General features: G+C 38.6%; 1 protein-coding gene across 8 annotated transcripts; it reads right to left on the bottom strand.

Moving 5' to 3' along the window:
* Window positions 1–26,294: 26,294 nt before the first annotated feature.
* Window positions 26,295–132,621, bottom strand: Nin (ninein). Of its 8 annotated transcripts, XM_078050144.1 has the most exons (32): window positions 132,403–132,613; window positions 131,835–131,888; window positions 122,877–123,080; window positions 110,215–110,296; window positions 98,231–98,400; window positions 84,482–84,521; window positions 83,090–83,280; window positions 77,602–77,748; window positions 76,973–77,140; window positions 76,356–76,492; window positions 75,891–76,031; window positions 75,436–75,610; window positions 72,788–72,898; window positions 72,321–72,410; window positions 69,455–69,593; window positions 67,492–67,613; window positions 65,867–66,372; window positions 62,801–64,945; window positions 61,414–61,539; window positions 61,232–61,301; window positions 59,408–59,623; window positions 56,792–56,905; window positions 54,925–55,047; window positions 54,002–54,115; window positions 53,104–53,250; window positions 44,417–44,596; window positions 42,740–42,889; window positions 40,785–40,886; window positions 36,427–36,624; window positions 32,738–32,851; window positions 32,581–32,641; window positions 30,233–30,332 (listed from the first exon to the last, which is right to left on the bottom strand). In XM_078050144.1, exons 3-31 carry the CDS (start codon window positions 123,057–123,059, stop codon window positions 32,621–32,623), a joined length of 6,222 nt encoding a protein of 2,073 aa, XP_077906270.1. In that variant the 5' UTR covers window positions 123,060–123,080; window positions 131,835–131,888; window positions 132,403–132,613; the 3' UTR covers window positions 30,233–30,332; window positions 32,581–32,620. The 8 variants fall into 8 exon arrangements, with proteins under 8 accessions (XP_005322922.2, XP_077906269.1, XP_021580537.2 ...); XM_005322865.5 differs by lacking the exon at window positions 32,581–32,641 and having other exon boundaries at window positions 26,295–30,332; window positions 132,403–132,612; XM_078050143.1 differs by lacking the exons at window positions 32,581–32,641; window positions 72,321–72,410 and having other exon boundaries at window positions 26,295–30,332.
* Window positions 132,622–144,179: the final 11,558 nt, after the last annotated feature.

Below are 144,179 nucleotides of genomic sequence, written 5' to 3'. Positions count from 1 at the left end.
TGGAATAACATGAAAAGATCAAATTTAAGAATTACTGAGATAGAGGAAGGCACAGAGTTCCAAACCAAAGGAATGTACAATCTATTCACTGAAATAATATCAGAAAATTTCCCAAACCTGAAGAATAAAATAGATAATCAAATACAAGAGGTTATAGGATGCCAAATATACAAAATTACAACGGATCCAAGTCACATTATCATGAAAATGCCTATCATACAGAATAAGGATGGAATTTTAAAGGCTGCAAGAGAAAAGTATCAGATTACATAAAGGAGGAAAGCAATTCAGATATCAGCAGATTTCTCAACACAGACCCTCAAACCTAGGAGGTCCTGGAACAAAATATACCAAGCTCTGAACAAAAATGAGTGCCAACCAAGAATCTTATCACCAGCAAAATTAAGCTTCAGATTTGATGATAAAATAAAATCTGTCTGTGATAAACAAAAGTAAAAGAATTTACAACTAGAAAGCCTATACTATATATAGAACATACTTGCAAACTATTCCATGAGGAGAAAATGATAAAAACAATGAAAATCAGCAAATGGAGGAATTACACTAAAGGAAAAGCAAATCAAAGGAGAAACCAAGTCAAGTTAAAACCCAAAAATAAACCAAAATGATCGGGAATACAAATCATATCTCAATAATAACCCTGAATGTTAATGGCCTAAATTCATTAATCAAAAGACATACACTGGAAGATTGGATTAAAAACCCAACATCTCATAGAAAAAGATACAGACTGAAGGTGGAAGGTTGGGAAAAAAATGTATCACTCATATGGACTGTGCAAACAAGCAGGGTTTCAATTCTCATAACAGATAAAGTAAACTTCAAGCAAAATTTTATCAGAAAAGATAAAGAAGGACATTTCATAATGCTTAAGAGAACCATCAATCCACAAGACAAAGTAATTGTAAATATATATGCCCAAACAAAGGAGCATCTATGTACATGAAACAAACTCTTCTCAATTTCAAGAATCAAATAGACCACAACACACAACACATCCAAGGTGTGTTGGATGACTTCAACACACCTCTCTTACCACTGTAAAGATCTTCCAAACAAAGAAAAACTAAATCTGAATAACACAATTAATAAGTTATACTTAACAGACATATATAAAATATTTCATCCATCAACAAGGGAATACACTTTCTTCTCAGCAGTACATAGATCCTTCTCTAAAATAGATCATATGTTACGCCACAAAACAACGCTTAGTAAAAAACAAACAAACAAACAAACAAAAAACCCAAACCAACCAACCAAACAAAAAACCAACAGAGATAATATTTTGCATTTTATCAAATTATAGTGGAATAAAATATAAATCCATGAAAAAATAGAAGCTAGTCTAATATATGGAGACTAAAAAATACACTATTGAATGATCAAGAAATCAAGGATGAAATTAAAAAAATACTTAGAGGTAAATTACAATAATAATAAAACATATCAATATATCTAGGACACTATAAAGGCATTTCTAAGAGGAAAGTTCATAGCATTGAGCTCATTCATTAACAGAACAGAATAACCTAACATTACATCACAGAATAACCTAACATTACATCACAAAGCCATAGAAAAAGTTAATGCCAAAAGAAGTTCAAGAGAGGAAGTAATTAAAATTAGAGCTAAAATTAATAAAATTGAAACAAAAGAAATAATTGAAAAAATTGACAAAACAAAATATTGGTTCATTGAAGCAATAAATAAAATTAATAAACCCTTAGCCATGCTAACAAAGAGAAGGAGAGGGAAAACTCAAATTACTAAAATTTGTGATGAAAAAGGAAATATTACAATGGACACCACTTAAATACAGGAGATAATTAGAAAGTATTTTGAAAATTTATACTCCAATAAATTAGAAAATCATGTAGACATCAACAAATTGCTAGAGACATATGATCTACCCAAACTGAATCAGGAGGACATACACAATTTAAACACATACATTTCAAGCAAATATATAGAAGACACCATCAAAAGTCTACCAACCAAGAAAAGCCCAGGACCAGATAGATTCTCAGCCTAGTTCTACAAGACCTTCAAAGAAGTATACCAATACTCTTCAAATTATTCCATGAAATAGAAAAGGAAGGAACACTTCCAAACTAATTCTATGAAGCTAGTATCATCCTTATACAAAAACCAGACAAAAACACATAAAGGAAAGGAAACTTCAGACCAATATCCCTGATGAACATAGATGTAAAAATTTTCAATAAAATTTTGGCGAGTTGTATACAAAAATATATTAAAAACCTAGTGCACAATGATCAAGAGGGGTTCATCCCCAGGATGCAAGATTTGTTCAACATACAGAAATTCATAAACATAATTTATCACATCAATAGATTTAAAGATAAGAACCATATGATCATCTCGATAGATACAGAAAAAGCATTTGACAAAATATAGCATCCCTTCATTATTCAAAACACTAGAAAAACTAGGGATAGTAGGAACATACCTGAATATTGTAAAAGCTATCTATATTAAGCCCAAGGCCAGCATCATTCTAAATGGAGAAAATTGAAAACATTCTCTCTAAAAATGGGAGCAAGATAGGGATGTGCTCTTTCATCATTTCTATTTAACATAGTCCTCAAAACTCTAGCCAGAGCAATTAGAGAGCTGAAAGAAATTAAAATGATATGAATAGGAAAAGGAGAACTCAAACTATCACCATTTGCTGATGACATGATTCTAACTTAGAGTATCCAAAAAATTCTACCAGTAAAACTTCTAGAACTAATAAGTAAATTCAGCAAAGTAGCAGAATATAAAATTAATACCCATAAATCAAATGCATTTCTGTTCATCAATGATGAATCTCTGAAAAAGAAATCAGGAAAACTACTCCATTCACAATAGCTTAAAAAAATACTTGGGAATCAACCTAACAAAAGAGGTGAAAGACTTCTACACTGAAAAATACAGAACACTAAAGAAAGAAAATAAAGAAGACCTTAGAAGATGGAAAGATCTCCCTTGTTCTTGGATAGTCAGAATTAATATTGTCAAAATGGCCATATTACCAAAAGCATTATACAGATTTAATGCAATTCCAATTAAAATCCCAATGACATTGCTCATAGAAATAGAGAAAGAAATCATGAAATTCACTTGGAAAAACAAGAGACCCAGAATAGCCAACAAAATCCTTATCAATAAGAGTGAAGAAGGAGGTTTTCACAATACCAGATCTTAAACTATACTACAGAGCTATAGTAACAAAACAGCATATTAGTACCAAGATACACATGTAGACCAATAGAATAGAGAACATAGAGAAAAACCCACATAAATACAGTTATCTCATGCTAGACAAAGGCACCAAAAACATACATTGGAGAAAAGATAGCCTCTTCAACAAACTGTGCTAGGAAAACTAGAAATCCATATGCAGTAAAATGAAACTAAACCCCTATCTCTCATCATGCATAAAGCTCAACTCAAAGTGGATCAAGAACCTAGGAATTAGACCAGGAGAAGAAAGCACCTAATAGAAGAAAAAGTAGGCTCAAGTCTTCATCATGTCTGCTTAAGACTTGACTTTATTAACAAGACTCCAAAAGTACAAGAAATAAAGAATCAATAAATGGGATGGATTCAAACTAAAAAGCTTCTTCTCGACAAAGGAAACAATCAATAAAATGAAGAGAGAGCCTACAGAATGGGAGAAAGTCTTTGTCACCTTCACCTCAGACAGAACACTAGAGGATATATAAAGAACTGAAATTTAACAGAAAAAACAAACAAACAAACAAAACCCCAAATAACCCAATAAATAATGGGCTAATGAATTGAGCAGACACTTCCCAGAAGAAGATATACAATCTATCAACAAATATATGAAAAATTGTTCGACATCTCTAACAATGCAAATCAAATCAAATGCAAATCAAAACTACTCTTAAAATTTCATCTCACTTTAGTCAGAATGGCAATTATCAAGAATACAAGCAACAATAAGTGTTGGCAAGAATGTGGAGAAAAAAGTACACTCATTCATTGCTGGTAGGACTGCAAATTGGTGCAACCACTCTGGAAAGCACTATGAAGATTCATTAGAAAACTTGGAATGGAACCACCATTTGACACAGCTATTACACTTCTCGGATTATGCCCAAAGGACTTAAAATTAGAATACTACAGTGATACAGATACATCAATGTTTATAGCAGCTCAATTCACAATAGCTAAGCTAAAAAGCTTCTTCTCAGCAAAGGAAACAATCAATAACATGAAAAGAAGCCTACAGAATGAGAGATGACTCTCAACCTAGATGCCCCTCAATAGAATAATGGATAAAGAAACACAATAGGATATTACTCAGCCTTAAAGAAGAATGAAATTATGGAATTTGCAGGTAAATGGATGGAGTTGAAGAACATCATGCTAAACAAGGTAAGCCAACCCCCCAAAGGCCAAATATTTTCTCTGATAAGTAGATGATGTTCTATTATGGGGGAGGAGTGGCAAGGGAAGAATGGAGGAACTTTGAATTGGGCAGAGGGGAATGAGGGAAGGGAAGGTGGGGGGGTGGGAAGGATGGTGGAATGATATGGATATTATTACCCTATGTATGTGTTTGACACCGCATTATATACAACCAGAGAAATGAAAAGTTGTGTTCCATTTGTGTAAAATAACATAATAACAAATAAAAAAGAAAAATAATGTTATTTCTTACATGAAAGTTGTAAATAAACCATGTGTGTCCTATCATATGTATACATACATGTGTGTCCTGTCATTTATTAAACTGGATAAGCATTAATGTGTGTGTATGTATATCTGTAAACATAGGTTATGTCTGGAGGATAAATCACTAAAATTTTAGCATAGGTTCCATGAAAAAAAAATACACTAGAATTTTGTCATTTTATTTAGAAAAAGTTTATCCTGTTACATTGCCTTTACAAATAATTTGTCTGGGCTATAAATTTGTTCTGCTAATTTTCAAGAGTTGTTAGATTTTGATTTTTTAAAAATTTTTATTTGTTCTTTTTAGTTCTACATGACAGTAGATGTATTTTGGCATATCGTACATACATGCTGTATAACTTCCCATTCTTATAGTTGTACATGGAGTTACACTGGTTGTGTATTCATATATGAAAATAGGAAAGTTATATCTTATTCATTCTACTGTCTTTCCCATTCCTATCCCTCCTCCCTTCCTCTATTCCCCCCTGACTAATCTGGTGAACCTCTTCTCCTTGATCCCCCCACCTACAGTGACTCAACATCTGCATATCAGAAAGAACATTTGGCCTTTGGTTTTTTGGGATTGGCTTATTTTACTTACCATGATAGTTTCCTGTTCCATCTATTTCCCAGTAAATGCCATAATTTCATTCTTCTTTTTGACTGAGTAATATTTATATATATATATAATATATATAATTATATATATTATATATATATATAAATATTTTCTTTATTCATTGATCTGTTGAAGGGCACCTAGGTTGGTTCCATAGCTTAGCTATTGTGAATTGAGCTGCTATAAACTTTGATGTGGCTGTGTCACTGCAATGTGCTGTTTTTCAGTCCTTTAGTTATGTCAGGAGCAGTGAATAAATTATAAGTTTTTTTGAAATGTCCCAAGGTAGAATTGATATCCCTTTGAGAACTCTTGGTGGAAAAGTGCTGATCAAATTTGCTTAGTCACTGGTGACACCTGTTCAAAGGGGATTCTGTGCAGCTCCCATAATTTATTGGTTCATATCCTTGAGTTCAAATGCCAGTTACCTGAGGGTAGAAGAAATATGGACACAAGTTGAAAAGTCCCAATTATGCTGTTTTGCTCATAGCTTTGTTTTGTTTATCTTGAAGAAGCTTTCTCACAGTTAGTCCTTTTGATGTTGAAACCTATATAATAAACATGCAGAGCCTCTCTTGGCTAGTCTTCTCCCAGCAGGATTCTCCCATCAGGAGTTTGGCTGGTCCACTGAGTCCCGATTTCTCTATATTTGTGTCTGTTTGTCTTATTTCCAATCCCCTCATCAGCCTCGGTTTGGGAAAACTGAATACATGTTGTGCGAGCCACGACATGGGTATTTGCTGAGGAGTGGAATAACTGGGACAAAAGGTGGTTCCAAGTGTTCTAAGGAATTGCTGTATTGCTTTCCAGAGTGGTTGCACTAATTTTCATTGCCACTAGCAATGTATGAGTGTATATTTTCCCCCACATCCTCGCCAAAAATATAGTCACTTGTATTCTTAGTAATTTACATTCTGACTAGAGTAAGATAAAATCTCAGTGTAGTTTGATTTTGCATTTCTCTAAATGCTAGTGATGTTGAACATTTTTTCATATATGTGTTGACCATTCGTATTTCTTCTTCTGTGAAGTGTCTGTTTGGTTCCTTTGCCCATTTATTGATTCAGTTATTGTTATTATTATTTTTTGGTTTCAAGTTTTTTGAGTTCTTTATATATCCTGTAGATTAATGTTTTGTCTGAGGTGAAGGTGGCAAAGATTTTATCCCATTCTCTAGGCTCTCTATTCAAGTTCTTGATTGTTTCCTTTGCTGTAAAGAAGCTTTTGTTATAATCCCATCCATTGATTTTTGCTTCTTCTGCTTTGAAAATCTTGTTGAGGAATTTGGTTCCTAAGCCAATATGATGGAGGATTGGGCCCACTTTTTCTTCTACTAGATACAGGGTCTCTGGTCTAATGCTTAGGTCCTTGGTCCACTTTGAGTTGAGTTTTGTGCAGGATGAGAGATAGGGGTTCAATTTCATTTTGCTACATATTGATTTCTAGTTTTCCCAGCACCATTTGTTGAAGAGGCTAATCTTTTCTCCAGAGGATGTTTATGGAACCTTTGTCTAGTATAAGATAACTATTTATGTCAGTTTGTCTTCACATCTTCTATTCTGTTTCATTGGTCTTCATGTCTGTTTTTGTGCCAATACCATGCTCATTGTTGAGAGCCACAGCCGAGTCAGAATGACACCTGGCATATTGCCAGAGGGAATGGTTGAAAGGTAACGCCATCGAACCATTGAGATGATGTGTGAGTTAACCATTGAGATGATGTATGAGTTAAGTTAACCATTGAGTTAAGCTGTATATAACTGCTGTGATGCTGGATTGATTGAGTTGTATATGGACCTGCTCCTGGGGAATAGAGCGGCTCCGGGAATCTGCTTTGGGCGCCTGCTACTTTGGAGTTCCCGTGCAGTTCTCTCGGGGGTTTGGAGAGATTGGGCACGCGGAGCCTGGTGGAAGGAGTGTGTTCCCGAGTAGTGTGTGTGCAGTGCCGGTGAGAGTTGGGGAATAAAGAGTTGCTGTTTGAACCTACAAGGCTTGTGGCCGCTCAGTTATTTGTGCCCAGCCAGACTGTGGCATTTGGTGGCCCGTGCGGGGAATGCCTGAAGCTTGGAGGTAAGTGAAATTGCTCGCCCCTGAGGAAGAGCGAGAGAATGGGTGATCACTTCAAAAAAAATTGTGTTCTTGTTTTGATTTATTTTGTTTTTATTTCAAGTTGCCTGTCCCTAGAACTTTCTCAGGCAAACTGGGAAAAATGGTTGACTCAAGATTTGAAGTTGTTCGCCCCTGAGATAGAAATAGAAATGGACCAGAAATATACATTTCAAGAAAATAGGAAATTTGATACAATGCATTACTGTTCCGTTTTGGTTTCATTCTGTTTTGGTTTTGTTTTGTGTTATCTTTATAGTAGAAATATGGAATCAGAAATTAGTAAAAAACAAACCGAAAGAGTGTTAAGTAAATTGTTAGAGATTCAGACTATGATAGAAAACATGTTAGATCAAGCAAAAGAGAAGGTCTCTCGAGCTAGTCAGACAGAGGAAGAAAATTTAAAGGAAGAAAGCTTAGAGGAGAAACAGCTATCAGGAGGGAAGCTACAAAGGAGGCTGCTACTAACACCGTTCTATCACCAGAGGGCGTAATTCAACCAACAGCTCCATCTATGGAGACTGCTGAGTGGCCCTCAATCCCTGCAGTTGATAGATGGGATCCTGAGACAGGACCTCAAAGATTAGCATGCTCTGTACTTGAGCAGGCAGGAGGGCAGTGAATTCACTGTGCTCTAGATTTCAAAACAATGAAGCAGTTAAAGGAGGCTATAACAACCTGTGGTCCCCAAGCACCCTTCACTGTAAGCATGGTCAAATCCATTACCAACTTGGAAATGATGCCAGCAGATTGGGCTAGTATGTGTAAAGCTGTGCTAAGTGGAGGGCAATATTTGTTATGGAAGGTTGCCAATGAGGAATTTTGCATGGAGACGGCTAGGCGAAATGCAGCAGCCAGTTATCCTCAGAGAAATCTAGATATGTTGTTAGGAAAAGGACCTTATGAGGGTCAGCTGCAACAAATTACATATAATCCTGCCATATTTTCACAAATTGCTGCAAGTGCAGTTAGAGCATGGAAGACTTTACAAGGACATGGAGATTTACAAGGTCAATTATCTAAGGTAATACAAGGAGCTAATGAACCTTACGCTGAACTTGTAGATAGGCTTATTCAAACAGCTACCAGAGTTTTTTGGGAATACAGAACAGGCAATGCCATTAATGAAACAACTGGCTTATGAGCAAGCAAATCGTTTCTGCAAGCAGGCCATTAGACCATGGAAACATGAAGATTTAAACGCATATATTAAATTATGTAGAGACATTAATGAACAAGGGCAAGTCTTGGCAGCTGCAGTACAACAGGCTTTAGATGCCAGGCCAAAAACATGCTACAATTGTGAAAAAACAGGACATTTTAAAAGGAATTGCCCCATAGGAGGAGGGTTTAACAAAGCTAGGTATCAAAGGAGTAGAATACGGGGTATTTGCCCACAATGCTGTAGAGGGAGACATTGGGCTAATGAATGCCATTCTCAAGTCACCATAGAGGGTACTCTGTTATCAAAAAATGGACAAGGACCAGGTGTTTACCCATGATATCATGGAGAAAAGCATCAGGCTTCATTGCCAAAAAACGGACTGGGGGTCCCAAAGCTCTGGGGCCTACGACCACAAATATACAGGGCACTGGAGGAACCCAGCAACACCAGGGAGGAACCCAGCAACACCATCAGGGTAGTGCCCAGGACACATTATCCATCAGATCTCTCATCAGACAAACCAGAGGGAGCGCAGGGTTGGACATCTGCGCCTCTGCCAGACCAGTACTAACTCCAGGGAGTTCAAATCATTCCCACAGGAGTAAAAGGACCTCTTCCCCAAGGAACAGTAGGCTTATTGTTAGGACACAGTTCTTCTACTCTAAAAAGACTTATGATAAGTCCTGGGGTAATTGGTCCCAATTATGAAGGTGAAATAAAATTATAGCTAGTTCTCCAAGAGGTATATCAGTAATTTCACCAGGAGATAGAATAGCACAGTTACTAATAATACCCAGCCTGCATGATAAATTTTCCAGTAGTACTATAGAAAGAGGTTCCAGGGGATTAGGCTCCACAGGTGTAGATTGGGCTGTGCTGTCTTTAAATTTAGATTCTCAGCCAATGCTAAAACTAAATATTCAAGGATATGAATTTAATGGATTACTGGATACAGGTGCAGACCTTAGCATCATCTCTCGTCAAAAATGGCCGAAATATTGGCCATTACAACAGGCCACTCAAACGCTTTGAGGCCTAGGAGTGGCAACTAATCCCCATAGAAGTGTAAGTATTAGATTGGAAGGATCCTGAAGGATGTGAAGGAACCATACAGCCATATGTATTGTATCATCTTCCTATAAATTTTATGGGGATGAGATGTACTAGATCAATTAGGTTTGACATTAACAAATAACATCAATCCAAATGTGCCCACTATTAGGGCTAGACAAGGTTTTAGGAAAGAAAAAATATTAGGAGAACAAGAACAAGGTATAGCAGCACCAATTCAAATAGATCAAGGAATAAATAGACATGGATTGGGTTTTCAGAAGGGACAATAAAAATTACTTGGAAATCAGAAAGACCAGTATGGGTTCCTCAGTGGCCCCTGACTAAAAAAAAGATACAAGCAGCCCATGACCTGGTCAAACAACAATTAGTGGAGGGACATATACAACCTTCCATATCTCCCCATAATACTCCTATTTTTGTCATTAAAAAGAAATCTGGTAAATGGAGATTATTGCAAGATTTAAGAGCCATTAATAATGAGATGGTTATTATGGGACCTGCTCAATCAGGGATTCCTCAATTGTCTGCTTTGCCAAAAACCTGGTATGTTTTAGCTATAGATATTAAAGATTGGGCTGGGGATGTGGCTCAAGCGGTAGCGCGCTCACCTGGCATGCGTGCAGCCCGGGTTCGATTCTCAGCACCACATACAAACAAAGATGTTGTGTCCACTGAAAAATAAATATTAAAAAATTTTAAAAAGATATTAAAGATTGTTTTTTTTTTCAATTCCAATTCATCCTGAGGATAGTCCACGTTTTGCATTTACTATCCCTGCACTGAATCATGAAGGTCCTGATCAGAGATATGAATGGAAAGTACTCCCTCAAGGGATGGCTAATAGCCCAACTATGTGTCAAATTTATGTTAACAAAGCAATCCAGCCACTTAGAAATCAAAATTCTGAACTACAAATATTTCATTATATGGATGATGTATTATTAGCACACAACGATAAAAACACATTGCTAGAATGTTATGCCACACTTACAAATTTATTAAAAAATTATAATCTAGAGATAGCAATAGATAAAGTACAATTAAAATTTCCAATTAATTATTTAGGAGTTCTATTATCCTCAACCATGGTCTGTCCAAATACGAGTAGATCAACTCAAATCACTTAATGACTTTCAAAAGTTATTAGGAGACATAAATTGGATAAGGCCCTATCTAGGCATACCAACAGGAGAGTTGGAACCTTTATTTGATATCCTAAAAGGTCCATCAGATCCAAATTCACCCCAAATGTTAATGTCTGAAGCAAGAAAGGCATTAAAAATTATTGAAACATATATGGAAAATATGCATTTGGATAGAATTGATATAAGTTTGCCTTTATTATTTATTGCAATACCAACAAAAAATATTCCTACAGGAGTATTTTGGCAAGAAGGTCCATTATTGTGGATACATTTATCTTATTCTCCTAACACTATTCTTACTAGGTATCCTGAGGCTGTAGGACAATTAATACTCAAAGGAATAAAAGCAGCAAAGGGAGTGTTTGGAATTTCTCCCAATAAAATTATTACTCCATATACTATGGATCAAATTGATGAGTTAGCTAATAAATTAAATACTTGGGCAATAATCATGTGTAAATCTAATGTTTCATTTGATAATCACTTACCATCTAATCCTTTATTGTCTTTTGGTCTTCACATCCTGTAGTTTTTCCAAAAATGACAAGAAAAATACCTATCATGAATGCTCCAAATATATTCACTGATGGGTCAAATAATGGTACAGCAGCAGTAGTTACCCCTGATCAAACTTTTACATTTTTAGTATCCAAACAATCAGCTCAAAAGTTAGAGCTTAATGCAATATTACAAGCTTTTGTGATGTTTAAAAATTCTGTATTTAATTTATTTTCTGATAGTCAGTATATAGTTAATGCTATAGTATCCCTTGAGGATGCTGGTAGGATTTCCCCTTCCTCTACTGTTTTCTCTTTGTTTTCCACTATACAAAGTCTAATCTGGGACAGAAAAGATTCATTCTTTATAGGACATATCAGGGCACATACAGGATTGCCTGGAGCCCTTAGTTTGGGCAATGATTTAGCAGATAAAACTACACATGACATACATATTTTCTCTACACTAGAAGAAGCTACAAATTTTCATAAAAGGTACCATGTCAATGCTAATACTTTACAAAAGTGTTTTAAAATAACTAAGGAACAAGCTAGACAAATAATAAAACAATGTCAAAATTGTGTTGCCTTTTTACCACAAGTTAATCTTCGAGTCAATCCTAGAGGACTGATACCTAACCATATTTGGCAGATGGACGTCACACACTTGCCAGAATTTGGAAAATTAAAATATTTGCATGTTAACAGTTGATACTTCTTCCAGATTTTTGATGGGCTCCCTTCATGCCAGAGAAAAAACTAAATATATTTAGTTTATAGCTCATTGCTTACAAAATTTTCCCACTGTGGGCGTTCCAAAACAGTTAAAAACAGATAATGCCCCTGGCTATACCTCAACCTCTTTTAAACAATTTTGCTTATCATTTGGCATTACTCATATAACAGGAATCCCATACAATCCACAGGGACAAGGCATAGTTGAAAGAGCTCATCAAACTATTAAAATGTACTTATTAAAGCAAAAAGAGGAAATTGGAAAGGGGTATATATATCCCCCAAAGATAAACTTAAAATAACCCTTTTTACTCTAAACTTTTAAAATTTGGATTCATCAGGGCTTAGTGCTGCAGAAAGGCATATGTGTCCAAAAAATGTACATAAGCCCAAGGTACTTTGGAAGAATATTCTAACAGGACAATGGAAAGGTCCTGACCCAGTGATTGTCTGGAGTGGGGGGTCTGTGTGTTTCCACAGGGAGAACAGCAGCCGATTTGGATTCCAGAGAGACTAACCAAAGCGATTTCTACAGACCAAAAAGAAGATGATTTGACTCAAATCCATAACAGCTGATATCCAGAATTCCAGTTTGGCTATTCTTACATCTGCGACAGTGATTCTCCCACACCTGGAGGTTAATGAATAATGAACACCATTAAGGCCTATTTCAAATGTAAAAAACCTTGGGGCTTGCTTGTGGGAATACCTTCAGACCCATATGCAAGTTATAGGAAGAAGGATGGGATAACAAACAACAACAACAAAAAGTCAAACCCAGGTGGTAACCAGGATGCTTTTTTAAAAATATCTATTTTATTATTGCCTTTTCTCCACATCATAAAGCTTTATATTGTTTTTTGAGCTCATACAGACCTAGGTTAATGTTTTTCTGATCAGTTCTACTTTTTGACTGTAGAATTTTTAAACATTGCAATGGAGATTTCACCTGTGAAAAGCTACAAGGCCTTTACTATTATATTATGTGTTGTATGTTATGTGTGCATACTTGTGTTTTGTGTTTTATGTCTGTATATGCGTATTTCATATATCATATATGAGGAGCGCTCATGAAAAAACTTTTTTTATTCACGTGATTTAAATGGTTTAATTTAAATTGGGTAAACAGCTGTTGAGGATTGTTTTAATATGTGAACAAAAAGGGAGGTTAACAGATCTGTTTGTTTACTTTCACCTTTCCTTTTCATTATATTTAATAATTCTGTTCAGGATAATGTAACTTGTTCAGAAAAATGTTTTCTTAGTGCCTGTTGGAATGTTACATAATTTTTTTTTTTAGCCATCATTGCCAGAATTCCTATCTTCATCCCAGTGCCAGTGAAGACAAAGATAAGCTTCTACTATAGCTATTACAACAAACTGTATAAACTGATGCATCAATGAATAATAACTCAACAAGTGATGCTCAATCAAGGAGTCGATTTACTTTGGGAGGAAATGGACATATTGATGGATTCCTCTGCTTTGAACTGCTTGCAGAACTTGTCTGGACTATGTATCACTTGTATGCATTGTGAACTATCTGTTGGTGCAGCGAATTGTGGTAGTGCTGGGGCATCTTTGCTGATGGTGTCATCGGTGGTACAATCTTTCCAAAAGAAACCGTCATTTGGCTTGGTGTTGTGGCATTTCTGTATCTCCTCCCTTCTGCTTGTGATGGTCTAAAATTTGGGGGCCAACTGACTTGAGGCAAAGAACCTCACCCCCACTGGTGCAAGTATGGCTATATGCTGGACCAGTAGTCAATGACGGGTAAGATCCAATTGCAATGGTACCAACCTAAGACAAGAGGCTGATGCCTTGAGGTCAACTCATCTGATGACAGGTAAGGACCATATGTAGATTTGGACAACCTAAGACAGGCACAGTCCCTAAGCCACATGCTCTTGTTTAATTAAACAGAGGTGGGGAGATGTTGAGAGCCACAGCCGAGTCAGAATGATGCCTGGCATATTGCCAGAGGGAATGGTTGAAAGGTGATGCCAGCGAAACCATTGAGATGATGATTTGAGTTAAGCTGTATATAACTGCTGTGATACTGGATTGATTGAGTTGTATATGGACCCTGCTCCTGGGGAAAGGGCAGCTCCGGGACCTCGGGCGCCTGCTACTTTGGAGTTCCTGTGCAGTTCTCTCGGGGGTTCGGGGAGATTGGGCGTGCAGAGCCTGGTGGAAGGAGTGTGTTCCGGAGTAGTGTGTGTGCGGTGCCGGTGAGAGTTGGGGAATAAAGAGTTGCTGTTTGAACCTATAAGGCTTTGTGGCGGCTCAGTTATTTGTGCCCAGCCAGACTGTGACAGCTCATTTTATTACTATAGCTCTTTGTACAATTTAAGATCTGGTATTGTGAATATTCCTCTGTCATTTTTCTCACTGAGGATTTCTTTGGGTATTCTGGGCCTGTTATTTTTCCAAATGAATTTCATAATTTCTTTTTCTATTTCTATGAAGAATGTCATTGGAACATTAATAGGAATTGTATTATATCTCTATGGTGCTTTTGGTAGTATGACCATTTTGACAATGTGAATTCTGCCTCTTCAAAAACATGGGAGACCTTTCCATCTTCTAAGGTCTTCTTTAATTTCTTTCTTTAGTGATCTGTAGTTTTCATTTGTAGAGATCTTTCACCTCTTTTGTTAGATTGAATCCTACCTATTTTTGGCTATTTTGAATAGGATAGTTTTCTTAATTTCTCCTTCTGTTGATTTATCACTAATATATAGAAACATAATTGTTATATGGGTGTTGATTTTATATCCTACTACTTTGCTGAATTAATTTATGAGTTCTAGAAATTTTCTGGTGGAGTTTTGGGGTCGTTTAAGTATAGAATCATGTCATTGGCAAATAGGGATAGTTTGAGCTCTTCTGTGGGAAGCCATTCATGAACTGTATGTGAACTAAAGCGATGTTCAAGCCATTGCACAGGAAGCCTGGTATCAGGAACTCCCAGGAGAAACTCACTGGTTTGAGAATGCTTGGTTCATGTGGTGTCCTGCCTAACTCACCACTCAAGTTCTAGCATAGCACTGGAGGTGGGCGTGACCTGCTAAGAGCCATACAGTCTGCTTACCCCTGCCCACATCCTGTTCTTTGTGAAGAAGCAAGCATGGAGTCAAGATTCCTCCCACACTGAAACCTTATGCCTACCAATCCCCTTTGATCTGTTCTGTTATTAATAAAACAAGCTCAAGCTCCATCTTTATTAGATGCTGCACCCCTCTGGTTGGCTTAACCCATAACTGCACCTGCTCTACAAAATATATTTCTGGTCTTTTGTGTCTATTTTGTGGTTCTTCCAGAGCTTTTATTTTATAGCCAGCCCATCCCTCTAATCAGAACCCATTCCCTGGCCCACATGCAACTTGAGCAAGACTTTCTGTTTCTTATTCATATTTCTTTAATTTCTTTCATCTGTCTAATTGCTTTGACTAGAGTTTCAAAGACTATGTTGATTAGAAGTGTTGAAAGAGGGCATCTCTGTATTGTTCCAGTTTTTAAAGGGAATATTTTTAATTTTTCTCCAGTTAGAATGATATTGGCCTTGGGCTTAGCATATATAATTTTTACAATGTTGAGGTATGTTTCTATATCCCTAGTTTTAACAATGTTGAGATATGTTCCTAATATCCCTAATTTTTCTAGTGTTTTAAACACGAATAGATGCTGTATTTTGTAAAATGCTTTTTCTGTATCTACTGAGATAAACATGTGATTCTTGTCTGGAAGTGTATTGATATGATAAATTTTACTTATTGATTTCCATATGTTGAACCAACATTGCATGCCTGAAATTAACCCCATGTGATCACAGTTCACTAATTTTTTAATATGTTTTTGCATGTAACTTGCCAGTATTAAGAATTTTTGCATCTATGTTCACTTGGGATATTGGTCTGAAATTTTCTTTCTTTGGTGTATCAGTATCTGGTTTTGGTATCAAGGTGATGCTAGCTTAATAAAATGAGTTTGGAAAGTTTCCCTTCTTTATTATTTCATGCAATAATTTGAGGAGAATTGGTGTTAGTTCTTCCTTAAAGGTCTGGTAGAACTCAGTTAAGAATCTCTCTGATCCTAGGATTTTCTTTGTTGGTAGATTTGATAACATCTTCAATTTTATTGCTTGAAATTAATCTAGTGTAGTTATTTCTGGTTTTCATTTTTATTTTTCATTTCTTCTTTATGAGATATCTTATTGGGTATGTTTTGGAGAGCAGTCATGAATTCTCTAAAGCTTTATATATTGTGGAAAGTTTTTATTTAATCATCAATTCTGAAGCTTAATTTGGTGGGTGTAGTATTCTTGGCTGGTCTCCATTTTCTTTCAGAACTTGGTATATATATCCAATACCTCCTAGTTTTTTTTTTAAGGAGAGAGAGAGAGAGAGAGAGAGAGAGAGAGAGAGAGAGAGAGAGAGAGAGAGAATATCTTTTTGTTTTTGTTTTTGTAGATGGACACAACACAATGCCTTTATTTTTTTAATGTGGTGTTGAGAATTGAACCTGGGTCCCGCCGGTGCTAAGCGAGCACTCTACTGCTGAGCCACAATCCCAGCCCATGACCTCCTAGTTTTAAAGATCTGTTGATTATGAAATTAGCTGAGATCTGGATTGGTTTACCTCTAAATGTGATCAGTTATTTTTCTCTGGCAGTCTTTAAAATTTTAGCTTTATTCTGTATGTTAGTCATTTTCATAATAATTTGCATTTGGGTGGGTCTGTTGTAATTTTAGATATTTGTGGTCCTATAAATCTGCTGTATTTGATTTTCCATTTCATTCTGTAGGTTTGGAATAATTTTTGATAGTATATCATTGAAAATAGTGTGCATTCCTTTGGTTTGTATTTTGGTTCCTTCATCTATCCTAATAACTCTTAAGTTTGGTCTTTTCATGTTTTCCCATAATTCTTGGAAGTTCTGTTCATGGTTTTTAATATCTTTTCTCCACAATTAACTTTATTTTCAAGATTATTTATTTTGTCTTATTTGCTTGAAACTCTATTTCCAAGTGGTCTAGTCTGCTGGTGACACTTTCCATTTAATTTTTAATTTAGTTTATTGATTCCTTCATTCAAGGATTTCTGTTTGACTTTTTTTTTCCAGAATCTCTCTCTTTATTGAAGTGATCATTTACTTCCTGTATTTTCTTTCTGATTTTATTCCTTACATTATCCTTTAACTTGCAGATTAGTTTAACTATGTACATTCTAAACTCCTTCTCTGGCATTTCTTCCACTGTGGTGCCCATGGATTCTGTTATTGAAGTATCTTGGTTTGTTTGGGGTGATTTTTCCCCTTGTTTTTTCATGCTTTTTGTGTTTCTACCCATCTTACACTATGGTTCTGAGGCAGCAGAGTTTCTATCCTATGTATTTATAATGTCTCTGAAGGTTTCTAGTACCTCACTGTTTGGGGACAGATAAACTGCCAATACAAATCATACACAGCGGGGCTGGGGATGTGGCTCAAGCGGTAGTGCGCTCGCCTGGCATGCGTGCGGCCTGGGTTCGATCCTCAGCACCACATACCAACAAAGATGTTGTGTCCACTGAGAACTAAAAAATAAATATTAAAAAAATTCTCTCTCTCTCTCTCTCTCTCTCTCTCTCTCTCTCTCTCTCTCTCTCTCTCCCCTCTCTCACTCTCTCTTTAAAAACAAAACAAAACAAATCATACACAGCATTAAGCCAAATAGTTCTGGCTATGACATCTGCAATGTTATTTGTCATAATAAACAAAATGATGTGATTGGTTATTGTGCACAGTAATAACAATAAGTTTGCAAAAGTGTTTATACTTTCAAATGTTGAACAGGGAAGGGAGAGAACAGAAGAGATATAAGATGTGATGATTATGAGGGATTAGAGAGAAAATATAAGTAAAAATTAAAGGAAGAATGAAAGAGAACAATAATGTTTGGATGTTAGCAGAATAAAAAAAGAATCTAGGGAAACAGATAAATAAGAATATATATATGATTAAAATTCAAAAAATAAAAATAAATATAAAATAGAACCAAAATATACTATTTAAACATTCTAGTCCTCAAAATACTAATTCATAAAAAATAACTGCCTTCAGAAATTCTAGAAATGGGAAAATAGAAACAAGTATGCATAAGTGTTCATGAATCATTCAGGTCACAATTAAACACAGAAAAAAAATTGTGATTAAAAATTTAATGCTTCCTTTGGAGTTCAGAAACTTCTCAGCTTCCTTTCTCAGCATTGTTAGGTGGGGTGGACGAGAGTGTGATATCTGCTTCTCCTAAAGGGTGGGGTTGCTAAAGTGTGAGAGGAAATCCTGTTAACTGGCTTCCTGGTGCTGGGTTTTTTGCTTAGGTAGGCTCCAGATCCTTCATTTAAGGGCAATTTTTTTTTGAAGATTTTAAGTCAGTACACTAGCAGGGCTGAGCAGTTGCTGGTCCACACTAGGAGACTGCACCTCAGGAATCTCCCCTGGGTTCCACTCATGTGGTAGAGGTGCCAATCCTTAGTCCTCTCCATCATTCACAGACCCCCATGTTTCCTGGTCTCTTGGGTTCAGTCTCCAGACTCAATCACTCCCACCCCTGCCCTTTTGAATTCCTGGCTAGCCACATCTCTCCCAGCTGGTCCTGTAAGCCACTGGATTCAAGGGGTTGGGAGTCCTTGGTGGGTTTCCATGATCTGTATTCCTCTGTGTAAATCCCTCTCCATGTTTGATTTTCTCCTGGTCACTTAGGCACTGTCTATGGCATGCAGCATGGGTTTGCCAGGCCTGTATTTTGGCCCCACTTTTGGTTTTCCAGGAATTTGGCTCCCCCACCTGCTGTCCCCAAGCTGCAGCTGCAAAATGGCTATTTCCTCTGTCCTCCATAGGCAGCCGGGAGTGATGTGGTTTCTTTCCTGCACTAGGATATTTTGCAGCATGCCTTTCAGGTTAGTCCATACTCAGATAAATCACAGGCCTCCTAAAAATGCATGCTCCTTTAATTTCCTTATCCATTCCCTTTTCTCACTGGGGAACCACTCTAGCGGGCACCACCACTGTTAGGGGAAGCAGTGGCACTGGGGATTTTTTTCTTATTATATCCGACCTTCTGAGTCCCCAATTTGTTGATCATTTTGAATGTCCACTGTTAATTCCCAATAAAGCTCCCCTTTTATTCACCCACGTTGCTGAGAAACTGCCCATCTGCTTTCTTGGCTTTCTTGGTTTCATACCATAGAGAAGCCAGAAAAGTGAACCTCCTCTATTCTACCATTTGAAACTCCTCTTTCACTTTCTTTGTGTGAGTAGTAGTAGTAGTAGTAGCTCTTGTGAGTGAATTTCTTTCTCCATGAATTAATTATTATTGTATACAAAAGCTACTGATTTCTGTATGTTCATTTTTGTGTTCTGCCACTTCGCTGAATTTGTTTATCAGTTCTAATATTATTTTTTTGTATGGAATCTTTAGGCTTTTCTACATACAGAATCATATAATCTACAAACAGGGATAGTTTGACTTCCTCCCTAGCTATATGTCTTATTTGCTCTGGCTGAAACTTCTAGTACTACATTGAATAACAGCAATGAGAGTTGACATCCTGGTCTTGTTTCTGATCTTAGAGGAAATACTTTCAGTTTTTCCCAGTTTGGTATTTTCTGTGGGTTTGCCATATACATACAGCCTTTCTTATTTTGAGGTCTGAAACTTCTATTTGCTCAGAAATTTTTTAATGAAGAAATGTTGAATTTCATTGAATGCTTTTCTGCATTTATTGATGATCCTATGATTTTTATCCTTCATTTTTAAATGGGATACTGATTTGTGTGTGTTTAAACATCCTTGTATCCTTTAAACATACCTTGCATCCCTGAAAGGTAACCCACTTGATTATGGTGAATGGTATTTTTGATGTGCTGTGGAATTTAATTTGTTAGTATTTGGATAAGAACATGTATATCTATGTTCATCAGGGATATTGGTCTATCTAAAAGTTTGTTGATTTTTGCTTGTCTTTTAAAGAAACAAAACTCTTTGTTATGCTGATCTTTCATATATATGTAGTTTTTAGTTTATATATTTCTGCTCTAATCTTTCTTCTACTGATTTTGGGGTTGGCTTTTTCTTTCTTTTCTAAATCCTTGATATGCCTTATCTGCTTATTTGAAATCTTTTTTTTTCAATGCAGACACTTATTGCCATAAATTTCCATCTTATTACTGCTTTTGCTGTATCCCTTAAGTTTTGGTATGTTATCTCTAGCAGTCAGAGAAATGCAAATCAAAACCACCCTAAGATACCATCTCACTCCAGTAAGATTGGCAGCCATTACGAAGTCAAACAACAACAAGTGCTGGCAAGGATGTGGGGAAAAGGGTACACTTGTACATTGCTGGCGGGACTGCAAATTGGTGCGGCCAATTTGGAAAGCAGTATGGAGATTCCTGGGAAAGCTGGGAATGGAACCACCATTTGACCCAGCTATTGCCCTTCTCGGACTATTCCCTGAAGACCTTAAAAGAGCGTACTACAGGGATACTGCCACATCGATGTTCATAGCAGCACAATTCACAATAGCTAGACTGTGGAACCAACCCAGATGCCCCTCAATAGATGAATGGATAAAAAAATGTGGCATTTATACACCATGGAGTATTATGCAGCACTAAAAAATGACAAAATCATGGAATTTGCAGGGAAATGGATGGCATTAGAGAAGATTATGCTAAGTGAAGCTAGCCAATCCCTAAAAAACAAATGCCAAATGTCTTCTTTGATATAATGAGAGCAACCAAGAACAGAGCAGGGAGGAAGAGCAGGAGGAAAAGATTAATATTAAATAGAGTCATGAGGTGGGAGGGAAAGGGAGAGGAAAGGGAAATTGCATGGAAATGGAAGGAGACCCTCATTGTTATACAAAATTACACATAAGAGGTTGTGAGGGGAAGGGGAAAAATTAAGGAGAGAAATGAATTACAGTAGATGGGGTAGAGAGAGAAGATGGGAGGGGAGGGGAGGGGGGATAGTAGAGGATAGGAAAGGTAGCAGAATACAACAGTTACTATTATGGCATTATGTAAAAATGTGGATGTGTAACTGATGTGATTCTGCAATCTTTGTAATGTTTTGAATAACCAATAAAAAAAAGAAATGAAAAAAAAAGTTTTGGTATGTTGTATGTCCATTTTTATTTGTCTTGAAATAGTTTAAAAATTTCTTTTTGATTCCTTTAATGATCCTTTTTTCACTCAAAAGTGTTGTCCAGTCTCTATATATTAGTATAATTTCAAAAATTTCTTTAGCTTTTGACTTCTAGTTTTATTTAATTGAGATCATAAAAGATACAGGAAATTATTTTTTCAAATTTGTTTAGACTTGTTCTATATCCTAATAAATGATCTATTCTAAAGAATGTTTCATGTTTAAGGATGTGTAGTCTGAAGCTGTTGGCATGTTCTGTAAATGTCTAAATTCATTTGATTTATAATATAGTTTGAAGTGAGGGGTAAGGGAAGAATAATACAAGTGGAAGAAATGTTTTGCAGTAGAGGGGGTCGAGAGAGAAGAGGGGAGGGGAGGGGAGGGGAGGGGGGATAGTAGAGGATAGGATAGAGAGCAGAATTCATCAGACACTAGAATGGCAATATGTAAATCAATGGAAATGTAACTGATGTAACTGATGTGATTCAGCAATCTGTATACGGGGTAAAGGTGGGAGTTCATAACCCTTTTGAATCAAACTGTGAAATATGGTATATCAAGAAAGATGTAATGTTTTGAACGACCAACAATAATAAAAAAAGGAAAATATATATATAATATAGTTTGTTTCTTTGTTGATTTTTTTTTTGTCTTCATGGGCTGTTCCTTGATGAAGATGGGATATTGAAAGCCCCCACTGTTAGCATACTGTAGCTGTCTTCCTTTCTCCCACCCCCACTTTATGAATACTGCTCTTATTCCCAAGAAATAGACCAAGATAAAACCTACCTGCCTGGAGACGTGCTGGTCTCTCCCTGTTCTCTCATTGAGAGATAGGAGACAACTTACAGGCCCCTGAGATGGGGATGTACTGGTTTCCCTGTTCTCTCCTTGAGAAGATAAAGGGACACGCCCATTTCCTTGTTCCCCTTTCTGAAAGATATGAAAACTGCCTGTCTCTGTTCCCCAGAAACAAACTTGGCTTCCACAAGATCAGGGGATGCTTAGTATATCAGTCACTAAACCCGCCCCTAGTGCTCAGGGATGATTCTAGCCTATAAAAGGTAACATTCAAGAGGGGAGTTGCTGCTGCTCTCCCTCCCTCCTTGCTGCTGCTCTCCCTCCCTCCTTGCTGCTGCTCTCCCTCCCTCCTTGCTGCTGCTGTCCCTCTCTTTGTGCAGGGCAGCCTTGTCAGGCTCCTGACAATACACCTGCTTCTTATCCCAGGTGTGTGAGCAGTCCTGCACCACTTTTCTTTCACTCACTATTATTGTATTGGAGCCTATCACTTCATGTAGTGTTTGATTTGATAAAATTGGGTGCTCTGTCATTGGGAGCATATAGATTTACATTTGTTCTATCTTTGTGTTGAATTGTTCCCTTGATCATTATATAGTGAACATCTCTGCCTTGCCAGCCTGTTAATTAGAGAATTTAGTCTATCTATGTTCAAGGTTATTATTGATAGATAAGGATTTACTCTTGCTATTTTATTTTCTTCTAGTTGTTTTACATATTATTTGATCTTTTCTTCCTCTCTTGTTCATATTTGTGCTTTGATGGTTCACTGCATGGATGGGTTTTGATTATTTTCTATTTGTTTATCTAATCTAATGGATTGTACTTTCACATGCTTTCATGATAGTAGCTATCTTTCTTTCACTGTTGGATGCAAGACTTCCTCAAACACCTTCTGTGAAGTTGGTTGGTGACCATGAATTACCTGTTTTTGCTTCACTTGGGAAAACTTTATTTCTGAAGGGTAGCCTTGCTGGGGATAGTATTCTTGGTTGGCAGCAATTTTGTTTCAGGACTTGAAATATGGAATTCCATTCCCTCCTGGCCTGTACAATTTCTGCTGAGAGATCTACTATTAATTTAATGAGGATACCCTTAAATGTGACTTGGAGCCTTTCTATTGCAGATTTTAGATTTTTTTTCTTTGTCTTATACTTTTCACCGTTTAACATGGAATCCTGTAAGCCTACTCTACATGGATGTCTGTGTCTTTCCCAAGATTAGGGAAGTTTTATGCTATTATTTCATTAAATGGGTTTTCTATGCCATTAGCTTTTTTTCTCCTCACTTTTGGGTATTCTAGAAATGTTGATATTTATTCAGTTAACGTGTGTGACTGGAATATTTCAAAAGGCTTGTCTTTAAGTTCTTTCTTCCACTTGATCTAGTCTGTTGTTAAGGCTTTCAACCGTACTTTTTGAATTATTGATCTTTTCATTTCTAAGATTTCTATCTGGTTCTTTTGTAAAATCTCTCTGCTGAATTTCTTTTTTATATCCTGCATTGTATAGTTTTCTTTAACTGTTTATCTGTATTCTATTTGGTTTCCTTGAGGTTTTTTTTTAAATAATTCTTTTAAATTCTTGATTAGACATTTATTCATATTGATCTCTCTGGGAATCTGTTGTTAATTATTATGTTCTTTTGGAGGCATGATATTCCCTTGTTTTTTTCTTGTGTTCTTGTGTTGAGATTTTCACATCTGGTAGATCAGGTATTTCTACCACTTTTGTGAGGTGGCCTTAGCGAGTAGATTTTTCTTGGAAATGTGTCTGGGGTATTGGTTTGTTATGCAATTTGGCTTTATTTTTAGCCAGATGCCATAGTGTAGTCTCCCTTTAGCTTCTTTGGCTATGATTAATGACTTTGGGCATGATGTGGATTATGGTGGAGTAAGCTCTACTGTCCTTGCAGCTACACAAAGGTGGGGACACTCTAGCCATTCAGGCAGGTGTGCTACAGATAGCAGTGGGTATGGGGTACTCACTGTGTGACTACTTTGACAACAGTAGTGGTAGCCCTATAAGGTCCACAGTTACCTCTGATTTCCTCAGGCACCACTGATGTTAACTCTGCTACTGCTAAGGGCTTCTGGCACTATTGCCAGTCCCAGCAGTGGTGGGGGACCTGAAGCATTGTCCTTTGAGCAATTAGTGATGGGGACCTAGACGCCAACGGGTGTGGTAGAAACCACAGTATCCCTCCTGTGTTGCCCACACCCAGTCCTGATAGCAGTGGATGTGGAGGAAGGGTGACCACATAGGTGGGGTGTCAGCAGGAGCTATGATGTTCCTCTCTGCTGGTGGCAGTGAATGTCCAGGAGTTGGACAGTGGCTGTCAATAGGCAAAATCCTCTTGGCTCTCTGACCACATTGCCAGGGCTGAGGGATGGCTGAAGCTGGGGCTCCTTCTCCACACTACTGCAGCAGTAGCTTGTATCTGGGGGCAGGTTGGCAGCTGGAACCATGAGAGTTGCTCAAGTCTCCCTAAGCATGCTCCTGTGGGCAGGGCAGGGGAAACCACTGTATTCCCTCCCTGTCCTGTCAGAAACCTGAGTGAGGTGCAGGGAGAGGGGTGGCAGGAACTATGTGGGTGTCTGCCTTCAGTCCCAGCACTGGTCTCAATGAACCAGACCTTGTTCTCCAGGGTGGTGCTTTCCATTCCCCTTTGCATCAAAATACCAGCCCTACATTGCAGGTCACCCAGATGGCTTAGGTCACCTAGATCAAGTTAGGTTCACAAAGCAGGCAATCCTCAAGCCAGTGTGGTGGAATGTCTATTAAGTCACAGAGATGGAATATGTGGGAGTTTCTGACCCCTACAGCAGTCTAAACTCAGACAGTAGCTTACTTTTCAAGATTACTCTGGGCCACTGACAGATGATGTGAGGTCCTTTTCCAAAGCAAGGCTATTGTGCCGTTTTCACGTTACTTATCTAAGTGGGCTGCCAGCCTGTGAGGATTGTGTAACTTTTTGGTATCTAAAATTGCCAACATCTGCGTCAATGGAGTTTTCTGGAATTCTCTTTCAACTTTATCCCTGTGAAGAGGAGATTCCCCTCCCCTGGCTGTGGAGCAGGGTGGCAGATGCTGGGATATTTTGTTTCTTTCTATACTGTTATCCCAGATCTCTGAATCTTAGAAGGTTCTGGTCTCTCTCTTGCTGACTTCACGTTCTCCCATGGTCATTCACCTTGAAATGTAGCCACATACTTGTTAGCTTTAGTTCTCCTTTGTGGAGGAGGAGATGAGTGCTAGGCACATCTATTTTACCACCTTGGATTGTCCCCTCTACTCCCAGGAATGTTTTATGTTTTTCTTGAGAGCACACTCTACATGAATCAACATCAATTAAATGTTCTTCCAGAAATAGGAGTTGATCCAAATGTTGCAGCACATTAACAGACAAACCTGGACGAGTCCTGAGTCCATTACTTAGTTAGCACTGTGGCTTTCAGGAAACTACAACTTTACCAAGCTTCAGTTTTCTAATCTTTAAAGTGAGGATCATAGTTCGTGCCTCATAAAAGCAGTGTAAGGTTGACATAAAATCTTTGAAAACAGAGTTCCTAAGATGAGTCTAGTTTGGCTGACATTTTCATTCCACATCAGCAGTCAGCCTATTAATAATATGCCTTCAACATTTAAAAAAATTTTTTCTTGTAGTTGTAGATGGACAGCATACCTTTATTTTATTTGTTTATATTTATGTGGTGCTGATGATTGAACCCTGTGCCTCACACTTATGAGGCAAGTGCGCTGCCACCGAGCTACAGCCCCAGCCCCTCAGGTTAACTTTTGTATCTATAATTAAATCTATCTCATCACTCAGGAGCAGCCAAATTAACAAAGTCCAAACCATCCACCCATAATGATGGCAAAGTGAAATAAAGCCACCTTTGAAACATCCAAAATCCCAAGTAGGCCCTGGCCTGAGGTCAAGTCAGAATTCTGCTGGGGAATATACACTACCACAGTGTGTGGGACCCCAAACTGCCATCACTTCTTGGACAGTAACAGAATCCCAATGCTCTAAATCACAAACACATCACTTGGGGATCACATTAAAACAAAGATTCTAGTTTAGCACATCTGGAACAGGGCCTGAATTTTGGCATTTGTAGAAAGTGTTTAGTGTGATATTTTGATGCGTTCTTGCTCAAGACTAAGGGATAAACACATTAAAACTGTTTATAAAAGTTCAGGGTAGATATAAAGCAAGAAGTATATTTGTAAAATTATTTATTTACATTTTTAAGCTCACATTAAAATCTTTCTAGGATAGAATGGCTAAGATGAAATATACAAAGCTGATATAAACACATACACTCAACTTTATTGGAAGAAAGTTCTATGGATTTTAGATGAATTCAGGTTTTCTTTTACAAAACCAGTGTTTTCTTAAACCATGCTGTGATAGTGTGTCTCCTCAATGAGAATAAATCGAATTTGTATCATTTTAAAAAGCTGAGAAACAAAAAGCTTTGACTTGTTGAATAGTTATCCATAAAAAAATTATGCCATAAAGTCAAAATTATTTTACAGTGCTGAGATGTTTAAATAGGTCCAAACAAGATATAATGAATATCTTTTAAACATGAGTACTTTGGTTGTTAGGCTTTGACTTGGTTTTGGCATTACTTATATAATTACATTATTCAAATGAATCATTCATTACAGGTAATCCATTCAAAACATGACTTGCTTAATATTACAGTACTGCAAAGCACTTAGACTTGCCTTGATTTGGAATACCTTCAAAGATGTTGACAATAGCTACATGTTTCCTTTTCTTCATTTAACAAAATAAAAAGAGAAATCACAAATTCGTTTTCCATGTGTTAAAAAGCCTAAATCTGTCACAAAACCTTATTCATTTCATTAAAATTTTTCCCCTCAAAACAATACCTGTTCTAGGTACTGGTGCATTATTAAAATACTAGACCCATAAGATCTCTTTCTATGCCTCAAAAGCCTATTATTTCATGATCTATTTATGTAAAATGCACTGATGAATATATCAATAGTACACTGATACTTCAGGGGTGGATTCACATTTAAAACAACTTTCAAAGCCTAGATTTACTAAGAGTCTTAGAAAAATAAATAAAACAAAATGCTGTGGTTGGTTCTACCCCTCTCCTCCACTTTTCTCCCTTCATAGTTCTGAGCTTGAATTCAAACTTTTAAATAGCATAAGAAAGCAAAATAGGATAATAAAGGCTTTACTACCCACAGTTTCCTTTTCTTATTGTAATGTATTATCCCCAAGGTAAACTTGATTTTTCTTCAAAATGAAGATCTAGTCTTGTAAGACTATTTTAAATAACTGAACATAGATAAAAATAAAGTTTAAAAAACAGTGCTTTTAATAAAAAAGCAGCTGAATGCCTATAAAATACATAACTTGTGATTATGAAGAGTGCCATTAAGAAGTCTAAAAGCAGATGGGCACAGTGGGTAACATCTGTAATGGCTTGAGAGGCAAGGAGGATCACACATTCGAGGCCAGCCTCAGTAACTTAGCAAGACCCTAAGCAACTCAGTGAGACTCTTCTAAAAATAAAAAAAGCTGTGCATGTAGCTGAGTAGTGAAGTGCCCCCTGGCTTAAATCCCAAGTTCCAAACAACAACAACAACAACAAATCTGTAAACAAAAGCTAAGCATAATTTGAAGTTTATATTTAATCTCTTTGAAATTCTGTTTAATCTCTAAGTTATATCATAAATGATCTCTTATTAAAACTCCCACTCTAAACTTTCTCAAAAATAAACTGTCACAAAAATGTATAAATTTAAGGTATCCCTGATGTTTCTTATATTCATCTTTTTTCCAATTTTGTGGTGGAAAAGCAGGAAATTAAATTCCGATATGTGGCTAAATTTACTTGCGTCTGATTTTGGATTAAGTATTTTGTATTTGTATTTTGGATAAAGGGATTCTATGTGCAGTCTAAAACTTTCCCCAAAGCCATATTTACATTAATCATACAACATTTTATATACATATAATACAAATTCATAGGAAACAAATTAACCTACTCTTTTCATAATGTAAAAAATAAAAAATACAAATGTGACCACAGGCTAAGTTAACTGAGAAATATGCGTGGTGTCTGGTTCCAGTGGTTCCTGGGGTAACTTGAAGCATGTCACATAAACACACTACAGATGCTTAGTTTATTGTTGACCTCAGCCTAGGCCAACCCACAGTTTTAAGTGAAAAGTTTTCTGTTAAAGCTAGTGCCATACAAGTACTTGAGTTTGCTGAGAATATCTGCACAGGACAGAAAAGATTTAGGGAAGGCATGATAGTAGATGGCAAATGTTTGGAAGCATATTATAGGGAAGGATTAAAATTCTTTTTCCAGGGGGAAATCAGAGCTTTCCAATAAGAGCTATGCAAATCCTGAAAGTTCTGCTTCACCAGTGTGAACTCCTAGTCCTGTGAGTAGCAGTGCCTTTTCAAGGGCCTGGTAGTGAGGACTCCTGGACTGACAAGTGGTTAGCCTGTTAGAATCTCTGAAGTTCCTTGATGGAAATTATTTTGTTGAGATTGATTTTCTGGCATTATATGACTTCTTAGGCAGCTGGCTTTATCTTGTGTTTCTGCCTATAAAGCAGTGTTTGATTTCTGTTATACTCTTTGTAAATAGAAAGGACCTCCTGAAATAGATCAAAGTAAAAATTTCTGATCTCATTACTCTCCCATGAAGACAAGTAGGTGGCTGTGATGAGCTTTGGTAGCATTCTGCACCTTGTAAGTCTTCCGCCATCCACTGAAGGAAGTAGGCTAGAAACAAAGAATTAAACTGGAGGTGGTGGGGGTGTTATCCAGTTTAAAATGTTTACTGTTCCATGATTCCTGATCTTGAGAAAGAATGGGAAGTCCTGTTTGACATTCTTTTGCTTCAGATGGCATGCCAGTACTTACCACAGTAAGGAATTCATTCTTAGGATCAGATTTGAGGTATAGTAGAGTAAGAGGCATCGACAATTTTGACCTATATTTAACAAACAATAACAACTCTCCTATAAGTTGGAAAAAGTTTTTAACTCTAAAATCAAGGCCTTTTTCAAACACTTAAATGCACTAAAATGTACATGAAAATCCTATGGCTGGAAATATATAAGACAAATAAATAAGGTCACATGGTTTATACATCTCAAATTCTTAGAGAGGCCTGGCAGTAGTTCAGGAAGACAGTTTAAAGAAATGTTCCCTGAGTTCTTGAGGCAACCTCACATATAAGTCCATGACCTCCAAGACTTTTGAGATAGGAAAACTCACATGGACCGCATATCCCTTCTCCAAGAGTGAGTGTGTAGTCCAAAGTGGTTTGTTCAGTGCTTTTCCTACAGTTCAAATGCTTTAAGAATGTGGCTTTATCCATTTTTTAGAAAATGAGGGACCAAATGAAACTTCTAAGAGGAGGAAGAAAAAGACTGTTTAAAGAAAAGTGAAGCTTCATCATTAGTTAAGAGTGCAGTTGAATAAATCAGTTCTGAACCTCTCACATAGCAAGAGTAGTAATAGTAAGTGGAAGAAGGTAGAGCTCTATGGACTTGGGTTTTTCTGGTCTCAATTACTGAGCCCAGCCTTCCTATCAAAGAACCAAAACTATTAAAAGCAGAATGATTTTTCAGTATTTAAATGTGCAATACCTAAATTTGTTTTTAAATAAAGTCCCTAATAACCATTTTAGTAAGGTCTCAAACTTAAATATATGGAATTTATATGTATACATATTGGCATACAATGGTGCTTTAAAAACACACTGAAAACTGGGATTTAAAGTTTCTTAAATTGTTTTCATATATTAATTTTCTTGGTACCTACTAGAATACTTAAAAAATAAATTATTTGTAAGTGTTAAATTTAAACAGTCAAATTGTTACAATGAATAGACTCCAAAATTTAGGTTGGCTTAATTTTAAGCCATTGAAAGTTTTTTTTTTTTGTTTCTTTTTTTAAACAGGGTTAAGAGATACTACTGAAATGTTCCTTCTCTTTCAGTAAAGTGCACAAAAATGAGTGCATCCTTTGGTGTGGCTATGACCTCAAGGGAGGCATAGAAGTCAATGGTGCTGGTGTCAGGTTCCTGACTATATTACTGAGGCTGGCAATCTTCTCTTCTAGGAGGTAATTTTTCTTCTCTGCTGTTTTCTGTCGCTGTTCGGTCATTTCCAGAGCTTTCAGCAACTGGGCATTTTCAACATACAAATCCTTCACCATTGCATCAGCTTTAGTATTCTTGCAGAGCTAGAAACAGAACCAGAAACACTGTGACTCCATTTCTGTAATTAATCTTTTAAATTTAAGGAAAGATATCAGGATATGCATTATAAAGGCAAATCATGCCTTCCAGTTACATGATTATCTTTTACAGTACAGCTTTAACATCAGATTCAGCATCAGGCAAACAAGAACAAACCCACCTTTTCCAAGCTCTTTGCATGTTTGTAGAAGTTACTAATAGAAAGAATAGATTGCTGTTCGAAGGCTCCAAAATGAAAGACTTATTTCCCACCTAAATAAACTAGATGTATTCCTTTATTTTTTTAAACATCACAAATATTTTTGTAACTTTAATTTTTGAGGTGTAAGGAGTGAGTGAATTGTATTAAACTCCACTCTTAATAGTAGAGCCTGAAGCTTTCCATTCGTAACTACAGCCTATTATTCATTTCAAAAACGGGCTCACAAATTACATCAAAGAGATGAGATGTGAGCAGTTGTTTTTCATCAGCTTCTCCCTTTTTGCATGGGGCCTTGCTTAGAAGGTATATACTAATCTGTATGGTTAGAACATATCATCTAGGTTGGGGTGGGAAAACTTTTTAGCAGACATGGAATACTTTTTATTTTTGCTCCTTTAATATCTTCAATCTCCTTTCCCATATTAACTCTTCACTCGACTCCCAATTTCAAGCAGGGCATCTTAAAGAATAAATGTTTAAGGGAATAAAGACCAACTACAAAATGGCTAAATTATTAGCATTTCAAAGGTCAATGATAATTTAGATGACTGGCAGGTATAACATACTAGCATTTCAGAACCTACTCTCTTTAGAAATACCACCTGTCTTCTTTCCTTTTTCCCTCCCTCCTTTCACTTAGGAAACAATACAATGGTTCCTCATGACCTACAGAATAAAATTCCCTTTTGGGATACCAAGCAAGGCCCTCTTTTTCTGTCCTTTCCCGTCTTTTCTCCCAGGACGGTAGGAACTTGCAATATCCATGTATCTATAGATATCCACACCCCACCTGGTGACCCAACTTCATGATGCTCTCATAGCCTAGAATGCTCTTCCCACAGTTATTCACTTGTTCAAATCTCACTCAACCCTCAAGACTTGATTTAAGAGACCTCAAGGAAGCTTTCTTTAAATCTCTGGGTTTTATCAAGTGTCTCTTCTCTTGTGTGCCATCTACTGAAACAGGGCTGACCCTATTTTATATATTTTTGAACCTATCATTTGGTGGAATACTTGGTACCTTGTAGGTGTGACAGAATTCACCTTCCATAGGGGCAGGGATGTAATTTTGTTCACTGCTGCATCTCTAGTGCCCCATATAGGACATGGCCCAAAGTAACTATGTGTTGAACAAATGAGTACTTAAAAGGATTGAATGGGAAAATGCTCACTGATAGGATTTTCTCTTTCTCCTCCATTAAGATATAGGGCAAGGAACATTCCTGTCTACACCTATTTCCAGACCCTCTCTTGGGGTTATCATTCTCAGGTTTTATTTATCTAGAAAAACAAGTTGGGCAATTTCCCCTGCCCCAGTCTGTCTCAATCTTGGTTTCCAGAGAAGCTGATAATACTTTCCTAGGAGGTGGTTCTCTTTGCATAGTTTTTTTTCTTGGGGAGGAGTTTTGGGGATTGAACTCAGGGGCACTCGACCACTGAGCCACATCCCCAGCCCTATTTTGTATTTTATTTAGAGACAGGGTCCCACTGAGTTGCTAAGTGCCTCGCTTTTACTGAGGTTGGCTTTGAACTTGTGATCCTCCTGCTTTAGCCTCTCAAACTGCTGGGATTATAGACATTTGCCATGAGTTCCCAGCTCCCTCCTTGCCTCCTTGCGTAGCTCTTTGGAAGATGCACAACTAACCTCTAACCACTGAAGTCACTTCTGCCACCAGCAGTTGGAAAGGATAAGGCTTCTTAGTGGTCTGGCATTTGGGGTCCAGACTTTATACAAGGCACATCCTTTTAGGACAATGAGATACTTTTTGAGCTTGTCATAGCTGTTGGAAACAGGAAAGCTAACTCTCCATTCATTATCCACCAATATCATTTTTCTGTTTGTTTAAATGGCATATTGCTTATGTTGGACAGAAAAAGATCTGTTAAGTATTCATTTTGAGCCACTGAACCTCATCAGGAATGCTTTAGATCCATGTTAACCACTGTTAGCAGATATTTATTTTTTAAACTTGGGGTGGACAAACATATACCTAGAAGAGTTTTGGAAAAATATAGAATATAGAATTTACCTTTTGTGGGCATGTGAGGGAGAGTGAATCCTAAGTTCTTCTAGACATCTATAGAATTTGCCTTTATTAGACAACACGAGTTAGCAAGTTAATGGCAAGAAAGGAATGTTAAAACTGGAATGTGGGGTGGGTGGAAGATGTGTCTGGGGAGGCTCACTTGTTCTTTGAGCTGATTCACTTTCTCTTGAAGAAGCCTTTTCACCAGTTTCAGTTTCTGTTCAACTTCTATCATTCGTTCCTCCATGACAGTTACCAGCTGTTCCTGGCTTCCCTGAAGGGAAGAAAAAAAAGTATGTCATCATTTGAAAATCATGCTACATTTAAAGCACTAGTTGTTTATTCTCCCCACAAGATGCCTAGAGGAAGTACAGCCAATGTTTCACCTTTTAAACAGGAAGGATGGATTTCTGATGAAATGGGGGAGTTCTGAGCACTGCATTGATTGCACATGTCAGAAAAGTAGTCCTATTAGAGAAAGAATCAAAGAGAAAACAAAGAATCTTACCTGTGGTATACCATTGTCCCCTGATAAAAAGAAAAATTCTTAAAACCCATAGTTGAATATCTGTGTGCACTTCATATATAGTAAAATGGGTATCTAAAAGTAAATTAAAAGAGTGTGATCAACTCCCATCCTGATTTGGGTATTTATAATATTGTGGGTCTCTCGACAACAAAACAAACACTGAGTTTATTCAGGGTTGCTTAATGTTTCCATTCAGCTTGCAACACACGTCTGTTTTTCTTCAGAAATAACTGATTACTTTTTTGAGGGTGTTAGGGTTTTTTTCTTCATAGTAATCATATCTTCCTGCCATTTTTTCTAGTCATCTGTTGACTTGTCAATGTGAAGCAAACATCTGGATTGGAGGGTGGATTTCTCATCAGAGTAAATTGAAAATTAAGAAGCTTCCCTCCACAGACAACTCCTAGATAAAACCATTGGGCAGGAAGGGGCCCTAACTTTCTCCCTCTCCTCACACAACAGGGCTAGGTGTGTGGGTTTCTGGAAGCAGAGTGATGTAAACAGAGATTAGAGTCTGACTGATTGTCCCTCTCCTCTGCTGGCTCCCAACCCCTCAAGATTTCCAGAGAAGGAAATTCACATTTCAAAAGGTGCTTCAAATCTTGTAGTTCAGGTGTTAATGGCTGATGGAACTTAAATATTCCTTTTTTTAAAAATTATTTTTTAAAGTATTGGGGATTGAACCTTAGGGGTGCTGTACCACTGAGCTACATTCCCAACCCTTTATATTTTCTTTTGAGACAGGACCTCCCTAAATTGCCCTGTCCTTGAACTTTCCACCTCCTGCTTCAGCCAGTTGCTGGGATTACAAGGGTGTGCCACGCCACATACTGGCTGCTCTTAAATATTCTTAAAAAGGCATACTTTGAAAAACACTCAGAATGACCAAATGTGTTAAAGCCAAAGTTTGCTTGGATATTAAATAATTAGCATTTAATTATAAAAGAAATAATTAACTCATGTGACTAATTTGAAGATAAAATTTGTAGGAGGCAAAAGTCTAATGCAAAAAACTGAACTTCAATAAATTGGGCCTTGAACATCTAGGCCCAACAACAACTTTTAAAAAGTTCTATTTATTTTAAAAGACATATGGCTTTTTAAAGTTCAAATACAAATAAAAATGTTTGATTTCTATTTGCATAAAAAAATCAAAATATAAAACCACAGTTACAGAAAATTCAAAGTATACAGAGTACAGCAAAAGAGTGGGGGAAAAGAGGAAAAACAACGGCAGGCATATATTTAAAATTTATTTTATTGTTTCATCAAAATTTTCCTTTTTTCTGGCAAAAAAGTATTATACATCTTATACAAAACAGTATAAATAACCCTGATTCTCTTCAAATTCCATATATAAAAGTAGTACCTTTTGTTAAAAATAATTACAACTTATGGAATGAGAAAATATATAGAATACATCCTTTCAAGAATCTTAAATCCACACTCTTTAAATGGTATAAATAAAATGATTTGTAACAAGCAGAAATTTGTGAATTTGATTCACAAGATCTGTCATTTCTACATAAATAAATAATACTGCAAAGGCTTAACAGTAAAAATCATAATAGAATAATTTTAAAGAGCACTTATTTCATGTCTCAGCTTATGCCTCTGTTAGTGTGGTTTATGTGTGTGTGTGGGTGTGTGCATTTGAGAGTCTGCCATAGTAACAAATGCCATCAATAGCAGCCCAGTTTTCACAGGTGCCCAATCCTTCTGTAGGAATCTGCATGCACTGCTCGCTGCTCCGGTAGCAAGGCCTAGAGAAAGAAGGCAAGTGGTATACTTCACCCTGATGTCAAGATTATGTATTTTTAGGGAGTCTAAATTCACACATTTATGATGCAATTTTTCAAAGCACACACATTAACACTACACTACACTACACACGCAAGCAAAGCAACACAAAGGCAGAAGACATTATATCACTCCACACAGACAACGTGCAGATTCCAACAATATTTTGTATTCTTAGAATTAGTGTCAGCTGGGCAATCAGAAATGAGAGAGTCTGAAGTGGTGATCTAGTCAGAGTAGCAGCACCCTTTGCTCTGGCTGGGTTTTTTTTTTTTTGTATGAAAATTTTAAGTTTTGGTCTAATCCTGAAGCAAATGGAGTAGAAGGATGTTTTTAAATACAGGTGGGTGGGTGGGTTGGGAAGAGCATGCTTTGAAAATAGTGTTTATGGGAAGTCAATGAATAGAATCTTAGTCAAATTATTTAGTTTAGACAGTCCATTAGAAATGGAAGTTAAGGTTGTATAGTTCAATGATATAATGAAGAGTTGAAGCATCGACCATTGCAATTTTAATTTGCAAATTTAATTTTAATACTGGGAAGTTGAAAGCATAAACTTCAAAGTTTTGTTAGGAAGAACAGGTAGCAGGAGTACCAAAAAAAAAAAAAATACTAACAAAGCCCAGATATATACTAGTAGTAGAGAAAAACAACCATTCCTATGGATAATTACAGTGCTCATGTAACTTTGCCAAGCTACTCTGAAGGGATTAAGAAAGAGTTGGGAAATTCCTTATCAAACATTACTGGAGAGGTAAGGTGTATAGAAACAGAAGTGCATCTAAAGCAGAAGGAATTTAGAATTCCACAAAAAAAATTTGTTCTTTTTATTCCTAATTATGAATTAACTACATGGGCAAGACCAAAGAGTTATGAAACTTCTGAAAAAGGATGATTATGAATGAAGCACCAAAGAGAAATAACTGTTTGAAAACCTAGGTAATATAAGATGGTATTTAGTAGTGACCCAGAATAAGGCTAATTCAAAGCCAACGGGAAGATCTTTATTTTCCTAAAAATCATTTTTCAAACTAGATTATAAAAAAATTGAGCTTAATGATCATATCAACTAAAAAATGTCACCAACTACACTTTCTTCTACCTTAATTGTGAAACGCCCTACCTGTAAATTCCATGGATGTTGGTTAAGTATGTTTTGTTCCTAATGTAAATCCTAGAGCTACACTTGCATTTTTGTAGTATTTTTGACATGAGATGAGAATAATGGCCAAGTGTGCACTATGCTCAAGTGATTCTGATGCTTTGTCTTCTACTACAAGTATGCAATGGAGACCCCGAACATCTTAGAAGTGAAGAGCTGGAAAGTAGTGCTACAAAAACAAAACAAAAACCAGCACTGCAGAACTCTGGATTTGTGATACAGGGAAGTTGTCACTCTCTGAGAGTAGATTTAGGTTTGTTGTCCCCACCTTTGAACTGGTTTTATTTGAACTTTCAAATAAAAGTAAAATTAATTAGGCGATCTGAGTTTACTACTAGAGGAAAAGAACGCTTCATACCTGTGGTGTGTTGGTTTCGGAGGTCCTGTTGTCAAGTTCCTCCTGTAGGTGCTCATTTCTCCTTTCTGCCTGTAGTAGCTGGTGTTGAAGCTGCAGAAAGTGCTCCCTGGGCACCATCGGACAGGCTTGCTGCTGGAGCAGCTGCAGATCCCAGTGAGGGGATGGGCTAAGCATCACAGTGGACCTCAGGTGCTGCATCTGAAGGACAAGGGCAAAAGCCTGGTCAGCAGCAGTGCCTTCTATCACAGAGCTGCCCTTGAATGTGTCAAGCAATAGTGAAGCCTATAAATTTGTTAATGGCCCCACACCCACCCCTAGCTTGGAAGTAGGACAGCACATGAGCCCGAGAGAGATGTAAATGTGTAGAGCCATTTTGCTTAGGAACATAATATAATCAAGAGCAGGCTCTCTCAAGATTATTAGACTTTAAAAAACAGCACTTCCTCATCTTGAATGACTGTGGGGGTCTGGGGCACAATAGTATATCTGAATTCCATCTCATTTTTTCTTATGTTTGATAACCCTCCTTAAAAAAAAGAAAAACTGAAGTTAGACTAGGGAAATAAGGGGAGTAAGTGATTATGTTTTAGGCTTGTGCTACTTTACTTACCATTCATAAAGATTCTTATTTTCCAAACCCAAGTAAACAAATTTTTAAAGAATCTTTTCCTGAACTTAAAATTATTTTAACCCATCATTGATTTATGAATAGATAGTGAAACCCTTAAATAGCACAAGACAGGCAATTCTGGGGTATAAGGCCATATCCTAGAACATCTGGGAACTGGAGGACAAGACAATGAGGAAATGTTACGTCAACATGAGAATCAAATTCAGGGAGAGAAAAAGGGGGAGACTGTATTTTGGCCAATGGAGCACGCCACCTCACATCTGTCAACACACGCAACAGACACAGGGCTCAAGGAAAGGCATGCAACAGCATGAGAAGAAGCACCTCCAGGCTTGAGTGGGGAAAAAAGGATTTCTAAAACTCAAACACAATTAAATGCTAAGATGAAACTTCAGAGCCACTATTCATTTCTTTAAATTTCTGAGGTATGCCATTACCCATTTTGAAATACTTCTAGTTGATTCAGAAAAGCTACCACTTTATTTTCATGAATTAAAAAAATATGGAGAACCATGATCCCATGATTTTATACCAGTGGGATAATTTTCTTCATATAATGCTTTTAATACTGATGAAAATCCTAATGTAAATGCAGAAACGTATTCTACAGTTAAAACAAAATAAAAATGAATACTGGCTCTTACCAGAAGTATTTATTCACTGGTATAGTCATCAGAAATGATTACATGAACAAAGAGTTTAATGAGATGGCCCCATGCTATGAAAATTCATTGAAAGAGAATGTTCTACCTTCACACACTATCTCAGGCAGAGCACTGCACCCTTCTCTGCCACTTCCAACCACTGAGTTCTAGATACAGGTTAGCCATAGACAAAAACAAACAAAAGAAAATCACAGGAGTTAGAAAAAGAGGAAGAAAAGTAAGAGTTACAAAAAGAGAAGGAACAGTATCATTTGGTTATGCTATATTCATGAACAAGAGCATATGAAGAGCTAACATTTACATTTTCCTATACATAAATTTAATAGACATTAAAATGTCTTAATAGCTTTACTTTTGCAACTGCATCCTCATTGTTATAATTTGGTTGATTTTGTGTGTGTGAGATAGAGAGAAGAGAGGAGAGAGAGACCATGGGGTACCCATCCCACTATAATTATTCAAAAAATTCCAGGTCTAGTATGGAATGGATCTGATGTTAAAACCCTTGCCACTGGAGATGCAGAATTTATTTATTAAATATTTTTTTAGTTGTCAATGGACCTATATTTTATTTATTTATATGCGGTGCTGAGAATCGAACCCAGTGCCTTGCACATGCTAGGCAGGCACTTTACCACTGAGCCACCACTCCAGCCCTAGAATTTAAACTAAAACATTTTTGTTCCACTGTCTAAGTTATTGGCTCTTACAGTGGTGTATAGCAGACTTGAGAACTGCTAAGATGGTCTGTACCACCTCCCTCTTCCTTTTTCAATGTGCAAACTGAATTGTTTATTGAATGCTGCCTCATCTAGTTAAATCCCTGGAGTGGAAGTCAAATTCTAGCCCTAATTCTTCCATCTCCTACTCTGGTAATTTGCACACTTTCATTACACTGGAGTAGGATATGTATTGGATTACATCAGGGACTTTCCAACTTGTATATAGAGAGGAAGAGAGACTTCCCCTCAAGGGAACTTGTGTATCAAATCAGATCAGAACTGCCTAGAAAGCTTTGCTCAAATTCCCTGAAACCACAGACATATCTCTGATGTAGATACATCTCCTTGTCTGCACACCACCCCTAACCTCACCAGGTGAGAATCTCTGCCAGAGAGGAAGGACTACACAGATCCCTCAGGTAAGCTTAAAAAAAAAAAGATGATGTGAAAGCCATGGCACATCCCCAAACTCGCTTAATGTATAAATACTGTACTCTAATAATCCAATTTATAAGGCCAGAAGTGGGAATGGTTAACGCTTAATGGTTATTCTGTTTAGAGTGATAAAAAGGTTTTGGAAATGGTTGTATAACATTGTGAATGTAATTAATGCCATTGAATTTTAAACTTAAAATTGGTTAAAACAGCAAATTTTATGTTATGTACATATTTACCACAGTTTAAAAAATTAATAAGGTAATATACCCCAAACCATTTAACTGTTTACTTTAAACATGTGAACACCATATGTGAATTTATAGCTCAACAGAGTTGTTAAAAAATCCAATCTGTATAAATCTAGAGTTAACAGTTCTTATTTCCTAATGGAAGTTTCATTAGAAGAGTGTACGAAATGTTCTCTTTAGTGTTTGAATAGAACATTCATGCTTTTTCCTTATTCAGTTCCAGTGCCAAGAATACTCAATTTTCCTTTATTAGCAAATATTTACTACTGATCAGGGGAAAAAATCATAGGGAATTGCTTATGATGGCTAATAATATAAAGTGGGACTGAGAGATAAGGGGGCTTCCCAGGCTTGGGGAACAGGCGGAGCATCAGCCTCTTGGCAGAGCATTTGGAAAGCATCCAAAGGTGTAATCACCATAGTAAGTATACCCTGTTACTTCTGAGTTTATTACCAGACACACTGGGCTTAGCTTCAGATATCTTATTCATTGGAATATATAATTATTTTGTCAGAAAAAAATACCTACATCTAAGTGTAGCCTGCAACTCAAGATTCTGAGTGCATTTATTATATGCTGTCAGAAAACATGGTTTGGGTTTCACTATTTATAATTTCACTAATCTCCCTATTAGTGGATAAATCGGAGAACATAAAATTGCCAGAAACCTTAGTGGTCATTTAAATGTCAATGTGATATGTTTTCCCTTATTTCCCACATTATAAAACTAAGCATTAATTTTTAAAGTCAGCTAGCATGTATTCAGCCTTATATTTAAATATCTCTTCTGTCCCATAATTCTGGCTTAAAGATATTTCTGTACAATTTTTAAGAGCATAAAAGATATTTTCTATACATACTTCTTTACCTTATATAAAATTTACAGTTAACTAAATGTTGGATTAATTAAAATGCTTTTATCTATCCAAAGCAAAATATCTCAGTCCAAGTTTTACTTATTAAGGAGGGTTTATATATAAGTCCTTTTCAATGGTATTCAGTATGTATCACTAGGTAAACTGACTGGAATTCAATGTCCAAGCAGATAAGTTTTCCAAACATTTTTACATTGATCAGATGTACCTCCCAAAAGGCAGTGCTGTGGTATAAGTGCAGTAATGAACAAAGGCAATTCTTCCGCCCAGTCCCCCCAGGACTTGGGAGTGAACCTAAGGCCTTGCACATACTAGTGAACCTAGGCCTTGCACATACCCAGTCCTACAATGGCAATTCTTGAAAATGAACTTAAAAATGCAAATGCTCTCGGATTCCCTGGATAGATTTCCTAACTGAAGAGGTTGTTAGTGAAATACAGGAGTATCAGGACACTGTTAAATACACACCTATGCTGAGAGCTCTAGGCCCCTTGGCTAATATCAGGCAGAAGTTATTGCCACTGAATTTGTTGAGGTACAGGTCTTGGCATTTTAGGATATTATTTCTTCTTCTGAAAAGCAGTATGGAGTTACCTGATCATGTAATTAAGCAAAAATGTCTATTAAATTTGCTAAGATAGATAAAAGAATGCAGCTTGGAAGTATACTCAGATTTTCAGGACAGGAATTCAATGCCAGGTCTAGTTTCTTCTAACAAATGGCTCATTCATGGATTAAAATATTCTTCATAGTTAAGGCCATTTGCTTAAAAACTTACCTCCAGTAGCTGCTCATCCAGTTTTACTTGTTTCTTTTTCAGGCCTTCATTTTCCAAATGAATTGTTTCTAATTCTCGTTCAAGGGAATTCATCTGATTAACCTGTTAAAAAATAAAATTCTTTAATAAGAGAAAACAAACAAACATGAATCACTCTATTTCATTTTGGTAAATTTGTATTAGTCACAAATCTTGATTCTTGGAAGAAAATCAAGATAATTCAGCAAAGAAAAACAATAATGCAATTCAGTTCAATGCTGATATTTAAGTCATCTGGGTTGAACTAAAATTTAAGTATCTTAAAAAATATATTTTTAGTTGTAGATGGGCACAATACCTTTATTTATTTAGTTATTTTTATGTGATGCCGAAGATTAAACCCGGTGCCTCACACATGCTAGGCATGCGCTCCACCACTGAGCTACCATTGCAGCTCCAGTAATGTATGTTTAATCACTACTTCTTGCATGTAACAGATTCTTTAAGGTAGAAGACTTTTAACCTCTGTGTCATCCACTGTAAGAAATATGTTTTATTCTATAACCCCGAACCCACACTGTATGTGTATATGTGTGTGCGCACAGTTACTAGTACATGTCACAAAAAGAAAATGTTTATTAGGTAGTAATTATCCTTACCAGGATCCCTATACTGATATTTCCCAGTATATTTCATTAATAAAAAAATGCTGATTTTTAACTCAGTTGATTTAATGATCCTCTACTATAGATCTGCAGTGGGGAAATCACTGTCTTGAGAGTATATACATCTTGGTTTATATAACTCCTTTTTCGATTTTAAAGATGAAATTATAAGATTTTATGGGTATCCACTTTTGGAATTCTCTTTATTACAATAGAATCTAATAAGCTACAGGACACTGGGATTCAGAGGATTGCTAAGTAGAAAACATGACACTATTCTAGATGATTTTTGCTTCTATTAAAAAGAGCCAAGGACAGCAGCTAACATTTCTAGGTCCATTTAATATTCATTGTTATTTTAAAACCCATCTTAAGACTTTTCACTTGGTGAGATTATAGATGAAACCTACTCTTTTTCTGACAACTTTACTTAAAAGTAACTGTAATTTCAACTGATATTTCACCTTAGCATATCAATTTTCTTACTACAAATGGTTATACTTTCACAAGTAAAAAAAATACGAATATAACAAAATATTGCTCATTCTTTCCCATAATTTTAAGCAAATTTTTTAAAAATAGGCATCTGTTCCATTGGCTCTTTTTTTTTAAATATACCTTTATTTTATTCATTTATTTTTATGTGGTGCTGAGGATTGAACCCAGTGCTTCACATGTGCTAGGTAAGCACTCTACCACTGAGACACAACCCCAACCCCTTAAATGGTTTTTAAGAAGAGGAGGGTATTAGAGAAAACTGAGTTTAAGGTTAGGAAAAGAAAAACAAGTAACAACAGAAATCATGAGAATAACATGATCTAGAACTCTAACTCCATGAGAAAAGTATAGAAAGCAACTGGAGCTGGGCTACAAAAGTTTGGCCATGTGGTAGCCAGCCTCCAAGATGGCACCCAATGGTTCCCACCTTACAGTCTGAATATGTCATGTAGACTTCTCTCAGACCATATCTGGACTAATCTGGGTATATACAGACAACAGCAAAAGTGATGGTATGCCACTTCCGAGATTATGTTATGAAAGGCAGTATAGCTTCTCTCTTGGTCTTTTGGTGCCGTCTGTCTCTTATCATCACCTCAAGAAGAAATCAGCTGCCACATTTGGGCTGGGGTTGTGGCTCAGCAGTAGAGGGCTCACTTAGCAGGTATGAGGCACTGGGTTCGATCCTCAGCACCACATAAAAATAAATAAATAAAATAAAGTCATTATGTTCATCTACAACTAAAAGAAAAATTAAAAAGAAAAACAAAAATAGCCCAGGTATACACATAGTGTATACCTCCCCAAACTCACCTTCTTATTAGTAGGAGATTGTTCTTTCTGAAACTGATCACATTCTCTCTTTAAGTTCAACTTTTCTTGCTCTGTGGGTTTCACAGTACCTGATGGGTTTAGATGTTTTTGGTGCTTGGAGGGAAGAAGGTTGGATTCCAACTGACGAACCTAGCAAAAACAAATGTTAAGAGGGAAAAAATGGTTATGTAATCATGTAGCCACAAAAAAATAAAAAATAAACATATGGGGCTGGGGTTGTGGCTCAGTGGTAAAGTGCTTGCCTAGCATGTGTGAGGCCCTGGATTCAATTCTCAGCACCTCATAACAATAAATGAATAAAATAAAGGTCCATCAACAACTAAAAAATATTAAAAAAAAATAAACATGCAAATAAAGTTTTAATTCAGTACTTGGGTTCTGTGTCATTAAAAGTCTTTTCTTAGCAGGGTGCCTGTATTCCTAGCTTTTGGGAGTCTGAGGTGGGAGATCATTTGAGCCTAGGAGTTGGAGATCAGTCTAGCTAGGCAAGATAGCAAACTTGACCACATATCAGAAACCAAAAATGAAAGCAATAAAAAATGTTTTTCAGTCTAGCTTGCCATTTTTTTTTTTTTGTACCAGGGATTGAAGCTAGGGGTGCTTAACCACTGAGCCACATCCCTAGCCCTTTTTAAATATTTTATTTAGAGACAGGGTCTTGCTAAGTTGCTTAGGGCTTCACTAAGTTGCTGAGGCTGGCTTTGAACTTGTGATCCTTTAGCCTCAGCCTCCTGACAGGCTGGGATCACAGGCATGCGCCATCGCACCTGGCTTAGCTTGCCAATTGTTGAAGCTTACTTTTATGGATTTCCAATGATCCTTTCTAGGTAAATCTGGTTGGGTCTATAAACCCAACATCGGACAAGGTAGAAGGGATCTATCAAGACTCCAAGAGTCAAATTGTGATGTGATTATCAAGATCACAGACATAGCAGTCCTAGTCCCTGCAGCTCTGGCATGAGTAAAACTTTCAGAAGTGAACAGTCCCATCTGTTCTGTATCAGACTGCTTGTACCTGAAACAGTACATTCGCACTATTAAGTTCCATGAGGACAGGGACCATGTCTCTCTTGTCCCCCACCATGGCTTCAGTGACAACAGTTTCTAAAGGAAAATCTGTGACACTCTAGTTTCTCCTCAGTAGAGGTCCTGAAGCACAGATTAAATATAAACAGTGAATTTAAGAGCAGAGGTAAGGAATTCAAGCACAGTTTGTTGGTTGGAAAAGATCTTTAAAAATCACTTTAACCTTGAAATGCTGACTCTAACTAACTCCTTATAAGGAGCTAGACCCATAAGATCTGAGTCTAATTTTGTCATTTTTGTAACTTCTGGTCTGGGCAGCTATCCAATTGGAATAAGAACTATATGGTTGACATAATTTCTACGAGTCTATATTTTTTATAACAGGATTAAAATCACAGATTTATTTTAATATAGAACTCCTTATACAAAATGAAAAAAATATTTTCTAAACATACTTGGGTAAAATTATATGTAAGTAAATGATAAATGATACACTCTTAAAATAAGTCTTCTTTCACAGGCTACTCAAATCTGTACCCTAGAACCACTTCAACCATATCACACATTCATTTTCATATCAAACTAATCCTTTTCAGACATATGTCATGATGTGCCAGCCTTTGGAGTTACCTTTTCCCGGGAGTGTGTGAGTTCTGCTTTGGTGTTCTGTACCACAGTCTGGAGTCTCTCATTCTCTTGCCAAAGCAGCTGTTGTTCCTCATTTATCAGATGATCCAACTTGTCCCAAGACAGCCTTTTCTGCTGGCTATGGAGCCCTGATGGATGGGTGGCTTTTTCTGGGTCCCAGTTCTTAAGAGAGAATTGCAGAGGTAAGCCTTAAAAATGACCCTGATGGGTCATTTCTGTTTTAAGAATTGTATCCTATTTACCTAATGACATCAATACTCATTAAGCACCTTTCAACCTTTTTTGTGTGCCTAATCTGTATAGATATGAATAAACTATATTCTTAGAATATAGATATGATATGAATATAGATATGAATAAAACTATATTCTTGGAATTTGATTTTAGAAATCAGGTTTGGAAATTCTCTGTTCAAAATGGCCTTTGGGAAAACTGGCCAGTCAGGTTCAATAGCAAATAGGATTATAGAGCAAATCCCAGATACTAATAGGACCCAAGTATATGGAAGTTGGTGGCATGAAAATTGCCTTGTTCTTAGGAAGTTATCTTTGAACCCATATAATATTCTTTTTAAAAAAATATACATATATTTGTATAGATATATACAAATGGACACAATGGCTTTATTTATTTATTTAATGTGGTGCCAGGGATCAACCCCAGTGCCTAACGCATGCTAGGCTAGTGCTCTACAACTGAGCCTTAGTCCCAGCTCCTGAACCCAGATTATACTCTTTTGACTAACAGAAAACACAAAAGGAACTCTAAAAGGCACTGCCAACCTGAAACCTTTTACCAGCCAAACTTTTTTTGTTTTCACATATGCAATCATATCCCTTTTTAGAATCCAAAAACACATATTGTCCATGTAATTGAGGCTTGGATTCAGGAATGTGCTTTAAATTACCAGAGTGATATATTTTTTGAATCTAAAAATAATTTTAAAAAACAAAAACAAAAAAGCAATACACCTAAGTAAGTCTCCTGCCTTTTTAAGCTAAATACGAAAAATAAAAAAGGTAGAATCTCATTTAGAAAAAAAGTCAGCCCAAAAGTAATTTTTAAAATACAAACTACATTATTTTTAAAAAGTACCACCAAGAGATAAAAATAACTGAATTAGTGCCTACTTTCACTATAGACAAAATCTTAACATCCACCTAAAGACTAGCATCTATAAAATTCTTAATTTACTTGTATACAGATTGATTAGCATTTGTGATAGTTTAAGATGAGACACTTTTTTTTTTTTAGTTGTTGATAGACCTTTATTTTGTTTATTTATTTTTATGTGGTGCTGAGGATTGAACCCAGTGGCCTCACACATGCTAGGCAAGTGCTCTACAACTGAGCCACAACCCCAGCCACTTTCTAACAACACTGTAATGTGCCAGCTAAGGCTTTAACCAGCTCTTCCTGGTACCATAGGTGAAACCCATTAGGTAGCAATGAATTATCTCCTGAAATTCACCATTGTTGTATTATGCAATAGTTTTCCTTCTCAGGAAAAGCTTACTTTTCTTGCAGCCCTTGTGTGTGTTTCTTGATTAATTTCTTGTAATGTTTTTCTTGACTTAATTTTTTTAGTCACACTAAAAAAAAAGGATGCTCTTACATATCGAAGTTTGGAAGTGTTTTAATTTCATTACTACAAAACTCAACTCAGCTATGGTCTTTTGACTTGTTCAATACCAAAAAAATTACCTTTTGATATACTTTATATTTTCACTTATATGATGTTCAGAAACAAGCATCTCTGACCTATGGTGACAGAAGGTACATAAATCCGTCCCTTCCCAAGAGCCTCTCCTCTCACTGGTTCAGTGGGCACCCACATGGAAAGTCAGTTTGGCCCCAGAAAAGTGACTGTGAAACATATTTGCTGAGAACTTTAGGCAGTGGGAAGAGTGATCTGCTCGGCAGAGGGAGGCAGAAAGTGCTTCCATTCAAAAGTGTAAGTTTGCCCTTTGTGACAAGGAGTGAGACTAGCTGTGTGTGGATTTATGAAGGGGCTGGGACTGGTGGATGCTTGGAGTCCCTCAGCTTGCCATCCCAGCTTCCTTTGGCTTGGTCACCTCCTGCAAGCTTAGAGGAATTCAGAGGCTACAACTCCTGTAGTTTGGACACTTGCCATATCCCTGAGCACATCGACTGGGGGTTTTAGGTCCAAGAGGGCACAATCCAGATAGATCCACAGGCTTGTTTGGTGGCCATGCTCCACCTTCCAAGTACAAAAAAAATAAGCATTGGGAGTGAATGTAGCTGAGCTGTGGATAACTTTGCCCTAGCACAAGCTAGTGGACAAGGAAGGGTGGAGCTCAGCCTACAGACTGCCCTAACTGGTTTGGCCCCTTTGTGTTGGAGCTGAGGAGGAACACACAGGACTGAAGCTGTAGCCTGCAACCTCACCCCTCCATACCTGGTGGATTCCAAAATTAGAAATCCCAGAAAAAAGTATATCCACTTAAAATACTTTGGACAAAAGGAATCTTAGCCTCTTTTTGTTTCTGCCTTCATTATATTCTATATTGTTTTGTTTTCCCTCATTTTATACTTTTATCTAATTTTATATTAAATTTAAATTTAAAAAAATTATTTAATTAGATTTTTTCTTTCCTTCTCATTTTTATTTCCTCTTTTCTTTCTTCTTCTTCTCATTTCTTCTCTTTTCCCTCCCTTCCCACTTTTCAATATTTTAGTACTAATTTTACTTTAATTAATATGTCCTAGTGTAGCTTATTCTATATTATTTCCTCTCTTTGATTAGTAGACTTGTAGAGGTCATTTCTAATAGGGTTTTTTTTTTCTTTTTAGATGGACACAGTAACTTTATTTTATTATTTTTTTATGTGGTGCTGAGAATCGAACCCAGTGCCTCATGCAGGCAAGGCAAGCATTCTACCACTGAGTTACAATCCCAGCTCTCAAATAGGTTTTTATTATATGTTGATATCTGATTTGTCTTTAAATTGTTTCTGTTTCTGGTGGTAATTCTCTTTTCTCAAAGTGGTGCTGGGGACTGAACATGTTGGGTGGTTGCTTTGATACCGAGATATACCCTAAGCCCAGGGTACATTGTAAAGATAAAGCCACTCACTAAAGACCCCAAACATGATAGTGGAAGAGCTATCCATCTAAATAGATGCATACATCTCAACATGGAAACACACATACACACATACAAACAACAACAACAACAACAACATGAGAAAACAAGGGAACATAATGTCTCCAATTTACTAGCTCTTGATAACTGATTACCCATAAATACTGAATTAAGTGAAATGCCAAAGATATAAAAAAGATTGTTAAAATGACTAAAATGTTCAAAGATATAAATAAATAGATGAATGAAGGAAGGAAAACATTGAAGGATATGAAGGAGATTATGAAAAAGCATCTAAAAGAAATCTTGGCAATGTAAAGACATTAAGTCAAATAAAAACTCAGTTGCAAGTCCAACCAATAAATGAGATTAAGTAGAAGAAAAAATATCATGGCTTGAAAATAAGGCTGAACTAGAACCACCAGATGATATTAAAGAAAAAAATATATAAGAAACTATAAACAGAATATACAAGATATCTGGGACAACTTTGAAATACCAAACTCAAAGATTCATATGTCTTGAGGTAGGAATGGAGATACAGGTTAATGGCGCAGAAAATTCCCCAAATCTTGTGAATGAGATGGACATTCTGGTACTGAAGACATTTAGAATCAAAAAATTAAAAAAAAAAACAACACAAAGAAAAATACCCCTCCACAACGTATTAATTAGAATGTTAAAAATTCAGAATGACCAAAGTATTAAAAGCTGTGAGAAGTGCCAAATAAATAATAAAGGCAAATCTAATAGAATAACAGCAGATTTCTCAACAGAAACTCTAAAGGACAGGAAGGCATGGAATGATGTATTACAAACCCTGAAAGAAAATAAAAGTCAACCTAGATGACTATCTGGCAAGGCTATCCTTCAGAAGAAATAAAGACCTGCCAAGATAAGCATAAACTAAAGGAAAGCATGACCACTAAGCCAGTACCGCAGAGATACTTAAAGGAGTCCTACACAGAGAAGAGGAAGAAAGAATATCAGGGCTTCAAAATAAGGTGGATGAACTAGAACATTCACACAGAAATGAAAAAAAAAATCAAGGGAACACAGGAAAGAATAAATCTCATTAGAAGAACAGATGAGTAAATGAAAATTAGGAATGAAAAAAAAATTAGAAAAAAAGAAAATGACAGAAATTAGTACATGTCTTTCTACCATAACCTTAAATGTAAATGGTCTTACTTTTCCAATTAAAAGAAACATACTTGTGGATTGGATTAAAAATATTTCCTAATGAATTGTAAAAAGTCATCTGAAAATAATGGCAGTTGTATTTCTTCCAATATAATGATTATGCGTTTTAAGAAAATGCTGCCTACAAGAAATATCTCACCAGGATGGAAAATAATAGTCCATTCAAATGAAATCATAAAGCAAGAAGAAGTACCTATGTTCATATCTGACAAAACAAACTTCAAGCTAAAATTAGAAGAGACAAAGAAGGTCATTACATATGGGTAAATGGAACAATCCACCAAGAACATATAATGATTGTAAATATATGTACCCTAAATACATATATTTACAATCATGCAATATTGTAAATATATGTATTTAGGTGCATCCAATTTCACAAAACAAACACTACTCAACATAAAAGGACAAAGAGACCCCCAACTCAATGAAAGCCGAAGACTTTAATACACCACTTTGACAAATGGATAGATCATCCAGATAGAAAAAATCATCATCATCATCATCATCAACAACAAAAACAGTTAAGCTGTGCCCTACATCAAATGGACTTAACAAGCATCTGCAGAATATTCCATCTAAGGACAACAGAATAAACTTTCTTTTCAGCAGCTCATGGAACTTTTTCCAAAATAGATCATATTTTAGGCCAAAGCAAGTCTTAACAAATAAAAAAAATTGAAATAACCTTGCAACTTATCAGAATACAATGGAATGAAATCAGAAATCAAATGCAAGAGAAACTACATGAATACACGGCAATCAAACAGTACATTTCTGAACAATTAGTGGATATTGAAGAAATTAAGAGGGAGCATTGAAGAATTCCTAAAACTAGATGAAAAAAGAAACAACATCCTAGTACACATGTGATATTGAAAAGTTCACATATACATATTTTATAGCTATGAGTGTCTACATTGAACAAATCAGAGAGATCTCAAATAAATAAGCAATGCTACACTTCTTGGTCTTTAAAAACAAGAACAAGCCAAATCCCAAAAGAAAGAAATAATAAAGGTAAGAGGTAAACCTAATGAAACAGACAGAAAGAACAATAGAAAGGATCAAGGATACAAAGAATTGGTTCTTTGCAAAAATAACTACTGATAAGCTCTCAGCCAAATAAATGAGAAAGAAAGAGAAAAAGAGAAAAATAGATTAAGAGAGAGATTGAGAGATAGACAGAGAGACCCAAATTAAATAAAATTAGAGACAAAAAAGGAGATACTATAATAGATACCACTCAAATCCTGATGCGCATTAGGGACTACTGTGACTATTCTAATAAATTGGACAGTCTAGTAAAAAATGAATAAATTTCAATACCCTACAACCAACTAAAATCAAACCAAGAGGATATAAAAACCCTAAACAGACCAAGAATAAGCAATGAGATTGAAATAGTAATAAAAAGTCACCCAACAAAGAAAAGCTCAGGAACATACAGATTCAATTTTGAATTTTATCAGACCTTTAAAGAATATCAGTGTTCCTTAAACTGTTCCATGAAATTAAATGGGAAGGAATTCCTCCAAATTCAGTCTACAAAGACAGTAACATCCTGATACCAAAACTAGAAAAGGATACAATAAAATAACAAATGAAAACAACAGACCAATATCTTTGATGAACATAGATACAAAAACCCTCAATAGAATACTTGCAAACCAAATTTAATTACACATTAAAAAGATCACATACCATGATCAAATCCCAGGAATGCAAGGATGGTTCAACATATACAAATCAATAAAGGCAATACACCACATATATAGAATCAAGGACAAAAATCACATGATCATCTCAACATATGCAGAAAAAGCCAAAAAAAAAAAAAAACCCAAAGTTCAACAAAGTTCAACATCCCTTCATAATAAAAGCCCTGAAGAAACTAGGTATAGGAGGATCATACTTCAATATAATAAAACTATATATGACAAACCCCAAGTCAACATCATACCAAATGGGAAAAAAAAAGTGTTTCCTTTAAAATCAGATACAAGATAAGGAGGTTCATTCTCACCAATCGAATCTATTCAATTTTGTACTTGAAAAGCCAGAGGTATTAGATAAGATAAAGAAATATAAGGAACATAAATACAGAAGGAAGAAGTCAAATTATTCCTATTTGCAAATAGGATCCTATGCTTAGAAGACCCTAAAGACTCTACAAGGAAGGAGACTTTAAGATTTGATAAATTCAGCAAAGTAGCATATGAAAAACAATAACTTTCCTATACACCAATAACAAATCTGATGAAAAAGAATCAGAAAAATAATTCCATTGACAATAATTTAAAATAAATAAATAAAACAACTAGGAACCAACCTAACAAAGAAGGTGAAAATTACAGAACAGTGAAGAAAGAAATGGAAAAATACTGTAGAAGGTAGAAAAGCCTCCATATTCCTGAATCAGCAGAATTAGAACAGTTTAAAAGTTTGTATTACAGAAAGTAATATACAAATTCAATGCAATTCCTATCAAAATACTGATGACATTCTACACATAACTAGAAAAAACAATTCTAAGATTCATATGGAATTACAAAAGACCCACAATAACCATAGAAATCTTGAGCAAAACAAGCAATGCCAGAGGTATCATTATACCCAATTTCAAAATATACTACAGAGCTATACTAACAAACACAACATATTTGTTATTATAACAAAATAAAAATAGACATGTAGATCAATGATATAGAATAGAGGCTCCAGAAGTAAATCCCCACAGCTGTGGCCATCTGATCCTTGACAAACGTGTCAAAAACATATTTTGGAGAACACACAGACAGCCTGTTTAACAAATGGTACTGGGAAAACTGAATACAGACATGTAGAAGATTGAAACTAGGTCTCTATCTCTCAACCTTATACAAAGTCAATTCAAAATGGATCAAAGTCCTAAGTATAAGACCTGAAACTTTAAAACTTCTAAAAGAAAACATAAAGGGGAACATTTCAAAATATATGCATAGGCAATGACTTCCTGAAAGGACTCCAGTAACTTAGGAAATGAAAGGAAGAATCAACAAGTGTGATTACATCAAGTTAAAAAGCTTCTGTACAGCAAGAGAAACAATAGAGACTTAAAAAATTAGGAAAATCTTTGCTAGTTACTCTCCCAACAGAGGATTAATATCAAGAATGTGTAAAGAACTCAAAAAACTACCCCCTCCAAAAACAAACAAACAAACAATACATGGGCAAATGAATTGAACAGACACGTCTCAAAAAAAGTACAAATGGAATAATTACATGAAAAAATGTTCAACATCTTTAGCCATCAAGGAAATGCAAATCAAAACTACACTGAAATTCCATCTCACCTGATCTTTTATTTTATTTTTTTAATATTTTTTAGTTGTTGGTAGACCTTTATTTTATTTATTTTTATGTGGTGCCTCATGCATGCTAGGCAAGCACGCTACCACTGAGCCACAACCCCAGTCTCTCATCTGATCTCTTATATCTCAGTCAGAATGGTGGTCATCAAAAAAAAAAAAAAAAAAAAAAAAGAGAAGAAAAAGGAATACAAAAATTATGATTATGTATTGGAAAGGATGTGGGAAGAAAGGAAAGAAAACCCTTATACACTGTTGATGGGAAGTAAATTATTATAGCCAGTAAGGAAATTGAGCATGGAAGTCTTTTAAAAAAAAATGAAAAATAGAACTATCACATCATCCAGCTATATCTTCTTGATATATACCCAAAGAAATTAAAGTCACATAATATAGTGATACCTGTATACCCACCTTTATCAAAATACAGTTCATAACAGGCAACTTATGAAGTATTATTCAGCCATAAAGAAAAATTAAATTATGACATTTGCAGTTAACTGAATGGATTTGGAGATTATCATGTTAAGAGAAATAAACCAGACTCAGAAAGACAAACATGCATGTTTTCTCTCATGTGGAATGAAGGGGAAAATAAAAAGATGACACGAAAGTAGAAGACTGAGAGGAGGAAGCATATGAGGGAGGGGACAGAGGTAGATTCATATAGAGGAGGGAGACAGGAGGATACCGGGGGTAATGGGTGGGTAGAAATGCACAAAAGTATGTCATATGCATTTACAAATACGTCACAATGAAATCCACATAAGTAATGAGCACTAATAAAAAAAACTATTTCAAAGGAACTTCTCTTTATAAAACAAGTGGGTATCAGTATTATCAACTCAAGAGGACACAAGAGCCAGCTGGGTGCCAGAAATGTTCTACATTTTGACTAGTGGTAGTTACACAAACACATTCACAAAAATACAACTATATGTAAAATTATATATATATCTATATGATCACATCATAGAAGGAAAAGGTGTGCCTCAATGAAAAAAAATTACCTTGTCACCCACATTCTGAAGTTGTTTGTGTAAAGACATCACTTCCTGTTTCAAAGCTTCCTTTTCCTGCTGAGTCACTCGGAGGTCGGATTTAATCCGAGACATTTGAAGATTCACATTCTGTAGGGTTTCCTCTAAATTCTGAACCTGCATGAAAAGAATAAGCTTACACTGCTACCCAAACCTCATGGTCTTACCGCCACCATATCCAGGAATGAATAAACAGGGACTAGAGAACTCCAAGGCTCCTGCTTCTGCTTACTATATCCAGTTCTCTTTTCAGTAGTTTGGTGGAAACCCAGGATATTATGTAGGTTTACAAGATGCTAAATTATGTTTAGGAAAATGATAAACTGTGCCTGGAGCAAGGTAGTGCTGATAGTCACCTGGTAGATCGCCAAGTGATAGCTGACAAAGGAGAGTGCCGACTGGCATCACAAAAGGTGGCTTCACTGTGTCCTGGAGAAATCGCGTTTCAGCCTGTGGTATTGGTTTGTAAATGATCTCTTCATTGAAAATAATAATATATGCTTGTAGAATCCTATTTTGCACTGATATCTCATATATATTTCAATTAAAACTTTAAATTTTGTAAAAGGAATGTTGATAGAGATCTTAAATAGGGCATGGACCTGCTTCAGAAATCCTATTTCTAAATTGGGAACAAACACTGATTTCAATATACTATTCTCAAGGTTTCATAATAAGTAATCTCATAATTAAAGAACTTTGAAGGAAATGCTGTTTGCAATATATGGACACACTATATAACATGTATGTAAAATTGGATACTATGTGATCATTCTGAGCCCACCTGGAGTATTCTTTCCACTGGGATTTCTATTGGAAGACATAGGAAAATATTCATGTGGTAATGAAACAGGAATTGTCCACATACCTTTTCCTGAGAAGCCACCAGCTGTGACTTCAAGCTCTCGCTCTGGTGCTCCCAAGACTTTTGTTCTTGCTTCATTGTAGCAATTCTGTGCTCTAAACGTCTTGATTTTGCCACCTATTCCAGGAAGAGAAACAGGTGAGAAGGCATTTTTGCAAACATACCTAGCCTCAGTTTATCACCCTTTGCTTACACTGTCAAGAACAAGTACCATCTACATGGGAGATCAGGGAAAGGAAAAATAAAGTAGAAGTTTTCCTGACTCTGTTCTACTTCTAATTTTGAGCCTTTTCATTTTTGGGTTTTCCCATTGTTTTTTTTCCCCCTTACTGCCTCATTTTTTTTTTTTTTTTGTAGTTGTAGATGGACAGAATGCCTTTATGTTATTTGTTTATTTTTATGTGGTGCTGAGGATGGAACCCAGTGCCTCATGCCTGCTAGGCAAGCGCTCTGCCACTGAGCTACAGCCCCAGCCCCATGCCTCATATTTTGATGGTAGGAAATGTTGGGCTGGAAGGCAATTAGAAATCTCAGGAGTGTACTGTAACAGGGAAACACAGAATAAGGCAGGTAGGGAGAAAGAAAGAAGAGATTTTGGATCTGCTAAGGAAACTAATAGAAAAAATTGTCTATGAAATAGATTTCAGATTATTAAAAACAATGTATTAGTTATAGCATACAGAACAGTAGCATTACTGTATGTAGATATTATATATATTAAGCAGTATCCCAATATACTAAAATGAGACAAAGTCACAATCTTGGCTTCATGAGATCTAAGGTAATGTAAGACCAGCTGAAATGATGTTCCAGGAAAGTCTGGAACAGGAAGGCTAATATGGGAGGCCCGTGGTTGAGTACCTCTAGAGAAATGCTCTTTAGGGAACACATTCCATGATGTGGTAAAGTCTTATTGTTTTTACTACCTTATCCACGTAGCTATTTAATTCTTCACTCAGAGCTTCTTTTTCTTTCAGCAGTTGTTCATTGTAGCTTAGAACACTAGAAATTTTTTGCTGGAAGTCAGAGAGATCAGGACATCTGTGCAGCTGTAAGAGATAAACAAATGAGCCCCACCATCATCTCCTGGCTGTGTTCATAAAGAGGTATTTATAAACAGGGAGTTTTCATGATTGCTGAGATTTCCCTATCTGTAGATATTTCAGAGGACATATAAACTCTTGCAGACTATAATTAACTTTAACAAACCGTTCCCTGCTGGCTTCTCTTTCACTCCCCAGTTCAGTGCTGCAATGTCTGCTCAGATGGACTCAGACAGACATTGTTAAATAATGATCCCAGCTTTCAATTTCACCTTCAGGGTGACATAACTGTACTGCCATTCTGCCATCCATCTAACTTGTGCACAGTGACACATTATATTGTCCTCATGCTTTTTCAACTAGAAAAAAAATCTTTTGTCAAAAAATGTGGGTCAAGAATATAGCATCACCATGAACCAAATACAAGGTATCAACACAAGGGCTGTTTAAGAATATAACAATCTGTGTTTTCTAGCTTATTTCATGTGCCCTTTCCTTTGGAGGATGCCTAAGTTGACTTCCCAGTAGAGTGTTGCTAACGTGAATGCTCGGGCTTCTTCCTCTCCACGTTACAAACCAGGATGTTTCTTTGCAGCACCAATGTTGGTATTATTGACACTTTGGGCTCAATTAATTCTTTTGGCAGCAGGAGAGGGAGGGTGGGGAAAACTGTTCTGTACACTGTAGGTTGTTTTACAGCATCTCCAGCTTTATCCCCATTTGTGAAAACCAGAAGGGTCCTGGACATTGCTAAATGTACCAGGGTCAGGGAACAAGCCCCCCATCTAATCCTGTTGATAATCATGGATTTAAAGAGGCCACTTGTTTCTTACACCTCTTAACCCTTCCTCACATTTTATAAATGTTTAATTTTCCACCCTTGCACTTGACTTTCACATTTTTCAGTTCTTTAGTATCATTCCAGCAGGGCCATCTTTCTATGTCCTGCTTGAAGTTGTTTTACATTTCGCTTTAGAAATAGTTATGACAAATAGATTTTACTGGTTGAATCTTGTCTTCAATTGGCAACAAATCTAACATACTTTGGAAGAATAGGCCAGAAGGATATATTGGTCTAATGAAGAGCCTTCTCCTTTACCCAGGACCTTGCAAATTCCCAGAAAGCTTATTATCATTTTGGATGTCTACAGACTCGTGTGATTTCTGTGGATGCTATTTGTGTTTCTTTTCAGTGCAATGAAGAAGGCATAGAAGGCATAGAAGTGCTTGCAAGCTATGATCCATGATATCACATAGAATGGCACGTGCTTTCTAGGTCTGAGCTGAAGGCAAAGACAATGGGCTGACCTTCCCTTACTCAGGGGTCTGGCGCCTGACGAAATAATTACAAGGAAGGACGCTCAGAGGCACCACCTTCACCTGTATCCTCACAAATCAGAGTAAACAGAGTAAGGAAAGTTAGGAGCAGAAGTCACCTCCTTTTTAAACAAACTAATGCTACTTTTTTTCTCCCTGGCCAGGAGAAAGTAGAACAACCAATTCCTTGGGTTGAAATGGTTGGGCTTCATTTATAGTAATGGAATTTTGGAGTCTCCAACCTAACTAGAAGGAAATATGAATAATTACCAATAAGAGCTCTAGCAAATGGACTTGTCCCTTAAATCCTCAGCTTTACCAAGCAATAAGCTAGTTGAGGGGAACAAGTGCAAAGGACGTTTGGTGGCTGGAAACACCAGACTAGGGGGGCACAGTCTGCTCCCTCAGCCCCTCTAATGGTATGCAGCCTTACTTGTTTCATTTTCTCCAGTTCATCTTTGAGAAGGAGGTTCTCCTGTTCCACAATATGAGTCTGGATTTTAACTTCAGAAAGTTCTGCTTCCAAAGAAGACACTAAAGTGGAGGACTAAGAGAAAAATAAAAACTCAGATAATAGACACATTCACTCAGGCTGGGGAGACAGACCAGGTTCACAGAGGGCAGTAAGTATGAAGGAAACAATGACACCAATTCACCACAGGCTGCTTTATGAACTTTGTCCTTGTTTTTAAAGGAACTCACTAAAGCCATCTTAAAAGGCTTTCCCCTTAAATAACATGAATAGGATTCCTAAGGCAGTTTTTGTACATTTCTCCACTGTGGGGTTACTTTTTCTTGTCAGAAAAGCTTTTGAGATTATGAAATTTCTGTTTTCTAATTTTCTGCTTTATTAATGTCTGATTAGTGGATTTGGGCTACAATAATTATTACTTGGGTGTTTGCCTAGGGATGATTTTCTGTTTCTGTCTTTCTACATTTTTTAATTACCATTCTGAAATGAATTCTGTAAATTCTCCCTATTTAATCAATTTTTATGTTAATATGGACTCAGGTATTTATTATAGTCTGTGTTTACTTTATTCTATTATATATCTATTTTGTAGATCACTTAATTCTTTTTTGCCTAAAATATGTTTCTAGTTATAGATGGACACAATATCTTTATTTATTTATTTTTATGTGGTAGTGAGGCTTGAACCCAGTACCTCATTCATGAGGGGCAAGTGCTCTAATTCTGAGCTACAGCCCCAGCCCCTCCCTGAATTCTTTTCTTCCCCAGTGTGGCTACATCCTGCATGCTGTTGGGCTCCTGCAGCGTTTATGTTCCATTTTGGTACCCTCCCCATCCCCATATCTTGAATGGATTCACTTATGCTTTTCTTGTGAGAGTACTGGAAGATGTAAAACAGTTCTGGGGATGAGCAGCTTCATGAAAATGAGTAGGTACATGGGTATTTTCTAATGTCTCCTTTCTCACATATGTGGAGACACATAGAGATACTCTTGAATATTTTTTTCACTTAACATTGTGTTCTGGAAATTATTTCACATAGAGAGCTTTCTTATTTTTTTCTCGAACAGTACTAACGTGGTATGGATGTACCCACATTTCCTCCACCACTCCACTGTTTAGGAGCATCTAGGTTGTTTGCACTATTTTGCAATTACAAACAATGCAGCAATGACTAACCCTGTGTATATGACTTTTGATATTGTTGCAAGTATACCTTTAGGGTATATTCCTAGAAGTGAGATTGCTAGGCAAAATTTTGTTATTTATTGCCAAATTTACCTGCACACGGATGATATAATTTTGCATCCTCACCAGCAAGGTATGAAAATGTTTGTTTTTCAGAGCTTTTGCCAACAGAATATGTTGTCATATTTAAAAATTACTGCTGGTCTTTTAGGTGATAAATTATGCATTAGTGTTGTTTAATTTGCACTTAACTAATTATGACTGATTTTGAACACCTTTTCATTCATTTGAAGACCATTTTTATCTCTTATATGAATTGTTTGTTCATATCTCTTTCCAATTTTGCTATCAGATTTTATATCCTTAATTTTTAAGAGTTCTTTACCCGTAGAGGTATGAGCTCTTCTCTCTCTAGTTATGTTGTAAATATTTTCTCCTACTTTGTCAGTTGTCTTTTGACTTTATATAATTTTTTTTGCCATGCAAAATTTTTCTTTCTTGTATTGCCCTGTTTTAGAGTCATAGTTGGCCTTCTTTAAAATGATAGTTAAAGACAAATTCACCCATCATGTTTTCTTTTAGTACTTGTACTTTTTTTTATATTTAGACTTCTAATACAATTAGAATTTATCCTTATATATGTTATGAAACATGGACCTAATTTTATCTATTTCCAAATGTCTATGCAGTTGGTCAGACAGAAGTAGGAGGAGGAGGAGGAGGAGGAGGAGGAGGAGGAGGAGGAGGAGGAGGAGGGGAAGGAGGAGGAGGAGGAGGAGAAGGAGAAGAAGAAGAAGAAGATCCATCTTTACTCCAGCAGTTTGAGAAGCCACCTTTGTCACCTACTGTTATTTCTTGGCATGTGTGGGAGACTGGCTCCAGTACTCTCCACAAATACCCAAGCCCCCAGATAACCAAGTCCCTTATGTAATATGGCATAGTATTTACGTATACCTATTCACATTCTCCTGTGTATTTTAACTCATCTCTAAATTACTTATAATACCTAGTAAAGTGTAAATGCTATGTAAATAGTTGTTATAATGTATTGTTTAGGGAATAATAAGAAGAAAAAGAACTCTGTTCAGTTCAGATGCAATTTTAAAAAACAGTTTTGATCAGAGGTTAGTTGAATCTATGGATGTAGAAACCATATATTAGAAGACTGACCATACTAGGTATCCATTAGTATTTGTATCAAATTCAAGACTTTCTAGTCCATTTATCTATCTGGGATAGGGATTAATGTTCCAGTACCACACTGTTTTAATTATTATATTTATGCATAAAAATTTAATACAAGCATTTCTTCTAGTTCTTGAGATTTCCTTAAAAAAAGGAAAAAGAGAGAGAGGGGGAGAGAAGTTGTAGGGTGGCTGCAGATCATACCTGCACTTTACAGTGTTCTAGTTCTTCTTTCAGATCAGACTTTTCTTGTTCCCATTCCTTGAATTTACTGTTTCCTGGCTCTTTTTCCTTCTGGCATAGCATTGCTGCCAGACGTTGATTAAGTTCTTGCAATTCTTCCTGGTTTTGAGAGTTCTTTTGGCTAAGCTCTGCATTTTCCAAATCCAACTGTTGGTTTTTGATTTTTAAATCTGAAATCTAATTAAAATTGAAATACATTTTTAAAACTTGTTACCCTGCTTCTGCTAAAAACAGATTTAGAAACTAATTCTTTTTTCCTTTCTATATAAAGTTTAAAAGTAAGTATAAATAATAACAGAAAAAATATGTACCCATTATTACAAATTCAGTCATTCAGAAGTGTATGAGACACAGCTTAATCCCATCCTTTAGGATGATCTATTGTTTGCAACTGGATATGTAAACCACTAGATCATTTTCTATGAATACACATTTCTATGAATATATAAAACCCACATACACATAGGGATTCTTTTCTCTTTTTTAAGCAAAAAAATTAGATCATTTCATGTTTGCATAGCCTGCTTTTTCCACTTATAATATCTTACAGATGCTTACGCTTTCCATGAGTGTTTGGAAATTATGTGTTTCTTCTTATGGTTGTAGGATATCCCAAGTAGCAAGATTTTCCATAATGTATTTAGCCATTCTGCACTGATAGACATATAGGTTTGTTATAATTATTTCCTTAATTATGAGGAAACAACCCATCTGTATCTGGTATCATTTTACATTTAGGATAATATCTTTTAGAAGCAGGGTTGTTAGGTTAGAAGGTATACATAAACATTGTTGTTTTGATAGATGTCTCCCAAATCTGTTCTTCAGAGTGCTACCAATTTACAATCCTATTGGCAATGTATTTCTCATTTCCTCACAACCTTTTGAATCCTAGATGATATCAATTTTTAATTTTTGCTAGTTCAATTGAGAAAAAAAGAAACTAATTTATACTTCCCTCATTATTTTGAGGATAACCATCTTTTATGTGTTGTATTATTTTTGTATAATTAGAGCATTCAAATTGATTACCTATTTTTCAACTGGGCTTTACCATTTTTCTACCTTTTTTTTCTTTTTTTTTTTTGTGGTGCTTGGGATTGAACCCAGAGTCTTGTGCATGCAAGGCCAGCACTCTACCAACTCAGCTATATTCCCAGCCCTGCTTTACCATTTTTGTGAGAGTACAAAATACATTTTGGATGTTAAAACCCTGTACATTTCAAGTGCTGAAAATACTCTTTTCCCAGAATGTCCTTGTCTTTTGACTATTTCAGACATAATCTTAAATGTTCTTCACGTGCTCAACTACATGTTACAAGATTATATAAAATGAACATTGAATGGTACAAGCTATCTGAATAAATTATGATTCTGTGAAATGATATGCTGATTAGCTGGCATTCCATATCTGTGAAATTCTGTCCTTATCTTTCTGCTTTTAATCATGATGAGGAAAAAGAAAGGAACTGACATTGACTGAAGCTGTGCAAGGGCTAGAGCTAGTATTCTAGGTGTACTTTAGAGGTATCCCAACTCCTGCTGGTTATAAAGCTTGCATTAAGCACAGGATCTAGAAACAATATATACATTATTTTTTAAACAGAAACCCAGTTTAGAGTCAATGAGAGGTGAGTTTCAATTTTTAAACTTAGAATTTACAACTTCACTATCATTAGCAATGTACTATTCCAGGAATATATTTAATTACTATAAATTTGTAAATTTCAAATAAAAAAAGGAAATTTCAGAATCAAGAAACATTGGGAAATACTGTTACCTTACCTGTTTTTTTAAATTTTCAACCACCTTCTGAACTTCAGCTTTTTCCTGTTTTACAGTTTCTATTTTTTGCCTAAAGGAAAAATGAAAATTTAATTTGGGGGTGAGGCTTTAAAAGTTGAAGTTAAATAGTTTTTTAGTCCTTACAAAATGTCTTAAGAAAATTCAAATATACTCTGTCTTACCACAGTTCTTCCTGAGATCCACTTAATTTTCCTAATTTCAGGCTAGAAATGCTATCTTCTTCATTTAAAGAAGTAATTTCATTTCTCAAAATAGAATTCTCCTCTTGAAGCTTTTCAGATTCATATCTGAAGTACAGAGATTTTTTTAAAAAGTTATAAGGCAGTCATCTGGCATCTTTGGAAAATATTTTTTAGTAACTTCCAATAAAGTAAGTATTGCATGCCAGTTAAAAAGAAAAGTCTAAATTAGTGTTCTCTTGGTCCTTGGAAATCAAGTTTTGACATAAAGATTTACTTCTTTTGGGAAGTAAGAATTTCACTAAAAGACATCAGGGGAGTGTGGCTAAAAAAAAACTTGAGCATGGAGATGGGCATTGAGATTCAATATCAATCTGGTGGTTGATTTTCTCAATGGCAGGCATATTGCTTTGAACAAATGGCTTTATTTATCTCAGTCTCAAGGCCTCCCTGCTCTGAATAGACATAAACCAAATTACTAAGCTGTATGAGTTTTAGTTTTATGCCCACAGGGACCTACAGAAAGAAATTTTACTACATTAATCAAAGGGCCACACTGAAATACGTATACTGTTTATTTTGAGATTCTATTCATCTCATTATATGCTGATGTTTTGAACTAAAAATGGCCTGAGGAAGGAGAAACTATCTCAGAATTTTTTTGTTTTATACCATTAAGATATTTTAAACATGATGTAATATTTTACAAGATGTTTTTAGATTTCGCTAGAAGACTCATATTTCATAAAATCAAGTGGGCAATAGTTTACATTAGTTCTACCTTTGTCGCTACTCTTCAAGCATATTTATTAGAAACTAGGAGCTCCTTGGTAAGTATACGCTCTAAGATAAATTTCTATTGTTTTTAGAATATCAACATGCACTTCAAGTTATCTAAGTGAAAAACTATAAGCCACAAAACATCTTTCCTATATTAGTATAAGATAAGAATTTTTAATCTACCAAGAGAGTTAATAATACACAAAAGCCATTCATGCTTATATAACGTGTTTCATCAAAATGAGGAAAGTAATTGACATTGAGCAAAATAATAGCTATCCATCCAAATAAAGTTAAGTGCTAGAAAAGAGGTAAAGTTGTACAGTGGTGATGCATGTGGTTAAACAGCAAACACTCGCCATTTTGAACTTTCACACTCCATATGAACACATTTATTTGCTACAAGAAAGAGAATGCCTCCAAGGCAAGGTTATTTGTTAATATGACACAGAAGCAGAAGGAAGTCTAGGGTACTGCTCTTTTCTTGAAGACTAACAGGTTAGTTTCTCTATGCACGGAAAGCAGTGCAAGTTAGATTCGATCAGGTGCTCTGTGGGATTCCGTGAAGTCTAGAATGTACATACGTTACCTCAGAAGTTCAACTTTCTGCTGCATCTCACTGCATGTGATTTGCAAGTCATGCATCATTGCCTTCAGCTCTTCCTCCTTCTCTCCCTGAGAAGGTACATCTTTCTGCTTAACTAAGGTAGTGACTCTCTCCCTTAACTTTCTAGTCAGCTCCTGTAGCTTCTGTTTCTCCAGTTCTAACTCTGCTATTGTGGCCTGACGCTGAACATGTTTATCTTGAAGGCCTAGGAGAACAGGGCTTTCCTCCAGTATAACTTGAGTCCCACCTCTGGAATTTTCTTGATGTGTCTGAACTGTTCCATACACCTGAGGGCTTTCATGTGCTTTTACTTTTTTGGAGATTCGCGTTCTGCCCTGCTCAAGGCCCTGGTTTTCTTGGTTGCCTTCTTCTAAAATATGGCATGCCCTCAAAACCTCAGGCACACACTCTGCCAGCGTCTGATTGAGTTCAAGTGCCTTCTCATCACACTCGACCTTCGAGTGGTCTGAACAGGCTTCCCACAAGGAGAAGGAGCCACACTGCAAGGCTGCTCTTTCCTGCAGTTTTTTAATCTTCCCTTGAAGCTTCAAAACCAGAACGTTTAGCTCCTCGTTTTCTGTTTTGACCTCATCGTAACTTTTCTCCAGGCTAAGGAATGTTTCAGTCACTTCTTCCACTTTCTTTAGCTCATCCTGCAACCTGAAAACCTCCACAGTGAGCTCTTTGTTGCTCTCCAGAGCCTCCTCGTAGCGTGTCTCCATCACTCTCAGCTCTTCCTGGAGGCAGTCATTTTCTCTGCTTGCATCTTCATATAGCAGCTTATACTTGGGAGAAGCCTCAGGGATTCTCTCAAGCATTTTTAATTTCTTTTTTAGCACAGAAACATCAAAAAGCAGGTCCTGTTTCTTTTCGGAAGCTCGGTCACAATCTGCGCGTAAGATCATTAGTTGCTCCCGAAGCTGACTAATCTGATTCTTCAGGTCCCAGGATTCGGTCCTGGTCTCTACACTGTTTTCTAGCTCAGAAAAACTCTCTATGGAAGCTTCAGACTCCTCAATTCTGACCTCCTGTCTCTGAACAGAGCTTGTCGCAGTACTCCCCAGGTCCTGGACCTCATCATCTTGCAAGTCACTTAGCCTGCATGGTGCAGTTTCACCTTTTTCTTGCTTCATTTGGTTTGGGGATGAAAATGATTCTGTCTGTTCCATAGAATTTCCAAAAAACTCAGTAGTTGGCTCCTCTAAACAAGATGACATCACCGACCCTGGCTCTAGTCTTTGCAGCCTTTGCTGCAATCTGGAAATCTCAGAAGCCATTTGCACATTTTCCTTCACTGCACGTTCATGAGCTCTCTGCAAGCTTACAAGGACATCTCCGTTTTCTTCCAACAGCTGTTCCCCTTGCTGAAGCAGGGACATGGTCCCATTTCCTTCCTCCTCATCCTCTCCTGTTGTTTGGCAGCTACCCTGAAGCCTGGAGAGAGGAATTGCTGCCTGCTGCATGTCCTTAATTTTATTTTGCAGTCTGGAGATTTCTGTGCTCATCTCAGCCCTCTCTCGATCTGCTTTCTCACAGGTCACTCTGTGGAGGGTCTCCATGGCCAGAAGCTTGGCCACCATTTCCTGCCTTTCCTGTTCACGTTCCAGTTGTAACTGTTCAAGCTGCTGGCTGGCCAGCTGCTCTGAGGCCCCTGCCTGGCATAGGACCTGCTCTCGGTCTCTCAGTTCTTTTTCGTGACTGCTCTTCAGCTCAAGTATCTGGTCAGACAGTAGATTTTGCTGACTTTCAGATACATTCCGTAGGTCTTCCAGGTCCTGGAGCAGTTGCTCTCTCTCTAGAACCATGCTGTTTAAATGTTCTTTGTATGTTTTCTCCAGCATCTCTCTCTCCTGGGACAGGACCAAAGAAGTTGCTTTCTCCCTCTGAAGAGTCTTCTTAAGCTGCTCCTGGGCTTCTGCATACTCTTGGGTGAGCTCATCCTTCTCAAACTGCCACTGAGATTTCTCCTCCAGTTGCTGTTCTAGAAGGTCCCTCAGCTCTTTGCTGTAGCGCCCCTCTAGGCTTTGAAGAGCATTTTCACATCTCTCAGTGACTTTCTGACAGTCAGCCTGAAACTGGGCTTCTATCTGAGAAGTTCTTCTATTATACTCTGTTTCCATTTTTTCCCTAAATGTGGTCAACATACAGTATTACTGAAATTGCCACCAACTCCAGAAACAAACAAAATACATTTTTCCATGCATAGAGGAGGCTGCCAAGCAAACAGTTAAAATTCTTTCTAAAAATGATCTTAACTTATTCCTCCATGTTTCATGTGTACCGGGGAGGAATCACATTTCTAAAAGTTAAGAGTGGCAACTACAATTAATTTGGAAGACAGCTCTCTCTGAAGTTAGGAGAATATTTATGAAACCAAATTCTTTGGCATAGACCTAGATGTACTTACAGATTTTTAAACCAAAGTCTTAAACTGGTATTTCATATGAAATGATGAAATATGTATTGACCTAAACCCCTAACTTGGGAAATACATAACACTGCTTCATTTTAATTAAACATGCACTGCAGGATATTAGTCACTTAAATCATACATATTAACAAATTCATTTTGGGTTTGTTTCTTATTTAATAAAATAGCAGTATGTCAGGGAGTGAAGCACCAAAGCCCTCAAATGGACTGGGATTTCACAAAAGGAAGGTGAGCACAAATTGTCATTTCATAACTCTGGGAAGAAATGTAAGGTTGCTCAGAATCTAGCTTATAAACAGCCTTTCTTAGAAAGTAACAGAACCAAAGTAGGAAGAGACCTCATTTTGGATCATCTTATCTTCATCTGGAGCCTTAGAAGATAGGTTTTAATACCAGGACCACTTTCCTTTTTTTAAAAAAAAAAACAAATAGTTCCAATACTCTCCAAGTTAAGCTTAGGTGTAAACAAGGTCAAATCAGTTGGGAATTTTAAGAAGGATCTATACAACCCCTGGGCTACTCTGCCTTCTGGTTTTCCCAGGCCTCCTTCACTGACTGGAGCTTCTGGTGCCCTGAGAGGACGCGCCTGGGTTGCTTGGCTCCCCTCACATCCTTACCTTCCCTCTTGAAGTTCCCTTTGGTGCTTTTCCAAGAGCTCTCTCCTCAACTCCTCTTTCTCAAGGGTGTGCTTCTCCACCAGGCTGGTCAGCTGCTCCTGGTGAGACTGCTCTAGGTCCTGAGTCAAGCCCCTCACCTTCTCCTCTGTCCAGGTGCTACTCTGGATGAGTCCTTCCCTCTCTTGGCTAAAGCCTTCCTCCGCCTGCTGCAGTCGGGCCTTGAGCTCCAGCTCGTGCTCCAGCCTGAGCTCCTCCCTCAGGCGAGCCTTCTCCTCATCCCACGTCACCTGCAGTTGCCTCTTCTCCTCCTCATGCTGGCAGCAGGTCTCCCGGTGCGCCTCCTTCAGTGCCATGACCTGCCCCTGGAGTTCTGCAATTTCACTTTGAAGGTCACTTATTTGTTTTTCCAAGGTGTGCATGCCATGCTCGTACTTCTGCTTCATGGTCTCCTGCTCCTTTTCACAGGTGAGCCTGGTCTCGTCCAACTGCTTTTCATAATGGCGCACCTACGAGCAAGACAGGAAACCACCACAAGATTGTTCAGCTCGAGGCCATGGAAAGGAATGTGATGGGGCAGCAAGTATTTTGTTCTATAATCATTTCTGAATTTTCATACTTTGAAAAATAACTTATTTCAAACACCTTAAATAAGATATCTAAATCTGGCATAATTTGTTTTTTTTTTTTTTTTAAAAAAAACTTGGTTAAATTATACTAGTTTCTGAGCAACTCTATTAAGAACTGGGAAGACCCTCCACATAGATACTCTGGTCTTCCCATGAGTCCTTTCCAACTGAAAACTTAAGGTCTTAAAATATTTAATTAATTCGAATATTTATTGATACTACAAGGTACCCTGCAAGCCTCAAGGCAACATAAAATCGATTAAGACATAGTTCCTGCCATTGAAGAGAAACTAGTCTGGACATGGATAAGACAAGTTTACAAGGCAGACCATCAAATATAAAAAGCCTAGAAAAAAGAACTACAATGTAGCATGGGGAGTTAGAAGAGAGAAAAATCAAATTTGTTTAGAAAATTCTGGAATGACTTCCTGTAAGAGGCAATGTTTGATGCAAACTCTGGAGGGTAAGTGGACTTTCAAGAGGCAAAAAGCAGTAATAACAGCACAGTTTGTAATAGTGTGAGCTAAAGGGGACCGAGTTTAATGGAGAACCACAAACCACCCAGTTTGGCTAGAGGATAAGAACTTGCATGGCAACAGAGAAGACTGGGAATGTAAATGGAAGTCCCAAGGTGACCTGTTGGGAGGCCAAGGATCAAAACTTATACTTCATTTAGCACATAATGCTACATCAAAGGGATTTTTTTGTGGTTTTATTAAGATGTTGAAGATTTTTTTTTAACAAGTTGAAATAACACAATAGCCTCTGAGCTTCATGTTCCATGCTTGCAGGGATGAGTATATTATATTTTAGAGAAACTCTCTCAGGAGGAAAAGGGCTTGCCCTCAGCCTGAGGAAGTAGGCTTCTGGTAGCCACCAGACATAGGAAGAAATGCATAGAAAGTCCTGTTGTGTGAGAAGGACTTGGGAAAGCCCCACATGAAAATGGTTGTCAGAGATCAAAGAAATTAGGGATCTGGGTTGGTAAGAGAAACTTACCTTGTCTTCAAGCTCCAGTCTTACGTGACACAAGTCCCTGTGATGTTGTTCTTTCATCTGTTCAATGACCAGCTCAGCCTCGATGCTCATATTGAGTGGATTGCATTCTTCAGAACCCAGTCCTAAAAACAGAGGGGACCCACTGATCCTGTGGCAGGTTCTTTCAATAACACAATCTGGCATCTTTTAGGAGGGACCCCCAATTTACCTAAGGCATAACTTTCAGCCTAAATTTCCCCAGATGTGAGCTACTGGAAAATAAGAGAAGGCAAGAGAAGTCTCTTCTCTTTTCAAACATTAGGGGAAACAAGATACTAAGATGAACAGATTCTTTCTTGTATTGGCAATGTACCAACCTCAGTAGAATATATCTTTTTAAATAGTAGGTAGACATAGGTGTGGAAATTACTGCTTAAACATGACCTCCTCCTAATGAAATGGTATGTGGTGAGGAAATAGTGGGAGAAGTTTGGCCAACCAGCTTTCTATCTATCCAGCAACTTACTGAATGACAAACTGGCACAAGAGCAATGTGGCTGGGGGGTGAGTGGCCAGCATACTTGCTGCCAGGCCTTGAGGAGTAGACTTCATGAGTCAGGATGTTCAGCTCATCATTCAATAAAAAGGAAGACTTGGTGTCACTGAGTTTCCTGTTGATCCCCCTCTAAAATGTTTGGTTGAAAAATAGACATAATTTGGAACCTGGATATAGGCAGAGGTTTTTTTGGGGGGTGGTGAGGGTGAGGATTCACAACTCCACCGTGTAAGTGTACCTCTGAAACTGCCCATGATGACTGATGAGGACATCGAGAAGGTAAAGACTAAGTCGAAGGCTGAGCTAGTGCCAAGACACTGTGTGTCTACAAAACAAAGTCTACTATTAGGTAGCAACCTCTTAAGGCAGGGAAGCCCAAGATAGTTTTTCTATATGGGAATATATGGGCAGATGGGAGAAAGGGACCCCTCTTGGGCAGAGACTTCACAGCTAGGATTGACAGTCTTGACCTGGGCTTCCAATCATATGGCATATCCCCAGCTGAGAATCAACACATGGATATAAGCCACCCAAAGATGGTCATCCTTGAAGAGCACAACCCAACAGCTGGATGGAAAAGCTGCTGAAATGTATCATATACTCTCCACCCTTGACTAGAGTATATAGGCCAAAAATCAGAGAAAAGGGCTGAAGACCTCTTCCACTCCCCTCCTCTACCCCCTGCCGATTCTACAGTAAGTAGGTGAGGGAAGCAATGAACCATATTTGTGAGAAAAGTACTTTCACCCAAGTAGCAGAGAGGAAAGCTATTTATAACAAAAGAAATGATTTTGATCCATTTCTGAAACCTGAACTCAATGCATCTGAGCAAAAAGGCAGGCTATCAAGATGGGGGAAAGAGCCAGGAGTGAAGGTCGGGTGGTTCCCAAACAACTCTGACTTCCAACCTTGCCCCTGGAAATTTTCCTCAAAGGCACAGGCAACCAACCCTTATTTATCTTATTTGTTGTTCTGCAGCGGCCTCAGAGGCATTTAGCATAGCCAGCATAAGAAAACCAGTTACAGATTCTGTGGTTTGTGGCTGGCTCACCCTCCAAAACCATCTTCATACCAGCCAGGCACTCTCAGAGAAAGGATTCAGCAATGGCTCTGTGTCTGAATTCTAACACTCCAAAGGCATGGGTTCTTAGATTTGCAGTCAGTTTGTTTGTTTAAAGAAAGCAAATACTTTAGTGTTTTGATTTTTTTCATTCCTTTGTTGATGCATATAAAAATCAGATGGACATATTCTCATACAGACTTCAACAATAAGTGAAAAACCTGACCGCAAGTGAAACAGCTCAAAATGAGAATTGACAAGGGCTTTTTTCCTTTCAGATTGCCAGTTTTGCAATTTCACATTCAGTCACAGTTCTTGCAAAGGTTAAATGCAAAGATTCTGAAAAGATAATGTCTGAATGTGTTTACCCTGGTCAGGCTCAATGCCGCCGCTATTAACATCAAGTTCTTCTGACAGTGAGTTCTTCAAGGGAAGCCTGAATGCTTTGCCTTGTGCACGATACTCTTCTAGCTCGGACTGGAGTTCATCCACTTGGTCTTGTAATACCTGGGGTATAAAATCCCACACAAGTCTTAGAAGTCTGACACCAAAACACAAGCAACAATAACAACAACACACACACACACAAAAACCAGATGAATTGGACATCATCAAAATAGACACTTTTGTGCTTCAACAGGAACCATCAAAAAAGTAGACAACAGGAAAGGGAGAGAAAAGGGAAATTGCATGGAAATGGAAGGAGACCCTCATTGCTATACAAAATTACATATAAGAGGTTGTGAGGGGAATGGGAAAATAAACAAGGAGAGAAATGAATTACAGTAGATGGGGTAGAGAGAGAAGATGTGAGGGAAGGAGAGGGGGGATAGTAGGGGATAGGAAAGGTAGCAGAATACAACAGTTACTAATAGGGCATTATGTAAAATTGTGGATGTGTAACCGACATGATTCTGCAATCTGCATTTGGGGTAAAAATTGGGAGTTCATAACCCACTTCAATCTATTGTATGAAATATGATATGTCAAGAGCTTTGTAATGTTGTGAACAACCAATAACAAAAAAATTTAAAAAAAAAAAAGAAATGATGGTGGAAAGTGATAGACATCACTATCCAAAGTACATGTATGAAGACATGAATTGGTGTGAACATACTTTATATACAAACAGATATATGAAAAATTGTGCTGTATATGTGTAATAAGAATTGTAATGCATTCTACTGTAGTGTATTTAAAAAATAAAATCAATAAAATTAATTAATTAAAAAAAAAAGTAGACAACCCACAGAATGGGAGAACAGTTTTGTTAATTTCAAATCTGAGAAGGGGCTTGTAACTAGAATATATAAAGACTATTACAACTCAATAATAAAATATAAGGAACTCAATATAAAAATATAAATATAAGAAATGGGCAAAGGACATAGGATCCTTTAAAATATCTTAAGAAATATCTTAAGATACTTCCCCCAAGAAAATAAACAACCAGTAAGTATGTAAAAAGATCCAAAAAATCATTAAACTATTAGAGAAATGCAAATAAAAACAATGAGGGATGTCACTTCATGCCCACAAGGATAGCCAAAATAAAAAAGATGCAGAATAATAACTGTTAACCAAGACACAGAGAAACTGGAACTCTCATACTGGTGGGAATGCAAGATGGAAGAGATTTGCCAGTTTCTCAAAAGGTTAAACACAGAGTTACCATATGACTCAGCAGTTCCACTCTTATGTATATGCCCAGGAGAAATGAAAATCTATGTCTTCATAAAAATGGGCACACAGATTTTCATAGTAGCATTATTCATAAAGCCCCTCAAAACTCAAATGTCCATTAACCAATGATAGATAAACAAAATACAATATATCCATATGATAGAATGTTATTCCAACATTAAAAGGAATAAAGTACTGAAACACTTAACAACATGAATGAACCACGAAAACATCATGCTAAGTAAAGGGAGCCAATCACAAAGGTACACACATTATCTGATTCCATTTTTTTTTTTTTTGTGAAAAGCAAAGATTAGGCAAATCTACAGAAAGTAGAACAGTAATGGTCTAGGGCTAGTGATCATGGGAGTGACTGTGGCTAGGTAGATCAGGGATTTCTTCTTGGGGTGAGGAAAATATTCTAAAATTGACTGTGGTGATGGTTGCACAATTGTGGGGATATAATAAAATACATTGATTTGTACATTTTAGATGGGTGAAATATACGGTATGTAAAGTTGTTTAAAAAAGTGAATAGACTGGGATGAATTTTATTGATGAATTCATTACATTTAAAGACGTTGAAAGCAAACAGTCCATTTGATTAGGACCAAGAGCTGTAACTTCATTATAAAAGCAGTAGAAATGTTTCTTTTCTCAAAAGTGCACGTGCACCTTCTGAGAAGGCAGCCCAGAAACAAGCTCATCAGGAGGGATCTGCTTTCCCCACCTCCGCTCAAGTGCAATTTTTATCTAAAGCACTTAGAACTCAGTTAACCTTGTTAAAATAGACTAGTATTTCTGGCTTAAGGGGGGGAAAAATCCCAAATTCCTAAGCTTATGGAAGTTAATTTAGGAAAATAAACAGAGATTCTTCTAAAAGAGTTTTTTAAATCTCTCCTGGTAGGTATTGGGAATGGTTTATTATAGAAACACTTGAATGGTTTCTGCTTCATTTGTTTTGTAAAAAAGGAACTTATTCAAAAATTAAAAAAAAAGAAAAGAAAAAACACAGGACAAAACTAAATTACGCCACATTAGGCTGCAATGATCAATCAAGAAAGGCTAACTTTTGGAAAAAGCACATCAACAAGGCAATATCATATTCCTCCACTTGGCATAAAATTATATTTTCCTCTAAGCACTAGTAACTTCTGACCTAGATAAAGCAGACCTAAATGCAGTTTGCAGATTCCCTGATGTAGGATATTGACTAACAATATATATATATATTAAAAATTTGTTCTAATTACTTTTACATGACAGTATAATGCATTTGACTCATTGTATACAAATGGAGCACAACTTCTCATTCCTCTAGCTGAACACTGACTAACAATATTAACAGCCAACTTCAACATTGGCTAGTGGAATCTTCACAACCACCTGATGAGTAGGTAGGTACTCTTGTTTTCACAGCCCTCTAGAGGAGAAGGTGAGGCACCCACAGGTTGAAGTGACCTATTCATGGTCATATAGCCAAGAAGCGGTGAGCTGGGATTTGCATGCATGCCCCCCTCCTGCACTCACGTGTTCTCTCCAGCCACTCACCCTGCACTGCTGCTCATACTCATTTCTCATCTGAGTCAGCCTTTCTTCTTGCAGAAAGAATTCAGCACTGCTGGGATCTAGGTCACCAAACTAGAAGGTGAAAGGGCAAAACTGTCATTTTCCCCAAATGCCCTTCTTTGACCTATCACATACCTATCACATACCAGTTTCTGTGTCACCCAGGCTCTTGAGCATGAGAGGAATGCAGTATTTAAGCAGAAACATCATCAACAGAAGACAGGGAGAACATACAAGAACAAAGTGTTCAACTCAGGCAGGGATGACTTCTTGGTGGCAGGCAATGTTTTCCTTCATAACCACTCACTAAATTATATCCCTGCAAAGTTACAACTTCCTTTAGGTACCCAAATAATTCCCTAATAAAAATGTTCTTGGCATTGCTTCTGCTCTTTTGAATAAAGACACATTGGGCAGCCCATCAGGAAATCAGATTTAGACTGATTTACCTTTTCAGCTAACACATTGTCCAAATTTCGCTGAAGTTTGTTTGTCAGATTCTCATACTCTGCCAACTTCTCTGCATTTTCCAGAAGCTCATTTTCCAGGCGACTGTTTTCCTGAAGAAATTTAGGGAAATTAAATATGGCACAGATTAAGAAATAAGCAAACTGTTGTATCATTTTATATGAAGCATAAGTCAGTGTTCTCGATTAACAAAATTTGCCCATCTTGAATGGAAACGAAAATAAACACAAAAAAGTTGATATCTAAATCACAGCCCAAACGTCTGCCCTTTTTAAAAGAAATCTCATAGAACACGATGTCCAATATGTTAGCCAATAACAGTCACATGTACATACTGAGTGCTTGAAATATGTACAAAGATGAGTCGTAAGTGTAATATATACACTAGATTTTTTCAGAGCACAAATATATAAAATAGGTCAGTAACTTTTTTGTATACTGATTGCAATTTAAAACAATGCCTTTGAGATATTGGACTAAATGAAATGATTTGAAATTAATTTTACCTTTTAATGTGGCCATTCGTAAATTTGAAATTACATATCTGGCTTGTATTCTATTTCTACTGAATAGCACTGCATTAGAGTATTTTTTGAGGATGTTTATTATACTTATTAATGCATATGAATTAAATAAGTGGGTTTCACTTGTAGTGAAACTTAGGGAAATTAAATGAAATATTCTCAATGTATTGTCAAATGAAGGAAGACTTGTTACAAAGTAACTTGTCCAGCCACCAACAAAAGAGAACTCAGAAAAACTATAAAAAGTAGAGTAACTCTAAAATCAATTTTCATTTACTGGTATTATAGTTTGATTTATAAATTAATTTTGGTTTAAGGACGTAAAAGCTATACATTTAAGTGGTTCATATTTATACATTTTTTAAGTTATAATAAGATAACATCAACCAAAACTCACAAAAAGTTTTATTTAATTTAAAAGGATCTGTACATAAAGTACTTTTTAGAAAAATTTCTACTCACATTAAAAAAAAAAAAAAACACCAGACATGCTATTTGACATATTTTCTTCTCCAATGGTAAAGACTGATTGGAAGAATGTTATTTCCAAAGCACATTTTGCCAAAAGAATATGGAGCCAGTATATTTTTAACATATTCTTGTTCACACCCTCACATAGCAATATGGAGTAAAGAAAAAAATGTACTTGAAGCATTTAAAAAAAAAATACTACCTTCCCCTAAAAATGCCAGTTCTATACTCTAGCCTTTCAAAGTGTACCTAAACTTATGATGCTAAAATAATAAGGAACAATCTTTATGTATCAGGCACTGTTCCAGTACTCTGAAAGATGCCCTGACTACAGGGAACAATCAGGAGCTCAGGAAGAGAAGCAGATGTGGATACAACTATGCTGCAAGAATTAACTGCACTATGAAGAAACAAGAATAAAGGTAATAGGAATGAAAAGGTCCAGCCCACAGTATCAGGGAAAACAGTGAAGGAGCATAAAAGTGTTCTGTCTCTGAGTGCAGTGGGGTAGGGGGCATGGTTCTGGGAGTTGCTGGCAGGAGCTGAGGCTAGAAAGGTATGAGGATGGGAACTCTTTCAGTGGCCTCGAATATGAGCACTTTTTTTTTTCTTTTGACAAAGACTATCAGCATGATTATAACTGATCTTTACGGTAACTGAATGGCCATATGAATGTAGGAGAGATGGGGAAAGAACTGTTAGGGCCCATATAATCAGCTAAGAAATCATGATGAATTCAGAGTCTAATCAGAGGCTAGGGAGATGCAGCGGAAGGAGATAAATCTGAGAGGCATTTCAGAGCATCAACACAACTTAGAAACTGATGAGTGATGATGACTGAGAATTTTAACTCCTGAAACTTATAGTGCATGGTGATGACATTGATTAGGGAGAAAATTCAGGAGATGAAAGAACCGCATGATTAGGAGTCATAATTGGCTCAGTTTTTGATGTGTGGAGTTTCAGGAACATTTCATAACAGCAGCAGTAGCATTTCCAAAGTACTTATTTTCCAGATACCATACACATATCATCTGATATAACCCCCACTTCAAAGGGTAAATGTTATTATGGTGCCCATCTGTACAATAGGAAACAGTTTGAGTAATTTCAGCAAAGTATACACTGACACCCATGTCTGAGCCATGCCATCTGACTCTAGAGCTCCTGCATCATATTTTCCGTGTGAGTCCAGTAAAGAGAAGGAAAGTCCACTCCTCCACCGAGAGAGAGGAAAGCAGGGAAGACAAATGAGAGAAGAGGCACTTATGGAAGCTAACAGAAAACAGAGGCCTCTGTGTGGCAAGAGGTAAGTTTATCTGCAGAGAACAAGGTAGGTGGGCAGAGAAGGGGAAGTAGGACCTGAAGATACAGACAGGCTAGGAGGACCAGATACTGGAATGAGGGTGTCAGTTAAGTGTCCAACATCCCTGAGGACCCAATACAACACTATCACCACACCAGAAGCCTGCATAACCCTGAAATCCAGGGTCCTAGCAGGGTCCCTGCCATGTCTGGATCATGACATGGTGGGGCAAATGTATCAGAGTGAGCCCTGTGTGGACTAGCCCTCTCAGAGCTAAAGCTTTGCATGAGGCAAATGCAGAAGGGATTCCAGCCTTTAAAGAGATTACCTTTAAAGAGAGGGCGAGGCGGTCCCGAATGTAGTTCTCCTCTGTTTTTGCCTTTTCGATTTCCTGTTCGAGTTCCAAGCGCTGCTTGCCCACCTGCTGCAGGATCTGCTCCCTCTCTCTTCGGAGTTCATTTTTTAGGGCTGCTATCCGTTCCTTGTACTCTTCATCCAGTTTTCTGTAAGGAGGAAAAATTGACAAGCATCCATCAGACCCCCTGGAGTTCCCTACGTGGATCTATCAAACATTGGAAACAGAGTTAATGAGATTGGAAGCACTTTTGAGAAAATATCTAATGTGTCTTGCTTTCCTTGAGGCTTGACCACATCTAAATCTCTACAGCCAGGTGTGGCCCAACAGGCAGGCAAGCAGGCAGGCAGGCGAAGAATCCCTTGCTCTGTTCTGGCCCTATGCCTGGCAGGTGGGAAAGGATCTGGTCCTTGCCCAACCATTCGCACCTAAGGTTGTACTCATTCCGCCGCTCTATGGCCGCATGGTGATCATCCACTTCAGAAGCCATTAGGGACTTAAGTTTCTCAGCCTTGTCCAGGTCTGACCGTAGTTTCTCTTTTTCTCTGACCACTTGATCAACGCGTTCCCTAGAATCAGAAATACACTGAGTTAACAGAAAACTATTTCTAAGCAACAAGTAGACCCCAAAGAGCTCTTATCTGGCTTGCTTAATACAAAAACAAAACCAAGACAACCAAACCCCACCCCAAACATAAAGCTTTTCCATAGTTCTCTTCAAAAGCCTACATGCCAGACTAAGTTCCACCTCATTTTCCTATAATTTAAGGAAGATCTGTGCAATAGATATGGAGGACTAGTCACATTATGCACACAGAATGTAAAACTGTTTACTGGACTTGTTGGACAGGTGGGAAAGGGAACGGAACAGGAGAACCTTCCACTCAACTTACAACAAATGCCGGATCTCAGCCTTAAAGCTGGCCAGAGCTGCCTGGTGAATGCTGTTCTTGGTGACCAAAAGTTCATTTTCAAGAGCCAGTGTCAATTCTGTCAAGTTGACATTTCCATCAAGGCTGAAATCCAAGGCCTGGAAATCAGAACAGCACAATTTCAAGACAAACCATAAGATCTACCTTCTGAAAGCAAAAAATGTAAAGGTTACATAAACTTGGAGAACTGAATACAGCTTAGATATTGGGCAATTACATTTCTTTAGAGACTACTTCAGAATAATCTTCAATCCAGAACAGAACAGTTTTTTCCTAAAGAAAATATAACATGTTTATTTGTTTCTCTTTAAAAAATACTGATACTATAAATAAACACAAATAATAGAGCTCTCATCTTTACCAGCTAGAGATCAGTTAAGCATATTTCTCATGTCAAAAACTCTGGGGTTAAAATTATGGAAAGTAGTTAGCAACAGGGAGATAGGAAAAGTTACCTCTTATCTGAGAGCTTGTGAACAGAATAATCATTAAAGATAAATCAAAATGAATCAAGAGTTTCAAAAAAAATTGAAAGTTTCCAAGATTTGCCATTTTTCCTCCCATTTTAACGGCCACACCTTTAGGATCTCCTGGCTGTTCTCAATGCCCTCTTCCTGCCAGGTGTCAAGTATTCTTTCTACAGATGCATGGCCCATCCCATCATCCAGGCAGGAGAAGACCCGAAAGCCAATGGTACTCGTCATCGCCGATGGGGTTGTGGTACGACGTCCACTCTCATCAAAGGACTGGAAAAGAGAGACTTCAGCAAGCTCAGCTGTACTCGAGGCATTTCAACTATATGCTGGTCAAGACTGAAACTGGTCAGTGCTGACCACAGAGAGCAGAATTTAATTTGTGCTGCTAGGAAAAAAATACTTCATGCAGTGTCTTTGATCTGTGTTCCCAGGTGAGCCAAGACTACAAAGCTTATCAAAAACAACTATTTTTGACATAGATGGGCTGTCTCTCTACTTAACACCAGGTTTCTCTGACCCTGAGTTGACATCAAGAGACATAAATAGTGGCCTTCCCACTCTGTAATTTATGGTCATTTCTCAAACCCAAGCTTTCTTCCTGACAGGTTAGTCTTTCTTATTCTCCTTTTGCTTTGCACTCTCTCTTTGGCATTTTACTTCAGTCAACAGATTAATTAATTAGAAATTACTAAGTGGGTTATAGCTTTCACTTATACAAAGAAAAAGCTTACCTGCATGGAGAGGTGCCTTTTCAGTTGTCTGTAAGGAGTAGAGGCTGATGGTGTAAGGGATTTTCCATTTTTAAACAAGCCATAGAAAAAATCTTCTACACTCATTGTGCCATTGGGATCAAGATTATGAAATACTTCTTCAAGCATCTGAAAGAGAGTCATCACATATTTTAGATGCTTCACTGAAAATAACAGAAGGCCTAGGATCTACTTCTGGCCAACAGAAATCAACACCACTGTTGATTCTAAGGCTCCAGAAATATAATTATGTCCCTTCACTCTCATTTCAACTAAATGCACTTTCCTTTCCAGTATTGATATACCTTCCCCCTCACACAAACTAAATAAAATTCCATTTTCAACATCTCCATAATTTAATAGAATGTAGCAATTAACTTTCTTTACTCCTAGAGTAGGCAATCTTTAATGATGCCATGTACTTGCAAATTAAAATTTTACTTAAAAAATAAAGATTTAGCTTCCCAGCATTATAATAGTAGAAATTAATAGGACATTCTTCATACCTGCAAACTGTGGTGACTCTTAGTGACGTTTGGCTTATATAAAAATTTGAAATTGGCTCACTAACACAGCATAATTTGGTCTGGGAGAGATCGTAATGACTTAAGAGTTCGGGTCTGAAACCCATACTTGGAGGTTAGAACCTTACTTGGAACAACACTGTATGTGCTGGAATTTTGTTTTAGCCCAGAAGAGACAAAGATTTGGTGAGACAGGTTTTGTGTGTGTTCCAAGAAATAAAAGACAAGGAAGCTTCAACTGACTCTTACACCCTCTGAGAATAATCAAGTGGTCCTCATCATATAACAAGGGAAACTGGACCCCAGCCCCATCCAGAGGCTTGCCTTGGAGATGGTCTGTTCCTTAGCCTCACAGGCAAGGGGAAGGGGAACAGAGCAGTGTGCACCATTGTAGCCCCAAGAAACGGATTAAAGGCAAAGATCTCCTATTGGATGTCAGTGTCCCTTTATTTTATGGGGTAGTTTTTTTTTCCTAAAGGAAAACACCTCCCACGAACAAAACAGAAAGCACATGGGGTTCTTATTAAAATGCAGAGTTTGCTATAGTAAGTCTGAGAGAGGGGCCTGAAATTCTGCATTTCGAACAAGCTCCTATGGGAAGCCCAGGTCACTGAGTAGCCAGATTCAATAAACAACAAATTTACCCTTGTGGCCTTAAAACTTATAACTAAGTCCATTCTAACATAGGCTTAAATTCTCTGTGACACATTCTCAAATTTTTAATATTCATTCCTTAAATCTGAACTATTGCTATGATTTGTGTCATCTCATGATTGATGTTGTTCTTTATGTAAGTGCTCGAGGCATCTCTTTTATCTCAATGCTCCCCCCCACACCCCTCACACCAAATAGGAAACATCTGTCTCCATTCTGGAGAGGACTCTGAAACAAGGAAACTATTCTAAATGGTGGAAATCTTTGGAACAAGTAACAGTTTCTAACAGAGAATCTAGTAATCAAATCCATGGAAAGGCATTTAGGACAAGCTGCAGAGGCTGCCAAGATCCCTTAGCTTTTTGGTCTCATTCTCATCAACCAAAAGAACACTCTCCGTTATCAGTATGGAGGATCCTCCAAAAACTAAAAACAGAACTACCCTGTGATCCAACTACACCACACCTCAGCATTATCCCAAAGTGTCAAAGTCAGCATACTATAGTGACACATGCATTCCCATGTTTAAAGCAACACAATTCATCATAGACAAGCTACAGAATCAGCCTAAGTGTCCTTCAACAGATGAATGGATAAAGAAAATGTATATAAAGCGAATGGAGTTTTAGTCAGCCATTTGCAGGAAAATGGATGGAACTGGTGAATATCATGTTAGGCAAAATAAGCTAGGCTCAGAAAGACAAGTTACACATATGAAATATGACATGTGGAAACTAGAGGGAATAAAGGGGATCTTATGAAAATGAAAGGAAGACCATTAGGGAAGAGGAAGAGGATCAGGGGGAAGAGGAAGGGGAGGGCAAGAGAAAGTCCTGGGGACTAAAATTGATCAAATGCATAAACAAATATGCCACAATGAAAAATATTGTTCTGTATGATTAATATTGCCAATAATATATGTGTGTGTGTATTTATTTATTTATTTTAAAGAAAACTCTCCTGTAGGAGGAGGAGGAGGCTTTCAGAACCATCAAACCAAAAGTTATGATGAAATCCAGGTGCCCTGACCAAAGCTAGCAAGGCACATTTTACCTTAGACCCACACTGCTTGACCTTGTGATGTTGGCAAAATCAGCACAGCTTCCAGGTGGCCTAAACACCCATCACTTACTTGGTCCATTCAAATTTGTGGAGCTGGTAAATCCTGCCTTTTTTTCTTTTTTAAAGTTGGGGGCAAGTAGGCATGTGGTACATAGAGAAGTGAATTCAGAAAAGGGGGAGATGGTCAGGGATGAGGAGAAAAAATACAGGTGAAACAGGCAACTGGGTACCACCTGTGCATGCAGGACCCACATCTAGAACTGCAAGGACATTTTTGCTCCCCATGATGCACTGACCAGATCTTTAAATAGTTAGATGATTTTCCAATGTGTGAGTTAGGAAATAATGTACCAGGATAAAGATCAAAAACCCAAATATGAGCAGAGGCCCAGAAGATGATGGAGACAATGGAGAGGGTGGTTTTAAGACACTGGAAAGTGGTGAGAACTCACTGGACACCTGACTGCATGTCCTTCCCAAGGAGCCTACTACATCTCATGGCCTGCAGAAGGGGGCAAGATCTTTGGATTTTTAAAGGAAAATCTCCCAAACTTAAAGTGTACCACACAATTCAATTTTTAAAATCTTGAACCAGCCAAAGAAAATGACATTGGGATTAGATGTGGCATCTGGGATGCTGATTTGCCATCTCTACCTCTTAGTTGTCCTCCCTTCTGGAAAGCAAAGTGCTAGTTAGAGCTGTAAGAGAGGGGCTCCAGTTTTCCCTCAAGACAACAGTGGGCAGCAGTGACCTAACTGACTTTATCTATACAATGAAGAGGTGACTAAAGCTCAAATGGCTTTCAGTTGTAAAATCTAGGATTCCAAGTGGCATGTTAACAACATCATCCTTAACTCCCAGCTCCTCTGTGGCTTAGAGCAAATCATAAAAAACACTACAGAATCGCACAGTTTTTCTTTAGGAGAAAAAAAAAAAAAAGAAAGAAACCACTAAATGAAAGTTGTGTTTAATAAGCAATCCTTTATTCATACTCAAACCAGAGGAAAAAAATCTTTATTTCTTCTCCCAGGTTTTGGGAACTCTACCACTCTTATATAATGACTACGGTTTATCCCAAGAATTGTTTTTGGATAAATAATCCAAGTTTGTGCAATATTTCTTGGCAAAAACAACCCCAGATTCTGGGTACTGCACTGGTTTATAAATTAGGAGGATGATTGAATTTTATGGCTCAAGAATCACCATTGAGGGCTGGGGTTATGGCTCAGTGGTAGAGCGCTTGCCTCGAATGTGTGAGGCCCTGGGTTCAATTCTCAGCACCACATAAAAATAAATGAATAAAAAAAAGGCCCATCAATAAAAATTTTATTTAAAATATTATTTAAAAATAATATTTTTTAAAAAGCCACCATTGAAAAATAAATCACCACTATATACATGAAAAAATGTTCAACATCACTAGCAATTAGAGAAATGCAAATCAAAACTACTCTAAGATTTCATCTCACTCCAGTCAGAATGGCAGCTATTATGAAGACAAATAACAATAAGTATTGTTGAGGATGTCAGGGGAAAAAGGTACACTAATACACTGTTGGTGGGACTGCAAATTGGTGTAGCCAATATGGAAAGCAGTATGGAGATTTCTTGGAAAATTGGTAATGGAACCACCATTTGACCCAGCTATCTCTCTCCTTGGTCTATACCCAAAGGATTTAAAAACAGCATAGTTCAGGGACACAGCCACATCAATGTTTATAGCAGCACAATTCATAATAGCTAAACTGTGGAACCAACTTACTTGCCCTTCAATAGATGAATGGATTAAAAAAATGTGGCATATATACACAATGGAATATTACTCAGCAATAAAAGAGAATAAAATCATGGCATTTGCAGGTAAATGGATGGAGTTAGAGAAGATAATGCTAAGTGAAGTTAGCCAATCCCAAAAAACCAAATGCTGAATGTTTTCTTTGATATAAGGAGGCTGATTCATAGTGGGGTAGGGAGGGGGAGCATGGGAGGAATAGACAACTCTAGATAGGGCAGAGGGGTTGGAGGGGATGCGAGGGGGCATGGGGTTATTAATGATGGTGGAATGTGATGATCATTATTATCCAAAGTACAGGTATGAAGACATGAATTGGTGTGAATATACTTTGTATACAACTGGAGATATGAAAATTGTGCTCTATATGTGTAACAAGAATTACAATGCATTCTGATGTCATATATAAATTTTAAAAAATTACAATGGCTACATATACAAGTGAGGAAGAAAACATTAAAAATAAAATAGTAAATTTTCTGCAAACCAGGATACTGGGAAGTTTTTGATTATAAATTTCTTTGGAAGGGGGGATTAAGAAAATACTACCACTTCTGGAGTGAGGAGAGAGCAGGGTTTCAAATATCATTATAATCAAAGACCCCAAAGCTACGACTGTAGCCCTAACCTCTAACTCCCTAATCTTTATTTTTAGCTTTTTGAAAGACATCTCTTGGAATTACTTACATTCTTATGTTTCACAGCTATTCATGCATTCAGTCCTGCAGAACCCTTCTTAATTTTTCAGAAAATGTAAAGTTTGAAGTGTTACCAAGTGAGACTCTTTGGGTGGCTCTTTTAAGATTCTGTACTTTCAAAACAACCAACTTACCCTTTTCCATTTCCTCATGACCAGAAAATGGTAATGACCCCTGGTTGTGACAGCTAACCCAAAGCTCTTCTCATACAATAGGCAAAGGCAGCTGAGACCATCCTTAATTCCCAGCTCCTCTGTGGTTTAGAACAAGTCATATAAACTTTTCCCATATATTGCTCAATCTGCTTAAGGATCCAGGGATGGCATTGAGATATTCTGTCTAAAAACCTAAACTTAACAGCCTGGCTTTCAAAATATTCCCCCAACTTAAATGTGTGAAACTCTCTGCTTAATTTTTCCTCCATGCTTTCCCATGTGTTCCTCTGTGATTGACAGCTTCTAACATCATAGCTCAAAGAGATAGGCTCTGATAGTCTCATCCAGGGTAACAGATTTAGCACTGTAAGGGGTACACAGTATGCACAAAGTATCAGTTTTTCTTTCTCATAAAACAATATGAATTCCTCAAAAGACAATATCTTCAAGAATGATTTCTTAGGAGGAAAGAAAATAGTCTCTAACAAGCTGCAGGAAGCTATGGTATGGCTGTCCATGCCTGTGGCCAGCTAGGAGCTTATCATCATTATTGTTCCTGAATCAAAATACATTGCAATGCTTACCTCTCCATCAACATTCTGCAAACCATACTGCTCGCAGATGGAGACCAGCTTCTTCCGGTTCAGGTGACCATCCCGGGTGATTCCCAGATCATCACAAACCTCCTGCAGTTTCTCCTCTATCCAGTCTTGGGGAGGGGAAGACCCACTCTGTGAGGCACTCAAGTCATCTGGGTTCCAAAACCGTAGCTGGCCTGAAATCAGAGAGCACACAGTATTGTCTCCAAAGGAAGTGCAAAGAAAGAGTGAGTGCCTATTCTCAAAAAAAAAAAAAAAAAGTACTTTTGAAAATAAATATTTAAAAAGTTGAATATTATAAGAAATGTTGGCCCCCTTCTTATTTGATCCTGATGTTCCAACATAAACTTTTTTTTTTTTAGAACCAACAGGTAATTTTTTGCTCCATGGCAGTCAAACTGAGTAAAGAACATCCTTCCTATGCAGTACCACTCATAACGCTTTATTCCAACTAATAACATCAGAAGCTTAGGTGGTCATCTGATCACATGAGAAGGCTGGTTGAGAGCTACCCTAAAGTGTTCCAGGCCCTGAACAACTATAGGTTCCAGTTTTATTTCTACTATCTAAATACTAGAGCATCTTTTACTAAGAAAAAAAAATTCATGATGATCATCTCAAGATTTGCCTCTTTCCAAAGTCTGCTCATAAGAATAATTCTGACCTATAGAAAACAAACAATCCAACTTCAAAGAATTACAGGTTGCAAGTTCCAAGTTCCTATTATCGGTAATATAAAGGGTAATTTCTATTTGAAGACAGAGATCAAACTACTTATTTGAATATCAAGAATATTTATCCTCTATTAAAAATCCCTACTTCTAAATTGTCCACTTACATATTAGAGAGTCTGTAAAGTTGTCACTTAAACATGAGATAATCACTAGCACAATTTTGTGTGCCGGAAGAACGGAGATCTAGAGAGAACATGTTGTAAACACATTTAAGCACAGTTAATCCCAGATAGGTAGTGAAGTGGCTTGAGAGCTTGTCAGCTGGACCTCAGTGCCACCTGGTGGTCAGAGAATCAATTGTGTTCCAATGCTTTTTATATACATTTGAAATTGCAAGGGATGCATATTAAAATGCAATTTAGGTTAGGTTACTATTTAGGTTATGGCTGTTCAATTAATTAAAAGGCTTGTATCAAGAGAAATTAGTCACATCATAGTTGCTATCTTTTTCATGATGTTAAAAGCCAGGAGTTTAAAACTATGAGCTATCAACTGCAATTGAACTTTCTGTGGCTTCTGTTCCTAATGTTTATTCTCAACTAGCCTCCAGCATAAGATTCAGGAAGTAGGGTATGGGAAGTGCTCTATGAATGACGGCCCAGCCCTCCCCTCCCCAGAGGGTCCCCACATGCTCAGCTCTTACCCTCTGCTTCATATTCCTCACCGCGTTGCGTCTTCCAGTGCTACGGAGAACAAGAGATGATTAGTGTGCTTTTGAAATTATTCAAAAAGAAATCCTAGCTTTTCCTAGACCAGGTTACATTCTGGCTCTGAAATCATCATCTGGGTGGGCTACATGATTTTAGGGCCTGCCAATGCTTCTATCCAGGAGGGTTCTCTTCAGTTAACCAGGTGACTCCTATGACACTGAATATGGTCTTCTGCAGACTCTTATAAGGATTTGTCCTTCTCATCTGGGAGGTCACTTATTCAACAGCAAAAGCTATCAAAACCCATTAAATTAAGCTGACGTAAATATGCAGAATCCATTAAGAAAACAAGATTTTGTATGCACGCATTTATGAACTTCTTGTTCAATAAATGTGTATTGAATGCTTATTTTTATGCTAGGTCTTAGTAATGCAGTCATAAAGAGAACCAACACATTTCCTGCCTCACAAAGTGCATATGCTAATGAGGACAAGCTGACAAGAAAACAGGAAGTACACAGGAGGATGTTTTAAGTGCTGTGATAGGGAATTTCAGGATGCTGTGATGATGCCTACATGAGACACTTCAGACTCATTAGACAGGGTAGATTTCCTAGAAGAAGCAAGGTCTAAGCTGAGACGCCCAAGGATGAACTAGAGAGAGTGAAAAAAGGGGGCAGTTATTGTTTGCTGAAGCAAGCGGGTATGAATAAGCTCTGTGAGCCTGTGGCACAGTGAGCAGAGAAATGCAAACCAAAAAATGGGAGGCTAGAAAGCTTGAGCTAAATAAAATATATATTACCAGTAAATTTCAGTAAAAGTAGTAAACCTTATCTGAATTAGACCATTTAGCCATCTTATCATGCTATGTTTCTACTTTTCAGTGAGTCTTCCCCAGGGTCACAGCATGTAGTTTATGTACTGGCAAAACCACCCAGCCAAGGGCACAAGTCAGGACCAAAATCCACCACTGCCCACTTTACAGATCTTCTTCCAAATAGCTGCAAACATAGGTCTTCAGTGGCTTTGGCCTTTCCAGCCAGCTGCCCAGTGCTCCCACTTCTACTGGGAGGTTTTGTGACCACTGGCAAAAACATAACTCTGTCAAGGTAGGTGACTTTGATAACAAAAAACCAGCCCATTCTCTGAGGCGGCCAAACTATCTAAGATGAATTAATTTCTTTGAATCCTGAAATAAACTGAGCAGTAAAAACAGGCCTTGTTGCCACCTGTCTCCAGACCTGGATTCCTCATGGCAGATGGAGTGCCACCTGAAAAATCCTTGGATTAAAACACTTGTCTTTCAGTAGTTTGTTCAAATTGGCCTGAGCTGAGGTTCTTCTTTTGGGTCACCTAAGCACATCTACTTCATTCTCCACACTCCCTGTAGTTCTCTGCTTTTAAATGAGGGTCAAGTAGCTACCATGATTTCATAGCTCTTTATTTCACTTACAAAAACACTGAAGATAGCACAGATTCAGGAGCTGGCCTAAATGTAAACCTCAAATTGACAATGCTCAGACAGAGTGTTCTTGTCACACAGAAGGCACCAAAAGGCCATAACTCCAAATGAGTATGTTCACCATGGCTCATTCAGGTTACAATTGAAAGTCACTAGCATACAAAGGGATGATGATGAATCAGTAGGCTATCAGTAGATGTGATTTTTTCACAACTACAGTTTTATCAGCTCACGGTGATAAAGGCAGGTGGTGTGCAGGGCAGGGTGGGAACAAGGGGTGAGTGGCAGAGTCAACAGTCCTCCATGGATTTCTTTACTTACTGCTGGTCAGAATTCAACTGTATTTTATATATGAAATTTAAATCAATAAAGCCCCACTAGTAAAAGTATCTTGCCTGCCTGTCCCTCCATATTTATTTCCTTATCCAACAGATCAAATTATTTAAATACTCACTCTGCTGTGGTATCCACAATTATGAAAATTCATCATTCAACATTTGAACACCCTAGAACTAAATCCATTAAACCAACCTACAACAAATCAAATACGGTTTATGATCTAAGAAGTGTAGGTCAAAATAAAACCTCTCAAACCACAAATGAGATGATTTTTAACAGCAGACACTGATGGGAGAAATGGTAGGAGATAGATATGTTATCACTGCACCCAAACCAGAAAGAGAGCTCCAGCTGGGATTCCTACTTAGAAATGTGCAAACCTGCAAAGAATCCTTGGTAACACCTTCTAAAGCAATGAATTAGGTGTTGTTACATAAAAGTTGATTTATTAACTTTGTTCATTAGTATCTTAATTCATTTTAAAATTGAGTTCAAAGAACTAAGGTGCATAGAATTTCTAATATACTGTTTTCCAACATATCACCATCTATGGGACTGTGTGCAAATTTCAGGTTGACAGGGACAGTACATGCTTGCTGGTTTCTTTCTTCAATTCTCACTCCCAACTAATAAGAGATTAAGTGGGGAGACCACAGCATAGATCTAGGAGCCAGACTGCCTGGCATCGAATCCTGGCTTACCTATCAGGTTGACCTTAGGCAAGTTTCTTGACCTATCTACAAAATGGGAATAAAGTAGTATAGTACAGATTTCACAGAGGTAAAGGGAAAGGGATTAGAATTGTGCCTGTGCAATGTAAAATTTTTATTTTATTGGCCAGGTGTGTGCATAATAGACATGAAATTTATATTTGTAGAAATATTTTTCATTACTATGTTTAAACTTAAAGTAGGGGCTGGGGTTGTGGTTCAGTGGTAGAATGCTTGCTTAGCATGTGTGAGGCACTGGGTTTGATCCTCAGCACCACATAAAAATAAAAAAAATAAAGGTCCACTGACAACTAAAACATATTAGAAAGAAAAAAAAAAACCTTAAAGTAGTCTTTTGGGTAGGCCTGAGGATGTATTCCCCTATTCATATAAATTTATAAGAAAAAAGTCAAGCCTCCAGCAGAGGTGCGAAGAATATTGACCATTCACATAAGAGGCAACAAAATTAAATAAATTTGGGGAAAGGTTTATCTCAGTACCAATCAAAGTAGTATAAATTTAAACCAAGAAATCATAATAGTTTGTACTAAATTAGCAAAAGATAAGTTTAAGATACAACTCCTATTACAACTATTATAGTTTAAAATAGGCCTGTTTAAGATGAATGCATAAAGAAACTGTGGTATATATATACAATAAAATATTACTCAGCTCTTAAGAAGAATGAAAATATGGCATTTGCAGGGAAATGGCTGGAACTGGAGAATGTTATGCTAAACAAAATAAGACAGACAACCCCAAGGAACCAAAGGCTAAATTTTTCTGATACGCAGATGCTAATTCATAATAAGGTGGGAGTGAGAACAGAAGTATTTTGGATTGGAAAGAGGGGAGTGAAGGAAGGGGAGGGAACATGGGGGTAGGAATGACAGTAGAATGAATCAAACATTATTACCCTATGTGCATATATGATTACATGACCTGTGTAACTCTATATCATGAGCAGCCAGAGGAATGAGAAGTTATACTCCATTTATATATGTCAAAATACATTCTACTGTCATGTAAAACTAATTAGAACCAATAAAAATATATTAAAAAAGAATGTAAACAATAGATTTGTTTGTATATTACTTGAAGCAATGTAAATGGGTATTATTCCTTTATTAATGAAAATGGCATTATGTGTCAAAAGCAATAAAAATATTCATACTCTTTGACCCAATAAATTTACTTGCTATCCAAAGGCAATAAAATCAAAGATTGAAAGCAAAAAGCCATAGGCATAAATATGTGTATTGTAGCACTTTGTGTAACAATATTGAAAACAGCCTAAATATTCAACAATAGGGGCATAAAATATAATGATACATCATAATGTAGTCATTAAAAGAATAATTAAGAAACTGTAGGAACATGAAAAAAATCCTAACAAATGAAAGAGCATAACAAAAATGCTATCTACCCTATGGTTACTGCTGGCAGAACTATTTACACAAACAGACAAAGACTGGAAGGAAACAGAGATAATAAAAATAGATACATTTTAGGCCGGGCACGTTGGCACACGCCTATAATTTCAGTAGCTTGGAGGAGGATCGTGAGTTCAATGCCAGCCTCCACAAAAGCGAGGTGGAAGCTATTCAGTGAGACCCTGTCTCTAAATAAAATACAAAATCGGGCTGGGGATGTGACTCAGGGGTCTAGCGCCACTGAGTTCAATCCTTTGTATACAGCACCCCAAAGAAAAAATGGATACATTTTGGTTGAGGAACCATGGGAGACAATTTTCTACTTCTTCTACTGTTATAAATGCTGTTGATGCAATATAAATAGGCACGACTTTCATTCTTTCTTTTGCCCAACTGCCTTCAAGTTCTCATTAAATTAACTCTTGTGACTTGGGGATGGGGATGGAGGAAGGAAGTTCTCCCCTTTGGTAAGTCCCATTCTGCAACACCTGCAATGCCATCCCGTCTTGTGACAGAGGGAGAAGTACTGGTGAGAGCCTGAATGCAAAGGCTACTAATGCCAGTGCCACCTAAGCTTAGTGGCAGGTGGAAAGATCTGAGACACTCGCCTGAGACTTGTCTGGGGGGACTGAGACTATCCCCCTTGAAATAGCCCAACCCAAAGTATGGTACAAGTTTTGAACCCCAGGCAGCACCTTCACTTAAAAAAGTCTCGCATAAACTCTTGAGGCAATTGGGGGTGGTGATGTAAGGGGTGATTTAAACATATTCTGAAGTCTAGGGGAAACAGTTTCCCAAGCACTTCTCCCACGGCCCTTTGTAAGAAACAGGAACCATCCTGCTAGGAGAAGCAAGCTTATGCTAATGGCCACATTTTCATTCCAAGACCACCTCAGCTGGAGACGAAATTTATTACTCAGATATGATATGTGCTATGCTTCTCCTGAGTCTCCACTGAGGGTCTTCTCCTTTAACAAGAGGGAGGTAAGCACATGGCGGCTGGAAGTTTGTTATTAAATTGCAATTTCAGGAGGTGGGGTGTGTGTAGGGGGGAGATCCAATTCATTCACAGCTCATTTATTTTCATTCTCATTGCCTGGAGCCAGTTATTCCCATTAAAAAGCTGGGGAAGGAGGGGAGAGCAGGTTAGAAGGTTGGGGGATTAGATCATTCAGCTACTGAACAGCACCAATAAAAGGAGGCATCATTCTGGAACAGGGTCCTTTAATTGCTGATGGTTTCCCCAGCATAGTGAAAGCTGGCAGGTGGCCTCTAGACACTGATCTGCCAGAAGCACAGAAGGGATATAATCATGAAAATCTTTGGATGAGCCAGGCTGAAGGGAGGGACAGTTGCTGGATGCATTCATGAGGAAAGATTTTCCATTTCTTCCCTTGAAATCCTAGGTAGCCTCTCACTGGGGAAAGAATGGCTATTAATGCACTTAAACATTATTCTGTAGGACTAGCCCCTCCCAACTCTGTGGGCAATGGATAAGCACAGGGGCTTGGCAGAAAGACTGTCTGGTCTGGCTTAACCACTTCCTGAGACCCCTCCAGTACTTCATCTGCCAAGTGGGATGACGCTCTTACATACTTAGGGACATGGAGGCATGTGCTTGGCACTTAGGAAAATCAGCTATCATTATCGTTTCAGCTGGAACCATGATGTGGTTAGGCGTTTGGACTTCAGAGCTGTACTCCTTGGATTCATTTTCACCTTTGACCTTTACTGCCAGGGTGACCTTGAGCAAGTTACTTAATCTCTGTGTGCCTCAGTTTCCTTATGCATAAGTCACAATACCTATCTCCAAAGTTAGGCTGCATTTTTGGAAAGCACTTGGAAGAGTGCCTGCTATGACTTTAAGCACTAAGCATTTGTGAAGTAAATAAGAAATACAATTATGAATCCTAATGGGATGTTCAAAAGTAGGACAAGGGCAGAAGAAACAGCAGACAGACCACAGTCAGCTGTAAGAATAACTCAGAAGAGACTCTTTAAAACTACTGTTTTGATATGTTGATTGACTTGATTTAATCATCTCACAATGTAGACATATATTAAAACATCATGTGTATTATAAACATACAGAATATGTACATTTATGTATGTTTCATCAATTCTACCGTAACAAACCAAAATCTACAGTTTCGACATGGTGATTGTGATAAAGCAATCAACTTTGATTTAATTTAGGATCAGAGACTCCCCTGGGGACCTTCCCCTACAGACAATGTCCCCCAGGCTGCCACAGCTGGCAGGGACTGTCCTGTGCTTCCTCATTACCATGCCAAGTGTACTGGTCAACAGCCCCATTGAGAGAAAACACAGGAGAGAGGGTCAGAGGTTACCCAGCCCTAAAATGTCTGCTTCAGAAAGCAGTCCCCAACCCCCCAGGAAGATAAAGGGAGTCCCTACGCTCACCGTGCATCTCAGTGTCATGCTGGTCATTGTGGCTGGCTCTTGGGTTGTCTATAGCTGGATGAAGGTGCCCTGCACACTTCAGTCACATAGACGACACCAATTTCAGGAAATGTTTTTTTGGAGAGACACCTGCTTTGGTGGACTGCAGAGCAGATGGCTTGAGTTTCTCAGATCCCCGGCTTCCAGCCCCAAGGCCGGGCCAGCATCTGCAGGCTTTGGATCTGGTGCGGCCCCTACCCACAATAGCCCAGTTGCCACCCCCCACACGCCATCTGCTCTAGTGCAGACCTTTGTGCCCCACAGAATGTACGGCTAATTAAAATGATTATGGGGGCACACACAGGGCTATTCTTTCCCAGCAGAGGTTGCTTAGCTGATCTCAGCAGCCCCAGAGCATGAAGCAGATTCTTTTTTGAACAGGGAGGGCCTTGCAAGCCTGAAGAGAAGAGGAAGGAAACTTACTAGAATAGCAAAGGTCCCCAGAGAAACTGAGCTGGAATATCCCTTTTAAAAGGGAGCACATTTAGCAAAATGAGTCACTGACAAAAAACAGCAATCTGTTTAGGGAGAATGCTTATGATGAAAATTTTAGGACTTTTTAGTACACAGTGTCGGTGGCATGGTTCACTCATAGTTCTACATATTTATAAAGTCTGAGTTGGGTACTGGAAGCTAAGTGTGCCCAGGAGGGCTGGCTATTATTGTTTCAACAGGACACACTTTTCCCGGGACTGAGACTCATTTCCCACTCTGCTGCCTTTGAAGGCAAAGGCAAAGGAGGGCCTGACAGCTCAGCTCCTAGTCTCTATTCTGAACTCAAGGACAAGCTGCTCAGTGGCAGGCTGTCACAACCAGAATGCAAATCAATGCTTTAATCTTTAAAAGCAATTAAATGCTACAAGTAAGTGCTGGGGATAACAGGAATGAATGCACAATTTTTAAATGCATACACATCCTACTACATTGCCAAAAATTCTTTAGTACTGCGGGTGTATGGAAATGTAGAATCGAAGAGTCTGAGCTGTAAGCCTCTTCTGCTGTCAAGGTTGGGAGACAGCTTTAGCTTATTGGATTTCAAAGTCCTCAAAGGGAAGGGACATTTTTATATCTTTCCTATTCATCAGAGTTGCTCAATGGCTAGTTAACACTATTTTTCTATGTGGAGCATAATTAATAGGAGAATTGGAAAATGCTTAATTATTATTAAAATTAATTTGATTTGCTATCTAATAGAAAATAAATATTAGAAATTGTTGATCTGGCCAGGTATAGGGGTGCATGACTATCATTGCAGCAGCTTGGGAAGCTGAGGCAGGAAGATTGTGAGTTCAAAGCCAGCCTCAGCAACTTAGCGAGGTCCTGAGCAACTCTGTGAGACCCTGTCTCTAAATAAAATACAAAATAGGGCTGGGGATATGGCTCAGTGGTTGAATGCCCCTGAGTTCAATGCCGGGTACCAAAAAGTAAATAATTAATTAACTGTTCTGGAAGAAAGTGGGACTAGATTCCAAGGGAATTCTTTCTGGGATCAAGTCAGGAAGACTCACTGGGACACCGAAGTCCTAAAGTCGAGAGAGAGAGAGAGAGAGAGAGAGAGAGAGAGAGAGAGAGAGAGAGAGAGAGAGAGACTGACTTATTATAAGCTTCAAAGGGGCTTCTCAGATCACTTTCAGGTAATCTACAATTGCATCTTGAATGAGTGTTTCATTTCTGGAAATAGCCAGATGATCTAATCAGACTAAAGAAACATAAAGGCAAGGATTAGGATGTCACTAATAAAAATATCCAAAAATCCTAGCTGGGCGTGGTGGCACATGCCTGTAATCCCAGAGGTTCCAGAGGCTTAGGCAGGAAGATTGGGAGTTCCAAGTCAGCCTCAGCAATTTAACAAGGCCCTAAGCAACTTAGCAAGACCCTGTCTCAAAATAAAAAAAAATAAATAGGGCTGGGAGGGGTGGTTTCAGTGGTTAAGTGCTCCTGAGTTCAGTTCCTGGTACCAAACAAATAAATAAAACAAACAAACATCCTGTGGATGTCACAGCATTTGATGGGGTAGATGGCATAGTAATAAACTGCTTGCTTTGTCAAAGACTGGAACAAAAAATGTTAACATGGATAAGGAGAAAATAGATGTGCTTCCATTACAAAAGATCTCAGCAGAACTTCTGTCAGTTAAGAAGGGTTTGCTCCATAATTAAATATTGACTCTATACAATGTAAATGAATAATTCATAAAGTTTAACTACAAAGTTATGCATATATGAAAATGAACATAAGGGGAAGATAAGTTAGTTTCACACTTCTTAAAGAAGTTTGACTTTTTGTAGGGTAGCAAAGTCAGCTTTTGGTTTTGGTGTGGGTGCTTTTCAACAACTTCCACCCCTATCCTCTCACCCCTGTTCCAACACAACATCTGAATCCACTTGTCCATCCTTGGGCGAATGTGGAAATCAGCTTTAACTTTTTCTCCCAGGTTCTCGCTTAAGTTGCAGTGTGCGAGCCAACAGTTTTAGCTTACACTACTATTGTCTACAGTTGAAGAAATCATTGTTTATGGCCCCTTGTTCTTGATAAGAATCTTACTAGACCTGATCTATTCCCTGTGGAGGAAAACAGTTAACAAGGTGTCCCCTGTTTTCAACCAGGACAGAAAGCAAAGTGGCCCTGCCCCAATTGTATTAATTGCACAATCTTTCCTACCAAGTCTGAAGAATACAGAATAGAATAATTGAGAATTCATTTTCTCTTTTCCTTCTTTCCATCTACCTCAAAAGAAACATGAGCATAAAATTCAAGGTCAGTTCAGTAGCTCCTGCATACAAAAGGAGAAAAAATGTTCATTTCCAAACCTAAAAAAAAAAAAAATCTCACTTCTGTTTCTTAATGAAGTAAAGCACAAACAGCTACTATCAAAACCTTCTCATTAATTGCACCTCAGTTTGGAATCAAGAATGTGTCCTTTGTTGGGTTAATTCAAAGTAGACTGTCCTTTTGAATTGACTTGGGTGAAAATGACGTCACGAAAAAAGAAAAATCACCACTTTTCTTTCAATACTACCCAGAAGAGAGGTCAGATGCCCAAGGGATCCATTTGCCACATAAACACACTAAATTGGAAGGCGAATGCTTATTGCAGCCTGCCAGTTGGACCTACCTGTCTCTTGTGAATTAGTGCATTCTGTTCAGGGTTTCCAAATGAAATTCTGAAACACCACACTTCAGTGTTGAAAATTTAGCTAGATTACAGCAGTCTTTTCCCTACAGAGGGCTTTATTGCCTTGTAAACTAAACTTGGTAGGGGAGACATGCTTAATAGCTAGGTTAGATAGACTCAGTTTCAGCAGGAAAGAATCAAATTGCCTGATAAAAGCACTGGGGGAGGGAGAGGAGGCAGGATGGAAACTATTAAAATGTTTACAATTTATGTCAATGCTTTAACATAGATGTACTGAAACAAAAGTCAAACATGATCAAAAACACCTTGTAACAAGGTTTGTTTTCATATGATCTGTGCAGGGAGGGAGCTACCCCACAGTAACAATGTGGGTTCTCACCCATAGCAGCACATCACAATGGTGCACAGTGAACAGTCACCAGATGAGCTCCGAGTTGCTTGCAGCTAATGAAGCCTGAAGCTTCACATGGGACTTACATTAAATATAAATATAGTTGCTTCAAAGCAATCTCCATAATAGCCTCTCTCATGCTCATCTGCATTTCTATATGTTTTCCTGAGTGGGAGAGAAAGAGTGGAGTTATAGGTAGACTGCAGAGAATTATGACTGCTGAGAATTACTGATTTTGGTTTTGCTTGTGGGAAAATGTCTGTCAAATGAGGATTCAGAAAAACACTGGGAATCACTAATCCAGGAGCCCAGGAACAAATTCCTGTCACTAATAGCAACCTCCCTTACTATGGGGTAGCCCTGGAGGGCAAGGAGGAAGAGGTATTGCTTTTCAGATGATTGCTCACTTACTCTGATGGGATGAGTTCTTAACAGGAAGCAAGCCACATGGGGACAGCTTTTGACAGCTGTAACACTGCTTCATCCTACTGCCCACCCTCTGCAAGTCCTCAGGTAAATAAAACTAGTATTAAATTCAACATGGACTAAAATTAGTTTCTTGTTGCTGGGTGTGGTGATGCACACCTGTAATCCCAGTGGTTTGGGAGGCTGAGGCAGGAGGATCATGAGTTCAAAGCCAGCCTCAGCAAAAGCAAGGCACTAAGCAACTCAATGAGACCCTGTCTCTAAATAAAATACAAAACAGAGCTGGGAATGTGGCTCAGTGGTCGAGTGCCCCTGAGTTCAACCCCAGTACCCCCCTTCCCTCTAAATTAGTCTCTCATTGCATAGACCTCCCCTCTTTTAATTTCTGACAATAGGTTCAGGTTTTGGAACTGTCTTCATCCAGAAACTCTGGAATTCCTTCCAGATACTATAGGCCTAAGGCAAGCCAAGAATCTTAACTTCACCTAAGCCAGGGCCCAGGAATCAAAGGAAACCCAGGACTTAACTAAGATAGCTGTCTCTAGCTGCCCATCTGGTTATTCCTTATAAAATATTTACATCTAGGAGAACGAGGCCCACACCTTCCTTCATTATTGCCTGGTAGCACTGACATAAGACTGAGCCCAAAGAACAAATTCTTAGTACCTCCACAGACAGAAGACAAGAGGGACTCAGGCAACCAAAATGGGAGGAAAAAAGAAGCCAACTGTACAATGAAGAACTCCTGACAGGTTCAGACTCCTTGTGAGAGTAAATGAACTCCACAGGTCACTCAGAATTGCTTCCACCCCACAGTCCCCAGTGGGAGCCACTCTAGAATGGGGAAGCTGTCCTAGACAGCTTTTGTAGAAGGGCAGGATTTCAGAGTGGGCCTGTGCCTCCCAACATGTGAACTTCTGTTGGCTGACTGAGTGGCTCTCGATTGCTGAGGCTAATGCAGTAACCGGCCAGGAGGAGGTTGCACATTCACACAGGGCGTGCAACAGGACCGACACACTGACAAAAGGACAGTGTGAGGCGTTGTGTATCAGCAATGGCATGAGTATGATCTGCATCCAGGGTTGCTGCACAGGGCTGGGATTTGCCCTTTCGACTGCCAAAGGGAATGTTGAAAATGCTACATGAGAAGCTATTCATTTTTTCAGAGATGAATTGTTTTGAAAAATGATAGGATCCACTTATAAAACACTTCATTTTTAGGCAAGAAATAAGTGGTTGAGCTTTGGTTTGAACACACCTTTACCAATAAAAAAAGGTGGGGTGGGGAGCAGGACAAGAATGGTTGAACACGCTATCAAAGCAGGATTGCTGAGAGCAGAAATCCAGAGAAATGACCCTCTCCAGGCCTCTATCTGCAGTTCTATTCAAGGAACATGGAGAAAACTGCAGATTCTGTATATAGCATCAAGAGGTCACACCCAAGAGGTTTCTGGAGGATAAAGGGAAGCTATAGGATGTTGGGGCTGGAATGACTCTCCCAATATATCCTTTACAAGCAGAAAGTTTGTACCCAGGCTTAAACTTCGGCTCTTCTTTTTGTTTATACATGAAACCAAACTTTCACTTTTTAAGTAAATCTCACTAAGAGTCCAGTAGATAAGATAAAAAGGGTATAAGAAATGCAGTACCAGCAATGGTCAGATCTGCCCAAGAACTTATTGGATATCATATCAAAAAATAAGTAACCACTTAGTCTTTTAACCCCAAATAATAATCTCTTGAAAACAGTTGGAGAACTGGGAAATTAGACTTAAAAGTGGTTTCCAAATAAAACATATCCACTAAAGTGTTAGAAACATTTTAAACATCCCCCCCACCCAGAGAAGCATCTCATTTATTTCATACTACCCGGAGTTATGAAACAGACTTTATGTAGTAAAATGATATCCTCCCTGATGCAAGACACACACAGTGTTACGAACACTGCACTCCTTGAAGTATGCAAATTACTTGCCTCTCTGAAATTGTATATGTGAAGTTTTGTGCATGTGAGTATGTGTGTTTTCCTGGGAAAGGTCCCTATCTGGATTTTCAAAGGGACCTGAGACAAGGGGAGACCACTAAAACTGTACCTGAGATGGGAAGCAGCCCCTGCCCAACTGACCCACCCAGGGAACCATGATATCCCAGGAAGTGTTTCCCTTCTCCTTGTTTTCAGCCATCATGTCTCACCCACACCCCCCTTTCCTACTTGATTTTCCTCTCTTCCCACTCACAGTTCTGTCACTTCTGGGGTGAGGACAAATGGCATTTGTTTTAAAAAAATGATGCAAACTTCTTCTGTTTGGCAGACTGCTTGTGTGTTCTTGTAAACTTCAGTATTTATTGCCAGTTTCATTTCTGCTCAATACTTGGGTTTCTAGTTAACTCTGGGTTTGTGTATATTCTGGAACGTTGAGCATACCAGATGTTTGATTGCTGGGGACATATTGGGAGCATGTTTCCTGTAGATTTTAGTAAGCTCAACATGGGTGTTAGACAGCCATGAACACACACTCAGCCGGCAATCTATAGATCACTTTCAGGAAGCTGAGGTGCTGTCTCTTTCCCAGTTTATATTAGTATCTGAAATATTTGCAGCCCCAGTCTGAGCTGGGATTTGCAAGAAATATTTAGAGCTTGCTCAGCATGGCATTTTCAATCATATTCTGTAAGTGGGATGCTGGTAAATGAGCCATAAAGAAAGAATAAAGAAAATGTTACTGTTTATTGGTAGATTATGGCAATATGCAAAGTAAACAGAAGGGAGCTAAGGGAGGAAGAAGTGCTGGAGAGGGCGACAGACCTGGGTGTGTCAGAACCAGCAGGAAGAACAGTGGCAACTGCTGAGCAGAGGGAAAGTGCCCCTGCTTGGTATCCTGAGGCAAGAATGGATTATTAGAGCTGCTTTAGCACATCACAAAAGATAAGATGCAGGCTCTTAAACTGCCTAAAAATTTAGCTTTCATTTTCTACCTATAACAGAATGCTGTTTTATAGTTTGGAGTGGGGGAAAGAGAAAGATTTTGCTAGATCTTTAAGTTACTAAAAAAAAATAATAAATAAATAGCTGCACCATTGGGATAAGATATATTCCCAGGAAGAGCTAGAAGTAGAAGACCCCTGACAATATAAATCTAATTGAAATCTAAACATATAAGCATAAAAATGTACAGAATGTCAGCACTCACTCTGAAAGCTGAAACCAAGGAGAAAATATTCAAACAGAAACATTAATCACTATGTCCAAAAGACAAGTAATAAGATTAATGAGAAGTTGGTAACTCAGAAAAGCCTGCATTCAGTCTTAAGTGCCCTTACTTCTCCCAGCTCCATGCCATGCTGAGGTGCATATCCTAGATGTGCTATTCCAACTACTTACCTCATTGCAGTCACCAGCTGGGATGTGTGAAGGTCGCGCTTCTCCATCTAGTGGCTCAATTACTGTCACCTCTGCAAACTCCTCCACAGATTCTTGAAACTCAGGCAAGGACCTTCGTCCATAACGCTTCCCACCTCTAACATATTTGGGCTGAGCTTCCAGGGAGCAGTCTGGACAAGGAGACAAGAGTTGAGGCCACATTACATGAGAATCTCAGCCCTGAGCTAACATTCACAGCCGTTGGATACAGCCTCTTATACCAGCCCTGAAATAAACCACCACTGTTTGCCAGCTGTGGTGGCCGTGGGCGTATGTGAGCTACTGGGTCAGATGCAGAGCACAACTTCTAATTCTGAATGATTTATAGCAGCCCCAGTAGATATCTGCATATCGTAGGAAAGATGCAATGGTTAACAGCAAAGCATTCTAACTCAAAAGTACAGAAGATCAGGAAAAGGTGAAGGATCATATTTGTTCTTCTGTTTACTTAGCTAATGTTCTGCAGGTTGGAGATGCAGATGTGGGTAGAGAGGAAAAAAAAAAAAAACCTAACCAACAGACATCTTGGAGGAAGTCTTGGAAAATGATAATGCAACAGATCTCACACCAGCACTGTAAAGTTAGCATCCACATCAATTAGAAACACCCTCCCTTACCTCAACGACTCCTTGGTCAATTATTCTACTTTATGGCCTATCAGACAAGTAGGAAGGTAAAGCAAAGAGATGGACACAGCAGGATCTAATCAATTAATGGCAGCTAGTCACGTCTATGAAGCCTGGCATCAAGATCTCATTATCAAATTAAAAGCTGTGGAATAAAACAGCAAATGTAAAATTCTATGAAGAAAAACGGTGTGTTGTATTTTTTTTTTCTCTTTATAAGCTTCAGTGTTGTACAAAATGAAAAGGAATGTGAATAAGGGGAGGGCCATCTCTTGGCCTTAAAGGAGGATTTCAGCATTTTGACACTTTGACATGGAAGGTTCAACATTCACCAACTCCACCTTTGCCGCCACCACCACTGCTGCTGCCATCATCACAGCCACCAACACCATCACCACAATGACAGACTAACCTCTTTCTACTATGAACAGCTTTAAAGCAACGAAATAAATAAATACTTCACTCTATTTGAATGTCACCTTAAAGATTTATAAAGTACCTGTGCAGTATTAGGAGAATAAACAATTCAATTAAAATATAAAAGTCTGGCAATGCTTTGATTTCTGTTGTCTTTTTGTCTATAGACACACTGTCTCTCTGGAGAACACAATATGGGTTCTGTTTGAACATGATAGTCCTCACAAAATATCTCAGAACTCAAGACATGTCGATTTTTAGGTGAGGTATGTAAACAGAGCATCAAAATGAGGGTGGCTGATGAGATAAGAGCTGAAAGAACAAAAGCCTTCTTCTACTACCGTTGAACCATGGTAGGTTAGCTCTCACTTTATGGCTTTCCAGGGAGGGCCGATGACCCTGTTGGACTAGCCCTTGCCCTTCCTCTGGCACAAGCTCAGATTTCATGAGACTCACAAATGTGGCCAGAAGCATTCTGAGAATGCTCAGCAAAGCTCAGAGTGAAGTATTTATGCTGGCTATACAATCTCTAGTGATATTTATATCCAGCTTTTAAAAAGTCCCAGTCAAGTCATTTTTATTAGGTCGAGCAATTCTCTTACAGGCAGTGTTCAAACATACAAAATTTATATTGAAAATTGCATGCATATTTGAAGGTACCTTTTCTCAGAAGGGAGTGTGTCAGCTTGTGGGGATTCAGGAGCGGCACAGACACCCGAGCTACTTGGCAGCTGACACCCACAGATGCTAGTCAGATAAGAGGCAATGCAGAACCATCCTTAATTTATTAGATATTCTTAAATTTTAGTGGCAGACAACAAGATACACCATTAGTGACGAGGGGGTGGGGGACTTGGAAAAGATTAAAAGGAAAACTTAAAACCTCAGAAAACAGGATTTTCCCAGTATGAGAACAAAGTCACATCCAGGGATGAAATTGACAGAGGACCTCTTCAATTGCAGGCTGGAATAAAGCCTCCGAAGGAGAAAAGCAACATTCTTAAGAAATCCTACTGTGACTAATCCTAAACTTACCTGTGGATGAAATGATTCCTTGGTTATTAACTACTAACCACCCCCTACTTCAGGGAACAGTGGTGCATTCCAAACAGCTCTTTCTCTAAGCAATAAAAGACAATAGATTGTGAATCATTAGAGACCCATGAAGTTGTGCTTTGCTTACCTACTCACTTCTGCATTGCCAGGAACTTAAGATTTTAAAAAATGTATTCTATTATAATAACCAATTTTAAGCAAACTTTAATATCTTCTATAGAATATACCTATTATAGTCAAACTCTAGAGAGATCTATTAAACTGTATAATCTTTTAGAATAAAGATATTAGCACACAGAAAAGAAAAATAGATTATTAATGTTTCCTCATCACTGAATTTTCAAAACCATCTGTGTGACCAAAAGAAAATTAGAGTCCACACACCATTTAAAAATAGTTATCTCTTAGAATTATACTTAGACATTTCTATTGAGAACATTAATGTCATTGAAATTATATGATAAGAAGAGAAGAGAGACCACAAGAATAAGGAATTCCAGGGAGAACATTCATAGTCAACAGCCACTGCTGTGTTAAGCATCGGAAAACCACGATTCTCCTTATTCGTCTCAAGCAGGGCTTCAGAAGTCAACAGCAGCAGAACACCAGTCAGTCCATGGCCAGGATATTAAGACTAAAGAATGCCTTGGGCTGGGGTGAGGCCCTGGGTTCAATCCTCAGCACCACATAAAGATAAATAAAATAAAGGTATTGTGTCTATCTACAACAAATATATTTAAAAAAAGAAAAAGAATGCCTTGTTCCTTCTTACCAGGCATAGGAGCAAAAACTGAAGCACTGGGGCAAAGTTAGTTTATTTACTTTATGAGAATATTCAGATGTAATTTTTTTAGGGTTTTATTCTGAAACAATGTACCCATGCCAGATGACATGGGGTTATTTGGTTTGTTAAGAAATAAAATTATTTACATCCCATAGTTTCCTTTGACATAGATGTAAGGAATGCTCTGGTCATGAGCTCCAAGAAGAAATGTGAAACGCCAATTATACAAAGTAGAACTGCTCTGTCTTTGGTATTTTAGTTCCTTGAAAGTGTATTTATGATTCTGCCTGAGTCTCACTTCTGAGTCATTTTTCTCTTTCTCCCCTTTTTCATTTCTCCTATTTAGCATCACTACATAAAAATAAAGATAGTCTCTGAAGGATGCACACCAGCCTGCCTTGGGGAGTCTCAGATCCATCCTGGGAGAGGTTATGGTAAGGTAGTTGAGATGCTCTAGGTTTAATTCCCAAAACCAAACAATTGGTTATGAGTAGGGGACAAAAGAGAAACCTTGGTTTAATCCCCTTAAGATGCTTGAGTAATGTGGAAGAAACCAATAATCTCTAACAAGCAGGTGGAGTGAAAGATCTGATTCAAAATTCAAAAGATGAAAGGGGGAAAAAGCCCTATCCCTTTTAATCTTAGAAATAAAGGCTGGGTGCTCATTCTTCACTATACATCTTATTTGTCCCAAGAAGAAAAGCTGCAGAGATGTGGTAATTTTCCCCCATCCAGATCAGAATGAACCTCCACACACATGTACGACTTGTGACCAGAAGGTCCTGAACTTACAATAAAAAGAAAATTGAAACACAGCATCAGGGAGAAAGATACTCCAAGTGGATGAGCCAACTGCAGGCAGGGAAACAAACAACAGTGGCATGCCCATTCCTCTTCCAACTCTTCCCAGGAGTGCTGATGGCAGGAACCCCAGCCACCAACATGATGCAGGTGTCTTCTTGGAATGCTCAGGTGTCCTAAACACACTGCATGGATGGCCAAAGGCATAATGACAAGACACTAAGGGAAGCTCCACTTAATCAAATGCTTTCTGGGCACAAGTGCAAGCTTAGGACCGCAGATGAAGTGGCATCCATAGCACACACATGAGAAGTTAAAGCAGGTTTTCAAAGCTGCCCTCTAGTGTTACATTCACTTCACCTCATATTTACTGGACCTGCCATGAGCAGGGCATTATGTTATACTTGTTGAGACACAACATGGACATTTTATCATTTTCTGAAGCAAACTTCTTGGATCTCCCATATCACCTGATGCTATTTCCAAGGATGAAGAAGAAAGCCTGGCCCTGAGGGTGCAGCCATTCTTATTTTGGAATTGCTACTGCAGACTCTTGCTTTCTGTTTGCCTTCCTGACCCACTTAGCCTAGGCAGTCATTCCCAGTGACACCGCCCCCTTCCAAAGAATCTCAGCAGAGAGGACGCCAATCCAAGCCTATCATACTGCACTCCTGAGCTCACAGGATTCCTAAAACCCATTTGACATTAACAAAGGATAAAAAATGAAACATGTGCAAACCTCCAGACAAACACCCCCAAGAAGCTTTCTTGGGAAAATGAGCACACCCTGCCCCACTGAGCATCCCCACCTCCTCACCGGTTATGAATGTGCCATCACACAGGGACTGCAAATCCCCATCTGATTCTAAATAAGAGAAGGAATCAAAGGACAAACCAAGAACAAGACCAGGAGAGAGATTTACATATTTAGAGCAAATGACAGAGATTGACATAGAGGCAGAAAGACTGAGAGAAAGAGAAAGAGAGAGAGAAGGCGGTGAGGGCACAGGAGATGGCAAACTTAAAGGCTTGAGGAGGAATGCAGGAGGGAAAAAAGAGAAACAAAATGAGAAAGGGGATCAAGAGGCACGAGAAGAGCAGAGAAGGGGACGAAGGAGGAGGGTTTAGGTGAGTTAAGGCAGTGGAAAGGTGTAGGGAGGAGTAAGAAGGGGGAGAGAGGCCAACAGAGAATGGACAACACAAAAAAGACACTAGCAAAAGCCTTGTGACATTATCTGCCATTCCTTTTGCTTCCCAGTGTGCTTCCCTTCCCCAGGAGACATCGTCCCAAGCAGCCTTTTCTCCTCATACTTGTGTGTGTTGCAGGCCTTTCCAAGACAGCTGCCTGGGGGTCCAGAGACATCAGCACCTCACTTCCCATCTACTCCCCTCTCCTGGAATCACCACAAGAGCTACAGATGTTCAATTTGGTCTTTCAGGTTCTCCCAGTGACAAAATTTTAAGAGCAGTCTCCATATCAGTTCTTATGGGTAAGATGCTTCTTACTAGAACACAGGTTTTTTGATACAAAGGTAATAAGGGCAGAGAAAGGCTCCAGGGAGAAAGGCTTTGAGAGGAAGGTTAGCAGCCCCCAAAATGGCTGAAGGTGGTGGGTGAGTGTGGTGTATCCAGGACTGATCAGTGTGACTACTTGGTCTATGTCAGACTTCCAGCAGATGACAATCAGTTAACAAGAAAAGATCTTTGAGTGGATAATGATTATGATTGCTTCCCCAGCCTCAGCATGGAAGGATCAATTGGCTGATCTCTGTTAGGAGGTCCTGCATCAGAAGCCAGTTGGAGGAAAAAAGAATTACAGTTTATCTAATTGAATCCTTTCCATTGTTTAAGGAACAACCCAATACTCATTTCTCTCAAGTAACTTCTTGGCACAACTCTACTGGAACCTTTTTTTCTGTGCATTTGGTATAACTCTTATTGTCTATCGTTTCCAATTTAATAATGATTGCGGTCATATTTTTTTCTAAAAGCAGTTTTTACATGTTAAGATTGCTTACTGGGCTGGATGTATTGGCTCACGCCTATAATCCCAGCCTGTCAGAAGACTGAAGTATGAGGATTGGTAGTTCAAAGCCAGCCTCGGGAACTTAGCAAAGCCCTAAGCAACTCAGTGAGACTCTGTCTATAAGTAAAAAAAAAAAAAAAAAAAAAAAAAAAGGGCTGGGGATGTGGCTCACTGGTTAAGTGCCCCTGGGTTCAATCCCCAGTTAAAAAAAAAAAAAAAAAAAAAAGATTGCTTACTCATCTTACTTCTTACTAGAACACAGGTTTTTGATAAAAAGGTAATAAGGGTGGAGAAAGGCTGCAGTCCATTCTTCTGAACTTATTGGAATCTTGCATTTTTAATTGAGTTATTATTGTTATTGCTTTTTAGGGGGAAAATGAGTCTTAAAATCACAATTGTTACACTTTCCAGGACAGCAAGGCTTCGTGGAAAGAGACTGGGCCTTGTACCCAAATACTCAACTGCTCTCAGGGTTAGGAATACTTCAACTCAGGAAGGCTTGGTTTCCTCATCTGGAAGGAGTGAAAAGAACAGGAGCTCCATGGAGCAAGGTCACCAATTGGTCTAGCAGCTTCTGTCCCGGGAGCTCTGGCCACACTCTGGTTCTTTCAGACTTCTACAGAGCCAGTGGCAGCCCAAAACCAACAGGCCAGGGACAGGTACCCAGCAGTGGGTGCCTGGAGGAGCAAAATCAGGAAGAATATCCCAGCCCTCAACCTCACAGTCGATTTCCTCAATTTCATTTTTTTTTTTTTTTGTAACAAATAAGATCAGTGGCAAATGTATAATGACATTATGCAGTTTCTCATCTCAGAAACTGGAACTGTCCTGGTCCTGATCTTGTGCTTGTCCTAATTTTCTCTTCCTTGTTAGTTTACTTTCCCTTCATTTGGGCTGATGCAAGAGGATGGGCTGATGCAAAAGGGACACACTAATTCTCTGTAGAAAACCACCATTTTCATGTCCTCTGTTTGGAAACCTTAGAGACTCACTGATGTTAAAATTAAAATATAGGCACAACTTCCAAGTCATCTGCTTCATTATCAAAATTCTCATAAGTCCCATTTATTTAATTTTAAATAACATGAACAGCTCTAGCACAAATACATATAATTTTAAAAGATTGCTTTTGATCCTTAGTAAAATTACCATAACAAGGAATCTTCTATGGCAAAGTTTAATAGCTGCTTAGTCTTTGATTATATAGATATACCACAATATTTTTTTGCCTACTAATAAACTGCCAATTTTTTTCTCTTGACACATGCACACACTGACATGAGTACTTAGATATAGCTCTTTACACATATTCATAATTACTTATGTTGCATAAAATCTGAGAGTTGCACTGAACAACCAAAATCATTATTATAGTTCTTGGTATCTATTATCTTCTATAATTCTAGAAAGGTTCTATCACTTTATGTGACCACCGGTAGTAGGCATGAGTGTTTTCAATTTTATGATATTAAAAACACACTCTTGGGCTGGGGCTGTGGCTCAGTGGTAGAGCGCTCGCCTAGCATGTGTAAGGCCCTGGGTTCGATCCTCAGTACCACATAAAAATAAACAAACAAAATAAAGGTATGTGTATAACTAAAATATAAATATTTAAAAAATTCATTCTTAACACCTTCTTTCAATTGTATTTTAATTGGTGGTAATGTTTTATTTCACTCTTAACTTTTGGAAAAAATTTTTGGTCCTCACTATTAGCATGTCATCAACACCAGGAGAACAGGGATTAAGTTCTCACTTATCTTACTTAGCCAAACAGAGGACACAGAACATGTCTCTTGGGCTATCTGTGTGTAATGCCTCCCCAAAACAGAGATGTTAGCCGGACTTCAGAGGTGGACCCAACACCTCTGAACACAGTTGCAAACACAAATCTTCCATTGCTGCAAATCAACATGGAACCCAATGCCTTACCATAGAACCTGCTCCACTGCACGTTTACTAAGTGAATGAAAAGATAACTGTTTATTATATTGATGGCTTCTTCAAAGTATAAGAAAAATAATTGTGAGTAGGGCAGTTCTTGGAATTAGGAAGGTCTGTCACAAAACAAAACAAAACAATCACCTTTACCACAACACTGCCCAGCCCTGCTTTTCTAATGAGTTGGCTTTTCCAAACCTGAGTTTCTCTCCCTCCAATAAACAAAGGAAAGACACTTTCAATGAACCATTATCAGGGAAAGGGCTTCCTGCATTATGCTAACATCTACTATAAAACAGAAATCTAGTGCAAGATGCATCAAATAAGAGCAAAATCTCTGGGGACTAGATTCAGCCAGCATGCTGATGCCATGTAGCTGAGAGCCTGTGGCAGCATTTCCACTACAAAATGCAATAATGCAGAGCCGTCACAAATTGAATGAAGAGGTAATAATTAACTTGTTGCACCTCTCTTATTCCAGAAAAATAATTTAAAAATTAAATTGTACATGTAGATATGAGGGGAACTATGCCACTGGGAATGCTGGTCACTTTGAAACTTACAAAGGACTCCCCTACATTTGCAGTCCATTATTCTGAACTTATTGGAATCTTGCACTTTTTATTGAGTTATTATTGTTATTGCTTTTTAGAGGAAAAATGAGACTTAAAATCACAAATAAGAGAGTTATAAGATGCTGAAAGTAATCTAGTTCACAACTTCTCATTTTAAAACCTCAGAGAAGTAATAAATAGCAGAGCCAAAGATTATGGAAATAATGACTTAATTTCATCTCCTTTGAAATCCCATTAGATCTTTGATTTTGTTCTATGTAAATAATTTCTTTTATTAGAGGAATATAAAAGATACTGAGCATTCGTCCTTAGGAAGAAGCACTTTAAAGTGTCAATTTACGTTAGGTAAAATATTATAGAAACACAAAAGCTAGCTTTTTTCAGAGATTTAGATAATGTCATTTAGATATTAGAAGACAACACAATTGAATCTTGAAGCTTAAAGGGATTTTAGGTATTTTCTAATATGACCAATTTTAGATAGGAGCTGATTGAAGACAGCAGAGATGAGACATATAAGGGCACACGATCAGAGGGGCTGAGTCAGTGTTTCCTAACTCCTTGCTCAAGGTTCTGTCTGTCTTATCAAGTTGACTTTTCTATATTACAGCCTGGTATGGCACCTGATAATTTAACTCATAAAAATCCTAAGTGTTATAAAATATGCATGGGCTATCACTATGGCCCTCTTATTTTTTCAGTCTCCTTCTATTGTTTAAGGGCAGCTTTTTCCTCTTCAAGTATACCAGGACCACTGATTTTAAAAGCCAAGGCAAAAACAGTCCTGGCCCTTGTGGTAAAATATGAGTGGAGTACTGAGCACTCAACAATGAAAGACAAAGGTATCCCTGCAACCAACCATCATCTGCAACACATTCTCATTCACTTCTTGATGCCTCTGGCCACTTGGCAGCCTTGTTGGGCCAGGATGCACTGAGGACCAACTCATCCATTGAAGGTTAAAAGTCCTTAACCTAAACCCAGTACGTCCCTGGTACCCAGGTGATGCAATATTAGCATCCTCCTCTGCTATTATCTGTGACACTTCAATTAGGCTCTGTTCCTCCTTAGGCTTCAATTTGTTCTATGATAAAACTGCAGAGATCTCTGCAGTTCTAAAATGCAATGGTCTGTTATTTAAGGGACAGTTATTGTTATAAAGGGAGAGAGAAAGCTGAACTCAGGTGGCTTCCTAATGCACTGCATTGGAGTCCTCACTCTTTTCTGTCTCTGCCTACCCAAACCAGTCAGTCAGAGTGGTTAGAAGAATGCTTAAGGGAAAGAATTGCTTGATCCTCATGAACAACTGGTGAAGCCAGGGAGAGATGGACAAAAACAAAGCAGAGATATTTAGAACAAAGCCGGGAATGTGGGAGGAAGAGCTGATTCATGTCTCTTATTAGATAAAATAGTCTTAAGGCACAGACTCAATTCTAGATTTTATCCTGGCAGAACAAATGTTAGGGAAGTCATTTAAATCCTGGCTGTTGCTTTACACTAATTTGGGGGCAGTTCTATCACAAAGCTTGCTGCAGTCTACCCCAAGGACAGGGCACATGGCAAGACTATAAAAATCTCTTCTGTGTTATCCTGGGAGACTGGTCCAAATCATAACCTCTGCCCACACAGCAGCAAGATACACACATAACTATGAAACCACCATCTGCAGCTTGATGTATCTGCTTTACTTCCTGCTGTGACCAAGCTCAAACAGCCATGTTCTAGCTCATTCTATTGCTTATATTACAACCCAGCACAAGTCTAGGGGGCAACCTCCACATCTGTGATCACCATAAATCTCTATCTTTATTATGACAATTTTCTGGCAGGTGACAGTACAGGTTTTGAAGAAAGGGCGGTGAAAGGACCACGTGGACTAGTAGCAGGTCTACCCCTTCCAAATCCATACAAAATCACATTATCAGCCCAGAGAAGGCTGAATTTATGTCTCTATTACCTATGTTCATATGAACTGAAATGTACATCAGCAGTGATATCACCATTGTCCTATCAGAGTTCCTAGATCTTGTGTAATTGTTATCAAGATGAAAAAAAATTACCTTTAAAAAGTAAAAATACCAAAAAAATGTGACATCCCATAATTAACAAACATCCTTGTTCCAGTAGTAGTCACCTACAGAAATTTTACCATCTGTCTGGAAAAATCTCAAGAGTGTAATACCCTCTTGCTCAGGCTTCTGAAGGAGAATGCTGGCAAGCCTCAGAGTTGAGACTAGCCTTCCTAGGGATGGTGAGCATCAGCAAACACGGGGACACAGTCCATAATCCAAGACAATGTGGAAGGCAGAGTTCAGATACCTGGCACAAATCTGGAACATTTCAGAAGGTACAAAGAAGAACTAGATCACTGGCGAGGATAAGAAATGAGTTCCCTTCTGTTTCATCTAAATAGGTCACACTGAACATGTACTGGTAGCCACAAAAATGTCAATGATTTCTCCTTGGTCTCAAACCTCATTGTATTTTTGATGTTCTCTGTTTTTTTAAAGTCAGGTTTATTGTGATGACACTTACTTTGAGAAAATTTCATCTTTTCAATGCACAATCTACAGGTTGGAAAGAGCTCACATAATCATGTAAACTAACATTACTATTGAGATATAAAAGTTTCATCATAACCAAAATTCCATCATGTAGGAGTTTTAATCAATCCCTCCATCTAGCCTATGACAACCACTGATTTGATAAACCAGACTGCACTCTGATACAAATTTCTGTACTGTCTAGACTTCCCTCTTAAATATTTACCATATTTTATTGATTCCAACACCAGAATTGAGCACAATGAAATCAGGTCATATTTCAAAATCAATGGCATCTTAATTTATCTGGAAACATTTTTTAAAAAAATTTATTCTTTTTAGATATACATGACAGTAGCTGACAACAAATATTAAGAAATCCCTAAAATAGCAATGCATCTCATAATGTACAGTTCTTTAAAAAAAATCAGCGAAGTCTTTTATTTCTTAACATTCATTGACTACTTACTATGTGCTGAGCGCTCTTCTAGACACTGGAAACATAAAAATGAATACACAGCCCTCAAGGAGCTAACACTTGAAAGGAGGAGACATAAATAATAATAAAAATGCCTATGGTAATGTCTGTAGCAAAGGCCTAGCCACTCACTGAGACTAAAAAGAACTATCTCTAGGTCAGAATCTTTCTTTAGGAAAAATATCCCCCAAATCACAGGCTTCCATGTACACAGGAAATAAGAATGAGGGTGGTCACCATTCAGCTTCTCCCCACTCATTCCAGGAGTGAGTTATTGCCATACCATATGACATATTGCCTAGGAACAATCCAATTATTTTTCCATAATATGCTGCTATAGTGGAGAAGTCTCATTTTAGTGTTCAACAGCTGCAAGGCTTTTATGATAATATCGAAAGAAAGAAGTCACTGGAAATAACTGCTCAATCTGTGAAAGGCAGATGTCCCAAATCCTTCACACACATGCTTCAAGGTCCCCACATTTTTCCCTGGACAACTTTTTTTTTTAAAAAATATTTATTTTTTAGTTGTAGTTGGACACAATATCTTTATTTTATTTATTTATTTTTATGTGATGCTGAGAATCGAACCCAGGGCCGCACATGTGTTAGGTGAGTGCTCTACCACTGAGCCACAACCCCAGCCCTCCCTGGACAACTTTCAAAGGGAAGGTAGAAGAGGAACATCTGTGTCCTTACCTGGTTCTTGAAAGTGCTCCTCATTAGACAAAGTCCTAGACAAGATTAGTATTAATGCTTCTTTGAATTGGTCAAAATGCACCTAAAAAATAAAAATAAAAAATTTAAAATCATTTCCACAGTGCCAAGATATCTATGAGATACCAGAAGAGTTTGTTCCCATCCTGACAGCCTTGAAGTGAGTCATTGCACACCTTTGTCCCCTTTTTTCTACATTTCTCTAAAGTACAGAAGGGACAATGGGCTGATCATTTTGATATTCAGTGCCATAAACAAATTAGTATTATATCAACATTGATATTTATTCAATCTCCAAGGGAAAAAGCTGTACAGCAAAACCCTCTTAAAAGCTCAAAAGCTTAAAAGATATATATATATATATATATATATATATATATATCTTTTAAGAGTTAAATACACACACATGTGTGTGTGTGTGTGTGTGTGTATGTGTGTGTGTATTTAACTCTTAGCTTCTTTTATTTTTTCAAAGAAGAACAGAAAAGAAAAATGTTAGGTTAGATATTAGGAAAAACTTCCCAAATAAAGTTTTAGCTCTTAAGATATTCTAGAAGAGGTAAGCTTTCTTTTGAGGATGACTGGACTATGGTCTTGCCTGGGGCAGGAATATAATAATTTATCTCCCAGTTGCCCAAGAGTCTATAAACAAGCATAAGTCAATAGCAAATACAGGAGATAAGAGAATCTTGAGAAGAATTTTCATGAATCCATAATAATACAACTGCCTTGACTGTAGTGTGAAAGAATCTGTCTTATTTAAGGAAATAGTCAGAACTGGGATATTATTTTGCTTAAAAGCATAAAACAATTTTCTTTGTGGCCAGCTAGATTTTTCTATAACTTCAACTTAAGGGACAGGAAGAAGAGATGGTAGTTCTTCTCATCATAAGGCTTCTTGGATAATGTGGCACTCCATAGATAAATACAAAATGAAAGTTTGATAAATGTTGCAAACTTTGCTGCTGTGGATTTTTCTGAATGTCATTACAAAACACTGCCTAGAGGCTTAAACATAGGTGACAGATTAAAAAACACCCCCTAGTTAAATTTGGAAAAGCAAGAAACCTTATTGGTTATCTAAACAATGGGGGAAAATCAGATAAGATATTACCTGTGCAATGGAAGCAAAGCAGAAGAATCTATCTTCATTTATGTCATAAAATTGTGTTTGCTTACAATTTAACACAAACTTCCAAGGAATATATGACTGCCCGATCACATAATTTTAATTAAATAAAATTACTTCCCCAAATCATATTTCTTTTAGACTGAATGTTACATATTTAAAAATTTTCAATTGTATATATTTAATGTGTACAACCTGGTGGCTTGATTTATATTTATATACTATAAAAAATCACCATAACCAACCTAATTAACATATCCATCATCTCATAGGTTTATTACTTTTAAAACTGCTTGTTGTCACGAGGACATTTAGGATCTATATCCTCTTGGCAAATTTCAAGTTAGATTTATGGTCTTGAAAAATCAACAAAGGAGCTACAGTAGTTTGTCATGGGAGGCAGGGCATCTGCTAAAGAGATAGTGGGATACAACCCATGGACAGTTAAACAGTTGCAGAAATGCAAGCTCTGCTAACCAGGTTTCACAACTGACAAATTACTTCAAAACCCCTGGGAGGGAGGATCTGTGGTCCTAGTTTCAGGAACGGGCTTTAAGCACAGTGTACCCCAGTTCTAGTTCACATGGCAACACCATCTTCCCTACCAGCCATTCATAAACATCCCATACCCAGGAGCTTTCCCATTCGGGCCACTTAATGGGCATCTCCTAATTCCTAGCAGAAGTATTCCTTTTCCCAGGGCAGGCAGCAGAGGGTTTGGAAGGACACAGAGAGGCTCTGGTATCAGGCAGGTCCAGGTTCTAACTCTGGTGCTGCTGATCACTTCCTGTTGTGAAACTGCTGAACCTCTCTGAGCTACACTTTGCTCATCTGTCAAATTGAGGATATCTATCAAATAATATAATTCACTCAACAAATATTTATTGAATAGCTGCTAAGTGTCAAGCACTGTCAGATACACTGCACAAATCTGGAACATTTCAGAAGGTACAAAGAAGAACTAGATCACTGGTGAGGATAAGAAATGAGTTCCCACCTGTTTCATCTAAACAGACAATGGTGAAAGAGCAGAGAACAAGAGTGACAAAAGACTTGGCTTCACGGAACTCCGGCTCTCGGGAAATATCACAAGGAGTCAGGCAGGTACTATGCTAACAGCACTGTATGAATTTTATGGTTTTTAGAGTAACTCCTCTCTCATCATGTTACCAGCATTCTAACTCAGAGCCCTGACTCTGGGGTCCTATCTAACCAGTCTCAACCAACCTGCCCCCCAAAAAAATAAGCGGAAAAGGTCATAGTGAAATATAGCAAAGGGAGCTTTAGTTAATATGGCCATAATGGGAAGGCAAAGTGTGAGATCCAGCATCTCAGCCCTGTCTTGGGGCACTGATGGGTGATTTAGGTTCAAACAGGAAGGATTGGGGGTCAAGAGGTAGGCATAATTAAACAGCTTTGGTCAAACTTGTCTGGTTGATCATTCTTTCAGTTCTGGTTCCATGAAGTGGCACCAGAGAAGTCCCTATCACTTCACGGGGGGCAATTTATACTTGTGGTTCTGGATGTTTATCCAGTAGACCTGCGATCCTGGAGAGTGGGAACTCAATTCTCATGAAGTGACTGCTCATGGTGTTCCTGGAAGGTGGAGGACAAGGATTTAAAACTTCTAGGTGCTGCTCCAGAGATCTGAAACTGCATGCCATAGACTTCCCTGCAAATTTGGCTTCAGTCTTGAAGAGGGATGAGACATGTTGGCTAAATTTACGACAAAAAACCCTTATATTACTAGTTTTAGATAAGTACTCCTGGGCTGGGGATGTGGCTCAAGCGGTAGCGCGCTCGCCTGGCATGCGTGCGGCATGGGTTCGATCCTCAGCACCACATACCAACAAAAGATGTTGTGCCCGCCGAGAACTAAAAAATAAATATTAAAAATTTTCTCTCTCTCTCTCTCTCCCCCCCCTCTCTCCCCCCTCTCTCACTCTCTCTTAAAAAAAAAAAAAAGATAAGTACTCCTTAGTTACTCCTTAGTTGATGAACATGCCTATGTTCAAAGCTGAGCAGGGACCCAACCCAAAGTTTAAGGAAATAAAGGAGACAGATACAAAACCTGTAGGGCTCAGTAGACCCAGGAGGTCGCAGCTTTTAGCAAAGACGTTCTTGTTTCCAAATCTATTACAATAGCAGTGTTAGAGAGGTAAAATGAAAATCATGTAAAATGTCTAGAACACCTTAGAATTTCCTAAGTATCCCACAAGTGGTAGTTAATACTACTAATAGTGGGGGTGACTGTTCCTACCACTATTACAGTCAAACTGGGCCCATATTTTGAAGCGAAGCAGCTGACTGTGGGAGCAGTTGAGATAGATGAGTGGAAGGGTGGGATGGAGCAGGGAGTTTGGGAGCCCACCTTCTCCCAGCCCCAGGACCTGTGGAATTGCCCAGAACCAGAGGAACTGATCTGGTCTGCTGTGTGTGGGACCCCCAACTCTGGTTTCTTGCTCTTAGATATTCATGGAGGAACCTGAATGAGCCTAAACTTACCCTGGCTTCAAGCTGAATGGCAGGCTTCTGTTTCAAATCCTTCATACTGACTCTGTAGGTCTCTCTAGGATCTTTCAATGGTCTAAGTTTTGGCCAGAGCAATGGGAAAGAGCCCTTCTGAATTATGTCCTGACACAGTTCAATTCAGTAGATGGCAATGGTGAGGATCACCCAGGGGTTTACATACTTCAATTTTATTCCCCTGATAAATGACAATGCACACATAATTTGTACTTCCAAGGCTTTATATGAGGCCTAAATCTCCCTTTTATAAGGTATAACAGGCCTGGGGTTGTGGCTCAGGGTCTGGGGTTGTGGCTCAGTGGTAGGCACTGGGCTCAATTCTGAGCACCGCATACCAATAAATGAGAAAAATAAAGGTCCATCAACAACTAAAATTTTAAAAAAAAGAAAAAAAATAAGGCATAACAAACACAAAAATGCTTGAGATGGTACAAACTTCATGCATATGAAGGCTGTTCATGCTGTAACTCTAGCTACCTAGAGTCCAACAGAAAATGAGGAAACTTACAAGGGAGGTGTAATGCTATGCAGGGCCCTGCAGAGCCCTTAGCTCTTGCCTAGGAACAGCCACAGGACCAACACAGGATCTCCTTACTACTACACTACCAGATTTATTAGAAACTTCATTATCTGCTTCCCAACCCACTACAGAGCAGAAGTAGCAAATAAAAGAAAGGGGCATTCCACGGTAAGACCAGGAAGTAACTACTGACGTATTTGAATTGAGAAAAGACATTAGCTATATTCCTTCAAACAAAAGTGAGGTATAATATTTTTATGCTTTAAAAACCATTTTTAAAAAAAGCTTTTTAGCTATAGTTGGACACAATACTTTTATTTTACTTATTGTATGTGGTGCTGAGGATCAAACCCAGTGCCTCTCATGTGCTAGGTGAGCACTCAGCTGCTAAGCCCAACCACCATTTTTAAATCTACATAACTGATTAAGAAAATGGCATGTCCATTCAAAAATAGATTGTGGTCATTAGTGTTGGGATAAGGATTAATAAGCTACTGAAGGAATCCTCAGGGTATCATTCTATTATATTATAAAAGAAAAGCTGATAGATCAAGAAGATTTTATGATCAAGGACAATCTAAGTTATGTTTAATTATTCTTTGATAGGATAAAACTTCAAAATCTCCAGTAGTCAACATGTTGTGTTTTCTCTCTCTCTCTCTCTCTCTCTCTCTCTCTCTCTCTCTCTCTCTCTCTCTCTCTCTCTCTGTCATTATATGGGGTAAAAGGTCCAGTTATCTCCAGTTAATCAGAACATTTTATTAACATGAGTCCTGAATAATACCAAGTGAATGGGGGTATTTTTGAAAGTTCATTTTTTCCTAGAAATTTTGTCCTTTCAACTTCACAACATCCATGTGAGATAGTCAAGGCAGAGAGTGCCCCTCCCCCCTTAAATTTTAAGAGAAGTAGCACAGAGAGGGCACGTGCTTGAGGCCATGTGCCTTGAAAGTGATGGGGTGACTTGGAGACCCTAAGTAAGCTAGGTCTTCTGGTGGGCCTCTTCAAGGCCCAGCAATCCTGCCTGACCCAGACCCACTTCCCTCCTGATCTGACCTCTCTGGGAAAATCCCTGCTGCTGCAAGTCAAACCCTACCCTTCATACAGAGCAGTTGGGTGTAAGATGGCAACAGGGGATCGTCATCAAAAAGATGCATAACCTTGGAAGTTTATCAGCTGCACTCTAGATTCTAGAAAAATAGGAGTGACATGCAGAAGAAAAAAGAAAAGTGCATTCATTATTACAAACAAGAATCTTTTTTTTTTTTTTTTTTAGTTATTTGTTTATTTTAGTTCTCGGTGGACACAACATCTTTGTTGGTATGTGGTGCTGAGGATCAAACCCGGGCTGCACGCATGCCAGGCGAGCGCGCTACTGCTTGAGCCACATCCCCAGCCCCACAAACAAGAATCTTAAGTGCCTTGAAAGAGACACAAACAAGCCAGCAGAGGCCTCTGGTAATTCAGCATGTCCTACCGGGCCAGTACTGAGGGAAACTGGGATAGGTTTTGACTGCTCTAAGATATTCACAGATGGAGTTAAACGTTTCCAAAATGGACTAATGATATAGTTAAATAAGCCTCATTTTAGAAGAAAAAGCATCTATGTGGTTATTAACTCAGAGGTTCTTCATAATCTAATAACATTTATCTATCTGTCCCCCTCCTTCCTCAACAATAACAAAAAAATCCCCAACACCAGATACTATTCAGCAGCTGATAAAAATAATTGGAGTAGCTTTAAGTCTTACATTGATCTTTATTTTTTTCTTACAAGGGCACGTGGACACTGGGCCCCTGGATTTTAAATAGCAGTAAATGCCACATCTTTGATTCAAGGAGATAGTTCTCTAATAGAGGCAGGTGATTGCTATTTTCCATCAAAGCTCATGAATACTGATGTGGCAAAAAAAAGCCCCCAGGGCACAATCCAGAACCAAAATGTTGACAAATGCCCTCTATTGTGAAGAATCACATAAAGAGTGGGCTGACTATGTTCAGTAACCAGAATTTTTAAGTAACACTTTTCTTATCCCAGGGAGCTTTACTATTGTATTATGTTAAAATTTAGAAATCTTCACAAATACACAAGGCAATTAAATCTCACAGGGTAACAAGCTTCAAGGTTGTGCACATGCTGGTTGTACCTCCTCATTTGAATAATAATTGCTGCCATTCATTTTACAAGAATCTCCATATCTTGTATGCCTCAAAGGGCAGTTTGCAGCAATGGGAAAATTACAGGACGGACTAAAAACACACATGACATTTAAACTAAATTAACAGGAAGACTAGTCAAGTCTGATATTTTTTTGTCAGGTGTCACCACTGCTTAATAGAATTTACCTCATCATTTTTCCTCTCTACATTTTGTATGAATGCTTTTTTAAGAAATAAGATTTGCGTTACTGGGGGGAAAAAAAGAAGTTTATATGCCCCACAAGAAGCAAATGCTAATTCAAACCACAAAGAAACCTTCAATAGGAAGTGGAATAAGGAACCTAACGTTGCATAAAATCATCTTGAGCAATCATGGAGATCAAATGCACCCAGTTTGCACATGTATATAGGCAGTACTTCAAACAGACCCCAGAGTGAGAGAACTTAGTTTAATGAAGTGAGCTTATTAAACAAGGCAAAGTCCGGGCAATTGTCATTAAATTTAGTAGGTTTATATCTAGTAATACAAAAGGAAATCAACGAAAGAGTATACATAACATTGTTAGGAAATGGGTATAGAAGTATAGACTTATCAGAAGGTCAATGAATAGGAAAATAATATTCATAGCATTATGCAAGGAGAAATGACATACACTAACGAAGATATAGTTTTACAGTGAAAGATTCAGTTATGAAATGTTTTATTCTAAATGAAGTCTTTGGGCTATTGTAGCCCAGCAGTCATTTATTGCAGACAGTGTAAGGAGACCAAGACCTTTTTAAAAGGTAGGTTTTTAAAACCAACTATATGAATTTGTATTCCATGACTAACTCAAGGAGCCCTGCCTACAGATGGAAATGGACACAAACTACCACCAAACCAAGACAACTTCTAGCAAATTCATTTTCTATTCTAAAAAGTATTCTTAGAAACACATTACTTTGAAGTCACTATTTATTGAGGAACCCTTCTGGGCATGCAGTGGGTGGAGAAGAGGAGTGTACAGTGAGATATGGTGGGTAAACAATTTTTCCTGGCTCTATGATAAAATTTTGCACACATAATCTCAACCAACTTTCACTGCAATCTTGCAAGGAACATATTATATTTCCATTATACAGATGAAGAAACTGAGGCTCGGAGTATTTAAGATGACATGCCATCATGGCTAAAAAACTGCAAGAGCCAGTACCTGAATCCAGGTCTCACCTCAAAGACCATGCTCTAATAGAACAGAGTCTCCATGTGATGGGGGTGCTGATAGTGTTTGGAGGGGAACAAAGAATGAGACTTATTTTGCATACTGGAATTGGAGGAAACTGGATATGTACATTTAAAAGCAGGGTCTTGGAACTCCAGTATCCCACGTGAAACTGTCTCAAATGAATTGTCTGACCTTGAACAATTCTCTCCAAGTGCTGGGTTTCTTCATCATACAGATGAATCCTGTAAAATCTGTGATTGATATTGAAGAACATTACACAGACAGGAAGCAACCCATAAAAGTTATCAGTGGAATATTGGTGAAATCTAATCAGCATTCCTGACCAGTCTTCTCTGACATGGGCATTATTGAAATAAAGTAGATTGAAGACAATGGCCATCTAATGCTTGTCACTTCCTGCTTTTACAGAGTTCAAGGCCTTCCCAATAGCTCTCCCTTTCCCCTTGCTTCCTGTCACACAAAATACCTCAGAGACTTAAGAACTTAAGGTACTCAAAACCTAAGTAAATCTCACAATGAGTTTGACAAGAAAGCATTAACACAGAACAGACACAAATCTAACAACCCCCTCATTAGAAGGTCTTTTCTATAAATGCAGAACCATAGACCCACAGGAGTTCAGATCAACCTCAAATGAGACTCCTGTTCAGAAGGAGAATGATAATTCACCTGGAGTCACAAGACCAACGGAGGAATCACACATATAATCCTCATGGCTACAGGTTAAAGTGTGGTAGTTTAAGAGTAAGAAAAAGGCAAAGGGCCAGGCATTTGAGAAATGCAGCAAGGAACATTTCTACCATTCCCTGCAGTAGGTTCAAAAGGTCTCAGATCAATAATATGATATAGTAGCATGATCACAGGATAGATACAAAAAATAGGCCGTGATTGATGACGAAGTGTAATTTTGCACACAGAGAATAATCACTGCCTAAAAGCACTTCTCTATTTCTGATTTACTCTTCAAATGATTAAATATATATTAAAGAAAGAAACCTTAAAATGCTCTTAATGAATTGGAAACAAACAAAGAAGTAAATCTACCATTTGAAATTAATCATGACATTTATAAAAGAACCACAAGCACTTTGAAATGAAAGGTAGAAAGCTGAGCTAAATTATATATTTGTATAGCTATCAAATTTTAATACTAAAAATTTCAAAGTGCCTTTGATGGCCCAAGTTCACACATCTTATTTGGAAGCCAATGGTGAGTTCTGCTGCCAAGTGGCTTATTCCCATTCAAAAGAGTGGGAATAAGGACAGAGAGATATTTTAGCATTCAAATTCATATGAAAGTAATAACATAGCAATGAAATACTTTAGAACTTCAGGGAGCTGTTTTTTCTTAAAGTAGGTATGTAACAATAAGAAAAGGAAATGCATTTTTAAAACTGAATATACTAAAGGGCTTCAACAATACCAAAACAAACTATCTTCTTTTTATGCCTATTTTCTTTTCTTTTTTTTGAGGGGGGGGTGGCAGTGAGGGTAGGGGAGTATATTAGGGATTGAACCCAGAGGTGCTAATCTACTGAGCCACATTCCCCAGCCCTTTTTATTTTTTATTTTGAGACAGTGTCTCGCCAAGTTGCTTAGGGCCTTGCTAAGTTGCAGAGGCTGGCTTTGAACTTGTGATCTTCCTGTCTTAGCCTCCCAAGCAACTGGGATTACAGTTATGTGCTACCATGCCCAACTTATGTCCTATTTTCTTTAAAAAAAAAAAAAAAAAAAAAGAGTGGTGGGGGAGGGAAGGGGAAAAGAGAGAGGATTGTTTGAAAGGAACAAGAAACAGGAAGCACATACAGTTTAGTATCAATTGCTTGAATGATACTTTGGCCCAGTGAGAGAGCTAACATGATTCTCTTTCTTAAAAATTTTGTAGTACTTTCTCCCTATAGTATTCACCTGCCAGTTACACTACCCAATTAGACTTTAAATTCCTCAGTGGCATTAAGAAGCCCCTTGTGTCAGGGCCTTACCCACCTGACAGGTGCTTGGTTGATGAGAAAGAGATGGATGAACTCTTCAGATTATCTAATAGGAAACACAAATCAGTAATGTCCTCTTTCCTTCCAATTAGAAATCGATAAGCATTAAGCATTTCAAACACTTGTAAAGTAACCACCATGCTTAGGGGAATATGGACTCAAATTATAAAGAAATATACATGATTTGAAAGATGATTTGGGAGGAAATGACCTATTATGCATAAAAATTGCAAGTGGATTTGAATTACTTAACACCTATTAAAAGAAACATTAGGTTTAAAAAATGTTATTGCAGATGGACTGCCAAATACAAAAATAAATAGACAGTACTCATATTCTTGGTTGAGGGAGAAAATACTTTTTTACTTTCTTATTTCTTTTTCAAGAATTCTGCCTAATTCCAATAGAGGTAAAACTTGGAAGTTTTATTGCATCTAAAAAGTATGCTCATTAAGATTTAAAACATAAAATTAAAGTCATAGGTATCCAGGAAGCTGATGGGTCCTAATGCATTCAAAAGCTAATTTAACGGAGAACTGCAGCTTGTAATAAACATAAATAAACTGTACCAATACCATGAGACTAGTGGAATGACTGACATGCAGGACACACACAATTCATATTTGCTGAATTTACAATTACAAGTAGATGAGCATATGCAGATTTGTCATGCTACCTTTTCCCCTTTTTTATTAAACCAAGCTGCTAACCCTTGAAAGCTTTTCTACAAATACCTTCCAAAGAGAAAAAAGATGACTGGCATTAAAAACAACTTATATGATAACTATGGCTGACAACAATTAATTTAATATTTCAAAATAGCTGAAAGGATTCTGAATGCTCCTAACAAAGGAATTGATCAATGCCTGCAGTGACAGATATGCCAATTACCCTGATCTAATGATTATATATCCTATACATGTATTAAAATGCCATACTATACCCCATAAGTATGTAAAATTACTATGTGTCACTTAAAAAATTTTTGTATTTATTAAAAACAACTCATCTGATCCCTACTCAACATACACGAAGGTGAGAGCACTTGGATTGCTCCAGTGAATTCTAAGGATTTTTTCTTTATCATTTAAAATCATAAACCATATAGGATATCTTAACAGCATATGGCCGAGTTTATGTGATCATCTGAGAATAATTCAGTTCCATAAAAAATGCAAATTTAACAGTAGTGTATTAATTCATGCCAACACTGCTCTGAAGACAATCACCAGGGACCTCCCACATGAAATCAATATGCATACATCTATTTAACTTTTATCACTGGCTCACTAAGTAAATATCACACTATAGTCCACTTAGGTATTCATTATTCAGGCAAATATCAAACATAAAAAGCAGGCTGGTGGTGTCAAGTTGTTAACAAATCAATCGATAGCTGTTCCCTGGTTTTAGTCTACCAAATGAGGGCAGAGATGTGCAACATCTGGAGAGCAAACTATTAATCTGCTGCCAAGGTGCAGTCTGTTTGCAGCAGAGGATTCCACATTAACGCTGACTCTGAGGAACCCTCTCAAGGAAATCATCAGGCATATCATGTTTTCTCCTGCTTTCCTAGCATTAAAACAGATATGTCCTTTGATATCCCTGAGATCTTCAAGGACCGCACTGGGGGATGCCACTCTTTTGCTCCCCACCTTGTCTAAAATTGAGGCAGAACTCAAAAAACATTTGAGTGCATTATATGATGGGGAGCAAATGGCTGAATATTCAAAGCATCCACTTTTATTGCTTTCAAAGCAAGATTTTGGGCATTTTTTTAGGAATCATATATATTCACAAGCAGTTAATCCCCCAAAGTGGCCAAGAATGGCCCCAGTTTTGTGAAGAACTTGGATTGCTCTTGACACCACAGTCATGGGACTGTCACCTCCTCTATATTAATCTCAAAATGAGCACTGCTCTTGTGTCTTTCAGGTTATAGACAGCCACTACATTGCATCTCAGGCTATTTACCCACCTTGTCAGCCAAGAGACAGTGAAAATAAAATGAAGAAGAGGAAGTTCAGTCACTAGAATAAACTTAAGCTTCATGACTGCTTCCTCAATCTACACATGATAAAAACTACTGTCTACAAAGAGGCAGCAATGACAGCAACAAAGCTCAAAAAGTACTACCTTTTATTCTCATGCATTCCAAAAACCAACAGCAAAGATTCTGCTGGGGTTGTGGCTCAGTGGTAGAGCGCTTGCCTGGCACGTGTGAAGCACTCGGTTTGATCCTCAGAACCACATTAAAAATAAATAAATAAATAAATAAAAGAAACAAAGGCATTGTGTCATCTACAACGTTTTTTTTTTTTTAAAAAAAAGACTACCCAAAGCAATGTAAATACTGTATTACATTGTAAATGATCCATTAATTATAATTATGAAAATTGAAGAAAATCTCAGGTCTTGACATAAAAAGTCCTTCCCACTATCAGCACAAGAGTGGGGGATGTGAGTCCCCTTCCCTCCTCTCACTCACATCTGCGGCAGATCTATGGGGAAAGAGTGACTATTTGTTGTCAACTGTAGAAGTTAACGTTGGCAACGCACACACATCCCTGCTGGAAGCAAGTCGTGCTGGGTTTTAAATGAGGCTACACTGTATTTACTTACTCTCCTGTCTTACTTCCTGGGTGGAAGGTTTAATTAATACTTCACCCAGAAACAATCCACACAAGAAATAGTTTTACCAGGAACAAAAGTCATAACAGAAATCTGCTCTTCCTGTGATGGGCGGTTTTCTTGCTGTGTTTTCTTTATCTTCCATGGAAATCTTGCCCCCTCCTTTCTGTCCCAGTGATGAATGTGGATCAATGAAATGATTCACAAAGAACAATAACAACAAAAAGTGGGAAATATCTTTTTTTTTTTCTCTCTCTATCTATGATGCTCAGTGCACAACATGATTCCACAGCTAGACTAAAGCACCCAAGCACACTGCACTGCTCATGGCCATTACATTTTTCTTTTCAACGGGTTAACGGCTAAGTTGCAACATATGGGGCTTGTGCCACCCCAAGCACCCGGACAGAAACCGCACCCCTCTTCCCACAGACTCATAGTTCCTCCTCACATCTTACCCTGCCCACGAGGTTGTCTTGAAGCAGTGTCTGTTGCAGCACTGGGGCCACCTCCTCCAAGCTTAGCATGTGGCAAAGGTCAGTGAGCTCTTCCTGTCCAAGGGACCCGGTGCCTGTCGTGTCAAAACTGTCAAACAGCTCCTTGAGTCGGGCCTCATGCTGGTCCTGCTCCACCTCATCCATCCCATAGCCCACAGCGCTCACCTGTGCAAGACAGAGACAAGGACAGGTTGGGGCAGGTCAATTCTTGGTGCACCAATCTCTCCTGGTACCACGAGCTGCTTGGGAACACTCTTCTATGTATGACATTCTATTTCTGACACAACCTGTGGCAAGTCCAGAACCTCATTGTGGCCGTTAGAGCTCCCACGCACACTCACACCAGGGGTTCCTCTTGATCACACTGGGGGTGACATTACCAGGATGAACAGGTCATGTAGGCAGAGAAACACCCTCTTCTCCTTCCTGCTCCTTAGGTGGATGTCCAGTTTATCAAATTCAAACCCACAAGTGGTTCTCTCCCTATCAGTTCATCTGGTCAAGACTTAAAGAAGGTGAAAGGCTGCTTCTGACAGCCAGTCCAGTGAAATGAGCCAACTGTTAGCACCACCCAACTGTGCAAGCCAGAGCCTACACACAAGTCTGCATGCTCCACACAACCTGCCCAGATGCTAGGATCTGGCAGTGTGGCCAGGCTGATTAGTTCCACTTCGTTCAGCCTAGATGCCGCCCATAATAGTTACAAGAGACACTGGCTGAACATGTTTGCTACAAAACCATGTCCCTGTTTACATGAGACCAGATGCCTTTTACATGAGAGCTTCACAAAGCAACTCAATTAACTTTGTTGGTGCAATTACATGAAGTGTGACAGGAAGAGTATTCCCTGAAGCTCACCATAGTCCCAGGGAGCTTTAGGTAATGCTTAGTTGCCTAGAGAAAAGGGAAAACACCATTCCAACCCTTGTGACAGAAAGGTTTGAAAGGAGTCACAGACTGGCTTCTGTGAATCAGAGACTCTTAGCGAACCAGAACTCTCTGGAGCAGCTCACCCCTTTATGCCTGGTTAACCTGTCTTGCATCTCTGTCTCACCCCAACCCCAGGACTTTCCATTTTGCCACTCTCCCTCAGATTGGTCAAATACTTAGAGTTATCAATAGCTCTGAGTCATATCTTTGCTAAAAATATACATCATAAAATTCTAAGAACTTCATGCTTTAAAATAGGTTGTTTTTTTTTTCTTGCTCAATTATTCATTTCTAATGTGCTAGGTCTTTTGATGCAAGCCTGAAGCCTGAACATCTGGAGGAAACTTCACTATGATGTAATGGAAGCCAAATACAACTGCATACCCTTGAGACAGTGATCTCAGCCACAGACATCAAGCTCTCAGCCTAGGGGCTGGGGTATAACTCAGCAGTAGGACATATGCTTAGCCCTGGGCTCAATCCCCAGCACTGCTATCCATCTCCAACAACAAAGGCAGCATCTTCAACTAAACCAAGCACTGGGTCAGAAAATACTCTGAATTAGAGGTGACGTTCCATAGAGAAAATCATTACTACCTGGGGAAGAGGTAAGCTAGCATGTTGAACAGAGCCAGTAATGAAGATAAAAGAGCTTTCTGTAGCAAATCAGTGCTTCTCTCAGCTGTGTCTGCTGGGTGTTCATAAACAACTTTACAACATGACAGGCCCAAATAGATCCACGACCTTAACAAAATTAGGTGGATTCAGAAGAAGAGTCCTGATTAGCTCTGCCATTCAACTCAATTTTTATGAAGACCACTCATTAAAACAACATGCCATGGTTTGGGTCCAAGTCCCTGTTCTTGAGGAGGTCTCCTCTCCTATTAGCAGTTTCCCATTACTAAGGTGCTGTTGGCTCTGGCTGTCTTCCCAGGGTTGGTCTGTTGGGTTAACTAATCACTATGCAAATATTTTCAAAATAAGTTGAGAGTGCTATATAAACATCAAAGCATCAGAAAAGGAACACAAAGGTGTTATGCAAAGTCACAAGAGGTAGGAATTTAGACAAAGCCAAGGCTTGGCTAATGAGATTCACTCAGTGTCTGCCAGTTAATTGTCAACCAAGATTTGCTGAGATTCCCCAAAGTGCTCTGGGATTTTTGGTGTTGCTATGGCTCTCAGGCTCAGTCTGAGGTTTACAGTCCCCTGGGTTGTAATCTGACCACCTTCAGAAAAGACAGACATTCTACCTTTGCTTGATTTTGCATAATATTTAAAAGCTCAAAAGTGAAAAAAAAAGTTCTAACACTTCCTCTTTTTAAAATTATTTTTAAGGTGCAGCAATTTATCCATCTAAGTCAATGAAGGAGAGCAGTAGAACTCACAATACACTGAAAAGTCCTAATCTGATGTGCTGCTGTGAATTTTTCTTTCTTTTCTTTTTTAATACTGGGGATTAGCCAGGTGTGGCGGCCCATGCCTGTAATCCCAATGGCTCAGGAGGCTGAGGCAGGAGGATTGTCAAGTTCAAAGCCAGCCTCAGCAAAATCGAGGCACTAAGCAACTCAGTGAGACCCCGTCTCTAAATAAAATCCAAAGTAGGGCTGGGGATGTAGCTTAGTGGTCAAGTGCTCCTGAGTTCAATCCCCAGTACCCACACACGCACTACTTCTATATCTATATCTATCTCTATATATAGAGATGGGATGTAACTCAGTGGTAAAGCTCCCCTGGTTTAATCCCATCTACAGTTATAGATATAGATCTAGATATACATATATAGCTATAGATGGGATTAAACCAGGGGAGCTTTACCACTGAGTTACATCCCATCTCTTTTTGTTTCTTGAGACAGGGTCTCACTAAGTTGCTTAGCCTGAGCCTCAAACTACTGAGGCTGACCTCAAACTTGTAATCTTCCTGCCTCAGCCTCCAGAATTGCTGGGATTATAGGCATGCAACTGGCCTGCTGCTTTGAATTTAATAAACTATTATGCCCCACTCTGGGAGATCATTGAACTTTGCTAAATTGAACTTCTTTTGTTTTGTAGCAGCCTTCCTTTCTTATGTTTCCATCTCCCTCCTTCCTAAGATACCAAGCTTAGGAAAACATTCTTTGGACTGAAGGGGGGGAAGGCCCCACCCCTGTGAAACAAATGCTCACAATAAAACATCCAGGAGCTGCTATGCATGGTGACAAGCTGCAAGCACTCATCTGGCACAGAATGCATTTTTTCTGGTTGATATTATTCTCCAAATGTTCATTAGCAATTTCATGTGCAAGAATTTTTTTTTCCTCCCCACTTAGCAGAAAGTTCCTTAAGAGTAAGGTCCATACCTACTATTTTATTTTTATTTAATTCTATTTCTTTTATGCCTTCCCTCAAACTGTTCTTCAGGCCAGGGACTTGATCAACCTCATGTACTGACTTACTACATGGACCCTTGAGAGGAGACTTACCCTGAATGGGGAGATGTAGGAACAAGCATGGGAAAAAAATTTGAAATACCTATTTCTTCCACACATACACCTCCACTTCCCTCTTCCAGTTCTTTTTTAAGGGCATTTTTAGTCTTGATCATACTAAGCAGAAGTACAGAGCCAGCAGTGACTACCAAACCACTCTATATAAAGCCATCTGAAGCTTATAGTTCAATGGGTTAGTAATTAAACCAATGGATTCACAAACTGCAGCTACATTTTGTTGTTGTTATGGGATAAAACTTTGGAGGAAAATCTGTACTAAAACACTTTCTCAGGTCTTCTCATTTATCCAATGAGAATAACAATACCCTCTGGAGGGTTGTTCTGAAGGTTAAATATGGCAAGCAAAGTGAGAATGGCTTATCCCAGAGAAAGATGATATAAGAGGGGAACTGAAAAACAACCAAGAAAACACCCAAGTCTCACAAAGGAGGCACAAACTTAGGTGAGTAACTTAAGTCAATCAGTCATAAATCTACCTTCAAAGAAGCAAAGCAGGAAGTGTGGAAAGTCATAGAACAGAGCTTTAGAGCAGGCACTGAATGTATTATGCATATAAACAGCATTATATTTCTAAATGATAATGGCAGCAGGTAATGTTCATGTTTCCTCAATCTTCAAAGGAAGATTATTGATCATTTAACATCAAATAAAAGCAGAGAGGCTGAAATGTAGCTGAGAATTTAGAAGAATTTATTATAATTACTGTTGCTGTGATTAATCTCTGAGCATTCACTATGAGCTGGCCTATGCTAAGCGTTTCAAGTTTATCATCTTATTTAATACCCTCCCCACCACCCCCATTCTTCAAAGCAGAATCCCCATTTAAGGTATTAAAATTTGGGGCTTGGAAAAATTAAGCAATTTGTTCAAGGATACAGAACTCATATAGGGGTAGAGCTGAACTTAAAATCTGGTATGGCAATAAATTATCCCCCAATGCACAAAGAACACATGAACGGGACCACACTTGGAATGATACCACTGACAAACTTAACCTCCACCTTTATGTGTCAGCCAGCTGAACAGTACTCAGTATGAGAAGCCACCATGTAATACTCCCTGGCCACAAATTTTTCCAAATTAGAATGGAAAGAAGTGAAATCCTTACCTGCTCCCTCCCTTGAACCCTTTACTGAATGAGTACAGGCTGCAAGGCTCTTGGGATACATAGATAGAATAAGCATGCTTTTTTCCTAATGTACCTTTGGGATTTGGGCATGGAAAAAATACATTTTTATATAAAATGATCATAAAGAGTCTCATCATCAATATGGGCATAGCTGAGGAAATGATAATTGTTCAATTAATCTTCCCAAATAAATACTTAAGTATACAATCTAGTGCACTCCAGAGCCAAAGCCTAATCGGCATCCATCAGTGGCAGGAATCTTAGAGATTTAAAAAGTTGAGCTCGAGTGGTAAATCCTTCAAATTGCAAAGAACAATTCCAATTTTATGAAACCTGCCATAAACCTAAGCCTTTCCTCACCAAGGACCTTCCCAATCATGTGGTTTGGGACCTTTATGATTCTTTTGGAATAAAAGGGCCAGGGTGGGTAATATTTGGGAGTTCTAACTAGGGATAGTTAAATAAGAGGCAGATGCACAGAATCATTAATCAAAACATTTACCACCCAATAACCAGCTATAATGACAATTGTTCAGAACATCTTTCTTCCAAATAATTCTAAATAAGGCTGCCAAAATGCTGCAGACTCTGACAGGGATGTCCATTACAGATCTGCATTGTTGTGCTCCACTTGGCTGCCCTGGCTGATGGAATTACAGGACCAACTGGGACTGCAAAAGGAATAGGTGGAGGTGTGGCAGGAATAATGGAGTGCAGACACAAGGCCAGGATGAAGTGCTTATGTGAACTTATGAACTTTCCAGCATCTGAGGTACAGAAAGGAGCTTGAAAGAATGGTACCCCAGCCAACAGGGACGTCTGTTCTGGGCTGGAGGGAGTGAAAAGGAGACAAAGTCTAGTAAGTGAAACCCAAATAATAAATAAGCACAATGCCAGAGCCCCTAGCCCAGGCCTTTGATTTCCCCTCCAGATGGTCCAGCAGCTGAACAGCTCTGTGGAATGTCTGGATGCCCCTCTCGGCTCAGCCGCTCTCCCTTCTAGGACATCATAATAGATGCTTTCGGACCTGTGTTCAGACATAGCTGTTGGGGGTCCACAGACTGAGCAGTGACCACCGAGTGACTAATTAAGTTACTTGGGGACTGAAGTGATGAACACAGACAAACTGCTTGGGGAGCCTTTTCATTTAGGCCTTTAGCTTTCACCCTGTGGCAAGTCAGCCAATAATGCCCATGATCAAACTGCAATGTTTCTTTCTCTTCTGCAAACTCTTTAATCTGTTACAAAGATTTCCAGGCTTACTATTTTGGACTAATTTCAGCATGAAAGGAAACAGTGATGAGAATATATTCAAGTTTAGCAAAAAACTCAACAACAACCAAAAAAAGCTATCGCTCCCATTTGCATATTCATTAGGAGAACCCTTCTGTCCAAAAACTATGGCTGTTCAGCAGCAAACCAATCACAATCAGCCTCCTCTCTGCTCGAATAGCCCCTCACACCAGGCTGGTTACCAAAAGCAACATGGTGCTACCAGGAATAAAACTGTGGTATAAAAATATACCATAAAAAATGTAAGTGCCACTACACAGGAAAAGGTAACATTTAAATAAATCTGAAAGAAAACAGTAATCTGTGCTAAATATACTATAAAATTTTATTGAACTAAGGGTGTCCTATTAGCACTTATCCCAAATCATAAACAAGCTTTAGTATTTTACCACCCTGAAGGTTACAGCAAACCAGGCTTTTGTTAAACCTAACAGCAGGTGGATTACCCAATCAAGTAGTTAACTCAGGGCAGTAGGTGGGAAAAAACATCAGCTTAGCACAAGGTAGATCCAATAACCTATAATCAACTACTAAGTAAAATTATGGGAGCAGAAAACAGAGTTGCACGTTGACTACTTCTTTTCTAAAAGAGAAAGCTTATAACAACTTTCAATTCTTGAGCCATATTTATTCAAATTAATTTAGGATGCCTAAATCTATGAGTACAGTTCCCTGGGGTATAAGTGAAGTGCTTCTATTCTCACATCCATAAATAATATTTTCCCAACTTTGTATTTTAAGTGAGCTTTTAGGTACAGATGGCTTTGTAGTTTTTTTTTTCATCCAAAAGCTTGAGTAAGTGCTGCTACAAATAATAATAATAAAAATACTAATCTCAATGTTGCTGACTTGTATAATCCCATAATCTTTTCAAAATTCTATCTTATTTGTAAGTGGGATAAAAATATCGCTTTGCAAGGTTCAGTAAGTCTCCCCACAAGCTTCTGCCCAACAGATGCAAGATCAATAGCCAGAATTCAAACTGCATTATTTATTGGCTTACAAATGAATTGGCATCTACAAAAATAAGCCTTCTGAAAAGGCTCTGGGCTATCTGAATCCCTATAAAATGCTTCTGGCTAAACTTGCCAAGCCTTTATCAGTGTAAGACCGATAAAATGTATTTTCATTACCAACATCAAATGGAAGCATCAAGATTGGTGAAATGTTAGTTTAGAAAATCATTTGCAGTGACATTTAAAACAATTTACTTGAACAACATTTGATTCATGATAAGAACATTGCCTATTAAATGAAGATTGGCTGTTCAGAATTCATTGGAGCCAGATTCTCCCCCTGTGTGAGTTAACATCTTTTGATATTAAGGGTCATTACATATCTAAAATGAAAAAATAAGAAAAAAGAAGCCCATGTCATTCTGGGCAGGTGCCTATTAAAATGACTGATCCTTGACATTTTAATGTAAAGTCCGTGCTGATGGCTTCTTCTCTATTGCCCCAGTAAAACCTCTCCCTGTCTTGGCAAGGTCTTTGCTTAAGTACAACTCATTTGCTTTATCTACAATGCAGTTCAGAATGTTTCCCTCTAAAGAAGCACCAGATTACAGGTGAAAATAAACAAATCTGCAAACAACCCTCCATCCCAGCAGTTCTCATCACTTCCAAAGAGGAACACTGACAACAGTTGAAGAAAACACACAAACTCATTTTCAGTCATCCTGCAATATTACTCTTACAACCTGGGAATTTCACAGCTACTTTCAATTCAGAGCAAGATCTACCAATATTCCAGATAGGCCACCAATATAAAATGCTACAACTCAGGCTGGGGTTGTGGCTCAGTGGTAGCATGCTAGCCTAGCACATGTGAGGCACTGGGTTCGGTCCTCAGCACCACATAAAAATGAAATAAAGAATGTGTGTCCACCTACAACTAAAAAATAAATGTAAAAAAAGTAAAATGCTACAACTAGAGAAGACACAAGATAAAACTATGCTGACAGAAAACAAAATGTATTTCCTGTAGATCATTAAGCCTTCGGAAGTATGTAAACACATACAAATTCATGTTAAGGTATCTAAGGGAACCCAATTAAGAAATCTTCCATGGTCCTAGGAGCCTATATTATGTGCCCTTATGGACTTTAATCAGGATTCTTATCCTAAAACTACCTTGACACTCACAAAGACAACTATCAATCTGCTTTTATTAGTAGTAAACTCAAGAACTGAGTTGTAGGACAAGCCCATCTCAGTAATTCCACAACACCAGGAGGGGATCTGTCCCAGTGAAGTGGAGAGCTGAAGACCTCATAATAACTAAGTTGTCTAGAAACATGACATAAGGTAGAACAATCGTTTCAGCTCCCATTTTATTCGCACCTTAACCATGGCTCATCAGGTCAGAGGCTAGGAAAATCGCCCCTTTCAGTCTCTCTTTCAAATTCGGGGGTGGGGGTGGGGTGGGGGCTTTAAGCAGTAACTCTTTCCATCAGCTTTGTCCTTTTGTGGGAGCCAGTTTAGTATAGCCAGTTTAGTAGCTGTAGAGTTCAGCTGGAACCCTGGAAGCTTCCTCCCCTGACGTTCCTCACTTTCATTAGACACTTCGATTTCTCTTCTCTGGTGACTTGTCACTGGAGTCGTTTCCCCCTTTCCTAGTAATTGTATTGGGAAAGACTCTACATGTATTGATCCTACACACCTAAAATCTCCACTTTAAAGGCTCCAAATAGCTGTGCGCTACACAAACAGCACAGGCTAACATCTCGGGGTACCTCACGCAGCTTTCTCTTCAGCTTCTCAATCACAGGGCTGCCTGGGCGGCACATACCAACAGAACAGCAACCCTTTCTGCTGCTTCTGGGACTCAAATCTGCTGCCTAGACCAACAGACAGTAGCAGCTTTCAGCTCCAGGCTTGCGGCTGGAGCCAAAGGGGTGGCAGAGGCGCTGCAGGTCTGGGAGGCTGAGGTGCGGCCAGAGGGCAGGCGCGCCGCCCAGGTCCCTGGCAACCCGCAACGCGTCCCCGACCCACCTGTCCATCGCCACCACCAGAAGCCTGAGACACTCCATTGTGTCACCAGGCAGCACGCTCTCTCGGCCCCCGCCGCCCTCGCCTACCTTCTGTCGGCCTCTCCGGAGCGCCCGCACACCCGGCTGCCTGCCTCCAGTGCTCTGCAAAGCGAAGGAGGGCGCTTTGTTAGGGTTCAAGAAGCCGGACAATACTTCGCAGCCGGCGCCGCGGTTCCGGACGGGCGTCCTTCAAAAGGACGCGAATGGGGACCCGCGCGAGCGTCATTTCCATATGTAAGGGGCCAGCTCTTACAAAAGCGCTGCGTTCGGGGGGCCGCGGGCTGCCGCGCATCCTCCCCGCCCGCCGGCCCGCCCCCCGCGAGCGCAGCCCGCTCCTCCGCCACGGCCCCTCCTCTCTGCCGCCAAAGCCGCCCCCTCCCCGCCTCGTCCCACGGAGCCACTGGGCCGGGGCCGGCAGTCCAGTCCCCGCTTCCTCCAGGCCCGCGGGGTCAGCGCGCGCCCTGACCCCTGGTTCAGAAGGGGAGCCCCAGTGGGTTTCAGTGCCCATTCTGCCCTGGTGCTCAGGGCCTCGCCGACGGCGCGCGGGCAGCGCAAGGCCTCCCCGCACCCTCAGGCCGGGGGGTCGGGGGACTCTGGAGCTGGGCTCCTTGCTTACCGCGTCCCGGGGCTCAGGCTCCCGGCGCTACCGCGGAGAGCATGGCCGCGGGCGCACTCGGGGCTCGGCGAGGGCGGCAGCGGGACGGCCGCGCCCAGCGCGCTCCGCTCCCGGCTCGGCCTCAGCCACCCAGAGCTTTGGACGCCCGGGAGGAAGAGCAGGGCCCGCGCGGGGAGGAGGAGTCAGGGCGACGCCGACCCGGGCGCGGCTCCTCCTCCGCGGCCCGCGCGGCTCCTGCAGCCGAGGGAGGAGCGGGTGGCGCTGTCTGGGCCCTCGCGGACAAGTGACCCTTCTGAGCCTCAGCCACGGAGATTTGAACTTGGAAACGCCAGGGCTCAGGGTGCGGGCGGAGGTTGCCCAGGAGCTGGCACGTCCGCCCCTCCGCCTCCAGCCTGCCAGCCACCCTTTCCTTCCAAACGTTCCCACACGCACCCGGCGACTAGGACACCCTGCAGACAACGTCTGCAGCCTGTGCGACCTTAAACTGTGAATTCAGGTGCCTCTTTTGCTCGCAAGTGGCCTGGCTTTCCCAGCTCTGGGGAGGCCCCTGCTATCAGGGGAAGAGGGGTCTAGGAGGCAGAGACCTCCGGGCTTGACTCTGAATCCTGCGAACCTCTAGATGGCATCAACACCTGCCCACGGCATCCTCCTGGGTTCCTGCCGCCGGTGCAGCCCCTCTGAGGGTACATCCAAACCTAGGTCACAACCAAGCAGAACAGAAACTCTGGAGTTGGTGGTCCCCGAGCCTCACCCCCTTGCATCCGTACTCTACACGCCCCGCCAAAATAATGGTTTTCGTACCCTCCGAGTACCTATGCTTCTGATCTCAGTGCAGACAGGTTCTCAAGACTAGACTAGAGGTGGCGGTAGCTGTGGGCCCCAGGCAGCACCCATGGTTCTTCAGCTGCAGGGTTAAAAGTGCTGCCCTTGAAGAAGGATCCGCCTGACTTATTACTTCCCACAGTCTGATTATTTCAGCAAGAAAACGGGAGCAAACCCTTTGCTACTAAGGGAAAGAGCAGCAGCAAGAACAAGACAGGAAGGAAATCAGCATTTATTGAGAATCCAGTGCGTTGAAGACGCAAGAGAATTTTTTTTTTTTTACCTAATCCTCCCACCAACAATCCTGAGGAGGCAGACATTATAGCATTTAATATATGAGGAAACTGGGTCTCCCAGATGTCAAAAGAGCTTTTCTGTGATCACAAAGAAAATACTTAATAGAGCTGACGTTCAAAAGCAGATCACACAAAAATGCGGAGAACTAAAAGTATACACAAATGAGAGCCTGTAAAACCAGTCAAATTTAAATAAGATCTGATTGTTTATGTTGATTTCCTCATTGTGATATTGTATAACAGTTATACAAAATTTTACCACTGGGAAAAAAATAGGGCTAAGTACTTAGGGGATCTCTGTATTTTTTCTTCCAACTTAGGTGAGTCTACAGTTATCTTGAAATTTAAAAAATATGAAGCAGATCAGTTATTTTAAAACCCAGTGTCTCTTCCTTCAATACAATGGGCCTGGGGAGTAAGAGGAAGCTCTTGGATATCTTTGAACACTCTTGGATAAACGCACAAATAATCATATATTGTAAGCATAGTTATACAACAGACATGCACACACAAGAGCATGCACGCGCACACAAACATACACAGACACACACACCGTTCATTAATCTGTTACCGGAATACTTACATAGATGTCATCCTATAAATAAGAGAATAATGCTCACTGGGCACTCAAACAGACTTAGAAGGTAAGGATGAAGAGGTAGCTTCTTTGTTTTGCTCAATCTCTGCCATGGCAGCCTTGTCCTACTGGATCTCTCTCCAAGCATCCCTTTTTAACCTGCAAGAATCCTTAAGGATGAGATAGCTCATTAGTTTAAAGCACTGATTCTTGGGCACAGGAGATAATTGGAGGTGATATTGGCTCCTTGTGGAGGGAGATCAGAATTGCTGGGGGTGGGGTGGGGAAGATGTTGTAATTAGAAAAACACAAGACATACTTTCTTGAGAGGAGCAAATTGGGTGGAGTTGGGGGGGGGGACTGGGAACTGGGATCATCTCCAGCCTTGCTAGAGGAGGGGAAGCTTGCAGCTTGGCTGCTGAATGGTACCAGTTGGCAAAAGCAAGCCTGCAAAGGCAGACCCTTTCTTTAACACAAGGTGTCTGTGGCTTGGGTTGCACAGGGTGAATGGTTATTCTTAGCCCAGCCTAGAGTCACTGGAAAAAAAAAACAAAACAGGGACATCACTTGAACTTTTCTCTATTAAATGAAAATACAATACAACACAAATAATAGCAGAAATTGCAGCCACCTTCAATTTTACATTATATGCAATATAAGGAAAAATGAAAAGAAATGTCAATATTTGCCTAGAGGTAATACCTTCACAAACCAAATTTCACTCTTATCTGTTGCAGTTTATCTACTTCTGGTTTTAACTCTCATTTTATAGAGCCTTATTAATGGATCCTATCTTCAAGTACTTGTACATGACATTTTTGAGTGATTTTCTGCTACATTTCATGGTGTAGGACTGGCTTTCTAAGGTGGGTCAAACTTTTTTAAAGTTAACTAAAAAAATCCTGGGAAGAGAATGATACTCCTTGTTTCTTCCTGAAGTGACTTTGTAATTATCAGTTTAGAGTCAGGACAGCAAAAATAAATTGGAGAACGAAACAGACAGAGGATGTGAATTCAGGCTTTATAAATTTCCTGGGATCTCCCACCCCTGGTGCTGGAAGGGCTATAGCTCTAACCAAATTCAACCTACCCTCTCCCAAGTCACAGTTTGGTATTATTTATTATTCACAGAATAACCAAAAACTCTTCTGTCTTTCTCGTATCAACTCCAAGACCTTTGAGACTGTAATGGATGTCTTTTGATTCCTTAGACCATTTGAACGCAGCAGAATAGTGGTCAAGTAAGTTGTGAAGCTGGGTTGAGAGAGCCCACTGGTTAAAACAGATGATCAGTTACAGTTCAACCCCAAGCCATGTTTGGGTGAAAGAAAAATATATCATACTTTTTATAAGGCCCTAAGGAGGTTGAATGTTGGAAGGAAGATGGGAACCGTTTGGATTCTAGACCTGCAGGTCAAGAACTAGGAGTTTCAGCAACAAGACATTGCTGGTAAAAACCCAGGAAGAAGGGAGACAGTGCAGAGAGAGGAAGGGGAGGAGTCAAACTGATTTACATTTTGCCTCCAGGGGACTCTCATTAGAAATTAGGATTCGTGGTGCTGAGGATGGAACCCAGGGCCTCGCAAGTGCTAGGCAAGTGCTCTACTGCTGAGCCATTACCCCAGCCCCAGGATTCTTTATTCATTTTCCCCTGTGAAGTATATGAAAGAAGAAGAAATAGATTCAGTACATCATTTTAAAAAGCACTGAGCTCCTATTCTGTGCCTAGCACTGTCTTGATGTTCAAAAGAAACATCAACCTTGGTTCTAGCCATAGAGAAAGAGGAATGTAACATTCTCTTTTGGGGGAAGCAAAAATTTGTATGTAAGAGAGAATAGGAAAACAATATGGGCAGCTTTGGATTCTAATAAGTCCTCCAGGTGAGGAACATCCACATACTGTTGCATGATAGCGAAGAGGCCAAGGACTCCTCTTAACATGCTTCTATCAGGTCACTCGGACCCTTGCCTTTGACATTCAGCCCTAGGTCTCCTTGGCATTCAAGGTCCTGCCCAATCATTGAAAGTGTACATATCTTCAATGTCTGTAGCCAATCTACCCCCTCCACTCTGTTCATAAGTGCTTCCCAATCATCCCTCTTCTTCTTTCTTCCCAGAATGTCAGTACTAAAACACATTTGATGCCTTATCTCTATCCACTGTTCTTTATTTGGTCCAGAAGTTAAAGCTCAGCAGGATGTGAGTTAAACTTGAGACTTTTGGATCTGATAAGTTAAGCAGTTAGTTGCTTTCAAATCTTGGCATTCCCATGTAGAAGAGATGTTATATGTGTGTGCATAGGGTAGGGGTCTGATTTTTTTTTCCTTTTTGTACTGAAGCTAGAACCAGGGGTGCTTAACCACTGAGCCACATCCCCAGCCCTTTTTATTTTTCATTTTGAGACAGGGTCTCCCTAAATTGCCAAAGGTCTTACTGAGTTGCTGAGTGCTGAGGCCGTCCTCAAACTTGTAATCCTCCTGCCTCAGCCTCCTGAATCACTAGGATCATGTGTCACCATGCCTGGCTGATTTTCCCTTTTGGTTGTCACTAAAGTTTTATTCAGAGAAGAAGGAAATAAAATTTTAGCTAAAGAAACATCCATGCTGGTTGTGGTGGTACATGTCGGTAATCTCAGTGGCTTAGGAGGCTGAGGTAGGAGGATTGTGAGTTCAAGACCAGCCGCAGCAATTTAGCAAGGCCCTGAGCAACTTAATGACACTCTGTCTCAAAATTTTAAAAAATTTAAAAAGGAAGGTTGGGGGATGTGGCTCAGTGGTTAAGCACCCCTGGGTTCCATTCCTGGTACAAAAAAAGAAAAAAAAGAAAGAGAGAAAGAAAAAGAAACATTGATGGTCTTTTTCCTAAACTCTGTCAATGTGACATGAAAATCTTTACTTTTTCTTTTAAAAGAAATTGAATTGAAAAATGATGTAACATTACTTTTTCCAGGTGAGACTACTTGGAGTTTTCTAGAATTTGATGTGCTCACAAAAGAAATGGTTCTATTCAGTAGAAATATAATGTGAGTCACGTGTATAACTCAAAATTTTCTAGTAGATATGTTTAAAAAATAGAAACAAACACATAAAATGAGTTTTTATATTTTAATTAATCCAATATACCCCAAATATTATCTTTGCAACATATAATCTGTTAAAATTAATGAGATATTTTATATTTATTTTGGAATAAAGTCTTGAAACCTGGTGCATATTTTTCACTTGCAGCACATCTCAAGTCAGACTAGCCACATGGGACTAATGGCTGCCTTATAAATACAATGTTAGAACAAAAAAGGGTTCTAAATTTGTCTAACCCAATTCTCTTATGTTGAAAAGAAGCCTGCACTCAAGAAGTGTTTATGCCTTGTTCAAGACCACACAGTGGATATATCAGACCCCTGGGCCTTATTCTGGGCCTGGCCTCCAACACTCGCCTCCTGGAAAGTTTTTGGGCTGACCTAAATAGCTACCTTGGAATAAAGCACAGTGTTGAAAAACATTTTTTAAAAATCACCACCTTCTAAAAGCCCTTGAAATTTTAAAAATAAAATTTCAGATGAAAATAGCCCAATACATACTATTTTAATACTTAGAAAGGACAACTTGGTAGAACATTTGTTAAAGTGTACCCCACCTGTTTTCTGCTCAGCTTTATCAGTGTCTGTCGGGTACCCAGCAGAGAGGAGGCTGAGAGCAGGAAGACAGTGGCTGCTGTGCACTGCTGGTCCTCTAGGGAAGGTGGGAGGGAGGATTATGCATCATCCGTCCTCCATACCACCCACATGAGCTCCTGCCAGCATCCTGAGGACCCATGTTGTTCTCCATGATTAATCTCAAAGGCCTTGAAATAACAGTGACCTTTTTTCTTCTAGGATGCACATTTTGCAATGCCTTATATTTTGAGCTAAGAAGAAACTGAAATACAGGGGGGGAAATGACCATTTCAAACACAGAAAATGAGACCCATATGAAAAGAGCATTGCTTCCAGTAATGAGGACATCTGGGAGTAAACCGAATAATGAAGGCATCTTTGCACCTGGATTGATGAGAAAGCAATTAGATATTTCAAAAAGCAGCATAAAGATCTTTGATTTGCATTTTGTTTTCAATTAGAAGAGAAGGGGTATGGTTTTCTATGGATATAATTCAGATCACTTTGTACCAAAATGCTGAGGCCACAGTGATAATAAATCTCTATGGCAGTGAGCTCTGTGAGTCATTTTGAATCTACATAAAATTCCATCTTAGAGGCTGATGTATTGCAGTAATGCAGAGAATGCCAGATGCCAAGCTCAGAATTTAATCAAAATGTACTTTGTCTAATTCTTTATTATTAAGGTTCCCTTCTCCCACATTGTGTAGCCTATCTCAGGGTCCCCCAAGGTGCAAATGAGGTAGAAGGAAACAAGATCTGTAGAGAGGAAAAAGCATGTCTAATTATGTGTATCTGGTAACTGGGAGATATCAAGAACAGGGGTATGAGTGTGTGTGTGTGTGTGTGTGTGTGTGTGTGTGTGTGTGTGTGTAGAAAGGAAGGATGCTGGATGGCCTCTGTTTGTCCTTTCAGATCCTCCCTCTGCCTTTTTATACCTGCTCTGTGCCCTAAGAGGATAACCTAGAGGTTACTACATCAACAGGCTTCCCCAAGCCCTAGCATCCCTTTAGGTTTGCTTGATAGGGGTCACTGGCAAAAAATTGGAGGAAGCAGGAACATGAGGCCAGGGTATTTATTTGCCCAACTTGCTTCTTATAGGGCCTCTGTAGGCTGGCTGCAGAGACTAGCTCCTATCACATAGCCCTCTCCACACAACTCGGTCACCAGCTCTCAAAGCCATGTCCTCCTCTTACCAGTGAGGTTTAAGGTTGGTAAGGGCACCCTCTGTTACCAACCGTCAGGCAGGCACGTCCTTGTTTCTCTGTACCTGCCCACACTTTGTAAATAGAACCTTTATTATGAACTATCCTCTGAATGCCTAGTTGGAGTTTATTCACTACTTTCTTCTGAAATCTTGATTGATAGTATGCACACATTCCTTGTTCTAGAAAAAAAAAATTGCCTTTTTCTCTATTAACATGAGACTCCTTGAATTTTTCCATTGCCCAGAATCATATTAAGTCTGTTCTCTGGAAGCAAACCCTGAGATAAGGATTCAAATGCAATAGTGTTAAAGATAAACTTCCAAGAGAAATTGAAAGAGAGTATGGTAGTGAGGAGCAGCACGACAGAGAAAGAAGGAGTGAAGAATCCAGGCAAGGGTGTTATTTCAGGCAAAGTCCCAGCATTAACCTCATGTTGAATGGAGCTGTGGAGCATAAATTAACTTCCAAGTTTGCCCTGACTTGAGTCAGGGGACCTAGGCTTTCAATCTCTTGCACCATTATGTTATTGGCTATTTGCACCTCTGGGCCACAGCAAACTCTCAGGAACTTCCAGCTCTCTGTGGAAATAGATTAAACTCCAGTAGTCCAAGAGCAGTCCTCTGAAGATGGTTGTGGGAACCAATCATTAGAAAGTAAAACACAGACTTAGTATGATGGCACACCTTGTAATCCCATCCCAGGAAGGCTGAGGCAGGAGGATTCCAAGTTGAGGCCAGCCTGGGCAACTTATCAAGACCTTGTCTCAAAATTAAAAAATACAAATGAATGAGTATGTGGCTCGGTGGTAGAGTGTATCTGGGTTCAATTGCCAGAACTGCAAAAAGGAGAAGAGTAGAAGGAAAAGAAGAAGAAAGCAAAGCACATTGAATGTAGACCAAAAGTAGAAGTGCCTCTGGGAAGAGCATGATTAATTTATACTTTACATATATTCCCCATAATTTGCATGTATTTAAGGAGGGAGATACATAGGTTATCAATTGGCTTAACAGTGGAGCTATTGGTGGAGGGGCAAGTGTTATCTATGATGTTAAGGGGACACACACTTTGAAAAAGCACCGTATGTTAATCAAATAGTATTCACTTCAGTGCCCTCGGTTAATATACTTTAAAATAAGTAAAAATCAAATAGGATCTTTAGTCTTCTTCAAAAGCAAAGGAATCTTTGTAGGACTCTTGGCTGCCAGATGCAAGTAGTAGTTCTCTGGTATGTGTGCATGTGTTTGGCGGCGGTGGTGGGGGAATATCAACACTTGCCATTTTCCTCTGAAGCTTCTAACACTTGGAAATTTGTCATAGAAGCTTTTCTCATCTGCAGTTCAAACACTTTTCAGCAGGAATTTAGCTGAAGTTGAAATCACCATCTGGCATCTCATATTGAACCAGGTACTTTGTGTGCCAAGAACTTCTTCTTTTGGCAATGACGCTGACTGTGATCTTTCAAAAATGTTTCTTGGGTTGGCATTCTTGACTGAACAGAGCAAGCAGCCTGTCTTGGAATTTAGGAAGAGATGTGCTGAGCACATTGTTGCCAGAGGAAGAGAAGTGCAAGGTGAATAGTTGATCATTAGGTCTTGGAACCCCAGAAGCCACATACCTTTTATCAGCTAAAACCAACTAGCAGGAGAAATTCAGCAAAATAATCAATAGCAGCAGAATGTTGCAAGAGAATATTTAGTTCAAATCAATAAATGCTGTTTAAGAACTTAGCAGGTACAAAGTGATATTCCACCTGCTGTAGAGATGTAAAGGTGACTAAGATGCGGACCTTGCCTCCAAATGGTTCACCATCCACTAGCCAGAGGTGGGGATGACTGTGGTTCATTAGGTGGACTCAAGGAAGGCTATACTAAGGCACGTGACTGGCACTGTCTGACTCCCCCCAAACACTCTAGCATCCCTTTTATCATTTCTGTGCACTACAGTAATATCCACTGGCCTGCACCTGTGACTCTACTTCCATGGCTGCCCTTGGATGACTGTGTACATTATAGGTAACAGGAAGAGCTTGAGAATTAATCACTAGCTAGTTACTGCTTAATGTGGGAGTTTTTGAGAAAACATGGTCCCATGCCTCAGAAAAGGATATGAATGAGTATCCAGAATGTCCCCATGGAAGGGAACAAGAAGGCTAAGCCACTCCCTTGAAACTTTGAGACCCTTCCTTAGTCTCTCTCCCTTTCCTGTCCTTCTTTCCTTGTTCATTTGCTGATCTTTTCTGAGAGTGTTTGCTTAACAAAACCTTTTCCTACAAATCCATCTGTCAGAGCATGTCTTTGAGAATCTGACCTAAGACAGGGCACAAGAAGAATACAAATAAAATGCCATCAAAGCATAGAAAGAATGATTAATTCTGTCTGGAGAGCAAGGAATTTTCCATAAAAGGATATGGTGTTTGAGGGAAATCTTGAAAGGTAATTTGGATTTTACCAGACAGAAGAAATTGAGAAATATCATGATACATCTGGGGAAATGTATACGTAAAGAAATAAAGAGGTCTAGGGTTGTGGCTCCATAACAGAGCACTTGCCTAGCATGTGTAAAGCACTGTGTTTAATCCTCAGCATCACATAAAAATAAATAAATAAAATAAAGGTATTGTAACCATCTACAACTAAAGAAAAGAAAAGAAAAGAAAAGAAACAATGAAATGCTAGTGAAATGAAGCTGCTGGAGTAGGTTGGGACTAAATGAAAAAGAGTCTCAAATGTCACTAAAGAGTTGGGGTTTTTTAAAAATTGGTGATAGTGAGCCATTGTAGGTTTTTGAGCAGGAGAGAAATATGATTTCTCAGAAAATAGAAAAGATGAATTAAAGACAGATAGCAGAAGCTAGTTGGAGCACCATTACAACACTCCAGGAGAGGATGATGAGGAACTGACTTAGGGACATGAATCTGAATATTGAATAGAGTTCAATTAACTGGATGCAAGTGGCAAAAAAATGAAAGAGATCAAACATGGCTAAGGTGTTGGGTTGAATCAGAGAGTGAATGATGGTGCCATCCCCAAGGACAGAGAGTCAAGAAGAAAAAGACAGACTGGGGAGAGAAGTCAAGGAGATCATTTTAGGATATATTGAAATTGGAGGAGATACCTAAAAGACAATCCCCAATAACTCAAAATAATTTGAATGAAATCTGAAAGTAATCTGAGAATGAAGAACACACCAAAAAATTTAGGATGTTCAGATACTCATAAAGTTCTAGTTCAAGGTTAGACCAAATGTTTTAAAATGAGAAATTTCAGAAAAGTACCTTTTTGGATAGGAATCAAAACAATAAAATCAACAACAGAAAACTTGGATACCCTTTAGGAAAAACAGCACTCAGAATTCACTCATGACAAAGCAGAATGCTTCAGTTTCATCATGATTTACTTTGCTGATCAAGTCTAGGGTGGGGAGTCTAGGGACATGAATCTAAGTCTAGGGATATGAATCTAAGGGATATGTGGTCTAAGTATTAGACCTGATATGTTGAAACTGTATGGCTGTTTGGAGCCGTCTCTGAAAGCAGAGTCCTATGATAATGACAATAAAATCAGGAAGAAAAATAGTACTTGGAGCGTCCACAGGCTTTTATGTATCTAATATAAAATGCTGATTGTGATGGGGCTATGTACACAGTACTTCCATCCACAGCAGTGGCTGTTTCCTGGCCCTTAATTATTGCTGTTCATTTACTTATGACCTTGCATTGATTAAAAAAAAATCAATATGTTCATGTTGGAATTGGCTTCCCTACGTTGTGTTGACATTTCAAATCACATACAATTAGAAGAAGAAGTATAATTGCAGGGCAAATTCTTTTAAAAATCTTTCAGATAGAGGAAAAACTTAACTCGAGACAATGTTTCAAAAGCCAAATGAATTACAGGACAGCTAAGAGGCCTTGCTACTCTGTAACAAAGTTACATTTAAACTTTCTGGGGAACCCTTGATGCTTAGAAACTAACATTTCCTCCTGTCTTAAGCCAGATGCAGATTTCAGAATAGAAATAACAGAAGAGGGGGTAGAGAAACTAAGAAGCAAGAGAGAATGCATTAGTTGTGTTTATTCACTCAATTTCTTCCTTCTTCCTTTTCTTCCTCTTTCCATTCATTCCTCCCTTTCTTTTTCTTTTTCTTTTTTCCTTTTCTGGGGGGGAGGAGGTACCAGGAATTGAACTCAGGGGCACTCGACCACTGAGCCACATCCCCAGCCCTAATTTGTATTTTATTAGAAACAGGGTCTCACTGAGCTACTTAGTGCCTTGCTTTTGCTGAGGCTAACTTTGAACTCATGATCCTCCTACCTCAGCCTCCTGAGCTGCTGGGGTTACAGGCATGTGCCGCTGTGGCCAGCCTCATCCCTGCATTTCTATTCTATTTCTAGGAGTACCTGAGTGACCACTGTGTGCCAGCAGCTATGCCAAGAACTGGAGATACCATGTTGTACAAAACAAACAGATTAGATTTTTACTCATGGAACATAGTTCTATCACACTTGATTCGATTCTACATGTAAGCAAAAAATATCACTTCATGTTTTATATTAAAGCATATTAATTTCACCAATTTGTTGGGAAAATATACCCAAACTACCTGAAATCTAACTCTTGTACTTAATAGTTGCACTTGACTTGTCAAGTGATTTAACATTTTGACCCTTTGTCTCTTTATCTATAAGCCATAGATAATAAAAACACATTCTTTGTAGGGCTTAGTGAGTATTACAAGAGTTATTTAGATTTACAGTGGGTTTTGGCACATAGTGAGTGATCAACTAATAGCAGTCATTACCATTTGCTGGCACACATAGGAATGAAAAGATGAAACAGTTTTTATTTTCAAGGAGCTTACAGTCTTGCAGGTGGGGACACACAGGTATACAGATAAAGACAATAAAGACATTTCAAAGGTGAAATGATGAAGAATGTTTAGGCCATAAGGGAGGGGGTCACAAAGGTGGGAGCAATGAAATTCTTTTGGTCAACTCTTTTGAGATGGATGTAATATCAGCCCAAAGAAGTTTCTTATTTCCCTGACCCTTGGGTAAATGATCCTTCCCTATTAAATGCCTGCTTTGCTTGCTTTATTTGCCCGTAGTTATTCCACTGTGAATAATTACGTAAGCACAAATGAAAGCTTTTCTTGAAGGGACATTGTGGTCCCTCTTTATCTACACTTTGAACAAAGGCTCTTACCATCTTTGGTGAGAA

The sequence above is a fragment of the Ictidomys tridecemlineatus genome, chromosome 5 (genome assembly GCF_052094955.1).
Source record: "Ictidomys tridecemlineatus isolate mIctTri1 chromosome 5, mIctTri1.hap1, whole genome shotgun sequence".
In the NCBI taxonomy this organism is placed as follows: domain Eukaryota; kingdom Metazoa; phylum Chordata; class Mammalia; order Rodentia; family Sciuridae; genus Ictidomys; species Ictidomys tridecemlineatus.
Note: the sequence above shows the minus strand (reverse complement) of the source record. Positions and strands in the feature narration are given on the sequence as shown.

What these genes read in the sequence shown, in the direction of transcription:
- Nin (XM_005322865.5), bottom strand. Translation starts at nt 123,059, where the DNA reads ATGGATGAGGTGGAGCAGGACCAGCATGAGGCCCGACTCAAGGAGCTG. An exon ending in GGATCTCAGGAAGAACTGTG is followed by an intron (nt 61,302 to 61,413) that starts GTAAGACAGAGT and finishes TTTTTCCTTTAG; the next exon opens with GCAAAAAATAGAAACTGTAA. An exon ending in TAGAACACTGTAAAGTGCAG is followed by an intron (nt 56,906 to 59,407) that starts GTATGATCTGCA and finishes TTTTTCTCTTAG; the next exon opens with TCCTCCACTTTAGTGTCTTC.